Source organism: Miniopterus natalensis, chromosome 2, assembly GCF_054644295.1.
Source record: "Miniopterus natalensis isolate mMinNat1 chromosome 2, mMinNat1.hap1, whole genome shotgun sequence".
Lineage (NCBI taxonomy): Eukaryota > Metazoa > Chordata > Mammalia > Chiroptera > Miniopteridae > Miniopterus > Miniopterus natalensis.
The window spans coordinates 77,396,618-77,531,277 of record NC_142082.1 but is presented as its reverse complement, the minus strand read 5'-3'; the positions used below and the strand labels follow the sequence as shown (position 1 = coordinate 77,531,277).

The window sequence follows — 134,660 nt, the reverse complement described above, 5'->3', positions numbered from 1 at the left end:
TAGAAGCATGGAACAGACTGATAAATCTCAGAGGGAAGGTAGAGGTGGAGGATTTGGTGAGGAGAGATTAACCAAAGAATTTATATGCATATATGCATAACCCATGGACACAGGCAATAGGGTGGAGAAGGCCCAGAGGGGGGATGGATGTGGAGTGGATGGGATCAATAGGGGGAAAATAAGGGAACATCTGTAGTACTTTCAACCTAAAGTTAAATTTAAAAAATACATGTAATGCAGCAAACTATCAGGGATCAGAATGGGCTGCTTACAAGGCTCCCACCTTTTGTTGACCATCTAATCTTCCTGTTCCCATTCATTTCGGTTACATTGTTTAAGTGGCTGTGGCTCGTAAACTGAAGAAGGCAGGCCTCTTTGCTGTTTTCTTTATTGATATACGATAAGCATCTAGAAGAGTGGCACATATTAAATGCTAAAAAAATATTTGCTGGCTAAGTGCATTGGATATAAGAAGCCAACTGATAACAACATATTGATGTTTATATTAAGTAATAACTGGAACTCACTTATTAATTCTACTTAGTTATAAATTATCCCTTGAGTTTTCTTTGTGGACAATCACATCAACTGTGAAAAATGACAGTTTGTATATTTGTCCCCAATCCTTGCAGATTTTATTTTTCTTACTATGCTGACAGGATCTCCAGTACAATGTTGACTAGAAATGCTGGCCTCAGGCTTTATTGCCTTGTTCCTTATTTCAGAGAGAATGTTTTTACTGATTACCATCAGGAATAGCACTTTGTGGAATTTTAGTAGATACTTTTTTTAAAAATCAGGTTAAGGTATTTCCTTTCTATTTCTAGTTTTCTAAGAGTTTTTTTTTTTTTTTTTTTTTAATCATTTATGGATGTTCCCACTCATTTTACATGTACATTTTAAGGGATGTTCTTCTAACACCATTGAGAAATTATCTGCTTTCCAGGGCCTCACAGTCCAATTCACAAATCCTCATTAGTTTTCAATGAAGGAGATTCATTTCCTGCCTCATATTTTGTGCACCATAAAGTATGTCAATATGGAGAAGCAAATCAATTTTTTAAAATTGGCATTGTGTCACCCAGTCTTAATGTCACACTGCATTACATGTGAATTGCCAGGAATAAGACATTCCATGCTATATAAAATTCATAAATATGTGAAATAGACATTGCATATTCCAAGTCAGTTGACTTAATGGGGCTTTCTCGCAAATGAGACCCCAGGTCCTTAGGATCTTTTTCTTTTATTGTGAGAATTTCAGTTGCACACTAATGACAGTAATCCTGAAATCTCAGCACAATGAGATAACAATGACAGCAGCAAAGACACAGAAAGAGAGATTGATTTTTTTTTTTTTGAAAGTCAAAAAATATTCAACTGTAATCTATTTCTTGAAAGGGGGTCAGCAAGCTGGTCTGTCCTTATGGCTGGAGGAAGCTTAAGAGTTCAGCAACTCTGAGGGTTTCAGAATTCTCTGGACTCGGCTCTCTTTCATTTCTTGTCATTCTCCATCCCCATTCCACTCCCCTTACCCTTCCAGTCCTTGCCCTGACATATGTTTTTTTCATCACTCAGTGAAAACAAGTGTGCTGTCTGAAATGCAAAAAAAGCAACATCCAGGGAAGAAAATATAAATCATAGGTGTGTGAATCATCACACCCAAGAACTGACATACCATCGACTCCCCTGAGAGCCTGCATTTTCATTTATTGCTGAAAATCAGCTTTTATGTGAATGATTAGTGGTGGTGTTGGGGGGAATGAGGGGAAGGAAGATGTATAAAAGACAATGGTTTCAGTGACTCAGAACTGGTAAAGTGTGTGTGGGGGGCGAGAGAGATTCCTTGGTGGAGTTATTTTGGTACCTAAACAGTCCCCCAGAATCGTAAGAAAATGGAATGGGAGCCAGCTTATCAGCATATTGACATGCAATGAAAGCCCCCTTAAATACTTCCCAATTCCCTGTGCAGAAGGAGCTGAGGAGTAAAGCCACCGTGATAGGAAAAAAACGATTTGCCTGAACACTCTTTTTGCAGAGCAAATTCATTCATTTTCTGGGGAGCACACCATCATTTAGTCTACTGTACTAAAAGACCTGGCTGGTGCAGTCAGTTCCACAGAATACCCTTTAGTTCAGTTAAACAACCAGCAGGAGGAAGAAACCCAGACGTTGGTAACAGTTGAACTGACAGTTTCTTCAAGTCATTCAGATCCATCGTTGGCTTCTGTGCTCATTTGCTGCCATGTCTGTGAAGTGTAGTGTGTGGGAACTTCAGGCTGAGGCAGACCCTGCTGGAAGGCCCACGAAGTGCCAGGTGACAGAGAATGCAGGCCAACAGGTGCTTCTTTGGCTGGGAATGACGTTGCTGAAAGGTGCAGCCATCATTATCATCTCAGGCGGCTTGCCTCTAGTTTGCACAGTGGTGAATACCCTTAATGGTCTCCATTAGCTGAGTGCCTTCTGTGAGAGAGGCGCTTTACAAATATTATCACTTACCTTTTAATAAATCAGCAAGGTAGGAGTTGTCATGCCTCCCTGCTCTTATCTTGCTTAAGGATTTTAGAGAAGTCATTTACTGTTAACCAACAGTGAGAGGCAGAGGCAGGATTTGAACCCACCTCTGTCCATTGCCAAAGCCGAAGTTCTCTTTGGGATATCATCTGTCCCTCATCCATGCAAAATGTGGTGGCTGAGAGCCTGGGTTCCGGAACCTGACAGGTTCAAATCCTGGCACCTCTACTTACCATGGGACCTTGGACAATTGACCTTTCTGAATTTCAGTTTTCCCATCTGCAAGATGCATTCATGGCACCAATGAGTACAAAATCAATTGTATAAAGCCTGGGGCATTATAAATGTGGAAAAGTCTGTGTGTTTGTTTTTCCTGTAACCATATTCTTAGTAGTGACGAGATTGTTCTAAACTTATATTATGGCTACAAACCTTCCTCTTTCCTTGGCCTTGCCACTGACAAATCCTTGGCAAGTCTTTGAGAGCCATAACACAGGTGTCAATATTTAATTGCCTATCTCTGAATTTTAGAGAACATTTATTAGTTCATGGTGCACTGAGGCTCCTACTAAGCTCGCTTTATTCATTCTACTTTTTAAAAATGCTGTTAGGCTGCTCCCTCACGCTGTCATGCTCAGGTTGGAGGTGGGGTGCAGGAACACAAAGGTTTTCAGCCAAGGATTTCCAAGGACTGAGGTCCTGAACACGAAGGCTGGGGTTTGCCAGAGCCAAATTGAAACTCAGTGATTTGAAGATTTGGAAATTAGAGTAAATTATAGGACTGAGGTAATCGAACAAGATTAAAATTTGCTCCATCAGACAATATAATATAGAGATGATGTATTTTTAATAAAAAGAAGAAGAATGTTAGCGCTGAAGTCACATTTTTTAAGAAACAAACAGGTGATGCTTGTGACCAAGTTTTTTTGAAATGAATCTGCCTAACATTCAGTTTGGAGATGTATAGCCGGATCGTGTGTTATCTATGCAAATACTGAGAACGGCATAGGGTGGGGTGCACCTTTCTGAGCACTGTTACATGCAGTCTGTGGTGTTCCTTCCATGCCATCAGGTCTACATATGTAAGCAACTCCTGGAACCGTGACTCTGTCCTCTCCACGCTGTGTGGTGATTATGAGAATGTTGTTATTGAGGGCAATGATTCTCAAACTATATACACATCTGGAGACTATACATATACATTAACTGGGGAATCTTCTTAGAATAAAGATTCTGACTCAGTAGGGCTGGGACTGAGATTCTGCATTTCTAACAAGCTCCCAGGTGATGCTGATGCTTCTGGTCCCTAGATCATACTTTGAGGATCAAGGGTCTAGACCAGTGTGAACAATAAAAAAATGCTTCCGTGTTTAACACTCGCATCCCTGAAGATAGCCAAATGAAAGGCTCTGATACTATATGAACCCAAGCTGTGCAGGCTTTTCCTTTGGGCCTTCTAAACTTATTTGAAATATCTCCCCTCCTCCAGGAAGCTTCCCTTGACTAGCCAAAGCAAAGGAGAGCACTTTCTGCTCAGGAAGCCCTCAGGGCTTGGTGCAGGGCTTTAGTGCTCAGCATGTTGCTTTAACTCTATGCATGCCTTTTTCTCTCCCTCTTGGACTATGTCCCTGGAAAGCTGGGACATCTCTGCAACCCTATTGACTGGCTCAGTGACTGGTTCATAGAAATGTTACTTTCCTATTGCTGCTGCAACAAATTACCACAAACTTTGTGGCTTAGAACAACACAAATAAATTACCTAGAAGTCTAACCTGGGGCTAAGAATCTGTTTCCTTGTCCAGCTTCTAAAGGCTGCCCACATTCCTTAACTTGTGGCATTTTTCCTCCACCCGTATTGAGTCCTTTTGATATTGCAGCACTCCAACTTCTTATTTATTTATTTATTATTTATTTATTTATTTATTTATTTATTTATTTATTATTAAGAATTTTTATTTTCATTTATTTATTTATTTTTAAATATATCTTTATTGATTTCAGAAAGAGGACAGGAGAGGGAGAGAGAGAAACATCAATAATGAGAAAGTCATTGATCGAGCCCACAACCCAGGCATGTGCCCTGACCGGGAATCGAACCCCGATCGCCTGGATCCTAGGTCTATGCTCAACCGCTGAGCCACGCCCGGCCTGGCTATTAAAATTTTTTAATGTTGACATTTCAGGTGTCTCCCTCATCCCCTACCTTTGCCCACCTCCACCTACTTCTGCCTCCCCCTAGCTTGGCCTTCACCAAACTAATGTCTGTGTCCATTGAGTATGCATATATGTTCTTTAGCTAATCTCTTCATCTTTTTTATCTAGTCGCCCTTACCGCTTCCCCTCAGGCGCTAGCCAGTCTCCCACTTCCACTTTTAAAGGCCCTTGTCATTACATTAGGCCCATCCAGAAATCCAGAATAATAATCTCCCTATTTTATATGGATTAGCAATCTTAATTCCATCTGCAACTTTAATTTCCCTTTGCCAAATAAGGCAACATAATCACAGATTCTGGAGATTAGGGCATGGGGAACTTTTTGGGGGGTGCTATTATTCTGTTTACCACAATGATTGATCTTTGGGCACAGGTCTAAAGAACTGGGGGTTCTACAGCTCTAAACTTCCTGTGGCCCCTTTTGTAGCATTTGTAGTATTTTTCATTTAGCCAGAATTATGTCTGACTCCTGACATCTCAGAAGACATTGGTAAACTCTTGATTCTAGGTATATACATGTATCTCCAGACAATTCATTTCACTTCAGCAAGTATTAATTGAGTTTTTGTTTCCATTCTGAGCCAAGAACTGGGGATGGAAAGATGATTACAGTCACAGGGCTCCCTGTGGATATCTTTCTGGTGGGAAAAGGAATGGTCCCTAGGCAATCAATGAACTCATCTGGGTCAGTCCATTTCATTTATTAAGATGCCCAAAACAACTTTCTGAAGAACCAGGAGTTCCAGTTTATAGAAAGTCTTCTTGGAAGATGTTTGTAGTACTGCTGAAAGTGTATGCAATTTACACAGATTTATGCCAAATTTGAGCTGATACATGCTTTAGCTTGTGACCAGGACAGAGAAATGTGTAAAAGAAGCACATTTCTTTTTTTAAAAATTTAATTTAAACATTTTTAGTTATGTTAAAATGCACATAACATAAAATTTACCATCTGTCCCATTTTGAAGTACACAGTTTAGTAGCGTTAAGTGCATTTACATTATTGTGCAGCCAATTTCCAGAACTCTCAGGGAAACAAGTTAATTAAAGGCCACCTTCCCAAATGATTAACTTATAACTTTACTTCCTAAAAGACTATCTTGAGCTTGTTCCCAGCATGTAATGAAACCATAGCCCAATATCTGTTCCCCTCAGCTTTCCCAGTACGTGAAGCCTGTGGCTGTAAATTTGAATATAAATTGAGCAGTACAATGACCAAGTACCCAAGATGTTTGCACAATGACCAAGTTTCCAAAGACCACCTGTCAAAAATATCCCCAGTCCTGGGGAAATGTGGGGATCCCTGAAAACAGGTTTCCAATAAAGAAACATGCAAATAGTAAAAGTTCATCGTGTCTTTTTGTTTCTCAGTCATCTTCAAAGCATGCTGATGATGCTTTTTTGGAATCCTGTGAAGGCATTTCAAAAATAATGTTTCTTTAAAACTGGTTTTGTATCTATGAAAACTTCACACTTCAAAAGTTTGAGTTTGCTTATCAAGAATCTGTTTATACTTACAAGGTTGTAAACTGGTGTAAAAATGTACATCTTTTTTTTTGTTTTCTGGAGAGTTCTGTTCTTGGGCTAAAATGTAGACTCTGAAGACACAGTTGGCGTCTTTCTGTTCTTGTTATGTTTTGCACTATCTCAGCTCTGCCCAAATATATCAAAGCAGGCATCACCATCTTCATTCTTACCTCAGCCTTCTTGATTTGTGGGTCTGGGTCTGGGGTTGATCAACCAGAACTGGGCTGCCATTGGTCAAGCAGAATGATGACAATGACCAGGTCGAAGGGATTTTCAGCTGGATTGTCCAGAGTTAATGCCTTCAGCCTGTCTCAAGGAGCAGAGCCAGTGGGAATGCTTCTCAAAATGACTCTCTGCAGGAATCGCTTTCTAGCTGACTCCATTTGTATCCATATTTCAGATTTGTTAGGTTTCCTTTGCAAACATCTTCACCCTTATCACATTTACAAATTAAGGTGAGTACAGTTAGAACCAAAATGCAAGGGCTTCTCTGATTTCAGCTTATGGCTGATTCCTATAATAGAAGAACTCTCTCTCTTTGAAAAAATTTCTGAGCAGCCTTTAAAACCAAAGTAAATGATTGGAACTACGAGCTGTAGAGATCAAGGACCCCATCTAGTGGGAAGACAGGAAGCTGCCAGCCACTGCAGTTACTGAGTGAAATTAGTAGGATGGTTAAAATCCCTGCCCAGCTCTTCCTGTGGAGCCCAAAGAGGGCTCTACAGAGCCTCCACACCGGGTCTCAAAGGTATCAGCCATTCTCTGCGAGCAGGCAGGGCAGGAGTGGGCAGCCCAGGGAATGCTTGTTGAGGGAAGGAAAAGTCTTCCTTTGTGGAGTACGAAGATGCGCCCTGTGCCCCTCTCCAGAGTAAAGGGAAGCCTGACCCAGAGTCCGGAGCAGCCAGCCTTCAGGGAACCTGGGCCATTGGAAGATTCCGGAAACTGGGGAGCCTCAGCATTGGGCAACACAAACGCCCACAGGGAACCATCAGGGCTGATGCCAGAGGGGCATTTGTGCCTTCTGCAGGTGCAAGGGTTTTACTCTTGTTTCCTAAGGCAGGTCCTGCCCCCAGGGAGTGGATTCTTGTCAAACCAGAGGCCCCACAAAGCTTTGGAGAGAAATTCTTTTCTTTTTATCCACCACAGACCTGATCCCTGGGCCGCCACCTCACACCCAGTGGGGTCCCAGGCAGCCTGCTGGCTCTGTGAGTCTCCTGGCTCTTCCCTGTCTGCTTCCCTTTTAGGTAGTGTAGCTCCCCTGGGGTGATTTTCACCACCACTAAAGAAGCCTTTACCTCCCACTGTCACCACTGTTCCCTGCATGGCACCTGTGGTTCCCTTTCCAGTGTTTATTATAACGTGCCCTAATGTCACCTGTTGCCATGTTTGTTATCTCCCCAGTGTCCCCATGTGGCAAGAACCCAGTGCAGGGTCTGGCATGGAGGAGGTTCTCCGTGTTTGTAAGAAGGGCTGGGGAGGTGAGCTGGAAGAAACGCCTATGAAGACCCCTCCCCTCTGGCCCTCGGATGATTCCAGCCTCTCCACTAGAGGTAATAACCACAGGTTGTTAAGGAAATAACATGGGTCCAAAGTGCTCTGCAAATGTAAAACATAAAAGTCTGCTTCATTTCCATTTGTTTCGTTCCATTTACTGTAAGTGTCCCCCTTTCCTGATCCCTTTACTAGAAGAGAAGAGGTGTGAGGTGGGGGAAGGCCCACTAGCTCCCAGAGCTGAGGATCTCACAGGGAATCACAAATGCAATGGGGGGACCTTGGAGATCCCCCAATTCAGGGCTTCCAACACGTCTGTCTGTTAGAATCAACTGAGCAGTTTGTAGCTACAGACCCAGGCCTCAACCCAGAGGCTCTGATTTAATTGATGTGGCAGGAGGGGAGACACCAGTAGGAAAAGGCTCTCTAGGTGATTCCCACGTGCACCCAAAATTGAGGACCCAGATGGGACCCACCCCAGGCTTATAGGCCAGTAAGCAGCGCCCAGGAAGATAGCAGTAGTAACTTTCCCTACTAGGGAGGGTGCCTGGTCACACACCTAGGGCAGGATTTGTCCCACAGCAGGAATGAGTCTGACAGAGCCAGTCTCTTGCTTTTAGGGTGAAAGAGGGTCTTACCAGCTAAGACTGAGTCCACACCACACCCTGTTGAAGGTGCAGGAGCAGTTTGTGGATGCCACAAGCTGTAGGGCAGCAACTAGTACAGCATCCATATCTGGGCAGAGCACCTGGGATGGGGACAGGTGGAACGTCCCTGGGATGGAGCTCTTACCTGTGCTCTGGGCTGTTGCCCACATCCTTAGAGCCCTAGCTGTTGCAGCTGCAGCTGTTTCACTGCTTCCTGCAAGGCATCTAAGATTAGCATAAGCCAGGTAAATGCTGTGCGTTTTCACACTGGGCAGAAAGTCAAAGCAGGTTGAGAAACCTCGTCAACTGATGGATACAGGCCAGACAGATACCAAGATTAAGGAGAATCCCAGAGTCTTGGCAAGGGGTGATTTAGTTTACATTTATGAGGACACAGGAGGCTTGTTTTGTTCTAGAGGGAATATAGCTTACAGCTATAGAATGGGGTAAGAAATCCTTTGTGGACAAAAAAGGGCCACATACTAAACCTGACAAGCTCATGGGAGGCCTCTGTGGTGGGCCCTACAAACTCAGAGACCGAAAGTAACCACATAGGCTGGTCTGAAATTAAAACTTCATAGCTGAAAGCCAATCATGGCAGGTAGTTATGTCCTAGGCCAGTATCTTCCTTGACAAAAGTCAATCTTTACCTTAACTGAGTCTGTTTTTTTGCATCTACAATGATAACATACTTTTGGAATGTCAGAGTAACCCCTTTTTTCCAGACCCCTCAGGGCCCAATCTCCCTCCAGAGCCCCTCATTGTTATCTTGCTCCCCCAATACCATCTCTAAGTGCTGTAAATGTTGATTAACTATCCTATACCCTCCAATGTAAAAGCAGTATTTGTCTCTTCATTTTACTTTTTATCCAATCTCAGATTTCCCCACTTTTCTTTCTCCTGCCTCCCTAATCTGCCACTAGTGGATTTCATGTTACCCCCTACGTCTTCCCCTTCAATTCTGATGTATATAACAAGTGGTAAAACTGCCATTTTCCAGAGCATATTCTCAATCTGTTGAGATTTTGCTTACTGGAAATTGTTCGTTTGGCTCAAAGAATGCATAAAAATTCTGTACTGGGTTTGGATGTTTCCTAGGTGGACATCTTTGAAGCAAGAGTCACTGTCCTGTGTCACTGCAGATCAGGGCAGGGTTCTCAAAGACACCATTAACTAGAGGTTCTGAGGTGTAAGGAAGAACAGTCCACTTCTACTTTTGAAACACCTATTATATAAACATTGATAAATTCCAAAACAGATGAATACATTGGTACATTTTATAAGTTTACATTAAACAAACAAATGCTTTTAACACACACTCAAATGTGCAATGTAAGATCTTTGTAATGTTTACAGGATAATCATAGGATTTATGAAATATCAGATTGTAATGCACTGCAAGTGGTGAGGTCTGATCATGGGCCACAAGTATAAAGTTGTATAGTGAGCATTTTTCAGTTTTGTAGGTGTAGCTCTATGACTGGGTGTCTTCATCAGCTTGGGCTGCTATAACAAAACAACACTGAGTGAGTGGCTTAAACAACAGACATTTATTTCTCAAAGTTATGGGAGCCGGAAGGCCAAGATCAAAGTGCTGGCTAATTTGGTTCCTGGTGGGAACTCTTTTGCTGCATGCAGCCAGCCACCCTTTTGCTAACTCCCCACGTGGTGGAAAGAGATCAGTCTAGTGTCTCTTCTTATGTTAGCAGCAAAATGGCACCAGAATGTTACCAGCGATTGGATCTGGATTCTGCAACCTTGGTACTTGAATTCTGGCAAAGAAAGAATTCAGACCAAGACTCAAATACAAGCAAAAGTTTATTATTAGAAAGCTACAGAGGTAGAAAAGGTGAGCCAGCTGGGCTGCATGGGCTCAGGAAACAAGTTACAGATGCAAAAGAAGGGCCTTTGGAGCTTAGGAGAAGGAAAGAGACATACCTAAAGGAAGAAGACACAGGCAATTGAAAGAACGAGAGCGAGAGCGAGAGCGAGAGCGAGAGCGAGAGCGAGAGCGAGAGCGAGAGCGAGAGCGAGAGCGAGAGCGAGAGCGAGAGCGAGAGCGAGAGCGAGAGCGAGAGCGAGAGCGAGAGCGAGAGCCAGGTCCTTTGTCTTGAGGGTTTTTAAAGGAGGGGATTTTAGGGGAAGATCTTTTTTTTTTTTCTTCTTTTTTTTTGTGTAGTTTTTTTTGTTGTTGTTGTTTTAAATTTTATTATTGTTTAAAATATTACAGATGTCCCTTTCTCTCCTCAATGACCCGTTCCACCCCGTTCCTTCCCCCTCCCCAGTCCCTCTCCTCACCATTGTCTGTGTCCTTGGGTTGTGTATATATGCACATAAATTCTTTGGTTACTCTCTCCCCCTCCACCCACCCACCCTCCTCCATCCTTCTGACATTCATCAGTCTCATCTATGCTTCCATGTCATTGAATCTATTCTGTTCATCAGTTTATTAAGTTCTTTAGATTCCACGTATAAGCGAGATCACGTGATATTTGTCTTTCGCTGCCTGGCTTATTTCACTTAGCATAATATTCTCCAGGTCCATCCATACTGTCCGAAAGGGTACGAGATTCTTCTTTACAGCTGCGTAGTATTCCATGGTGTAAATGTAGGGGAGGATCTTAAAAGAATATTTTCAGCTTTCCAGGTGTATCCTTTCAGGGTCAGAGTCTTCACTGAGTGGTTGGTACCAGGGAAGGGTCATTAGTCATTGCAGCTGATCCTGATGTTAGCCATGATGTCACTCCATCTGGTTTTGCTGCTTTTCTGAGCCTGGAGCTGAACCACAACTGAAGCATAGACGTTATCTTTAGTTTAACCAAAACTCTGTCTCTATGGTCAAAAAACCCAAGGCTTTGTTCCTAAGATTAACTGATTCTGGCCAGAACCTCATTGTCCTGAGGGCTTAATGCATAAGGGAGTGGTCATGCAAAGGCTTGTATCGGAGTCATATGAGGCTATTCTCTGGCCCCCTTGTTCATTTTCTAAGGGGGTCTACCACAGGAAAAGTGACATGCTAAGGGAGGAAAGGTCAGGGGGCCCAAACCTCATGATCAGAGATATGGAAGCTCAAGGAGTTTAAACTGTATGACCAGTGATATCCCAGGGTAAGAAAAGTCACCCTGGGGGTAAGGTCCTTGTTTTTTCAGTTTTGCCCATTGCTAAGTACCGGGCACTTTCCACCCTGCTGGCATTCCATACCTGGCCTATCATCCTACTCTGCTCATGATTGTCTAACTGCCTGCTACATAAGGACAGGACACCATTCATGAAGACTTCACCCTCATGACCTAGTCACCTCTCAAATGCCCCAGTACTACATGTCATCACATTGGGAGGTTGGGGCTTCAACACGAATTTTGGGGGAACACGATTCAGTCCATAGCACTGGGTATATCACAACATTTGGAAATTCTATAAACTGTCTTTATTTTGAGACCCTTTATGAATGTGCAGCTTGAGTCAAAGTGCCCTCTGACGCCTCCTTCTCTCCAGGGACTGCACTTAGCTTACTTACTTTCTATAGGAATGGAAGGCAGAAAGTAAAGAAGGAGAGGGGGAGCTAGGGGTAAGAGGGAGTCAGGGACACTGGTGATTACACAAATCCTGATACTTCTCTACCATACAATCAATACTATGTAACCATTAAAAGTGAAGCTGAAGAAAAATATTCAATAATCTGAGGAATGGTACAGTCCATAGAATATTGTTCTGCAACAAAAGTGGGCTACGGAACTCTGTGCACACTGTGGGCTTGTTCCCATAGAGGGCGCCAAAGCGTGGAAATGACAGTACATGCACCCTTCATGAGGCTTACCTGGGATTTTTAGTTTGCTTGTTGTGCTTTTCTGAAATTTCTAGTTTCTCTATAAATATGTATTATTTTTGCAATCAGATAAAAATAAATGTTGTTTTAATATAAAAGAAAGGAAGAAAGAGAAAAAAAGGGAGAGAGAAGGGGATGGAGGGAGGGAGGAAAGGAAGAAGGGAAGGAGGATGAGAAGGAAAAAAGGAGCCCACCCTCCTTTTGTGCTTGGTTGGTTGTTTGTCCCTCCACCCAGGGGCACCAAGAAGTAAGAGACAGAAAAGGACAGGGAAGCCATGGTGGGGCTGCGTCAGAGGCCAGCCAGGGAGACAGAGGGGCCATACAGTCCTCAGAACAGTCCTGTCCCTCTTCCCCTCCCCCTAGTGAGGTAAGATACAGACGTGGTCTGTGCTCCTGGTGGCATTGTTCACAGCCCTGTCCAAGCACGGCAGGACCCTGGAATCCACAGACTTAGACTGCAGCCTGAGAGTGACCTGCTGAGCGTCTCCGAGGCTCCATGGTCTCTACATACCAGAAGGTTGTTCAGGGTTTGATTCCATTGCCGAGTATCTAAAACTTCAGTTATTAGTTATGCAACATTATTTAGAAGTTTAGCACAGGGCATAATTTTGGTTAATTAATCTGTATAAGCACATATATTATTTATTGACAAATAATTTGCATAATGAGTTTGTTTAATTTCCATACGTACCCTCTTTAGTTTTCAGGATAACCAAGAGCCACACATGTATGTAGCTGTACTATACACACATACACACATACAGACACATACATGCATACAGACACACACAAAGGCACACGGGCAGTTCTCTTCTCTTATGAGTCCAGGTGCCTGACTCTTGCTGCTCTTGCCCCCTTCCAGCTACCCCATGATGTCCCTCAGGGGTCATCTTGTCACTGCGATCTCTGTCTCTGTGAGCCCTTTTCCCACTAGGTGGTCCTCTTCCTTAGAGGGTGCCAACTCTAGGATGCCTAAGCATCATTTGGAGAGCCTGTCAGACACTAGAGGCTGAGGCCTGGGAACCTGCTCTGCAACCAGGTGCTTCTGCAGCAGCTGGCCTTTCTGGAAGCAGCATTTTACTGTTTCACTTCTTTTGACAGCTTTTGGGAAGAGAACTGACCAATCCTTTACTTCCAGGGCTAAATCACTCAGAATCTGATTAGTACAATAACTTTTTCTTGAACCTATTGTTTTGGATCCAGAAAGCCAAAGATATATCTGGAGGAGGCATCCAGCTTGGGTTTTGGGTCCAAATTGACCTGGGTTCATCTTGCCTCTTATTTGGGAGTGGGTGGAGTTATCTATGTGTCCCCATCAGTAGAATAAAAATACACCCCAGGGTGGCTGTGAGGAGTCCATGAGCTAACAGAAGAGAAGTGCCCAGCGTACAGGGGAAGCCAGCAGTTGTTAGGCTGGAGGAGGTGGACCAACCCCAGCTTGTGGGGGACTAAGGGTTGGTGAGGGGAAGGGGACACTTACTAGTGGAAGAAGCATCTTCTGTAGCTCCTCCAAGGTGACCCTGGCAGGGGCTCTAGGCACACAGGTCCTCTCTGTCCCTCCACCTAGGAGTGGAGGTGGCTCCTCCAAGTGCTAATCTCTGGTTCACCCTAGTCATGTGCTCGCCTTCTGAACTCTTCCATCACCTGACAACCAACCCCCTGTATTAAGGTCCCTCAGTGTGAAATATACAAGCAGTTCTTATGTTTCTTTTACATCCTGACGAATGCAAGAGGGAAAGTGCTACAGGATGAAAGGAGAGGAATTGAGCTGACCTGGCCCATTGGGGAAGGAGCCTGGGCAGCCTCACAGGCCTCACCAAGGAAAGCAGAGGAAAGATTGGGGGGGGGGGGGGCGGGCGGCGGCCTGGAGGTTTGCCACTGATGGGGAGGCTGAGGCTGCCGGCGAGGATCCGAGGATCCGCTGGCTCCTAGCACCTGCTGAGCCCCCTCTCCTTGCCTTCACCTCTCTCCAGGCTCCTCAGGGAAGCCCGGAGCGGTCCGGGGGCGTTGGACGAACTCTGACCAGTGGAGGCAGGAGGTGGGAGACTCCAGCAGCACATTCACTCGTCCCCTCTCCCTCGGGGACACAGGACCGGCCCTGTTTGTTTTGCTGTGGAGCGGTGCCCAGCCCGGCTCTCTTCGCTGACATCACTTCCCACCTGCTCTTGCTCATCTCTTCCTTCGCTGTCACTGTCCGGGGGTCCGGGCCCAGATAGAGGGTCCAGGGGCGCAAAAGCAGGCGGGGGCCAAATCGTGGAGGCCTCCAAGTGGCCTTTTAAGGAGCTTACATCTACCTCATCGCTGTTGCCCAGATTAAATGAGTCACGGGGTTAGAACTCTGTTGGCTGTTATTTCTTCAAAACGTGTGTCCAGTTTCCCCAAAACCCCTTTCTTTTCCTCTCCCTTTCATTTTTTAAATTCCTCAGACACCTGAAACGTGACTGCTACTAAATTCCTTATTTGCCACAGTCAGATCTGGTCTTGGTCTTTGTCCATAAAGACAACAACAATTACAACATAACAAAACACAAATTAAACAAACAAGCAGAATTACCTAGCAACCACCCACCCTAGTCTTGGGCTGGAACCCCTTTATGAATCTCCTCTTGTCCTCTCTGCCCCCCTGTTCCCTGGGAGGCCACTGCTCAGGCCAGGACACTGAAGTCAACACTGTCACAAATCTCTATTTTGGACCATGTGAAGGGCTCCCTTTCTGCACAGCACCTCCCATTTACAAATACATTGTTGTTTGCAAATAAAGCATCACAGAATCAATTTTACAAATGGATCAGAAGTTAATGCTTTTTAAATTAGTAGCTCAGTTTGGAACTATCTTAACTTCAAGGAAATAATTTGAATAGTCTCTCTTGCAGCCCCCTCTTACACCAGATCATTAAAATATTTTTGCCTGGAAGCAATTACTCTACTTATTCATTTTGTGTTATTATTAACATAAAAGATCTTTTGTAAGCCAATTAAGTGGCAGTCAACAAGATTAGAAGGAAATGTTTATTTTTATTTGTATTAAGACAAATGCATTTCATTGACACTTGTCTCCATGTAAAGTATTACTTATAAATAATTCCTTATTAAAAGAAAAAATTAAAACAAGAAGCACAATTTCTGGTATATGGTAGGTACCCAATAGTCACCATACCTTTGCTGCAACTTATAAGATGTGAATATACACCCGTAACTCCACCCATTCATACACATACCCATGCAGGCGTACACATGAAATTTGGACACACTAACTTGAACAGGTTTCCCTTACCTCCCACCTACACTCACCTTCATTACACAGGCAAGGATTGTTCTTGCTTTGCTAATCACGCTGACCAGAACTGGGGTGAATGTGTGAACGTGTTGCCCTCTGGTGGAAGTTAGAAGGTTTGCGTGCTTAGCCAAATGAAAGAAACTGCAGTCAACAGCCTGAGAGCTCAGTAAATATTAACTAATCATGTTGCAGCTGTATTTATTTAATGACTGACAGAGGAAGAGAAAACTATGAAAGATACAGAGAAGGAACAGTCAGAGGGGGAAAAAAAATCCCAGAGAGCCTAAGATAGTGATGAGCACAGAGTAACCTCCAGTGAATATTTGTTGATTGGTTGATTTTTTTTAAAAAAATGTATCTTTATTGATTTCAGGGAGAGGAAAGGAGAGGGAGAGAAAGAGATAGAAACATCAATGATGAGAGGGCCATCGATCGGCCGCCTCTTGCATGCCCCCAACTGGGGACCAAGCCCACAACCCGGGCATGTGCTCTGACCAGGAATCGAACCCCGATTGCCTGGATCCTAGGTCAACGCTCAACCGCTGAGCTTCGCCTGGCTGAGCGTTGGTTGATTTAAAAGATAAGCCTGGGGCTATAGGTGATGTTGTTCCATAGACTGGTGTGGGGCTCAGTGCTGGCAACTGAGGTGGGCTGACTAATTCTGCACCAACACTAAGAATCCTGCTGAATCTTGAAAATTTTCAATATTTGCTTCCAGTAATCACTTAATCCAGCCAGCACTGTTACAGAGTGTGAGCCGTCTCAACGTTAACTCTAAGTTAGAAAAAGCCAGGCATTTTCCACTCAAAGGGAATTAAAGGATCGAGAGATGAAATATGCATTCTCGAACAGTGCAACCTATGTCACAGAACCTCAGTTCAACCAAACATCAATATTTGATGTACAGTCACAATTTTACTCAGAGTCCAAGGAAAGGGATATAACATGCTTTGCTGGAAGGGCAAGCTGGGAGCTCAGAATTTAGTCAGAAGATGATGTAATTATTGCTCAAAAGGGACAGGTCCCTGACATGCTTGCTGGTCTTCCTACATACCTTGAAAGTTTTACTGCCTCTAGCTACACCTGTTCCTAATCTACTTGTCACAAATAAGAGTGCACCCCTGCCCAGGAGAGAGTCTGTCACTACATGGGAGGGTGAGACAGACTGCTAACAGATCCTCTTCTGAGTCTGAAACAGTTCTTCAGGTGCCTTTACAGCTAAGGCTTGAGGAGGAAAGAGTACAAATCTTACCTAGAATCTTTTCCTACAGAGTAAAAGTAACAGGTTTCTTTGGAGTATGCCCCCCCCCCCAAAAAAAAATTCCTATTTAACTCTTGGGAAAAATAAAGGAAGACCCAGCATTAAAGCCACCATGCATGTTACATTAGTATTAGAATTAAGGTGCACACGGAATTAGGGTGAAAGCAGCTGGAAACTCCTGGACACAGCTGGAAGGACAGCTGGAAACACCTATGCAGGCATTTCTCTAAAGTTTGGTGGGAAACAGCTGCAATTTTCCAGAATCTCTGGGAAATCTTCCACCCAATCTGGTGCTTGCCAAGGAGCCTAGAAACCACATGAGCCATGTGTCTGGTTTGGCCCCCATGATGTCCTGAGGGTAACTACTTCTCCTCACTTCCAAAGTGCAGGCAAGTTCCTCTCATTGGAAAACTAAGCACAAACTGTACAAGGAAGGGGATTACAGAAAGGAAGGTCCACTAAGGAGTGGACAGTAGTATGACAAAGTTACCATCTGACAACACAACACAACCTTCAATCCCCTAAATTCCTCGTTATGTGAGACAAGTCATTCATTCATTCATTCATTCATTCACTCATTCATTCAATAAATATTAAGTACTTTCTACATGCCAGGAACTGGGTTAGACAATACAGACAGATTTAACTATGTAGAATTGATTCCTGCCCCGCATGAGCTCACATTGCACTAAAATGGGAGACTGGCAGTCTAAACAAACTATTCAAATGCACAGAAGTTATTAGGGATGTTTGCAAGTAGTCTAGGTCTCCTCCAGGTGCATGCTAGGATTGCACTGCCCTACCTGCATGGAAGTTGGGACAGGCCGTGTGATTCACTTTGATCAGTGAAGTGGGAACAGAAGTGAAGTGTGTAATTGCACTGGGAAGGTTTAGGACAACCTTTCACCATACTCTCTTCCCCCTGCCATGGTAAGCTTCATCAGATGGAGCGTCTGTCAGCCTAAGTCCCTGAGCAGAAAGAGCCTCAGCCAACTTGCAATGGATTTGCAATGTGATGGCAAGTGAAATATGTATAATAAGCCAGTAAGAGTTTGGGGTTATTTATTCTGACAGAAAAAGTAGCCCCTGCTGACGGACATAAAGCACATGAGAGCACATAGTGTGAGAGTTGCTAGGGAAAGGGAAGGATTATGGTTTTTGGATTGTCTAATACACAGAGTGATCACCACATGTGGCTTTGATTGAGCTGATCTCTGCAGAACATCAAAGAGAACTGACAAATGAAGGAGAGACAGCAGCAAACAAAACAGACCTCAGAACAAGCCCTCCTTTCTCCCCATTGTATTCAGCAGCACAGTTGCCTCCCCCTGTTTTGACTTTAGATGATGGTGAGCTGACTGATACAAGATTGGTGAGGATCAAATAAGAAAGCATTCTTTTAAGATTTGTAATCAATCAATATGGTACTGGTGCAAAAACAGACACATAGATCATTGGAACAGAATAGAGAGCGCAGAAATAAACCCATGCTTATATAATCAATTAAATTTACAACAAAGGAGGCAAGACTATACAGTGGAGAAAAGTCTTCAATAAGTAGCATTGGAAAAATTGGACAGCTACTGGATCACTTTCTTACACCATATACAAAAAGAAAAACACCAAAACACACCCAAAAAACAAAAACCACTCAGAATAGTTTAAAAACCTCAAACTATAAAACTTCTAGGAGAAATCACAGGCAGTAAACTTTTTGAATAGGTCTTAGAAATTTATTTTTGGATGTATCTCCTCACATAATAACAACAAAATAAAAAATAAACAAATGGGACTACATTAAACCAAAAAGCTTTTGCATAATGAAGGAAACCATAAACAAAATGAAAAGGCAACGTACTAAATGGGAGAAGGTATTTGCAAATAATATAGCTGATAAGGGGTTAATATCCAAAATACATAAACAAATCATGTCTCCACATTAAAAAAACACACCAATAATCCAATTAAAAATGGACTGAACACCTCAATAGACATTTTTCTAGAGAAGACATTTTTCTAGAGAAGACATAGATGGCAAACAGACACATGAAAAGATGTTCAGCATCACTAATCATTATGCAACTGCAAGTAAAAACCACAATGAGAATCACCTCATACCTGTCAGAATGGCTACCATCAAAAAGGTAAGAAGTAACAAGTGTTGGCAAGGAGGAGGGGAAAAGGGAATCCTTATGCACTGTTGGTGGGATTGTAAATTGGTACAGACAATATGGAAAACAGTATGGAGGTTCCACAAAAAAATAAAAAATAGAAGTACTATACAATTAAGCAATTCTAGTTCTGGGCATTTATCTGAGAAAACAACAACAACAAAATGAAAATACTAATTCAAAAAAATATATGCAGGCCTATGTTCATTGCAGCATTATTTACAAAAGCCATGATATGGAAGCAATCTAGGTGTCCATGTACTGATGAATGAAATAATGAAGATGTGATACACACACACACACACACACTCACACACATATATATAATAAAATATTACTTAGCCATAAAAAAGAATAAAATCTAGCCATTTGTGAAAACATGGATGGACCTAGAAGGTATGATACTAAGTGAAATAAATCAGAGAAAGACATACTATAACATTTCACTTATATGTGATATCTAAAACAACTAAACAAATGAACAAACAAAACACTCATAGATACAGAGAACAAACCAGTAGTTGCCAGAGGGTATGGGCAAAACAGGTGAAAGATATTAAGAAGACAAACTTATAGTTATAATATAAATAAGTCATAGGGATGTAATGTACAGCATAGGGAATACAGTCAATAATATCACAATAACTTTTTACAGTGACAGATGGATACTAGACTTATCTGGTGATCACTTTGTAAGGTATATAAATGTCAAATCACTATGTTGTACAACTGAAACTAATATAATACTGTATGTTAATTAAAAAGAGCTAATATAATATTGTACTAATATAATATTGTACATTAATTAAAAGAGCTTTACATTCCAGAAGGGAAAAAAAGATAAGTGTTCATGAAAAGATTATATTTTTTCCTGAGAGTCATGATACATGTAGCAGTACGTCATTGTGAAAATAATTCAAAATAAGATTACATCCCTAAGTTTATCTTTCCAAGCATTATATAAATCACTTCTAATTATCCATATTCCTTTTATTATTTGGAAAAAATGAGACTTATTCATACAGTGATTTATGACACTTGTTTGGGGATAATGTACTCTATTTTGCATTAACCTTAGCTGAATATACTGAGAAAGATAAACTGATGGGGTATATAATATATCCCAAGTCAAGTGTAAATAATTTGGAGATCACCCTTAAAAAGAAAACTCTATTCACTGGCTGCCCTCCAGTAAGGTCCACACCACTCCACCTGACTGGCTGCCATAGCTCCTTAACAGACTGTGGTTCCCTTACACTGGTGGCCTCAGTGAACCATGCTTTTAGTACTCACACCCTTGTGACTTAATCAATAGAATGCAGCAGAAGAACATGGTGCTCGTTCCCAGATTAAGCCTCCAGGCTTGTCAGTTTCCTCCTCTGCACCATTGGAAGCAAACTTTGAGCAGCCATGTAAGAATTCTGGCTACTGGCTGGAAGGACCATGTGGAGAGACCCCAGCTCCCCAACCAAGCCTAGCCCCAGCCTACTCACCAGTTGAATGCAGGTACAGGAGTGTCACTTACATGCCCATCAAAAGCCCAGCTAAATTGTAGAATTGGGAGCAAACAAAATGAGCTTTGTTTTAAGCCACTAAGTCTTGAGATGGTTTGTACATAGTAATTAATAAATGAAGCACTAACTTTTCTTGAATTTTACAGGGCTCTTATTTAAGGTTCATTCCTAAGTGGAATTTTCTTGTAATCTCATTTGCCACACCATCTTGTGCTCTAAAGTCTTAACCAGTCAGGGTTGTCACACATAATTGTATGGGTTGTGCAATATACCAGGGCACCCACCAAGGGAGCCAATGGGGACTGCTTATCTGTCCTTTGCCTAGGGGACACTTTTTGGAAATTGCATGAATATGCCTTATCAGTTCCCAGAGCTCTGACGAAAAGTATTCAGTTGAATAAAATCCAAAGTTGTTGACCTGGCCTCCAAGCCTCCTTTAACTGCCTGATGCCACCATTGCTCTACCTCCAACTTTCTCCAACACAGCCTCTCATTAGTCATCTCCAGTCTTCATCCAGTGGAATTTCCCAGCCTCCCACCTTCAGGTGTGCCCATTTTGCCATTTAGTAGCAGTTCCCAAACTGGGGCTGTGCCTTCTAACGGAGGATGCAAGTGCTGCCACCAAGCCTCTGTGTACTCAGGTACCTGGACATTTTTCCTCTTGTAAACCTCAGAGGATCTGATATATACTTACAGGCACATTTTTGGGGGGGATTTCCAAGTGTGTTAAAGTTAGAAGGGGCAGTGAGACCATCCATTATTCCATTTTCAGTCTCCAGATGTGGAGGGCAAAGCCCAGGGGACTTGAGCTACTCTGCCCCAGGGACAAGGGTCCAAAGGCACAGGACATTGTCTGAGCCAGGGAAGTTGGTTTCCAGGGGAGATTCTTTTCCTCACAATTCATAGCACAGCCATAAAGCAAAATGTTCCAATATGCTGTGCAAGTGGACCAACCTGACATGGATACACGTTGTCGAACTTTGTAATCTTACCCTTCATTAAATATCCAACACAGGTGATTTGATCCCTTCCTTTCTCAGCTTCCCCTTCTTCCTCTGCATTCCCTCCTCCTTCCTGCCTATTCTCCATCTTACCTGCCTTCTTGGAAATGCCAACTCAGGGTCACTGTCTTGTCAGGGATGCAGCCAAGGGGACTTCTAAGCCTGGAAGAGTGTACAGATTGTTTTCTTTGACTCAGGATTCTTTATGGGAAGTGCAGGTGTCACCTGGTGGGACTGAGATGGAACTGCCTTGAGAATGGTGTCCCCCTGAGATTACCCCCAGGCTATACCACAGTCATGGTCAACATGCCACCATGGGAAGTAATTAGGCCCTCACCTGACTTCGTGCTGGAAGGGGTTGGAATGCCTGGCCATGTGCCCTCTCAGCAGGTAGGCTGTTCAGGACAACCAGTACTCAGGGAAACTCAGCATGATTCAGTGTAGTGGGCTAAATTTCTAAGCTGATAATTTCTAAGCTGATCATTATTAAGGCTGGTACACCTCCACCTGTGATCTCCACAAACATTGAAGGATGAGAGGCCTGGGTGCAAAACATCTGACTGGGACAATAATTTGGCAACCATGTGCTGGGAGCTACAAAACCGAAGTAGTAATACTTTTTTTATATTATTATAAAAATAATAATCGGTACTTTTGATTGAGCAAATCTGATATGTTAAATGCTCTATTACCTCATTTAATTAATACAACTCTATGAAATAGATATCTACTTTTGAAGATGAGAACACTGAAACTCAGAGTTTAAATAACTCTCTTAAGCTGATAGGTGGCAGATCCATCACCCTGTCCTGCCCACTGAACCCAGAGCATCACCTTAGCTCCAGCAGCATGGACCAGGCTCACCCAGGAGCACACAGAAGCGTGATCATCCTGCTCCACACCTCCTTCCCACAGCTGCCAGCACCCGGCATCACTACAGAGCAAATTCTCTGGACTTCTCTGTCTCTGCCCTGGAGTCTGCTCTTTGAGTTTGAGAATTTCTGGAATAAAGCAAAATTTGTTATCCCGAGTCATCTTACTTTGATTTTCTGGGGTCCTGGTCAAGCCTCATGGCTCTTAATACTACACAAACAGCAGGTCTGGTCTGTGCCAGTGAGGAGCTCAGCTTTGCAGCCAGCTCCCTACTAGTCCACAGAGGGGCTGGTGTTGGGGGGCTGGGCTGGGGCGGGGATGCAGAGCCGTCTTCCTTCCCTGCCTAAGTGCTTGCCAAGCATTTTCCATGAGGCACCGGAAGGGTCAGCCTTGGATGCCTGACTTGGGATGTGATGGGCATTTGCAGTCCTCAAAATACAATTTTTAAAGACCACAGGTTGACTTCACACCCATTTCTTCTAGTGAGGCCATGTGAAAGTCTAAATAAGGCATAAAGGCAGTTGCTACTAGAAATGAGTTTTCTTAAGCAGAGGTGATAGGTATTTTTGCAGGGAGAAATAATTCTCTCCCTTCAACTGCCTCAGTAGAAGCACCATAGAAAGGGGTGGCTTTGGGGTCTGGGCTGGTGCAGGTGGTAAGAGTCAGTGTGCTGGCTTAGATTCATGAAATGCTCTGCAAGTGACATCACTGAGATTTTCTTCATGTGTCTGGCCCTCAGGAAGACTCCAGCAGGGAGGCAGGTAGAGAGAAAAATGCATAGGAAGATGGTTTTATTCTCTCCAAGATCAAGAAGTTAGGTTCATTGACATTCTGGATATGATATAGATTAGACTTCATTTTTTAATCTATTTAAACCTTTTCTAAACCCATGTAGAATAAGTATCATTAGAAGTCCACTAGCAATGCTACTGAGAAAGGTTGTGCGGTCACAGTTCCTGGACTCCTCTAGGGAGAAATTCTGTCAGCACCTGTCTTTCTGGGTATGTAGGTATTGTGCTCCCTTGAAGCCAGAGAAGTGGGCTGCACAGAGACCCTCCAAGACACTTTGCAGGTCCAAGGCACAGAGGGGGCAGCAGGACCAGCTTCACTTGGAGCTGGAGTGTTGATCTGAGGACTAGTTTCTCACTCACCCGATTTAGACCTTAGGCAAGTCTCCTAACCTCTCCAGGCTCACCTTCTTCATCTGTGAATTGAGGGTCAATAATGATGACAATGAAAATGATGCTCCTCTCCCAAGAAAGTCATACCAATTCAGTAAATTAATTTACATGGGGATGCCTCACCAGCCCAAAGTGCTCTGCAAATGTAAAGTGTAAATGTTTCCACATATTTGGGTCATCTCACCACGCTGGCTGGGAGAATGCCACATGCAGAGAATGCACTCAATACAGATATATTTACAATGTCCTTTTATAGGTATATTCTAAAAAGAAGGTTATTGCTCCAGAACAGGATATGAATTTTATTTATTTATTTATTTATTTATTTATTTATTTATTATTTTTACCACAGACCTCTTAAAATATCTGATAAAACCATGAATGCTTTCTCAAAAAAAAAAATGAGCAAAAATAAACCATGCTAATACATACAACCAATAACATTTCACATACAATTTCTAGGGGCTCATAGTCTCCTCTACCTCCATCCCAGCTTAAGAACATGTTCATGCTAGAGATTTACAGCTCTCTGAGTGAAGAAAAATGAGTGCAACAATGATTTTTAGCATTTGCCTGAAAAATAAAATCCTAGAGGGAACATTTCTGAGATTCTAATGTATTCAAATGATGCTCTTGTAAAAATAGTTTGTGTCTGATCATAACTAGTCTACTTAAATGAAAATGTGCTCAAGCTAAAAAGGTCTTTCCCGTATATGTGGCTACCCTCAGCTGACTGAAGCTTTTATGCAGAAAGTTGTGGTCCGGATACCTGAGTCCTCCCGGCTCCACAATGGGCTGCTATCTGGTGACGGCCGTGAGATTTTGTTACCACGGGTGAGGCGCCTGCGGGGCGCTCCGGGGCCTGCTCCCAGCCCGGCTTATCGGAGATCTGCGAGCCAGCTGCCAAGGGCCCTGGCTGTGTGCGCCCTGGCCCAGCTCAGGGGCCTGGATTTTACCTCAAGCAACACACTGCTCTTGGCTGAGTGGTGTCCTTGCAAAGTAGGATTTAGTTTTGGGTGCAGGAGTTCAGCACCAGGGCTAGCTCAGCAGAAGTGGAAGCTTAAAAATTTACACCAAGATCAAGTCAATCCGAGACCACATCCAGAAATGGAAAATGAAAAGGAAAGAAAATAGTTGAGCAGGAAATTGCCACGCTTTGCCCACCCAGCTGGCGCCCTCGAGGGAGCGCAGAGGATATTTGCCCCCAGTGGCGCTTAGAACCAGCCAGGGCGCTGGCTTTTAAGCCCGCAGGGCAGTCATTTCCTCCTCTCAGGCGGTTTAGGGCATTCTGGTTACTGGGTATAAGCGGCCCCCATGCGAGAGGCCGCCCGCCCGCGCGCCCGCGCCCACGCTCGCCGCCGGGATCCCACAGACCAGAGGCCCCGGGAGGCAGGTGGCCGAGGCCTGTGAGCTGGCTCCTCCGCCCCCGCCAGATCAGGTGGCGCAGCGCAGGCCGCTGGACGGCGCCCACGGAGAGAAATCCAGCACCATGTTCAGAAAGCTGCACTCCGTGTTTAACCCCAGCCCGCAGAGGAAGGCGGAGGCGGCGGGCGGTTCCTGCTTCCACCGAGCCGGCCCCACGGTGCGGCTCATCCGCAGCAGCTCCATGTACGTGGTTGGGGACCACGGGGAGAAGTTCAGCGAGTCCTTGAAGAAGTACAAAAGCACCAGCAGCATGGACACCAGCCTGTACTACCTGCAGCAGGAGGGCGACCGGGCCTGGATGTACTCACGCACCCAGGACTGTCTGCAGTACCTGCAGGAGCTGCTGGCCTTGCGGAAAAAATACCTGAGCAGCCTCAACGACCTGAAGCCCAAGCGTGCCCAGGGCTTCTCCTCCACCTCGTCCAAATCCTCCAAGGGAGGAAAAAAGGCCCTTGGTCAGTCCACCTCCAAAGAAACAAAGGTAAGTGCCGCTGAGAAGCGCAATTGAGATGCGAGTTGTTCCAAGAGCCTCGGATGCCTGTTTGAAAGCTGGCTCATCCGTGCCCAGTCAGTCAGTGTGCACATTCTGATCATGGCTCGGCTGTCCTCGGGGACTCTCCATTGCCGTCTGCCAGCCTGGGGAGAGTGGCTAGGCCCCTGTTGATTTTCCACTTGGAGGCAATGGGGAGCGCAGTTCATGGTGTCCCAGAGCAGCCTGGGGGGAGGGCTCGGGCTGTGGTGTCAGAGGGCAGGGCGTTGCATGGTGCGTCTGTCATTTGCAGCCCATTTGATAGATGAGATCATACTTGCATGGTGTTTGGGTGACAGCAGATCATTTCTCAACAAATTAATGCTGCTATCTTTATTATTGCAATCACATCTAAAACTCCCAGTGAAAAGTGAAACCGTGTGAACAAGATGTTTTCAAATATCTAGCTGCTCAGCCCCATATGAGCCTCAAACAACTGGAGGCTTTACTCCATCGGACCCTGGACCCAGGTATTTTGGAACGTGGGCACGGCCACAGAGAGACAGCTTTGCTGGGCATTGGAGGCTTCAAGCCCAGACAGACAAAGCAGGAACTAAATGAAAGCTGTAAGTTGCATTCACCTGGTCGTTTTTACCATCCCAGTGTTTGTATGTAAGGACCTTTCTCTGAGCATTTCAATGATACCAGAAGAGAAGGGGGGAGCGGCTTCCTTTGTATCCCAGAAGAGCAAACTGAGGCCCGGCAATCTGATCCTGACAGGACCCCCAATTCATTCAGTTACTCATTTCTGTATTTCCTCAATTTTTTTTAATGCTTGAGGTTTGAGGCTGTTTTGTTTTATATTTTCATCAATCGTTGTCCTGATAAGGTGTTCACAGCAGGCCTGTCTTTCCCACATCCTGGCTGTCTCCCCAGAGTGTCCCGTGGGCCATGCAAGCCCCATTAATGTTGAATGAATGATTGGCCCACTATCAAATCTCCAGGGCCTGGTCATTCAACTGGTTTCAACTGTCTGCATTTTATCCCAGATGGGAGCAGTTTAAATAATCAATTTAACTCCAATAGTATGTCATGTTGGGGCCCATACAAAGCGTCCTAGTCTTAGGTCCCAGTACTGACACTGCACCAGCTAGCTGTAGACTTGGGGGCCAGTCACTCCATTTTGGGGGCCACTTCTGATGCAGTGACTTCATTCTGGGGTTCTAGGCTCTGGTTAGAGTCCTTCTAGGCACTACATTTTCCTGCAGAATGGAGTCCTTTCTTTGTAGAACAGAGCTTCCTTCCTCCCTGCTCCCTTCCTGGTTCAGCTGTCTGAAGACAAAAGGGGTTAGAGGCAGAACACAAGCAGCTGTGGCCGAGCAGGAGTGGCTGTGAGGAGGGTCACAGGCATGGTACAATTCATGGATTTCCTCAGGAGATTCATCTTACCAGGGAGTAACCAGAAAGAATTTTAAAAGGACTTCGAAGTCAGTCAGAACAAAGCCTAAATTTTAACTCTGTATTTACAAGCAAAAGCTGTGTGCCTTTGTCAAGTTAAGTTTACCTCTCTGGGCTTCTATTTCAGTAGTGTAAGAATGGAAATAAGAATCTACCTAGTAAGGAGGAAGTAAGATTCTGCCTGTGATAGGACCTGGCATGTCCAAGGTAGTCCAGTGTTTACTGACTCTGAAATGTAAGGTGCAGCCTTTAGACAAGTGGCTCTCCACTGCTCCTAAAGCACGAGCTGTATGCTGGCGTACCTGAGAAACATTGGTGTGGGCTCCATGTCCTCATGAGGCCAACTAGCAAGGCGGCTTGTGCTTGCCTGGCTCTCGGTGCACAGCTGGGGCAGGGGACCAGGAGAGCTCCTTCCTTCTGGAATATCATCACCTTTCTGCACTGGTAGAAAATGATGTTCAAGGTTTAGGGTAAACAACACATTTTTTCTTGAACCTCTGTTATGTGTCAGATTGTCTCCCCAAAATCATATGTTTAAATCCTAACACTCGCTATCTCAGAAGGTGACCTTATTTGGAAAAAGGATGATTACAGATATAATTAGTTAGTTAGGGTAATTTCGAATTATTAGGGTGGGTCCCTAATCCAACGTCACTGGTGTCTTATAAGAAGGGAAAATTGGGACACACACGCACACAAGGAGAATGCTGTGTGAAGGTTGTATTTATGCTACCACAAGCCAAGGAACTACCAGTGCTTCCCTAGCACTGTCAAAGAGAGCATGGCCCTGTTGACACCCTCATCTCAGACATCTGGCCTCCAGAACTGTGAGATAATACATTTCTTTTGACCTAAGCTGCCCAGTTTGTGGTACTACGTAATAGCAGCCCTAGATAATGAGTACACCCCTCTCTAGGATCAACCTTTTTCTTCTCAAACATTAGTCTAAACACATCTCTGTTCTAGCATTTATCACATCCTACTGTGGTTGTTAGCACGTGCACCTCCATTGGTGGACTGCAGTGAGCTTGATGAAACTGAAACAATGTCTTTGTCATTTTCCTACCCCCAGCACATAGCAGTGAGTACTTATTAGTCACTTATGGATGCTTTACAGACTTAAAAGTCTGCTATCTTTCATGCTGTAGATCAGGGGAGAGTCAGCCTTCATGTAGGGAATGAGGAGTGTTCCCTGTGATTCTGGAGACCATGGCAAGCTCTCCCTCCCTCCCCTTTAATACAACCACAGAACCTAAGTTCCCCTGTCTATCTCTCTTTGGGGGGAAAGATGATGGCTTTTAAACTGTTTTGTTTAAAACTCTCAGTAAGAAGTGAATTTAAACGTTGACCCAGTTTACCCAAACATGCAACCAAATCAAAAGTTCTCTGTTTGGTACTCTGATGTTTTTCAAAGTATTCTGTGCTATTTTTTAAATGTTAGTCATGACACACTAAATTGATTTCACAAGCCACTACTGGGTCAAGACCCATAGTTTCTCCCAGCCTAGAGTAAGACATTGCAACAGGTCCTGTTGAAATGCTAATGTGTATCTATGGCATGATGCACTAGGGTGCTAGATGGTCTGTCATCCAGCCCTCCAGAAATGCTGAGACTTGGAAGGATACCACATGGGTTGATGGAAAGAGGAAGTGAGGTGAACCTGAGGTGGGTGTGGGAAGACCCCTGGGTCCCTGCATGATGGGTCCTGGCCAGGCCCTGTGACAATCTGCTCCTCCATCAGTGTAAGAGGTAATTACAAAAATGAATGAAACACACTTTTTGCAACACTTAAAAATCAAAACAATCAAAACTTTTATATCTGAGGAGTTTTGTGTCAGTGTTGGACATGGGATGCAATTTGGGACTCATTGTTTGGATGACCAAATGTTAGAATTTCCAACACAGTGCAAAATTCATGTGGAGGAAGGAGATATATTTGAAATGGTCCTGTCCTGGAATGCACAGTTTCTGAACCTATAGGGCAAGGCCACCTAACCCCCCTGCCCTGGGCACCTGGGTATTTCTGCTATCGAAGAGGAACAGTGAGGTCTCCTTCATACCTGCCTCCCCTGCTTCTGTGTTGAAGCCTAGGCATAATTAGGAACAATCAGCAGTTATTCCTGACTTGTAATCATCGTAAACCCTGTGTGTTGAGTATCAGCCCCACACTACAGATGAGATAGCTGGGGCTCAGAGACACCAAGTGGTTTATGTAAGGGTGTGAACCTGATGAAGAGAGAGCCAGTCTCTACCATGTCAGATCTCACACTCTTGTTAATGTGTCCATGGTGCCTTTCAATTGGAAAACATATTTTGAGCTTGAATATAATAAAATATATCAGATGCGGGAGTGTGCACCTCAGGATGAGGTGTGGAGGCTGCTTCATCCTGCACACCTGGGCCAGGCAGAGTAATCCTACCCTGCACAGGTTCCATGTTTGGGTGAAGCTCCCCCATGAGGCTGGATGGCCTGGGCTGTCTTTGACCAGGAGAAACCCGGACCAGAAGTATGACCAGAAGGCACAGTTTAGGGCCTCTCCTCTCCACAATCCATGAAAAAAATTCCCTCTATCTTGACACCTTGTTAATTGTCAGACAATAACCAGAGTTATTCATACTAGACTTCCATGAACTTTTCCAAATTACCATATATATAAACTCATAATAATTCATCCAAAAGACTGGTAAACCCTAATTAATGTATTTTTAGAAATTTATGTAAATATATATTTTTAGAAAACTATTTTATATTTTTAAAAAATTAAAAATTGTCAAACCTATTATGAAAACATTCTCCTAATTCTTAAATGAAGTATTTTTAGGGCATCCATGACCTCTTAAGGAAGTCATTTTCTAGTGTACTACTAATATATTATACTATAAAAATCTATTGTTTATCTGAAATTCAATTTAAATAGTCATCCTTTATTTTATCTGGCAACCTTAATTACATGTATGGCAAAAATACAGGAAATAAATGTTTGAAATAAAATATACCTATACATGTTATAGCCATTATCCCTGGATGATAGGTTTCTAAGTTATTTTTATTTTCTTCTATATACTTTTCTGTATTTTAAAAATTTTGTCTAATGAGGAAATACAATTTTATCATCAGAAAAAAATGTTTACCTGAAAAAGTGTGCTTTTGATGGTGAGCTCTGACCCATTACACAGTGGATGTTTTAATTATCAGGATCTGATTCCACATAAATATACTCAAACTGTATTTTACTCCATTAAAAACAAAAGATAATTTTCCACTCACTATTGTTTTTCCAGATCTTCCATCAAACTTTGTAACAGTTTCCTTCTTAAATTACAGTTGGAGCTTCTCAGAATATTGGTTTATTGAACATCTGCTATGTGCCTGGAGCCTTTCTAGAGGCTGGATATAAAAAGATAAGTAAGACATGTGCCCCCACTCAATGAACTGATGGTCAGTAGCAGAAACAGCAAATGAACAGAGCGTTACAGTGCTGCATGCTGAGTACTGAGTGCTGGGTGCTGAGTGCTGAGATGGGGGCCAGACACAAGGAAATCCACTGAATTAGACTGTGAATGTGAGAAATGACTTTCTGGGGAAGTGCTTTCTCTGCTGCCTAAAACAGACAAGAAGTCTGCCAGCTGATCAGAATGTGATGGAGAGGAAAAAGGGAGGAGGAAATATTGCTTCCAGCAAGTGCCTGGAAGATAGATTGGAAAATATAATGACCCACCTAGCAGTCAGAAAGGGGCTACAGGAATTAAATGCTCTGTTATCAATCATTATTATACTATCTGTCATCTTATGGAGAGCTCTGCCAAGCATAATGAAATATTATTTGTAGCTAATATTGAATTTTTACTGCATTTCAGCTCTGCAAAGCAGACATAAGCCACATGATAGAGACCCCCACCCCTACCCCATAACTGATGCTCACAGAAAGCCTGCATTTTAATATCACTATGTTTGCAGAAAGTCTCCCCAATGGGTCTAAAAAATATTTCTCTTGAATTCAGACTCTCCTGCCATAGGGGAGAAAGAAACTTCTATTTGCTGTTGACATGGTCTTATTGTATGAAACAAGATTAAGTAGCCTCTACAAAAAATTTATTCTGAAAGCTAACTATTGTCAGAGTAAAACTACTTTAAATAAAAATCAATCACATTTGGCAGGCATTCTTCAGAATTCCACTGGTTCTTTTAAAAGTAGCAGGTGAATTTCTTTAGTTGGAGGAGAGGGTGGGGTGGGGTGGTGGTGCAGGGAGGGGTACACATTTTGCAGCCAGTTCATCCAGGCAGACAAATCAGGAATCCAAGCTGCTCAAAACCAGATGATCCACAGGAGAATTAATTAAGTTCCTTCTAGCTGTGGTAGGTAACTGGTAACCCTGGCCTCGAATAATGCCCAGGCCACACCATCTGAGCAATGTTCCATGGGGCACTTCAGCAACTCCAAACTTCCTCCCTAGGCCAGCCCTAGCTCTATGGCCAGCCTCCCTGAGTATCTTCTCTTATGTGGCCCAGTTCTCATAGGAGGATGCTGGCTGTTGACCGGTTCACCTGGCCTTAAAGTATGAGAAGCTGTCCTCAGTGAGCATTTGGTCAGCGTCAGAGCATAATCTGAAATGTTTCCTCTTCACCTCCCATCAATACTCAAACTAATCAGCCATACAGAAGAAGGAAGTTCTGACACATACTACAACACGGATGAACCTTGAAAATTTGCTATATGAAAAAAAGCCAATTACAGAAGGACAAATGCAATATGACTCCATTTATATGAGGTTCCTAGAATTGGCAAATTAATAGAGACAGAAAGTAGCATAGAGGTTACCATGGATGGGGGCAAGGGAAGTGGGGAGTTACTGTTTAATGGATATGGACTTTCTGTTTGGAACCAGGCATCGAACCTGCAACCCAGGTACATGCCCTTGACCAGGAATTGAACCTGCGATCCTTTGGTCCACGGGCTCTAACCACTGAGAAAAACTGGCCAGGGTTGGGTGGGTTTAGAATATCCCCTTACCCTAACCTCTGACAAAAATATTGCTGTTTACAACTGGAAGTTTATTCTGTAGAATCCAAATCTCTTGCAAACAAATACTGGCAGATCCCAGAAGAAAACAAGCAGATTGGAGAAGGCCATGTACCCAGAGGTCAGGTGAAACCAGCAGGATGACAGCTTATATGAAATGCAGAAAAATATCATAAATTGCCTTCGGGGGCTCGGAAATTAAAATGAGACGTACAGTGGACTTGGATTTGGAAGAGTGCAAAGGTTTCCATCTGGGCAAAGTAATCTGAGACCCAAGCCTGGGGTGAGGGAGTAGGAGAGGGAGGCTTGGAAAATGATAACCCTAAGCCACTGAAGGTGAAATGTGAAAGGCAAACTTGAGTGGAATTGGCAATGCAATACACATGCTTTCAGAGAAAATTCCTTTCCCCTGGGGCTGCTGTAGGGCTGATGAAGCAACATGAGCCCTGTGAAACTCAGGTCTGGCCAAGTGCAACAGGTTGCAGGCTGCATTATATGCAGCCTTTCCAAAGGAGTCGCTGAAACATTCTGGGCTAGAAAAACATCAAGGTTGGGAGGGAAGCAAGCCACTTTCACCTGGAGTTCTGAGTTCAGAGAGGGAGGACTATTTTGGATCTTACCCAGGGGTCTTGATCACTGACCTCCCATTTTATACCACCACCTCTTGGTAAAGTAGATTTTCCTGTGATATTAGCCTGTGCCCTGAACCTTGAGCCTCAGTTGATGCAGCCCTATGCTAATGGTCTCTGTGAGTGTTGATCAAGAGAATGTCCTTGTAGAGGTGGGAAACGCTCATGGAAGCTATAGGAAGATTGAAGAAGCTAGACTCAGCCATGGGTCCCTCCCCCATGCCTGGGAACCTCCTCCATGCCTGGGTCCCTACAGAGCAGTGATTTTCTACTGCTGTGCATTAGAATCACTTGGTTATCTAAAGTAATTGGTCTGGGAAAGGGCCAGGCATACATACTCTTTAAGAGCAACCCAGGAGATTCTGATGCCTAGATGGGATTGGGCTGGACTGTAGAAGAATCAGCCCAATTGGGTTGAGGGTGAAGCATCCCCTCACTGCCTCCCAGGCTGGGCTCTTAGACTTGGTCAAGGGCTGGGGCTTTCATTTACAGGGAAGGAAGACAGGACTAAGAAAGGAAGGAGAGCAATTATTTATTCATTTACATTTGTGTATGCCCATACCTCATTTCATGAAGGGCTTGGAGGGAACTGATGAAGGTAATTGGGATAAGGGTTGAGAGAAAGCCTTTTTTGATCGATGAGACTTGTTCAAGCAGGTATGTATGCCTCCGCCACAAATAATGTCACCAGAGTGTCCCAATGTCTCACTCTCCAGCCACACCAGGACCTGAAAGCTCTTAACAGAAACAAGTTTTATAATGCTAATGTATTGAATGACTCAACAGAGACCCTGGAATTGGGACCTAGAAAATGCAATTCTTCAGTGTTGTCTAAGGAGCTTGTCAGTGACTCCCAGTGTGCCCAGGAAGGCAGTCTCTGCTAAGCATAGGAGAAAGGGCAAGGTACGGGAGAGAGACCTGAGTCTTGAATCCTAAAGCTTGAAGTTTGGGAAACAATCAACATATTTGAATATTTAGAATAGCTGACAAGTGTGCAGATGAAAGGGCCTTTGCCCAACAGATTTGATAGACAGAGAGTTCAGTGGCTAAAGTGGTGATGTATATGCTAGTGGTTTATTTTTTTACTTTGTAAATTTTATTCTTGAGGGATAATACTTGAGGAGGCTCAGGAGACTCATAAAAGGCCACAGTAAAGGGCTCATGTTAAATTAACTAATGGTAGTGTGCTTTTTGTTTTCTAGGCCTTTGATAGTTAAGACACCAAAGACTCTCTTCTAAACCCTTCTAAATGAAACCAACTGCTTTGGGCTTCTCTTAGCTGATTGCCAACATCTACTTACTGGAGATGTTGAGGAATGAACAGCTTACATCAACTGTAGGTTGACCCAGATGAAAAAGAATGTGATGCCCACATGCAAGACTGAGACTCTTGTATTAAGCCAAACACTGATGGTAGTTGCTACTGGAGACTTAGAGACATCCTCTTCATGTGGAGATGGATTTTGAGATGCAAAAACCTGTGGACCTGGCATTCCTCTTAAGTAATATTCATTCTTCCTTTGGGGCTCAGTTCAGACATGTGGCTCTCTCCATTCTCTTTTTCTCTGTCTTCTACTTCACACACACAAAAAATCTCTAAAATGATACGTGTGATAGTAGAATTAGAAGAGGGTAGTCCTGGAGAAGAAGCAGTCTCAGGCAAGTCTTTTTTTCCCCCAATTAGTATTATTTTTATTAATTTCAGATGTGCAGTATAGTGGTTAGACAATCATATACTTTACAAATGTTTCCTCTGATATTCTTAGTATCCAAGTGGAGCCATACATACTTATTATAATATTATTGACTATATTCCCTATGCTGTACTTTACATCCTTATGACTATTTTGTAACTGTCAATTTGTACTTCTTAATCCCTTCACCTTTTTCACCCAGTCCCCTAAAGCCCCTCCCCTCTGGTAATGATCAGTCTGTTTTCTGTATCTAGGAGTCTGTTTCTGTTTTGTTTGTTCATTTATATTGTTCTTTAGGTTCCACATATAAGTGAAATCATATGGTATTTGTCTTTCTCTGACTGATTTATCTCATTTATCATAATACTCTATAGGTCCATCCATGCTGTCACAAATGGTAAGGTTTCATTCTTTTTATGGCCGAGTAATATTCCATTGTATATATGTCCCACAGCTTTTTAATTCACTTGCATTTTGATGGGCACTTGGATTGTTTCCATATTTGGCTATTGTAAGTAATGCTGCAATGAATGTAGGGGTGTACCTATCCTTTCAAATTAGTGATTTGGGTTTCTTCAGATATATTCCCAGAAGTAGAATTGCTGCATCATATCAACCAAGTCTTGATAGATGAATAGGAGTGAGCCAGATGAGACAACCAAGGCAGAGGGACCAGCAAGAAAAAACACAGAGAAGATAAAAGAATATTGACTTGCCTATATTGATGAGCCCCCTGTCATCTCACTGCAGGGAGGATGCCTGGTGGCCTGGCCTGCTGTGCACACGTAGATTTTCAACTAGTCCCTCACTAGTCAGTCCTACACCCCTCTCCCAATCCTTAGAGTATCTGGTGTTGTCAAATCTGGAACATTTTCAGTTCCCAAGGTTCAAAATGTCCCCTCCTCAGCTGCTTTCCCCACTCATGAAGCTCTGGGAGGCCAGTCCCTCTGCCCTGTTACATCAATGACCATTCTTCCACTGCTTTCCAACTACCAGAAGCTTTTGGAAACCAGTCTTTCACTGATGGCATCACTCCTATTCTCTTTGTGTTGGAGTTTTTACTTTCCCTCCTCCTTTCATTTTAGTGGCCTATCTGAAGACGGAAGGATAACTACATTTGGATAGCTTTCCACTTTTAACAATAATGATTTAGCCCGGCCCAGTGTGGCTCAGCGGTTGAGCATCGACCTAGGATCCAGACGATCAGGGTTCGATTCCCGTCAGGGCACATGCCCGGTTGCAGGCTTGATCAATGGCCCTCTCATCATTGATGTTTCTATCTCTCTCTCTCCCTCTCCTGTCCTCTCTCTGAAATCAATAAAGATATATTTAAAACAAAAAACAAAAAAACAAAAAAAAAATAATGATTTAGATGTATGTTGTGGTTCTTTAATATTTTCTGTAAGAAAAAACTCTTAATTTAAAAATGTTTTCTAATAGTACAAAATGCATACATTTCACCAAAGTCTTGTAAACAAATTTCCCAACATGCCGGTCTGGAATTAAATCACATTTATTTTTACTACCAGCCCACTTTCAAAATGCCCAGATAAAATAAAAGAATTCTACACCTCTACACATGGTCAAAATAGCCCAGGTTAACACATATTGTCCCTTTTGAGTTCTCTATTTCCTAAATTCCTCAGGGAACTTTTTATTGGTTCATGCATTGATTCTGTGCCTTTCATGGAGAGCTCTCCATTGAAGTTTACCATGGTGCTTGAGCTCCCACAATGTCAGTCACTTGTGACTCTAGGTGGGCTGTTGTGATGCTGAACAAGGTCCTGGCGGAGAATGAATCAGGACAGCCAGTACCCAGTTAGGCACTCAGTGTTTTTTTATTAACTATATATATTTATTATTTCTTACACTTTTCAAACAATGATACTCATTTCTCTTCAATTTATTCCATGAATTAAGCCCAAGTTTGTCTACTTTTGGCACTGACAACTTTTAGGGATTAGTTCCAACAAATCTTGTCCTCTCTTGCTTGCTGTGAGCATGTCACCTACCTAAGGAACCGTATAATTGCCTCATTGGGTGTTTATCAGCAGGGAACAAGGAAGGCCAAACAAAGACTAAATATTTTGCCTAATGGTCAATAACCATCCTTAAGGAGAGAGGTAGATCTTTTTGCCCTTTGTCTCTTCCTCCTTGAGGTAATTGGAAATCCATCGACCTACAGCAATGTAGATGTGGAGTGTCTACCTTCCTTCCACAGAGCATTTATCCAAATTTACCTTTTAAACAATGCAGATTTATAACTTTACATACATTTAGTTTCAGCAACATTTAATTCTATTTGGCAGTTATGGCTGACTTGTGTGAGGGCGCTATGAGGTTGGCTCAGGCAACTCTCTCTCCTCCCCTTCACCTGTATCAGAAAGCAACCCCCAAGAAATACTCGCAGTTTAGCGCAGATGTGGCAGAGGCCATCGCCTTCTTTGACTCCATCATCGCAGAGCTGGATACAGAGAAAAAGCCCCGGGCTGCTGAGGCAGACCTCCAGAATGAAGACGTGGACTTTGATGGTGAGTGCCATCTTTGCGGGAGAAGGTGGGTGGGTTGTGGTCTCTGGAGTGGACTTATAAATGAGCCATCAGGAATCCCACCTCCCTGTTACAGGGAAACTCAGATTTGCAAGCCGGAGCCTGGCCCTGAGCTTGAGCCTCTCTTGGGGTGATTTGTTTTAGTTGTCTCTGGTGCCACAGCCCCAGCCTGCCCCTTTAACACTTGAGCCATATTTGGGCAAAAACCCCTTCCCTGTGGTCCATTGCCATAGCTGAGGCGGGGTGACACTTTTATAAGATTCCATGAGCTAAAGCAATAAGAAAAATGATTAAATGAAGGCATTACATGGAGTGTTGTTAAATAGATATAGAGATTGAGTTTCAGTTTTGCAAGATGGAAAAATTCTGGAGATCTGTCACTTAACAATGCAAATATACTAAACACTATTAAACTGTACACTAAAACATGGTTAAGGTGGCAAATTTTACATTATTTGTATTTTACTACAATTTTTTAAAAAAGAAAGAAAAGAGGACAAGTAAACTGTATTTTAAAATTTAGCTTCTGACCCTATCTGAGCTACCTTGGCCCTGGGGCAGCACCAGCTGTTGGACACAACTCTGACCCTTCGCCCACTTTGTCGTCCCTCTGCACCCCTCCCTCAGAACTCCCTCTGTGGCTCTCCGCCCTGTGAGGATGTGTAGGGCAAGGGAGGGCCAGGGTGCTTGCCCAGGCCCAGCGCGGATCCTGGGGAGGGAGTGAGGTGAGGACAGAGGCCATAGTTTTCTCCTTGTCTAGGTGTGTCACAGCTCTCTCCTGGTGGGGAGCAAAGAATTCAACCATGTTCATGAGTTGAGCCCACTTTTAAATTTCATTACTCAGCTGTCAGGTTTTTTAATCTTTGACTTTCTCCCCAAAGTGTAATTAATGATGATTTTATTCAGGGCTTACTGAGGCATCAGCTTTTGTACCAATATTACATTGTTCTTCAGTGTTTTATCTAATGATCAAAAGACTACATTCTTATTGTTTGTTGTTGTTCTGGCCTTGATTGCCCTTAATCTGTGACATTTTTGTTCTCACTGGGTTCTCTGGAATTTCACAGGTTATCCCTGCTCCTAAAGCTCATTGTACCCTGCAGGGCAGCTGCTTGCCCTCCTTTCTCACAAGCCCCTTCAGTCCCTGATAAAGAACAGTCCTCTCCCTAGTAGCTGAACCTGGGAATCCAAAACATTGGTGAGAGCACAGCACCTGAGATAGTAATCACTCTTAACATTTTGATGTATGTCCTTTCAAAAAGGTTTTAAACACAAATACAGACTCACTTTACTTTTTTAAAACAAAAATAGGATCTCTTTGCTATTTTGTCATCTGCTCTTTTCACCAAAGAATTTACATTACATCACGGCCATCTTTCCAAGTTAGTAAATATCGACCTATGTCCTTTTATATGTTTTTAAAATTGATTTTAGAGAGAGGAAGGGAGAGGGAGGGATAGAAAAGCATCGATGAGAAAGAAACATTGATCGGCTGCCTCCTGTTAAAGATTGAGCCCACAACCCACGCATGTGCCCTGATTCGGAATCGAACCGGCGACCTCTCTGTGCATGGGATGGTGCTCAGCCAACTGAGTCACACCAGCCAGGGCTGTATGTTCTTATTTTTAATTGACAAAATTTTCCATTGTATTCCTATACCATAATTACAGAGTCAAATCAGCCTCTTTGCTTGGTTCTCCAGTCCTTCCTAGGAATTTGCTGCTATATACATGCATTTGTTGTAAGTTCTCAGTCCTGTTCACTCTCTTTGTTGCCTTCTGATCTTCCCGGTGGTGAGTCCTCCTTTTCGGGGCCCCTGCTTCTCTCTTCCAGTGGCCACCAGCTCCCGGGAGCACAGCTTGCACTCCAACTGGATCCTGAGGGTGCCGCGCCGACACTCTGAAGACATGGCTGTACGTACCATACACACGACAGACGGCCAGTTTCGAAAAAGCACAGAGCGCAGGACCATTGGCACTCAGAGGAGACTTGAGAGGCACCCCATTTACTTGCCCAAGGCTGTGGAAGGGGCATTCAGCACCTTGAAATTTAAGCCCAAAGCCTGCAAAAAAGAGTAAGTGCTTGGGCCACATAGTGTAACCAAGATGGTCTCATGTCCTTCAGACCCTTGGGATGGTTTTGAAGGTGACTTGAGGCCCATCCTACATGCCGAAAATTATTCTTGTGTATTTTTTTGGATGGAATTCTTAGCTTAAGTTTTTTTTTTTTGTTTTTGTTTTATATATACACTAGCCTGGCCACTGCTGTCACCACCCCTAACTGTTGCTTCAGCTCTGGATCTGCCTCCCTTTCCTTCTGGTCCGCTTAGTCCTTAGGCTTTGTGCCATCCTGTTTCCTTGTTTCCTCTCAGTGCCACAGACACACTGTGTACGACAAATTTTTAATGAGAGTTTGGGGTTGAAGAGGGCATAGCACGAAGCAGGAACCAACATCAAACCAATTAGATGACCTGCCTTAGAAAGGCATGGGCCACGCTCAGATGGAGAACTTCTTACTGGCTGGACCCCTCTTGCCATATTGCCACCATTTCTTGGCCTCTCTCTCTCTCCGGATTCTTCTCTCCCAAGACTAGTGACCATCTATAGCCCAAAATTCCTGTGACCCACTTATTCAGAGCAGTATGTTCTCTCTTGCTCTGGCCAACCCAGGCCACAATGGGGGAACCCCACCATTCAAAACAAAAAGGCCCATCTAATCTCATCCACCTGTTTCTCTTTGTTTTTATAAGACCCATTCAACTCTGATGAATTCAGGGGTTTCTAAATAGCATTTTCCTCCCATAATAATGAACCATGTACTGAACATGTTAAAACCAGGACCCAGTCCTCATCACCCACTCTTCTCCTTCAAGCTGAGCTAGAGGTCCATCTGAGGTCCATCCACAGCCCCATGATAACACTGATTTGTCCTTCACAAGGCCCAGCACTGGAGACGTATCTACCACTCCTCCACAGGAGTGGTAAATCAGAGCATTCTTTCTCTGTGTGGCTGGCCAAGCTAAACATAACCTCTCTGCTGCCTTCTTTCCTTCCAGCCTGGGGAGCTCCAGACGGATCCTCTTCAACTTCTCCGGAGAAGACATGGAATGGGATGCGGAGCTCTTTGCACTGGAGCCACTGGCATCTTCTGGGGAGGACTACTTCGAAACAGAAAACCCCAAAGGACAGTGGCTGCTTCGAGAACGACTCTGGGAGCGGACAGTGCCCTGACTCCCTCAGCCCTGCAGCCTGGCTCAGGCTGGGTCCCTGAGAAGGTGCCTGCTTTCAGCACAGAACAGGGTGATTGGTAGAGTTGAAAATGGGAACTGTAACAAAATCAAGTCCATGAGCACACTACTGCTGCCCAGTTAGTGCCAATCATACTCACGACCTCCCAGAGGACTTGCCTTTGGAGACACTGGGAGCCAGGCTTTCCCTACACAGGCAGGTTAACTGGTAGTAACAGCCTGGCTGGTCATTAATAGCAGAAGGAATGGAAGGTTTCAGTGGGAATGTCCAGGCTGACTCCTTGGCCTTCCCTGGCCTGTTCCTAGCTCTCCATGCATCTCTCCAAGTGGCTGCTAATGTTGTGCTTCATATAGGAAATAAACTCACCCAGGGATTTCTGGGCCAACAATTTTAAAGAGGAAGTTTCTTTATGGGGCTCAGAAACACTCTGGGTATGCACTGAGGTCACCTTTTTGGTGCAGAATGCAGTTCAAGAAGCAGTTCCTTTCACTCTAACACTTTTAACAATGTTCTGCTAAATTAGGCTAAAGATGAGTTCAGTGCCCTGGCAGTGGAATGGGAGAAAGAACGTGTTGAGCACTGTCTTGAGACCATGCTATCTCCCCCAGACCCAAAACTAAGCTCCACTTCTCACAAGCAGTTGGCTGGAGAAGGAGAGAGATAAAGTGCTTTTCTTTTCTTCTAATTCTCACCCGGAAAATCCTTATAGATACCCATGCAACGAGGTTATGACAGGTAATGTTTCTCCCTTTCCCCAATTAACAGGGAAAACGGACTCATTAAGTTCTTTTGGACTAGAAAAGTTTTCTGTATTTCAGCAACTGCCTGAATCAGAATTACAATTTAAATGTATTCTTTGCATTTCTCATATATTTCTTGCATGCCCACGTTTGAGAATGGCTGATTTGGAGAATACACTTTGTCCATCCTCAACTGTATTTTTACAGTTTAAAAAAATTTTTTATTGAATTTTTTGGGGTGATATTGGTTAATAAAATTATATAGGTTTCCGTTTACCATTCTATAATACTTTATCTGTGTATTGTATTATGTGTTCACTACCCAAATTCGTCTCCTTTCATCACCATTTATTCTCCCTTTACCCTCTCCTACCTCCCTTGACCCCCCTTTACCTGTGCCTATGAGGTGTTTTTTTTTTGGCTTCAATTTTTCTCCCAACCCCCAAACCCCCTTTCCTCTAACAGCTGCCAGTCTGTTTTCTGTATCTATGAGTCTGTTTCTACTTTGTTTGTTAGTTTATTTTGTTTATTAGATTGCACATATATGTGAAATCATATAGCATTTGTCTTTGTCTGACAGGTTTATCAGTTAGCATAATACTCTCCAGGTCCATCCATGCTGTCCCAAAGGGTAAGATTTCCTTCTTTTTTATGGCCAAGTAGTGTTCCACTGTATAAACCATACGACAGCTTTTTTATCCACTCATCTACTGATGAACCCCTGGACAGCTTCCAAATCTTGGCTGTTGTAAATAACACTGAAGTGAACATATTCTTTCGAATCAATGTTTGGGGTTTCTTCGGGTATATTCCCAGAAGTGGAATTGCTGGGCCATGAGGAATTCACTTTTTAATTTTTTGAGGAAATTTCATGCTATTTTCTTTTTCTTTTTTAACCCTCACCTGAGGATATTTTTTCTATTGCTTTTCAGTGAGAGTGGAAGGGAGAGAAAGAGAGAGAGAGAAACACCAATATGAAAGAGACAGTTCAACTGGTTGCCTCCCACATGTGTCCCAACTGGGGCCAGGGATGGAGCCTGCAACCGAGGTACGTGCCCTCGGCTGGAATGGAACCTGGGCACGTAGCTCCTCGGGCAGATAGCTCTAACTACTGAGCAAAACTGACTAGGGCAATTCCATGCTATTTTCCACAGTGGCTGCACCAATCTGCATTCCCACCAACAGGGTAGGAGGGTTGGTTCCCTTTTCTCCACATCCTTGCCAACATTCGCTTGTTGATTTATTAATGATAGTCATTCTGACAGGTGTGAGGTGATATCTCATTGCAGTTTTAATTTACATCTCTCTGACAATTAGTACGTTGAGCATTTTTTCATATGTCTTTTGGCCATCTATATGTCTTCTTTGAGGAAGTGCCTATTCAGGTCCTCTGCCCATTTTTAAATTGGATTGTTTTAGTAGTTTTTTTGGTGGAATCTTTAGGCTTCCAAATATACAGTATCATGTTATCTGCAAATGACAGTTTTACTTCTTTCTCTGCAATTTGGATGCCTTTTATTTCTTCTTCCTGTCTGATTTCTGGGGCTAGGTCTACCAATAGTATGTTGAATAAGAGTGGTGAAAGCAGACATCCCTGTCTTGTTCCTGAACTTAAATGAAATGATTTTATTTTTTGCCCATTAAGTGTGATATTGGCTGTGGGTTTGTCATATATGGTCTTCATTACGTTGAGGTATGTTCCTTTTATTCCCACTTTGCTGAGAGTTTTTATCATAAATGGGTGCTGGATTTTAACAAATGCCTGGCTGGTGTGGCTCAGCAGTTGAGTATCAACCTGTGATCCAGGAGATGGTGATTTGAATCCCAGCCAGGGCACATGCCCAGGTTGCGGGCTTAATCCCCAGAGGGGGGCTTGCAGGAGGCAGCTGATCATTGACTCTCATCATTAGTGTTTCTCTCTCTCTCTCTCTCTCTCTCTCTCTCTCACTTCTTCTCTCTGAAATCAATAAAGACATATTAAAAAAAAGTCACACAGAATACTACTAGGCCATAAAAAATAAGGAAACCTTACCTCTTGCAACAGCATGGATGGACCTGGAGAGTATTATGCTAAGTGAAATAAACCAGTCAGAGAAAGACAAATACCATATGATTTCATTTATATATGGAATCTAATGAACAAAACAAACAAACAAACAAACAAAACAAAAACAGACTCACAGATACAGGGAACAGACTGACAGCTGTCAGGGACGGGGAGTTGGGGGGCTAGTTGAAACAGGTGAAGAGATGAAGCAAAAACCCCCACAAACTCATAGACACAGACAACAGAATGGTGATTACCAGAGGGAAAGGGGGTGGGGGAGGTAGAAGACCATAAAGGGGAATAAATATTGACGCAAGGAGACTTAACCTTGGATGGTGAACATGCAGTACAATATACAGATGACAAATCATATAATTCTACACTTGAAACCTGTATAATTTTATTAACCAATATAACCACAATAAATTCAATTAAAAAAAGACGTGATTGGGTAAGGAGGTGCATGCCCACGAATGCAAGAGTGCTAGTGGGCATAAGGGAAATAGACTAGGAAAAACCAGTAATCCAAATTAAGCCAAGGATGCTCTAGGCTAAGGTTACTCTGGGAACTCAATTCAGCTTCCTTTCTGTCAGGCCCATGTGATAATATTCCTATTGTTCAGTGTTTTAAGAAAGAACCTTCTATTTATGGGAACCTGATTACCTGAACCTAAGTATTTATAACTTCTATAGGAAATAATCCTAATAATTATGTGGCGTTCTTAGAAATTTTATATCAACACATTTTCAGAATGAAAATATACTGGAAATGTTTTAATACTTATCTTTATTATTTTTTGAGTGCCAATGTCAATTTCTGGGAGGTTTCTTTCATTTTGTTGCTTATACTAAGCCCCGTATAGCCAGAAGCTTAATTGAACAATAAATGTTTGGGAGATTTGTTTTATAAACTATGTTAATGTGCACAAGTTAACATCACCATGTATCTTTCTTTCTCTTAAATGTGGCTTTGTTTTGAAGCATCACAAATGAAAGTTCACTGCTGAGGGTAAACTCAGAATGAAGGTCTTTACTCTGCCTCTTATTAAACTACAGTTTATCATTGATGGACCCTGACATTATGTGGTGAAGACACTATAAACATTTTACTCTTACAGATAAGAAAGAAATAAACATGACAGAGAGGATGTTTGGGGTCTTGATTTTTTTTTTTTTTTAAAGCATTTATTGCTATGGGACATGAAGCCATGTTTTTCTGTTTTTCTTCATGTTTTGTATAGTTTTTTCTTTAATGAGACTATGCACAGACTGCCTGAAAAATTCCATGATTCAGAAATGTAAGGCTGTCTTGTCATTGGGATGATTTCAGGTCTTTGAAATTGGTGATAAACCCCAGGATCTGGGTTCTGCCAGGGGCATCATGAGATGGTATCTGCTGGGGTTTTGAGATAAATGAGTGAATGAATGAAAACAGCTGATTTGATTGATTTGTGTTCCCCTTTGAAATGACCAGTTATTTGATCAGCTAGTCCTTGGGGCACTATGTTAGTGGCTCTAGTTTTCCTAGGACTGTCTCAGTTTTGATACATGAAAATCTAGACAGAATATCCAAAAAGGGGATGTGAGTCCCTGGCATCTGGCTTGTTCTTTAGCCCTTGGTTTCTAGCTTCTACCACAAAATGACTTCTCCTTCATGGAAAAAGATACGTGAAGGCCTTTAGTTTGAACAAAGATACCCAGCCCTTTTCCTGGTTGCTAGGCAGTTAAGAACATGGTGCCTTTCCTTAGACATAAGACCCCAGAGTGGTTCTAACAGGAGACTGCATGCCTTTCATCAACGGCCTTTACATGGTGGATTAGTTTTCTTGTTGCAGCTGTAACAAATTATCACAAATTTAGGGGCTTAAAACAACATAAACTTATTCTTTTACAGTCTAAGAACCAAAATCAGAAGAACCAAAATCAGTCTCACTTTGATAAGTCAGGGTATGGGCAGAGTTGGCTTCTTCTGGGGGCTTTGAGGAGAGAATTCATTTTCTTGCCTTTTCCAGCTTGCAGGGGCTGCCTGCATTCCTTGGCGTGTGACTCCTTCCTTGCATCACCCCAACCCTTAGCTTCTGTTGTCACATCTTCAACTACTCACTCTGATTTCTTGTCTCCCTCTTATAAAGACCTTTGTGATTACAACAGTCCACCTGGATAATCCAGGATAATCACCCCATCTCAATATCCTTAATTTAATCAAACCCACGAAGTTCTTTTTGCCACATAATGGAACATTCATGGATTCTGGGGACTAGAGTGGGGCATTTTCGGTAGACCGTTATTCAGCCTACTACACGTAGTATCACAAGGCGTTCCAGTGCCTTTTAAGCTTCATTGTAACAGCTGAATATCCTGATTTAGCTGTCATTTCCAAATTCCTTTGCTTCTAGCTGCTACCCTGTAATTTTATTAAAGTGAAATTCCATGTTGTCTGACAGGTTTCTATTTCAGAAAGAATTTTCAATTATACAGAATTCCCAAGTGGAAAACATAGCACTTCAACCCTGTAAGGACAGGAATGGACAGCAGTTCTACATAAACATTGCTGCTGGCCCAGAGGGATGTCTTCCTTCAGTCAAGCCATCAAGTCCTTATTAAGCAACTGCTTTGTGCCGAGCAAATAGTGTTAGATACGCCTTTTCCCTTTGGCAATTGGCAATCCAAATGGGGCAAGATAGGAGGAACATAGATAAGAGTGCTAAGCACCTCTGTTTACCTACAAAAGGAGTTCTGTGAAGGGAGAGAGCCCATTTACTTAGCTCAAGGTGTGAGGGAAGAACTTCATGGCAGAGGTGGAGCCTTGAAAGATACATTTAGACTTGAGCAGAGGATTGCTAAAGGCTGCTATTGCACAAGAGGAAACAACATGCAAAAAGCAGTCATCAGGACAGTTACAGAAAGGGTGGTGGATAAGGGGATGCCTTTGACTGAAAGGCAGGGTTTCTATTGAGCAGTTATGGAAAACTAGATTGCATAGTTTGGGGGAAGTCAAGAGTTGATCAGATGGGGTTCAAAAATCATGTGTTACTGGGTCTTCAGCAGGAAATATCAAACACGGGATGCCCAGGACCCCCAGTTCTTTTATCAACACCCTGGGTATTGGCAGCAATTCTTTTTATTTAAATCATCACCTGAGGATTTTTTAAAAAAATAATTGATTTTAGAGAGAGGAACGGAGAGAGAGAGAGAGACATCAATGTGAGAGAGAAACATCAATCGGTTGCCTCCCGTACGTGCCCCAACTAGAGATCAAACCCACAACCTTTTGGTGTATCAGAAAACACTCCAACCAACTGAGCCACCCAGCCAGGGTCTGGCAGCGATTCTTGAAAGAAGCAGGAGGTCTGTGGTGGTGATAGGGGAGGATTTTGGCAGACACACTGTAAATCAATTCACGTGGCCATTTTGCTTGACCTCACAGGCCACACAGGATGCCAAAGCCCCCTGTACATTCTCTTTGTGGAACTGCCCATATTAGTTTATTCATTTGTTATTTGACCAAGAATGTTGAGCATATACTGTTACTCGCCCAAAGTCTGTGTGCCACATGCTTCAAAAGGCCAGAACTCAAAATGTCAGAGTTCGGAGTAAGGAAAGGTTTATTGATCGAGAATGTACTAACTGAGAAGATAGGAGACCTAGTGGTTACTCAAATCCACCTTACGTACAGAGTTCAGGCTTCTTTTATATTAAGGGAAGGGGAAATGGGAGACGCAAGAAGTGATTGATAACCACAGACATCTGGGTGCCAGCAGGGGTCCAAGGAAAATTTTGAATAAGGTTTCCGCAAATCTCTGCTAAACAATCATTATTTTTCTACATACTTCCCTTATCTCTCCAGGAGAGGCACCTTCTAGTGAGGGGCTGTTTTTGTACAACTCAGGCTACAAGAGAATTCCTCTAATGATTAGCATGTCTATATGCAAGACTAGGCAGAAGCGATTAGACTGCAGGCTATGGGGACAAAGCAGGCTTCAACAAGATGGAGCGAGAGAGGCTGAGCATTTCAAGGTTACAGTATTATGCCCCAGCCCTGTGGCTGGGGAGATAATATAAAGAGTCACGGAGTTTTCAGTGTGGTGGGAGAGAAAGACTTAATCAAAGATTATACCAAAACACGTGAATCTGAATTGTGACGTGCTGTGAGGGAGGTCTGAGGTGTCACGGGGAACTGCATGAGATATTTCGGCTTGCCATGAATTAGATATGGAGGTAATGGGGTTTTAGCCTGAGGAATTAGGGACTGGAGGTACCATTTATTAAGCTGAGTAAGAGAGGGATTGGTTAGTGGGTCTTTTGCTGTTGGTAGTGGGTTTTTTGAGGGGGGTGGTGAGAAAAATCAAAAGTTCTATGTTGGATATATTAACTTAGAGTTTTCTGTAGACTTCCAATTGGGAAATGAGACACCTGTGTGTAGAGCTCAGTTATAAGACAAAGCTGCCCATGTAGGACGGAATCTGAAGCCATGGGGAGATGAGGTCACTCGGCACTGAGTGGAGGCCGAAGAGGGGAGCGAGGTGGAGGACAGGGCTGGAGTTCCTGACACGTAGATGGACACAGAGGAGCACCTGTGGTGTGAGAAACAGCAGGCTAGTGACAGGAGAAAAGGCCCCAGGTTGGGGGGGATAGAGCACAAGTAGTGGAGGGGGCTGATTCAGGGCCTGCGGGGCATTCTTATCAAAGCCAGCTGAGAAAAGCTGTCTTGATTTTGATTCAAAATGGTACTATGTCCAGAATGCTCACTGACCCTGCCCAGGAGACCCAGTTGCAGATCTCTTTTGGCTGTTTCTAAACCTCAAGCCTTCCTGAAAGGCAACTGAGTAATGGACCAGCCCCACAGGGACCCTGCTGACAGCTGAGTGACTTAGGTACCCCTTCCTAAGACTGACCTCGGGCCTGTACCAAGTGGGGGTGGGGTGGGTGGGTTCGGGCTCCTCTGGCCTCCTCATCAAATGAGCAAACAACTCAGTCTCACCTAGTTGCTCCCTAGGGACCCTGGAGCCCAGGGTGTGTAAAGGTGGGCAGGTGACTTAGGCTATCTTATGCCTCGTGTTTCTCAAACATGAATTGGGAATGACAATAATAGTTCTTAACTTGCAGTGCTATACAGGTGAGTGTTAAATGATTTATACCTGTTAAAGCGCCTGGCCCCATTTTGTTAACTATTTTTATATGAAAGGATAATTTGCCATCACTTAGAAAAATAAAAAATAGCTGTAAAAGAGAAATTATGAAATGTTTTGGACACAATTAGAAAATGTATCGCTTCCTGAAAAAACTTTGGAATAAGTTAGCACTGAACCAGCATAAGGTTAAGAGCAGGCTCTGCTGTCAGGGGTCTGGCTTGAATCTCAGCTTCTCCACCCACTGCTGGATGGCCTCGGACATGACACTAAACCATTCTCAGCCTCAGGTTCCCAAATGTAAAGGGGCACAGCACCAGTGTCTACTTCGAGAAGTGTTATGAGCACCTTATAGGATAATGCTTGTACTCGGCACAGTGTCTGGCACACAGCAAGCACACAGTAAATATTGCAATCAATATTACTATGGGCTCTGGAAAAACATCTCTATATAAGTTATGGTCTGTTGATTACCAATTCTTTACCTTCATGTCTCCTCTGCATGGTCCCCAGGTCTCATGATTCATTTTCAGCTTTTCCGAAAATTAAACGGAAGTATAGTTAGGTTAGATTTGAAAGTTGATGAATTTGGTATTAAATGGGCCCAGGCGGCAGTGCCATCGCCACTATTTGACTCCTTTCTGCCTGTAATGGTGCAGAGGCAGATGTGTATTCACTTTGCAGTTCCTGGACTGCTGCACCACCCTTCCAGAAGATCGTAGTCCCATTTCACACTGAGAGGAACTGCCACTCAGGGAAGACGAATGACTTTTCATGACTAACCCGGACCTCGGGCAGCTGTCCCAGAGGGAGGACTCAGACCCGTGTCCTGTGCCCTGAGCGTCCTACACCTGGTCAGGATCTGTGCGTTGATCAAAGCCATGTACCTGGGCTCCCTTCGGGTGGAGGAATTGTCCTGGTGCTATGTGGCCATTTGGCCACACGGTGGCGCTTCACGCCTAGCTATTCGTCTGGTCCCCGGTATGTCCCTCGTAGGGTGTGAAATTCCAACCGAAAGGAAAGAGGCCTGTGCTTGCTTAGGACGACACAGATCCCTGTGCCAGAAAGCAAAGGGCTGGTAGGGCGGTGGGGGCGAGCTGGGTTCAATAACTGAGGAAAAACCTCGGCTCTTGCTGGTTTCTTCAGTCCTAAGGGGAAGGCTGTGGTTTGAAATCAAAGGACCCAGAGTTCCACACTAAGCCCATTTTTCAGGCTTTTCCCACAACACTGGCCAACGTCCTGTAGGAAGTTCCAGGTCACTTACCAGCGTGGCAGGTGAAAGAAAGGTGGCCCCCATGAGCTAGGGTTTTGACTTCCTCGGAAAATAGATTTTTCTGAAGATACCACCTGACTTCAAGAGAGGCCTCAGCTTCCAGAAAAACAAGAGAGGGGTCATTAGCCACCATTTTCATTCTTCCACTGGAGGTTATAGGACGTGGCCTGAGTTTGAATACCAGCGCTGACACTGACTAGATTTTGGAGACTTAAGGAAGATTAACTTAACTTCTTTGACCTTGGTGCTGTCATCTCTAGAGAAGATTAATGATAATAGGACCTACTTTATAGGATTGTGGTAAGGATGAATTAATGTCAAGTTGAATCAAATGCAATTGCCATTATTCAATCACTTAGAAGAGCGGCAGTTTCATGTGGTTCATCCTACAGTGCTTTGTTCCTGGCACATTGGTGAGGCTTGGTAGAAGTGAGCTGTTATCACAGTGAGCATACAGAAAGCACTTACTATGAACATTTAGAAAATAAACTGTCATGTGTTCTGGAAATGTTTCCCCCCTGAAGATTCTTAGTGATAGGTGACTCTTGTGTTCATATGCTAAGGTTCCAAATAGGAAAATATGCCTGAATGAAATTTGGCTCTATATCACAGCTCTACCTTTAGCCAAGTTATCCCTACATCGAGCCATCTTTCAATGAGATAGTAGTCCCAACAAGGGAAAAAATCTAGGCCAACCAGTACCACCTGTGATGTGAGTAACCTTGAATTCACTTTCATCCCCTTTCTGCCACCACCCAGGGCCTCCCATTGCTGTCTCTTGCAGAACTTGCCTTTCTGAGAGCACTCTACACCTTGGACTGATAATGAAATCTACCTCTCCCAGTCTCTCATGCATGCACATCAAAGTTTATCTCTTCTATATCTCAGTACCTCTTAGCAAGCCAGGTAAATACTAGCTAATCTCATTAGCAAAAGGAATAGGTACTATTTTTATTTTTTTAGAAGTTTTCAAAATTAATGATAACTTCGAAGAGCTGGCAGGCCCAGGCGGGGGAAATTTTTTATCAGAAGGGCCTCTGGGAGCCCAGCAGCTCTGCCACATCCCCCTCTGCTTTAGGCCCTGGTAGGAAGTCCATGGTAGCTCCAAAGCCAGGAAGTCTGGGGTAGACTGTGAGCAACAGCAAGAGTCCCCTCCAAGAGTAAGGCAGCTGTAGTCACAGACATGCAAAAGTAAGCAAACAAAAATTATGTGGCTGTTATATTTTATCAGAGAAAATTTTCCTCCCAGATAGTATTTCCTTTCACCCTCCCTCTCATTTCTCTCCTTAAACTGTAGAGATTTGCTCTAGCAACCTCCCTATGGTATCTCCCCCCTCTCCCCTTATCATCTGAAAAGTGAAAGGCTTGTGTTTCTCACTGCACATCAGACCTAGATCACAGGAGATGAGAGCGGTGTCTTTAGGATCTCATTAGGTATCGTAGGATAGGTATCAAATGAGGTTGTGTGTTTACAGAAATGTGTCTAATTTGGGGAATGAGGTTTTGAACTCTGCACCAAACATGGGTTAAAAGTTAAGAAGCTGGGCACAGGCGAGAACATACTGAATGATTCTATTTACGTGGCGTTCAAGAGCAAGCAAAACTAACCTACAGAGACAGTAATGAGCACTTGGTAGTTGGGGGTGGTGGGCTGACTGAGAAGGGGCACCAGGGGGCTTTCTGTGGTGATGGACATGTTCTACCTCTTTATTCGAGTGTGAGTTACACAGGTGTGGACATTTGTCAAAGCACATGAAACTGTGCACTGATGATCAGAATGCCCCTCCGGACAGTGCTCCGAGCAAGAAAGGCAGGCCTGTGTCACGGAAGAGGGAAGAGACGACACGTTCCATGCACTGTGAGCTCCTCACTTGGCTGTCTAAGCAACTGACAAACATGAAACGTTGACCAATTTTCCGGCAGTTTTAAAATCCAGGGACGTTTTCCTTCACGCATGCACTGCCTATGTCTTTTCAAATGTTTACAGAGTATTTACAAAAAGTAGACCTTTGGGGCAGTTGTAATTAGGAAAACTGGCAGGGAAAATTAACACATACCATAAAAGGGGGATAATTACTCCACTGCCATATACAATATTATTATCAAATGCTATTCACCAAGGATCCAACTGGTCCATACCAGCTCAATCTTGTTGTTCTATGAAAGATCCCCTTTCCTTGTTACCCTGAGGATGAAGCTGCCACGGCCCGCAAGTGATATGCCATATGGTACTAAACATCAGAATCAAAATGAGCTTGTGCTTTTTGTGAGAGATGCTGAAATTTATTAGAAAATCAGAAAGCCTAATTTTCACCAAGTTCCTGAGCCCTGCCATCTGCTGCATGAGAAAGAAAATGGAGATTTTTTTTAACCATTTACTTATTGTGAAATGTGAGAGTGCTGATGTGTTTGAAAAAGCAGGGTTGGGGGCTGAGTGGAGGGGGGGCTCATGAGAGAGCCAGAACAAGCCCACTTGGCAGGGAGAAATAAGACTGGCAGCTGAATGGTGGCAAAGTGTTGGGAAGCATAATTATGGAAATCACCTGTCCCAGAGCTTTTTTTTCCTCCTCCTGACCACATGTTCCTTCCACACAGGAACAGCATGTAGAGAGGCCAGCTTTGGAGAGTAAGCAAAGCCTCAGTTTCAGAGAGGAAGATGGGGGGCTCTACCAGTCTCTCCAAGTATTAGGTCTCTCCATGGAGGGGGTGGTGCAGGTAATTGGGGAGGGAGCAGACAAGACAGCCAAAAAAGCTTAATAGATGGAGAGGCAAGGAGAGGTTTCTAAGGGGAGATCAGAAAAAGGTGGAGGCAAGAGTGGAGGGCGATCTAAATTGGGGGGGCAGTGCAGGAGTGTCTATTGGGAAGGGAGAAGTCTTTCAACAAATTGTTTGGAATTTTACTGTATGTGTTGGGTGTTGGGGGATCTAAAAACCAAGGTGCTTTGGACTTTAAAGAGGGCATTCATTTCAGGGGCTGCCTCAGTCTCTGGCGTCATTGGGTTCATGAGGTGCCTTGACCATGCGTCACATTCATAGGGCTGCCCTGTCTCTGCAGAGCACTGAACCTAAAGGGCTCACCAAACCCTTGATTTTATTGTACTTATTTATTTTTACTATTGTTTTTACACTAAAGCTGGCATGTCTATTGCAATTGCTGTAGGCAGTATTTGTTAGACCTGGTTAGTGCCTGGGTTTCTCGCTTCTGATTACACTGCTCAGGATATAGACCTCTAGGAAATAGCCCACCTGAACCTGAAGTGGAGTTATGAGGAGGAGGAAGATGAGGCCTTAAAGCACCAAGGAATGTCACATTACAGTCAAGTTGTGGTCAAGGCGGGCCATTCTTGGATCATATCCAAGGAAGTTTAATTAAAGAACTAAAAAGACCTCTCAATAAGCCATCTCATCTAAAATGCAGCCTTCCAGCAGGATCCCAGGGGCATTCTCAAAGACAAGGTCAGGGTTCTAGGAGCGCTGCTGGCCAAGTGCCCCACGCTGGCCACTGGGAGCACAGCTGACACCCTTAGCTCCACACTCCCCTGTGCTCATCATGGTGCCATCACACAGGGTGAGACCAGCAGTGAAATGTCAAATGAAAGGATAGGTGACTTTGCAAAAGCCTGCCAGATTTCAGGAATCCTGGCCCCACTTAAGCCAATCTAGGAAAGAATGCCCCGTGGGAAGACAGACGCCAGCCTCACTGAGGACTTGGTGGGAGAGGGAGCAAAGAATTTCTGAATTTGCAGCAAGATTCAGAGGGGAGTAACAATAAGCCCCAGGGTCCAGTATGATCAGGACATGCTTGTCCTCTGAGCCTTTTCTCACAGGAGAGCAGCGACTGGAGAGGGCAGTTTCCCCAGTGCCCTGCAGGTCTCCGTGAACTCCAGGCCCAGGGGCTCCATGCTGGCAGAACGGTGCTGCTGTTGTGTTGGCACCTCGGGGTTTTAGACTGAACTGCTCCCTCAGGGCTTAGACCAACAGTGTGCACCCCTGGGGAGCCTGGTGCCAAGTCCCACACACTCACCCACAGGGCAGCCTTACTTTTTGTTCCCTCTGCGGTGAAGGGCCCAAAGTTAGCTCCTTGCCTGGAGGCCAGCGATAAGCTCCTGATTTTCCTATGGACCACCTGAACCTCTACAAGACAGGCTCCTGGAGATGCTGGGGATTCTCCTGAACGACAGGGGCTGACAGGACGTTCGGAAGCCTGGTGCTCCTCCAGGGTTACCTGGGTCTGAAGACAGCTGCTGCAGCAATATGGTAAGCAGCTCTTAGCATCCTCTGTCCTGACTTCCCCTCAGCATCCATCAGTTGAGCCTCTATTTTTTAAAATGCATACTATCTAAAAATAGTTGTAATTTCCTGAGCATTTGCTATGTGCCAGGGGCCTCATACCTATTATCTCATTGAATCCTTACTACAATTCTGTTAGGAAGGGACTATTCTCATCCCCACTTTCCAGATGTGAAAGAACTGAAGATAAATGAGATTTGGTGAAGGGCCAGGGTCAAAGAGCTGGTGAGATGTGGGATCAGCAATCAACCTGTGTAGTCTGACTCTAGACCATTATTCAATAACCCCCAAAACAGTCCTCCAAAAGGATAAGCACTATTATTTTCAGTTTAGCTCATGAGCTGACTAGGCTCAGAGAGGTTAAGTAATTTACCCAAAGCCACACAGCTATAAGGCACAGAGACAGAAACCTGTCTAGCTCCAGAGCCCAAGTTATTTTCTCTAAGTTACACCCCAGTCTGGGCTCACTGAAGCTGTATTGCATCCCTCAGCCAGATGGCAGGCACGGTAAACAGGACTGGGTGTGGAATGTGCAAAGTCATCTTTTTTTTTTTTTTTTTAATATATCTTTATTGACTTCAGAGAGAGTAAGGGAGAGAGAGAGATAGAAACATCAATGATGAGTCATTGATCGGTTGCAGCCCACAAGCCGGGCATGTTCCCTGACTGGGAATCGAACCCTGATCTCCTGGATCCTAGGTCGACGCTCAACCGCTGAGCCACGCCCAGCCAGACTGTGCAAAGTCACCTTTATAAGAAAAAGATTTAGGTAAACCTTAACAGGTTTGGGCTTTAAAAAATTGCTTCTTTTGAACATGGATGTTTCTCAGGGGTGTCACAGCTACTACTCAAGTAGCCCCCAGAAGATTTGAGTGCCACCAGCCAATGCAAGTCCCTACCTTCTGGAGGATCTAACTAGTTTAACAGTGCTAGTTCCTGAGTGTTGGAGAACTTGAGTACTGTTTGTCATTCTTGCCCATTCCAACTAGGCCCTCGAATGTGTAAGGGGTGTGTCTACAGAGAATCCCTGTAACCTGATGTCTGAGAAGCAAACTCAAAAGCCCAACCGCATACGCTCAACAAATTATGAGGGACCAGCCTGTCAGTTGCCTTTTTGCTCTCTCTAGGGGCGGAGAAATCTCCTGATATCAGCAGCTAGGAGAAGGGCATACTTATAATCAGCCAAGGTGAGGGGGCTGTTCTCGAAGCTATATGCTCAGATTAGCTGTGCCACCGGCTTCAGGAAAGACTGAGTGCTGTCCCATGTCTCACTGGCCTCAAATTCATCAAGTTGAGAAACATTATCCCATGTGATTATGATCCAGCAGCAGACCACAGACTCCCCTGTGCCTCAGTTTCCTATGTCGCACACTAGGAGGGCTGGCATCACTAGCACTCAGGGCTTAGGCAGTGGCCATGGTATTTTCCTCTGACTCAGAACTCTTTTGCAAAGATTGTTAGGATAAACAATTGATATATTTGTTAACATTGGATTGATTTTAAATGCCTGGAGGTATTTAAAGATTTTTATGAGTTCAGATTTGAGGCTTCAGTTTAATATTTATTTAATAAATATTTATTAAATACCTACTATGTGCCAGGGACTCTCTTGGCACATTAATCAAAATATAGATAAATTTCATCTACAATTTAGCAAAGGAAAGGGAAACAATTTATATGTAAAAATACTACATATTATATATATAGTATATATAATATTATTTATATATAGTATTTTTACATATGTGTGTGTGTGTGTGTGTGTGTAAGTATTGGTTCATGAGTAGATAGATAGAAGAAAGAAAGAAAGAAAGAAAGAAAGAAAGAAAGAAAGAAAGAAAGAAAGAAAGAAAGAAAGAAAGAAAGAAAGAAAGAAAGAAAGAAAGAAAGTGTTTATGTGATATTTTAACAGAACAATCCTATGGTGATACGGACACAGAAGGACCAAGCAGTTTTAGAGAGTTCTAGACAGTTCTAGAGAGTGCTTTGAAAATCTCAGGCAAGGGTTTGGTTTTGTGAATGGGTCACACATGGGGGCAGATAGAGCCAAGAAAATATGGGGGAGGGGAGGGGACTTACATCTAGTAAGGGGGACTGGAAACTCAGCCAGGGGAGGACATGCATTCTGTTCCCAGGAAAGAGCTGCTAGAGTTTAGACCCCTCTCCTTCCTGTTGGCATTGGCCTCTTTCTCTTTAAGAAATTTGTACATATGAAAATCTAGACTTATAAATCTTGAACCTGATATTTGTGAGATCAAAGGATTCCTCACTTTATGAAGATACCTTTTAAAAACTGAGCTCCCTTGGTACTTTCAAATATAACCCAATCACCTACAAACCCCTGGGTTAGGAGTTCCTGTGCTATGGAAAGAGGGGTGCCTGCATGGATGGTCCTGTCCTTCACTAAGCAGAGGCATTTATGGGCCCTCTTAAAATTTTTTTTTTTAATCTGAAGGAGACAGAGAAGGAGGCTCACAGATTAATGAGCAATCCTAACAGAAAAATCTTTCTGTTAATCCCAGTGTTCCTTATTGTTGTTTTCTCTCCTTTATTTTGCCCCAATTTTTATGTCTCCCTCCACACACACCCCCATCTGTAGATTCATTTTTATAAAGAAAATTGTCCTTTCACTGCCATTTTGACTTGATGTGAAGTGAGTGACCTTCTTATCCCTGCCCAAAGCATCCCTTGTATCCCTGTTGCATTTTGAACTTGTTCTAGCCAAACAAGTTCCTATTTCGGAGAGGATCACAATGAACCACTTCTAATTCTAATCTCATTTCAAGTTTAGTTGATATGTTTTCTCTATGGAAATGACTTTTGGCCAAGTCAGGAATGAGCACAGCTATTAAACAAGAGCACTCATGAGAAATAGGGAAAAGGTACAATTTGTTTCCCCAAGAGGACATCATTGTCCTTGTGCTAAAGGGGACCGTGTGGATGTCATGCTTCATTATCCATCTTCTTCCTCTCGTTTTGTATTCTAGTATGGATTTATCAACACCTGTCTGCAATCTCTTGTAATAGAGAAATTTGGTGAAGAGACATGGGAAAAGTTGAAGTAAGTATATTAAAGGAAAGATGAAGAATTCCTGGGACAACTGGTAAGCTGTCAGCTTTTTTGAGGATTGTGGATTTTTGCTAACCTTTTGATCAAGCCAATTACTTGTTATTAAGGAGATCAATTCAAGTACCTTAAACATACCTATGAGATACAGAAAAACATGCTATACCCTATCTGTTAAGGAAGGTATTGGTCTCAATCTCTAAAACCAGCCTTAAAACAGGGTCCTAATGTGAATAATACCAATGTTACTCTACCTTTCATTCTATGAATGAATTCTTTTTTTTTTTTTAAATATATCTTTATTGATTTCAGAGAGAGGAAAGGAGAGGGAGAGAGAGATAGAAACATCAATGATGAGAGAGTCCTTGATCGAGCCCACAACCCGGGGATGTGCCCTGACCGGGCATCGAACCCTGATTGACTGGATCCTAGGTCGACGCTCAACCACTGAGCCATGCCCGGCCGGGCTATGAATGAATTCTTATTTGCTCTTTTTAATTGCAGAAGAAGCTATTGCATTATTTCCACTGCACATAAATGGAGCTGCTGAAATCCCACAGAAGGGGGAATATATCCCTTTTAAGAGTAGCCAGGATTCCTCCTTAGGCATTCTTTAGTTAACATTACAGTTTTTCCTCTCTGCCTCCCTCTGGTAAACTCTTCATGCTGTTATCTACATGTCCATCTAGTTGCCTGTCTGACTCCTGTAATCTTGTGCTTTCCCTCTGCTTTCTTGGAAGCTGCCAGCCTTAAAAATATTAGAAGTTGAGGCTGAAGGGGTCCCAGAAGTCATTGGTCCTTGAGGAGGGAGGAGTAAAAAATTATAGAAAAATGATTAGCTTCCTCAGTCACACAAATGACACACAAAAGAAAACAATTAGGCTCTGCTTTGCCTATTAAAACTCCAAAAACTTGAAGTGATAATAATAAGTTCTGGTTAAGAGGCGGCAAAATGGGTAACTGCTGATGACATTGTAAATCAGTGCAGCCCATTTGGAAAACAATTCAACAATATGTAACAAAAGCTTTGAAAACCATGAGATCCTTTGAAGCAGTAATTCCATTCTTGAGAATTTATTCTTGAGAATCTATCCCCAGGGAAACACACATATCTATATACAACATACGTGTATATATATGAAATGTAATATAGCCTTGCATTTATAAATAATGAAAGAAAAAATTGTCTTTAATGTTCAAAACAAACCAACAGACAGATGGAATGGCAAAAGCAATGTGCATCGTTATATGTGATGATTGCAAAGATCATGAAGCAACCTTTACAATTTTATGCCAATGTTAAGTAAAAAACAAACAAACAAAATGAAACAAAACAAAACCTCTGAAAACAAGACACAAACTTACATAACCACTGGGTATGCAAATGAAAAAAGAGAAGGGCCAAAATAATAATAGTAATTGAATTAGAAAGATAAAATGCTGCATGGCTGAGTTTTTTCCTAATATCTATTTCCCTAATTTTGTATGTTTTCATTGCTTTTGTATTGTAAAAGCAACTTAAATATCTCAATGCAAATTTTTCTTCACCCCATCCTACCTCCACTTTACAAATAAAATAGAAATGAGCGTGCAGCAGACTTGCACGCACAAGGCTAAACTGAGGAGGAGCCAGGCAGGTCCCACAGCCTGAGCCCCCTCTCTACTATCCCACAGCATCCAGCTGCTCACACACATGTGCCCTGGCCCCCTTATTCTAGGGAAGGGTAGCCTCAGGTCATTTCCATGGCATCTCTGGGGTAATTCACTCAGAGGGCCACAGTTTGGGTGGAAAAAAGAATCTCTGGTTTCATAAGGCAAATAATCCTTATTTCCTAATATTTCAAGGAGGAATGTTGAGTAATTATGATCAGAGAAAACTTGGACTGGTGGAAGCCTGAGAGCTCATCTAGCCAAGATCTTCTCATTTTACAGATGAGGAAAATGGGACCTAGAGACGCTCACTGACTTGCCCAGGACTGCAGAGCAAGTGGGCAACAGGGCCAGGATGCAATGTCAGCATCTTTTTTTTTTTTTTTTTAATTTATATTTATTGTTGAGAGTATTACAGGTGTCCCATTCCCCCCCCCCCAATTCACCCCCTCCACTTTGCTCCCACCCCTTCCCCAGGCCTTCACCCTGTTATTGACTGTGTCCATTGGTTATGCATATGTGCATATAACTTCTTTGGTTAATCTATTCCCACCCTACACCCCCCTTCCCTCTTTCCTCTGAAATATGATCATCTGTTGCATCAGTCAATGTCTCTGGATCTATTTAATTTGTCAGATTCTTTTGTTCATTAACGTCTTCTTAAAGAAGACCCTTCAACATTTCCTGCAGTGCTGGTCTGGTGGTGATGAACTCCTTTAGCTTTTTATTATCTGTGAAGCTCCTTATCTGACCTTCAGTTCTAAATGATAGCTTTGCCAGGTAGAGCAATCTTGGTTGTAGTTCCATGTTTTTCATCACTTTGAATATTTCTTGCCACTCCCTTCTGGCCTGCAAAGTTTCTGTTGAGAAATCAGCTGACAGTCATATGGGTGCTCCCTTGTAGGTAACTAATTGCTTTTCTCTTGCTGCTTTTAAGATTCTCTCTTTGTCTTTAACTTATGGCATTTTAATTATGATGTGTCTTGGTGTGGGCCTCTTTGGGTTCCTCTTGTTTGGGACTCTCTGTGCTTCCTAGACTTGTGAGTCTACTTCTTTCCCCAGGTAGGGGAAGTTTTCTGTAATTATCTTTTGAAATAAGTTTTCAATTTCTTTCTCTCTTTTTTCCCCTTCTGGCACCCCAATAATATGAATGTTGGGTCTCTTGAAGTTGTCCCAAAGGCTCCTTATATTATCTTTATATGTCTGGATTCTTTTTTCTTTTTGCTCTTCTGGTTGGGTGTTTTTTGTTTCCTCATGTTCCAAATTGCTGATTTGATTCTCAGCGTCCTCTACTCTACTGTTGATTCCCTGTAAATTATTCTTCATTTCAGTTTGTGTAGCCTTCATTTCAAATTGGTACTTTACTATGTTATCAATTTTCTCAGTTATTTCCCTAATAGTATGTTTAATAGTATGCTTAAACATCCTTATAAACAAAATTCTGAACTCTGTATCTGTTAACTTGCTTGGATCTATTTCATATAGATCCTCTTCTAGAGATTTCTTCTGTTCTTTCCTTTGTGACATGTTTCTTTGCCTCCACATTTTGGCTGCTTCCTGGTGTTTGTTTCTATGTATTAGGTAGAGCTGCTATGTCTCCTGGAATTTGTAGAGTGGCTTTGTGTAGTAAGTGTCCTGTAGGGTCCAGTGGCTCAGCCTCCCAGTCACCTGAGCTGGGCTTTCTAGGTGCTCCCCTGTGTGGGTTGTGTGCTCTGACCTGTTGTAGTTGAACCTTGGTTGCTGTTGGCATCACTGAGAGGAATTAACCCCCCAGGCCAATCAGCTGTGAGGACCAGCTGCAAGTACAGCCAAAGAGCTGCTGTGCTGGAGACACCCCTATGGAGCAGGATTTACTTCAGTGGGGCTTTGGTGTTCACCAAGTGCGCCCCTTGAGTGTGTCACTTGTGGATGTGGTAGGGTTGTAATCCAGTGTGGTTGAGTCTGACCACCAGGTGCACTGTCTCTGGGGCCCCCTGGGTGGTGCAAAGTCAGCCTGTGCCAGTGCCTTGCCCAGGGCCACCCAGCATGAGCTACACAGCAAACTGTAGTTGGCTGCTACTTGTGCTGGGCTTGGAGGTGTCCAGGAGCGGCCAAGGTATGAGCCAATGCAGGCTGCTGCTAGTGCCAGGCCTGGGGCCACTTATCAAGCCATGTGGGGCATGATGCCGCTTGTTTGAGAGATTTTAGGAAAGTCCTAAGCATTAGGCTAGAGAGGCCACTTGCACAGAAAAGCCACTGGAAATAGCTTGGATGAGCTTGCAAATAGGGAGGGGCAGGACTTCTGGGAATCACTGGGGCGGGGCCAAAGGTGTGTCAGGTGCTGGAGATTCAAATATGGCGCCTGCCTGCTGGCTCTGTGTGGGGGAGGACTTGCCAAAGGAGCAATGGCCTCTGCCAGCTCTTCTGTCTGGGAGAAAGCTGCCCCTCCACCTCTAGCCCTGATTTCAGGCAGGTTAGCTCCTCCCCAAGTGTCCCGGGTTCCTTTCAAGCTGCTGCCCGGCGCTGGGCTCAGAGGGAGGCGTCTGAGTGAGTCTGTGCGTGGCCCTTTGAGAGGAAAGCGTGGGGCTCCCGCAGCCTCTGAGACCCTCAGCCACAGTCCCCGTTGGTTTCACAGCCCAAAGCTGTGGGGCCTTCTCTTCCTGGCCCTGGAGCCCTGGGCTGGGGGGCCTGATGTGGGACTGGGACCCCTCGCTCCTCCAGGGACCCTCTGCCCCCGGGATATCCCTCCCGGGTTTGAACCGCAGCACTTGGTCCTCTGCCCAGTCTCCGAGATTCAGCCCTGATCTGCCCTCGTCTCTGCCCCTCCTACCGGCCTTGGTGCTTCTTCAGTTCCCTGGTTGTAGGGCTTCTGTTCCGCCAGATTTCAGGAGGCTCTGAGTGATGGCGGTTCTGTATTTTAGTTGTAATTTTGATGTGGTTGCGGGCGGCGGCGGGTACAGCTGTTACCTGTGCCACCCTCTTGTTTCTCCCCAGTGTCAGCATCTTGAAGGGGCCCTTCTCAACCCCCTAAGCTGCCTTGGTGAGAGAAACATTTGAAGACTCTGAGGCTTTTTTTAAAAACAGCTGTTATGTTGTCAAGGGTAAACTCAGTAAGAAAGGGAAAGAAAAAAGGGTCTCATATTAAGCACTTACTTTGGGCCAGGCCCCTTCCATAATGATCTAATATCAAAGCCCAATGAGTACACTGCCAGGCAGGCTGTGGTCTCCTTTCACCCAGGAGAAAACTGAGTCCCAGAGAGGACCTTGCTGAGCGCCACATAGTTAAGTAACAAGGCTGGGACTGGAAGCCAGGCCTGTGACTGTAAGACTTCTCTTTCAAATGCGCTGCAATGCCTGGGGGAAGGAAGAGAGACTGGCAACAGGAGGAATTTCCATTCACACCGAGTCTCTGGGTGAAAAGAGAGGTGCATCTCTTTAAACCCACATTCACTGAGCTTTTATGCTACTATGCTTGGGACAGATAAAACGCAAACACAGGGGGATTAAAGAGTCAAGTAGAAATGTCACACATGTAGCTGGGACATAGGAGCTAGATGCCAGAGGTCCACTTCAGATGGGAAACTAGAATCATTTGCTCTGTTCACAAACTGGGCAGGAGCAGGTCAGCTGCCAAAGGGTCGGCTGCCTCTACCAGTGTGCAGTCAGTCTTAGGGGAAGAAGGAAGGGAGAGGTGGTGAGTGAAGACTGGCCATTGGGTGGACATGGGCTGGGAACCAAAGTCACTGGATATGGCTGCAAGGGCCCAGGAAGTTGTAGTTGGTTTCAGCAGGGACTCTGGAGCTTGGGGCCGAAGCCCAGATTCATTGCTTACAGTCTGTATGACCCTGGGAAAGTCTACTTAAGTACTCTGTGGCCCAGGTGCTTCATCATAAAATAACGATACTAAAATTACTTGCCTCATAGTGATTGTTGCAAGTGTTAGATGAGATAATACAAATAAGACACTTGGAGAAAATATTCTTGGTCAGAGGTGAGCACTGAACAAATGAAATCCGTGTTATTGAAACTGATGCTCACTATTTGCCTATTTTCCGGATGCTGGTCTTCAGGTGAGTGGGGAAAGGTGGAGGGGCAGTAGGGCTTGCATCCCACTGGACTGGATTGGAGTCCTGGCTTTGCTGCTTGAAACTGTGTGTTCTTGGGCAAGTTACTTTGCCTCTCTAAAGCTCTGTCTTCTCATTGGTAAAAGGAGAACAACGCACCTATCTTCTAGGGTGAGGAGAGGACTGAGTGGGAAAATATGCCTCATAGGACATAGGTCCTCAGTAAGTGCTGTTTCCCCTCAGTGAGGTGTACCATTAACACTGGACTATATTTGACATTAATAGGCATCACTTTGCTGCTGGTCAGATTAATGTGCCTTCTGTCTTGTCAAGACAGATATTCCTCTAAGGTGTCCTCTTTGCTCAGAAGAAAGTTGGTTTCCTATAATTAACATTATTTGGTGCCTCTGCTCCTCTTTTCAGACTGGTCTTCCCAAAACCCGGGTGGGCCATTATCCAGCCCTGCCTTTAAGACCCCCATAAACACTGTGAACAGCCCATTAGAAGGAGGGATACAATTTTGTTGATTGATTTTTGACTCATGATCCTTGTACCATCTGAATTCCTGGTTAGGACCTTTGGCATTGGCTCAGCTGATGGCCCAGAAAAACCTGTCCTGACTAGGGGAGAGCTCAGGGCTCAAAATACCTGGAAATAACCAGATGTAGCTGGAACACTGAGATATGAGAGGCGGTAAAACAACAAAGTGTTCAGGAGGCTGAGATACACTATTTAAAGAAGGCCTCCTGCCCTATTCTACATTACAGAACACAGGTAGCATGACCAGCTACCAGGGCCTCGATTCAGTGAGATTTTCAACGTATCTTTGCAAATTCAGGAAAACAAACCAAAACAGCTCTCCAGGAGAAGTGGATGGAAGAGGCTTTTCCCAGTTTGGATCCTTAGTATGACCACACTGGCAGGAATGGTACATTTTCTCTTCCTGCTTTTAGAGGGGCAGTTCTCACAGCATTTCCAAACAGACAAGAAGCCCTGGAATCCAGAGGAACTCCAAGGTGATAAGGACATTTGCACAAGGGGTGCAAAAGGGTGCAAGGGTATCAGAGAAATATGTCTGGGAACATAACACCCAGTGGGGATATATCCTGAGTCTGTGTCACACCTTTAATCTTGAAGTACCAATTTTCTGCTTCACTGAGTCTCAAATGATATGTTTATATATAGGTATCTATGTGATTGCATTAAAATGCATCTTTAAACAAAAAGCAACGCCTAGCTAATAAGCTCAACCAGTGATGAAAACTGCAGCATATTAGAACTTGTTTAAAAAACAACTGTAGTGCAGAAAACTCGATTTATAAAATGCAAATTAAGACAAGATTATTTGCTGTGCAAAAGGCTTTTCCTTCAGGCTACATTTAATAATAACAAATTCCCTGGTGCTTTTATAATAGAATTTTAGCTAAAACAGAAAGACCCATCAATTCCTACCCAAATTTTAAGAAGAAATAATTAGGTAAAATAAAGTATGTCGCCATACTTTATGACATAAATCTTATTTTATATGAAATTATCAGTAACAGATATTTCTCCTCCTTTGCCTGCATTGTTTATTTCCCTCATATAACCTAGATTTATAGATTTCTAATTATGTGAACTACTCTTTTTAACCTCCTCGCTAAAACCTTTTTCAAGATTTAACAATGAGGAGCAACTAATAGGTTTGGAAGAGTGAGGCTTCTGGAGTCAGATACACCTGTACATTTCCCTAGTTCACTCGCTAGCTGTTTGACATGAGCAAGTTTATTTATTCAACAAATATTTATTTAGCTCCTCGTATGTGCCAAACAGAATTCCCGGTACTGGGAATAGTGGTGAAGGGAACTGACAGGGGCACTGTTCTCTGGGAATGTATATTCCAATGTGGGTGGCAGACAATAAACAAGTGAATTTTAGAAGTAAATAAAAATTTCTCAGATTGTGCTGAGTACTATAAAAATATAAGGTACTTGATAGTGACCAGGGAGAAAAGATGCCAGTTTCCCTGCAGTGGTCCGAAAAGACCTCTTTGCAAAGGTGATATTTGAGCTGAGAGACAGGAGGAGCCGGCCAGCTTTGTGTCAGGGAAATATGTGTGTTCCAGGCAGAGAACAGCAAGTGCAAGGATCCTGAGGTAGGACTTTGGTCAATTTGAGAAGAAAATTCATTGTGGCTGGAATACCATGAGCCAGAGTCCGGTAGGAGATGAAAGTGGAGAAGTAGTCAAGGATCAGAATATATAGGTATGTGGAAGATGGAAAGGAGTTGAAATTTTAATCTAATTGCAATGGTCTCTGAGCCTTGGTGTTCTCCCTTGTAAATGGGAATAATAATGGTGCTCAGCTCATCTGCTTGTGAGGACTGGGGACTAATAAGGTGAAGCATCTGGCACTGTGGTTGTGGAAATTACTCCAGAATTTTGGTTGCAAGGATCAGCAATTCACTATGTGAACTGAAGTTTACAGAAGTTGGTAGGAGGATTCAAGGGAAGCTCAGTAGGTGAGTTTCTATTTCTGGGTCTATTTTCATATTTACTATATTTTCTTGGCTCTCTTTGTCAATCTCTTAATTTCTAGAGATCACCATAACTGATTGGCTCAGTTTCTCAGGGTCTCAATTCCAGATGCCCGAGACAGAGGATTGGGTGGCCTGACTTTGGTCAGGTACCCATAGCCCAAACAGGTGGACTTTGGAGGGTAGGGTCCCTACAATAGGTTATGAGTAGAGCCACCATTTCTGACATGTCTTCTCCATGTGTAAATAAATTCATGAAGATGGAATGAATCTATGTGTGTATGAATGGAAGATGAATCAATAAATGGTTTATGGATGTATTTAATATTATGATATTATTACATATACAAAACATAAGTTATTTTTCTAATAAAAGCCATTGAAAGTAAAGCTTGAGAAATAATTGTGTTTAGTGGGAAAAATGGAAGATAAATTTAGCAAGAGTAGAAACAGAGATTATAAGCCCTGAATTTACATAATTTGGAGAGTCTCCTTTTAAAAAGTGTATAAAATTACAAATAAAAATTAAGCTACAAAAGTGAGTAGTTATTTAGAATGAGAAAAAATTTAAAAACCTGACAGCATAAACATAAAAAGCCATAAAGGTAACATTTATTTATTATTACTATTATTATTTAGCTACCTGACTCACTTGTATGATATTTTACTGCATATTTGGCTGCTTTTGGTTTACTCATTCCTATGACAATGATTTAATAAGATCATTTTTTCATAAAGAGAATAGAATGAATATTCCTCTGACATGGCTGGCTTCAGATTAGTTTTTATTGTATTTTATTTTTATTGATAGCTTAAACAAATTTCTTTCAGCACATCTACAACTTTCTTAGCAGTTTTTTGTGGAAGCGTGCTTCTCTACTGATGGCAAATCTTAGAAGAACACCAGCCCTTAATCTTCCTCTGCATGTCTCACCCCTTTGCCCCCATCTTCCTGCTGCTGTTTTAGGGCAAGTTCTCTGGGAATCAGAGAATTGCAGCCTCTCCTTAGGATGCCTTTGAGGGGACTTACATTAAGATCTGGATGCTTGTTGAACCTACAAGGAGAAGGTGACTCTGGGGGCTGAGTGGCGTGCAGTTCCTCCCACAGGCACCCAAGACCGCCATCAGGGCATTCAGGGTGAGCCCCTAGGCTGCAGATGGCTCCAAACTAGATGGGGCTGGGCAGGGCTGCTTCTTCCCCAGAAGCCCTAGCTTCATTAGCTCCCAAAGCAAATCTGATTCACCCTGGGTTTAAATGACAAGTTCTCAAAACATTTTGGACTTTATTGAAGACCCCCAATCACTTTTAGCTGTTGAAATTTACTATATTAGAAATTAAAGCTGAGAAATTTTAAAATTGTTATTTTTTAATTCATCTAGAAGCAGCAATAATAAACCTATTGCATATCAGCATAAATAACATATTTTTATGAAAAATAACTATTATTCAAATAAAAAATTAGTGAGAAGAGTGACATTGTTTTACATTTTTGCAAATCTCTTTAATGCTTGACTTACTAGAAGATAGCAACATTCTATTCTTTGCACTTTCTGTTGTGATCTGTGGTTTTTCGTTGAACTATATGAAGAAAATATAGAAGGAGGAAGTACTTTAATACTCTTTTCAGATAATTGTGGAGATTCTTTTAAATCTCATGAATGCTCCACCTCTGGTAGTATCTCAAAGATCAGTTACAATGTTGAATGTGAAACCATACCAATGACCTTTCTCATACTCCATTACGTGAAAATCCTGTGGTCTGTTACACTTTGAAATAAACCTTATACCATCATTTGGTGGTATCATGCATTAGTCATTTGGAAAACATTGGCTCACTGAGTTTTGCAGATCTTATGAATTTTGACATAATACGTTATACAGTATTAAATCACATTTGTCGACATCACCACAATCTCATCAAAGCCTTTAAGAATTGAGAAGCTAATGAGTTCACAGTAGCAGATGCAAATTTTACAAAATTCCAATTTTCACTCAAAAGCTTGAGTTTTCTCATTGGCAACAAATTCTGTCAGTTATTTTCGTTGAATGACAAGCTAAGCTTTTTCTTTTTTTTCTTTTTTTTTTAAAGAAAATGTCTACTAAATAACAAAGTCTGAGTAACCGTTGTTCATCTGTCAATGATTCTTTCAAATAGAAATTATGTTCCATGGAAAAGGATTGATTCAGCTCACAAAATCACCATAGGAGTGATTTTCCTTGAGATGACCATTGCACTCCTGCACAGCTGAAGTGCTGGTTATGGACTTCTCATTTCATTACACGGATTATTCAAAAGATGTGCACCCTGGCCCAAGATTTAATGAAGTTAGTTGACAATTGTTACTGCTTCATTAAGAGGACAATCTGAAGTGTGCTAGAATTATAGGCATTCCAGAAGAAGAAGAGAGGGAGAAGATTACAAAGCCTGCTTGATACAGAGTAGCGCCACTGCCTTGATTCATGCTGAGGCACTACCCATTTTACTCACCAGTGCTTTTGCAAAACTAGTGCAAGTGTCAATCAGTAAAAAGGGCAAATAATGTCTTAATTTTATTATGAAAATAGTTTTGACCTCATGGACAACTAAAAGTATCTTTGGGACTCCCAGAGATTCCATGGAACACACCTTGAGAACTGCTGGTTTAAGTTCCAGCGTTTTTCTCAGCAACTTCATATTATGTGTTGGCTGGGGAGAATGGAGGGGAGATTAGGAGAAGCTTGTACATCAAAATCTCCAAGAAAACATTGACCTAACCCAATACTATTATTGTAAAGATGAATAAATGGAGGCACAGTGAGATTTGTTCTAAGTCCTTTAGCTTGATTGTGATAGAGCCAGAATCCACTCTCATATCTTTTTACCCACACACAGTGAACATGTAAGCCTCTGTCAAGTCTGGCCTCACTCAACTCCTAAATTCTCTTATAAATATCTATCAGGCTCCTATTGAGTCCCAGCTACAATACTAGGTATTGAAAATGTAACATCCAATGACATTTTCCTGCCCTTTGAGACTCTGTTGTCTAAGAAGCATGTGAACAGGTAAATCAAAGGTTATATGTGCAGCTAGAACAAAGGTAAATTTGAGAAGGCTCAGAAGCTCAGAACAGGGACGCCTGAATCTGACTGTGGCTCTGAACAACCACTGTTGGTGATTCTTAGGTTGAGTTGGGAAGAAGGAACAAAAGTTAGCCAGATAAGAGGGAGTGAGGACCCTTGCCATGGAGGGAGAAATCGTGGGAAAGTAGGGAGGAAGGAAATGTCATGGCCCGTCTCAGGCACTTTAGGTTGAATGGATAGGGTAGATGGCTGGAGGTAGAGCGGGGAGGTACAGGTGGAAGACTATATGTGACAACCAAGAAGTCTGGATTTTATCTTGAAAGACTTGCGGAGCTGGAGAAACCCACTGGAGGACTGCCTAGAATGACCATCAGTGCTTCTAAATACCGGATGGTCATGACACCAGGACAGGCCCTTCAACTCTCAGGGCCTTCCCTTCCGCAACTACACCTTGAGTCGCACAGTAGCACACAAGTTTGTTACATGAATTGCCCACCTACCAGAAGGGAGATCTTGAAGGAACAATTGCCCATGGCTTGGAATTGATCTATTTTGTTGGCCTGAAACTTGCTACAAAGTGCTGTTTATTTTTCTGGTGGGCTTTATGGCTCTACTCAAGACTCTTAGTAACCATTACATCAGTTTGGTAATGTTGAACAATGTAATAAGATCTATAATTTTTAATTTGTTGCTTTGCTAGATTAAATCTTAGAGGTGTTCTGAGCAGTGATTTTCAAACCTGGGGAGTCATGTGAGAGAGTGGTTGAAAAAATATAGATTTACAGACACCAGCCCCAGGGCCCAGGAATCTGTATGTTTATTTTGCTTCCCAAGCTATTCTGGAACAGGCAGCCTGGTATAGGTTTCCTGCCCAGATATTCTAGGTCTCACTAGTTGGAACTAACTAAAGGAGAACATACATTTAATGGCTGACTGTTTCAGTTAAATACTAATTCGTCACATCTCCTGACTATGTGTATATATGACCATCTATGTGGTTGGCATTTTTCATGTCACATGCAATGCACTCCTCTTTCTGTGAGCTGGGAACATCTAACTCTTTCTTTTTTCCCCATATTTGATGCTTTTCTAACCCATAATCTCTTCAAAATGTTTTCCGATGATCATTTTTCTTTTCTTCCCTTCCTCTTACCACAGGCATGGTTATCTCATTAGAAAGATACCAGTTGGTTTGTTTTTTTAAATCTTGGTGAACATATTGTTCCAGTAAACAGTTTGAATAACTGTATATGCAAATGTGCACTGACTCTGTGGGAAGTGTCATATATGCAAGATCATGGAGATCAATAAATAAGGCTGACAATCCCTGTGAAATCATAACAGTCTGGGCTTGTCTGGCATCCCAGAAACGTGCAACATGTATACAAACCAAATAAATATTTGACACTAAAGTACTACCAGTTCAGCTTATGGGGAAGAAGAAGCCACCAACCCCAAACAGGGATGAACATGCGCTCCCACCAGAGGCCTGGGGAATGCCACAGAGTTTGTTGTTTCCAAGGGTCCTGGAGATGAAATACTTCTGGGACGTTCAGGACGAATTACAACAACATATCCTGTTTAAACTTGGGCCTTGCCCATCATGTTTCTGTTTTGCTCCTAGACCCAGAAGCAAGGCATGCATTGTCACACAGGCCCTGGGGAGGTGAATGGAGGGTGCTGCCAACATGGTGAGGCCACCCCACTTAAGTGAGTGATGGTGGTTAACAGCATCACTCATCTGCCCTGTCCATAGTCAGCTTCTCTGAAAGGCTGCACCTGACGATGCTTAGAGACACCCCTGTACAGACATGGACCAAAGCAGGAACTCTTGCAGGTGGAGGGGAACTCAGAGAGGTTCTAGTTCAGTGATGTTCCACTGTGGGAGAAGAGCCCCCTAGGGCTGTTTGAGAATCCCCAGTGAATGTGTGTGGGAAGGGAAACATGGATTTAGAAGGAGGTTGAGGAACACTCATCCCACTGGCCACCTCCCTTATTTTACAGGTAAGGACATCGAGACGGAGAGGGGGAAGTGATTTTCCCTCAAGCTCACTTGGGTCAGGAATAGACCTGAAACCACAGTCTCCTGACTGCCAGCTCTGGTCACCCCCAGCATACCACAACACCCCCATGTCCTCATCATTATTGCAGCTTCTCCTTGCCCATGTGTGTGCTCCTTGCTCTCTCTGAGCTCTTTTGTGTCAGTATCCTAGTTTATCCTCATTAATACTCCTGTCAGAAATGTGGGGACAGGCATTATTTCCCCATTTTATAGTGAGGAAGATGAATCCCAGAAAGATAAAGGAGTGTTTAGCCCAGAAAAAAATAAAGACTTAAGAGCGAATATACGGGGTGGAGAGGATCAATGGGGGAAAAAGGGAGTCATCTGTAATATTTTCAACAATTAAGAATTTTTTTTAAAAAGTGTGAATATGGACCTTCAAATATTAGAGGGCTTAATATCTGGAGCTGGCAGCAGCCTGGTCTTGCATTTCCCCGGAGGACTGGAGCCAATCAGTGAAACTGCAGTGGCAAGTGCAGGTGTTATATGGGCATTGGAGCTCAGAGCTCAGATCTTTCTCTTGTTCTGGGTGATCCTAGAAAGATGCTTAACCTTTCTGAGCATTAATTTTCTCAACAGTAAAATGGACGATGAGAAATAATCTGTCATCTCTTTGGCCAAAGGAGATGCTCAACAAATAGAAGGTATTCTTAGGGCCCAGAAGTAGGGTTTAGTTCAACATAAAAAAGAACTTTCTATCAAAGAGAACAGTTTATAAATGGAATGTGCTGACTGACAGAGGACTGAGCTTCTTGTCACTGGAAGCATTCAAGAGGCAACTGGAAGACTAGCAGTCAGAGATAGTATAGGGTGAAAATTGGACAATTAAGAAAGTTTCAAACTCTCGCATTTCTGGGATTCCATGATGTGTTCTGGGATGAGCTCAAATATTCTGTCCTCTTTTCTATTCTTCATTCTCTCTGCTGCCTTGGAGCCTATTCCTTCTGTCCAGAATGTTCTCCTTTGCTTACCCATCCTTCAGTTTCAGTCAAACTTCCCATTTTCAGGGAAGCATTCCCTGCACAGCCTCCTTCCCTCTGAATTGACTGAATTGCTAACTACAGTTTAATGGTTCATACAAGGACCAAGCCAAGAGTTCAAGCTTTCTGACTACCAGTTTAAGGCTCTTTTCACCAGGTTTGGTTAGCTGTTGCAAGACCAAAGTCCATCAGTAACTCCTACAAACCAGCCAACCACATGGTAAAACTGAGATTCTCAAGCAGCGGCAATGCCTGCTTCAGAGAACAAGGCTCCATGACCACTGAGTTCCAAGTTCACTACCATGTATTAGGTTCTTAACATGTGCCAAGCACAGCACCACTTGCTGGAGGTTCAAAGATAAAAATAAGTCCCAATGCCCATGCCCAAGAAGCCCAGTTTAGGGGGTAAGACCAAGAATCTTAATCTAAGTTGGGGAAACACACAGCCTACTTTGGATATTTGAGAAGGGAGCTCTTGCCCAAATTGGGGTCCAGGGAAGGCTTCTTGTAGGAATTTACACCCATATACTCCACTGCCTTACATTCCTTATGATCAGAGGCATTCTTGCTATGTTATATCTTGCTGGGTCAGTGATGTATTCCTGGGGCAAAGCTCCAGTCGCTGGGTTTTTATTGCACCGTGATTTATCTTTTAGAGCTTCTGCTGGAGTGCAGGATGCCTTCATGATGTATACAGTGTATGATGACATCATTACCCTTAAGCTCATCCAAGAGGCCTGCAAGATTCTGGGTGAGTATGAAAAGGGCTTGTTTTGGTTTCCTAGGGTTGCTGTAAGAAAGTACAATCAGTTCTTATGAGTAGTTATGGTCTACAAAGTCTTCAGAATACTGAATTAGTAAGTACTGAGCCATTGCTCTTGGAGGAAATGTAGAGCTAGGATCCTGGGAACCTCTGGTCATACATTTTCATCAACTGATAAATATATGACCTTGTTTTTTGTGTGTTTCTGTTTAAAGACGCCTTATTTAATATATATTGTTATTCATTAGCACTGGACTCACTCACAACCAACAGCACTGTAACTCATGCCTGAATGAAGTTTATCTAATGTATGTATTTTCTTTGTAAGACACATCACAGTCTGCTCGCACTGAAGAACACTAGGCAGCACTTCAGCACTATGCTTGGGGGCATTTGAAACAGCAGAATCACCAACAAAAGGGATAAAAATGCAGGAACATAGCACTAAATAGATTGCAAAACAAGGTCACTTGTTTATAGTTTGAGAAATGAGACAAGAACATAGTGAATCACCTTGTTCTGCCTTAGCTAGAAATGTGTCTTGGACACCTCAAATTTTTCTCAGCTTTGTACATGTCCATAAATGACTATGACACTATGAGTATTGATTTTGGGGTTACAAGTACATTTTAGCAAGTAGGTAAATTTGCAAACCCAGAATCTGAAAATAATAAAGATCTACTGTACCACAAACTGGGTGGCTTAAAACTACAGAAATTTGTTATCTCATAGTTCAGGGCACCAGAAGTCCAAAATCAAGTTGCTAGCAGGGCTGTGCTCCCTCTGAAGGCTCTAGGGAAGGATGTTTCCTCTGTCAGGTTCTGGTGTTCCCAGGTGCTCCTTGTGCAGCACAACTCCAATCTCTGCTTCCATCTCCACATGGCCATCTTCTCCCTGTTTGTTCATGTTTGTATGTCCAAATTTCCCTCTTCTTATAAAGACCCCAGTTATCTTGGATTCCAAGCCCAAGCTAATTAAGTATGTCCTCATCTTAATTTGATTACATCTACAAAGACCCAATTTCCAAATAAGGTCACATTCATAGGTTCTGGGTGGTCATGAATTTTTGAGGGATACTATTTAACCCATTAAGGAGCTCATATATGATCCTTTCCATTTGAGCACACTGGGCTTCTTATAGACAACAGTTGTGAGCGTCACTGTGTTTCATCATCTGCACCATCACCACCATGTTTGGCCTTGATGTTGGCTTTGACAGGTGTAGCAACACCTTCTCAATGGACAGTCATGATTATGATTGGGTGTCAGGAGGAACAGCACTGAGAATCTTGTTATGCCAACCACACTCGTGTTTATTTAGAAATGGGCATGGTATGCTTTGTAGGGGGCAGAGGGCCCTTTTCCCCATCTGCTCAGCCATGGAATAGCTCATCTGCCTGGACACTAAAATGCCATTGAAAGGGCCATAATGGGGGGACCATGTATGGATGGTCCTACTTACAATGCACATGTAATACCAGAATGGTTTCTTCCATGGATGTGTCAGCAAAAGATGGCTTATTATATTCACTTGCTCACTTTCTAAGCTCTGAGAAAAAGAGGAACAGGACAAAGGGAATTTAGCTCTGCTTCTTTCTAGTTTAGTGACCCAGGATAAGTTATTTACTCTGAAAGTTTTTCATTGGTCAAATGAAAATAGTAAGAATAATATTTATGCTTCAGAGCTGTTTTGAGGATTAAATGAGATAGTGCATGTAAATATACCAAATGTGGCATCCGGCATATAATAAGCTCTGAGAAAAAGATTACCTTCCTTCCTTCCTTTCTATTAATTTTTTAGGGCAGCCACCACAAAGTATCACAAATCGGGTAGCTTCAAACAATAGAAATTTATTCTCTCAAAGTTGTGGGGTCCAGAGGGACAAAATCAAGGTATCAGCAAGGTTAATTCCTTCTGGAGGCTCTGAGGGAAATGACTCTGTCCCAGGACTCTCCTGGCCACAGGTGGCTGCTGGCTGTTCCAGCTAGGTTATAGCTGCACCACTTCCATCTCTGCCTCAATCCTTACATAACCCTCTTCTCTGTGTGTCATCACACAGCTTTCTTATAAGAACACATCATTGGATTTAGGGCCCACTGTAATCCAGTCTGAGCTTATTTTCATTCAACTAGTTAGATCTGCAAAGACCCTAATTCCACATAAGGAGACATTTGGCAGTTACAGGTGCACATGGGTTTTGGGAGAACACTATTCAGCCCCGTACACCCTCCTTTCTTTTGTCCTTCCTTCTCACCAGCACTGAGCACACGATGAGCTGGGGCCTGGCGGGGAAGGATGGGTGGGCCGCCTCCCTGTCCTAGGCTCCAGGGGACTGCATGCAGGAAGCAGAGGAAGACCCCTGGTACTTCCAGGCTCTTTGACAACATGCCTCTTTCAATCCCGGTTGAAATTCCCTTGTCCATTCCTCACGGACAGTGTGGCTTTGGGTCGTGATGAGACGGCATATAGGGATTATTGCAGGGGGGCACCGCGTTGGCATCCTTGCCTAGCACCTGAGACTCTGGGGAGAACTGTTGAAAGTTCGGGTTGGGCCTGAGAGAGCAGAGCCTCAAGCTGGTTCCTGTGTAGCCCGGAGAGGGTTAGGCAGCAGGGCTATGGTTTCCAGCTGGTTTTCACAATGTCTCTGAGGGCCAGCAAGTTGGCCTGCTGTCCTCAGGAGCAATTCCTGATGCAGTTACAGGATAAACAGCTAGCTCAAGCTAAGCCAGAATGAGGAAGGATGTGTAATGTGTCTGTATGGGGTGAGGCATAGAGCTTATTTCTCTTTCCTTTGAATCTCAGGAAAATCCTCTGATTGAAAAAAAATTGTGCCAGAGTTGACCCATGCACCCGGATCCGCTAGAAAATAGGCTTTTCCTTTGATTTTCACACAGCAGTTTGACTGACATCTGTGTCTCTTATGTTCCCGGTCATCACCTGGATGCTGAAAACCTTCTGGGCATCTGCCTCTGGGAGAAGTCCCAAGTCTTTGTACAGCCTGTAGGGGGAGGGCATTGAGGCTTAGGAAACTGGGCATGTGTGACCATAGATCTTCTCCAGCAAGGGGCGGTCCCCTGCTACCCTGAGGTCATCAGGCTATTCTGGTCTGTTTTGGAGCCACAGAGCCAAGCAGGGACCAGAGGTGCCAACTCAGGCTGGCAGGATGATGGTGATTGGAGCTATGAGAAACCTGGGGTACCAGCTGGTGATTAACTTCCAACCAGATGTGCATTAGGCCCTGGTCACTCAGCTCCTGCACTCCCAATAGAGCTGAGACAAGGCTGAATGTGAGACTGAGAATAAAACACATTTGTTCCTTCAGCTTCTGGAACTGAGGCTCCAAGAGCAGTGACATCTCTCAATGCTTTCTAAAGCTTGTGTGACCTTTGAAGGAGGACACAGTAGTTTGCAGTCAGGGCTCACATGGCCTCCAACAATCACAGGTTGCCATGCCTGTACCCACTCCTCCTTCCAAAGAGCCTCACAGAGAGAGTTTCCAGGAAAAAGTGGGCCAGAACCTAGGCAGTGTTCGTGGTGCCTGTAAACCCCACCCCTTCCTTGCCAGCCTTTTGGGCAGGCTCCCAGACCCCTTTGTTACCCCTTTGGCTGATGCTGGGGGTAGAAAGTGGACTAGTGTGGAGCTGGGGCTGTCAAGCAACATGTGGAGTTGGGATTTTATGCAGGAGTCGGACCCAGTTGTGTGCTCTTTATAGCGCTGTGCTGCCCCCAGGTCTAAACTCAGTTCAGCTCCTAAGTAGCAGCCTTCCTGCTATAAACATAGTAGCGCCAGAGTGATACTTCTCAGCCCTGTAGTTTAACACACCTGCCAGGTATTTTGTGCTTTATTTTCTTAAGCATCACATTTTAAAACCTTTAGAATAGGCTATGATGTTAAATATGCTTTTTATAATCCAACAGGAAGATCCCTTGACCTCTCCCTTATTCTAACTTGCACTACCCCACCTGCACAAGGCCCAGACCCTGCCCCTCCCACCGGCAGTCCTGCAGGGATGGGCTCTAGTGAGAGCTGCTGGCCCACAGGTACATCTGAAGGCTGACAATTGCCTCTTTTCTTCCAGCGAAGTAGGAGGAGTATTCAGTTACTTTCCCTCCACAGAAAGAATACAAATCCTTAGGTGGGAATTCTATACTGAGAGGTGACTATTGAGACTTGACTGGAAAAGCTAGTTTTCAGAGTTTAAAAAATAAAAGAGCAATAAAACTTGGATCGTGTGGTGGAAACAAGTCCACCTTCAGTCTTTTCTTGATTTCATTTCAAAGAGTCCCAGCAGCTGGAGGCTATATGGCTACATCATGTCTCAGTTTGGTTCCAAGGCCTCTTGCTATTCAACTAGAATGAGTGTGATGGTTTGAATTCTGCTCTGTCATGCCAGCTGTGTGACCTTGGCCAGTGAGCCAATTTCACTGAGAGTTGATCTTCTCAAAAAGGAATAATACTTACCTGAGAGGGTCATGGGAAATAATGGGTTAAATCAGGTAACAAATGAAAGGCATTTAGCAACATGCAGAACACATAGCAGGTGCTCAGCAAGTGTGAACTGAATGTTGGATCTGAAGGGGAGGAAAGAGCATTTCTATATTTTGTACTTCTGGCTCTTTTCCTTTAAAAGCAGAGACAAGTTTTGCTGTTCATCTTGAATTACAGTACTATAAAATAATGTTCTGAGCCCTCTGAGCAGTAGTTGGCAAACTACATACAGCCCATGGGCCAAACCTGGCTCCTGTCTGTTTTTGTAAATAAAGTTTTATTGGAACACAGCTACTCATATTGTCTGTGGCTGCTTTGCACTATAACAGCAGAGTTGAGTAGTAGTGACAGAGAACATATGACTGCAAAACTAAAAATATGTATTGCCTGCCCTTTACTGAAAATGTTTTGTCATCTTATGCTCTAGTCTAGAGAATGGATCTTTAACACAGATCTTCAAGATTTAAAAAATCTCATTTAGCCCTGGCCAGTGTGGCTCAGTTGGTTGAGCATTGTCCAGAGCACCAAAAGGCCTCCAGTTCAGCTCCTGGTCAGGGCACATACCTGGGCTGTGGGCTTGATCCCCAGTAGGGGTGCATGCAGGAGGCAACCAATTCATGTTTCTTTCTCACATCAATGTTTCTCTCTCTCTTTCCCCTTTACCTTTCCTCTGTCTCTAAAAAATTCAATAAAAAACGTTTTAAAATCTCATTTAATTGGGAACTATTCTGGACTGAATTATGTCTCCTCCACCCTCATCCCCCAACCCCAGAAAAAATTCATGTGTTGAAACCCTAACCCCAATATGATGGTATTTGGAGATAGGGCCTTTGGGAAATAATTAGGTTTAGATGTGGTGATGAGGGCAGGGCCCTCATTATAGGGTTATTGCCTTTATAGGAAGACACACCAGAGAGCTAGCTCAATCAAGCTCTCTCCCAACCATGTGAGGACACAGTGAAACGCCAGGAAGAGGGCTCTCACTAGAATCTGACCACACTGGCACCTTAATCTTGGACTTTCAGCCTCCAGAATTGTGAGAAAATAAATTTCTGTTCTAAAGTCACCAGTTTACATTTTTCTTATGGCAGTCTGAGCAGATGTGTACAGAAACTCTGTAAGTTTTTAGATCTCCAGAAAGAAATGCTACATATGTCTGATATCATGTCCAGGCCATTTTTGTAACTGTGTGATCATGAACACTGTGTGGTGTGGCAGCACAGTTAGCAGAGAGATGCCATCACATACCTGCCCTACTGTGTTCCCAATTCCAAACCAACCAATGCATTTAGAGGCAGAAACGAGTTTATAGACCAATGTGTGGGCTGACACACAATACCTTTCTACCAAAAGCCAAAGTATATCACTGTGATTTCTCCCTGTCTAGCTCTGAAAATCAGAAGGGTATTTCCTTCTTGTTGTTTATCTCTATAACATGTGTTGGCCTATATCTCAAAGGATACATAGGTATGGTGAGTGCCTTTTTCAGATTAAAAGCTGGGATTCAAAATTAGGTAAACACATGCATGAGACTTGGAATCAGGATGACCCTGGAGCTTGGGTCCTGTGGTGTCTTTCTCTGTCTCTCTGACTTATCTATCATTTATCATCTATCTATCTATCATCTATCTATCTATCATCTATCATCTATCTATCATCATCTATCTATCTATCATCTATCATCTATCTATCTATCATCTATCTATCATCTATCTATCTATCTATCTATCTATCTATCTATCTATCTATCTATCTATCTATCATCTATCATCTATCTATCTCTATCATCTATCTATTTATCATCTATCATCATCATCTATCTATCATCTATCTGTCTCTATCTATTATCTATCTATATCTATCTATCTATCTATCTATCTATCTATCTATCTATCTATCTATCATCTATCTATCATCTATCTATCTATCTATCTATCTATCTATCTATCTATCATCTATCTATCATCTATCTATATCTATCTATCTATCATCTATCTATCTATCTATCTATCTATCTATCTATCTATCTATCTATCTATCTATCTATCTATCATCTATCTATCTATCTATCTATCATCTATCATCATCTATCATCATCTATCTATCTATCTATCTATCTATCATCATCTATCTATCTATCTATCATCTATCTATCTATCTATCATCTATCTATCTATCATCTATCATCTATCTATCTATCTATCTATCTATCTATCTATCTATCTATCTATCTATCATCATCTATCATCATCTATCTATCTATCATCTATCATCTATCATCATCATCTATCTATCTCCCATGAGTTAGAGAGAGCAAGGCCCTGCCAGAGGGAAGTTTGAAGGAAGAATATTAAAGGCATTTCACTGTTTAACAAAATATGCTGGTCAGTTGAGACTAATTTCTCCCTTAGACAAAAAAACCCTGCTCAGTTACCACTAGTCAGTGCTCTGCCTTCCAAGGTGGGAATGCCACTTCCCCACCTTTCAGCCATTGTTGTGAATTTTTCAGACGCTCTGCCACTGCACAGCTCTGTGCTTTCGAATTAGCATAACTTGGGCTCCAGCTGGGACCAGATGGCAGGTTGAGCATTGCATAACGAATTGTTCTGTATATGAATAAGTGCCTACTTAGTGTATAAGTGGGTTATTAGTGATCTGAAGTGACAACACACAACAGCCATTTGGCACAGCTGTGCCAGTCTCTACTTTGCTTGCTAAGAAACCAATAGTAAAATGAATTTCAACAGTTAGCTACCAGCAAACGCCAACAAGCGTCTCTGCATCTACCTCTTTAGAAATAAGAGGAACAATGTAAAACATAACAAGTCCTGAAACTAGGCATTAGAATCTCAGATCTTCACTATGACCCTCTGAGGTGGAACAAGTAACCCAGGCCATGAAAACAGAGACAGAAATCAGGTGTCCTGATTTGGAGTCTGGTGTGGAAGCCTGCAGACTGAAGGAACCGTTGACATGGGGCATGAGGTTTCTAGCAATGGCTTTGGAATCAGACAGCTGCATGAGTCCCCTGGCTGTAGGGTCTCCTAATAATGTCACATGGGCAAGTTCCCCATTGGGAAAACAGCAGTGACACCTACACCCACCTCAGATGGCGGTCGTAAAGATTGAATCCAACAATGTGAGCAAGGTGCCTGACACAGAGTGGGTGCTCAACAAAGCAGTCCCTTCACCCCGTCTCCCTCCCAGCCCCCATGGTAGACTCCCATCCAGTGTTCTGGTCCTCGGTTGGGCTGACTCTCTGTTCCAGAGTTTTCCGGGAAGCAGGCAGCTTATCACTCAGGCTTAAGTGAGACTCCTCCCACCAGAGCTGCCTTACTCATTTTCAAGTTTCTTTTCTCTGTGCCTGATAAATTTACTGCTACACCTGGAACCCAATCCTCCCAATTTAGAGTCTGTTTCCTCCTTGCAACCTCTGGCATCAACATGGTTGCTGTTCCTCTCCTTTCCTTAAACGCCTCTTTCTCCTACACACAAAAGATTTCCCCACCCATTATCTCACGCCTGGCTTAAGTGACACCGTTTGAGAAGGAGCGTACTCCAGATGAATGGCTTTCTCCAGATATCTGAAGTTTATTCCCTTGGATACTAAAGTTTTGAAGAAAAAAAATTACCCACTTCCAATGGAAAACTTTCTAAAATGCACGGCATACACTCCCCTGCCTTGTGGAAGAGCCCACGCTTTTCTGGGTGCCTGAGGTGGGTCACCATGAGGAACAGCGTTGTTGCCTGTATCTGGGTGATAGGAGGTGGGCAGGGGTCTCGGGAAGTCCAGTCAGAGAGGATCCTTTGCCCAGGAGGACACGTGTAGGCAGCTGTGGCTCTGCGGCATCCCTCTGCCTGCCCGGCCCCACTCAGGGTTTAGCAGGTATCTTCTCCTCCTGTCCTGGACAGCCCACCCCTGCTGTTTCCAGCCCCTTCAGCTGTCACCCAAGAAGAAGTAAACATTTCCTGGTGACAGAGAAGAGGCAAGCCTGTCATGTCAGAAAGTTTGAGTTTATACATCATTGTAATTGAAAAGCTTCTTAGAAATGTCCATACCTTTCCTGGGAAGCCAAGTGTAGATACTTTGTGGCAATTATTCTCCAGCCAACAAAGAGTCTCCTATTTAAAAAACACACAGGCACTTTTTAATAGACTATTTCACGCATACACAAAAGCAGAGAGAATTGTGTATTGAAGCCCACGTATCCTTCACCCCCAAATTAATATTTTGCCAATCTTATTTAATTTCTCTGGTCGCTCCACCCTTTTCTGGTTTTGTTTTTGCTGGAATGTCTTAAAGCAAATCTCAGGTTTCCCTTAATTTTACTCATAAATATTTCACTATGAGTCTCTAGCAAGATAAAGACATTTTAAAACATAATCATAATGCTCTGATTATACCTAACAAAATTCATAGTATTGCAGAGGCCTGGATCCAGCTGTGTATCTCAGCTGGCTGTGGATAAATGTGGTCTTTGTGGTCTTACTATATTAGATTTCCTAAGGTCTTTTCAGGACAATCAGCAAAAACATTTCCCTTTGACAAAATTTCAAACTCATAGAAGGTTTGCAAGAATAGTACAAAGAATTCCCATATACTCTTCATCTATATTCCTCAAGTGTTGACATTTTACCATATTGGCTCTATCCTTCCCTCTATATCTATACTTATAATATATATTTTTCTGAATTGGTAGTATGATACAGACATGATGTCTCTTTATTCCTAAAAATTCTCTTACACAACCACAATACAACTATACACAGAAGAAAATAAACATTGATATCGTGCTTTTATCTAACCCACAGACTTTACAGAGGCTTTTCTAATTGTCCGAATGATGCTCTTTAGAACAAAAGAAAACTCTAGAGCATGTCAGTTGTCATGTTTCTTCAGTTTTCTGTAGCCGGGAATGGTCTCTGAGTCTTTCTTTGTGTCTTATAATATTCCTCTCTTTGGAAAGCTCTGGTCAGCTATTTTGTAGAATGCTCCTCAGATCAGGATTATGTGATATTTCCTTCTGATTCAATTCAGGTTATGTTTTCTTGACAGAAAGACCGCAGAAGTGCTGTTGTGTCCTTTTCATTTCACATATTAGGAGGCATGTTATGTCAATTTACTCCAAACTTTGATAGCTTGGTTACCGTGGAATCTGGCAGGCTCTCCTCTGTAAAGTTACTCTTCCCCATTGTAATTAGCATCTTCTGAAAAGATACTTTCAGACTACGTAAATATCTTGTGGCTTCTCCAGCTCCTCCTTCCCTAGTTTTAATACTGGTTGGTGATTCTTGTCTGAGTCAATGATTCTGATGGTGGTCAAATGGTGATTTTCTAAGTATGTCATTGCTTTTACATTTATTAGTTGGATTTCTACTATAAGGAAGAATTTCCCCCTCTTCCCCATTTATTTATTTGTATTAATGTGAATGAATTCTTCATTCTTATTTTTTAAAATAGGTTGAAATCCTTTACCTTCATTATTTATTTAGATACTCAAGCTCTCCAAGATTTAGCTAGTGAGAGCCCCTCTAAGTTGGCCCTTGTGTCCTTTTAACACGCTCTCATTCTTTGGTCATATTTTTTTACTTTCTGGAATGGACAAGATGTTATCTTTCCCTGCCCCAGCCCTGAAATTTGACATTTCCCCAAGGAACCTTGAACACACACTCACACACACACACGCGCACACACACACACACACACACACACACACACACACACACACACTTTCCCTTTCTTTTTCTCTCTCTCTCTCCTTCCTCCCTTCCTTCCTTCCTCCCTCCCTCCCTTCCTTCCTTCCTTCCTTCCTTCCTTCCTTCCTTCCTTCCTTCCTTCCTTCCTTCCTCCCTCCCTCCCTCCCTCCCTCCCTCCCTCTCTCCCTCCCTTCCTTCCTTCCATCTCATTCCCATCAATGCCTTGTAGGTAAGCAATCTCAATAATCCCTGGTTTATCCTTCTGGTGTTTAATTCTGTACAAATAAGCAGATAGATGCATAATTCCTTTTTTTCCCTTATTTATTACACAAAAGGTAGAATACTAAGCATACTATAGATTCTCCCTTGCACGGTCAAAAAATATGTTAAGACACCTATGACTTGCATTCAGTTCTCTTTTGCATTTTCTTGACATTTCTTATATATCCCTGATGCCCTGTGACTAGAGAGCTGATGGAATCCTAAGTTCACTGAGGTAAAACTGTATAATAACACAATACAGGAGTGGTTTTAAAAAGTGATTTTTCTTTTTTACAGCTGCATAGTATTCCATTATGTAAAAATGCCACCTTTTTTTTATCCATTCATCTAATGATGGGTACTTGGGCTGTTTCCAGATCTTAGCTATTGTAAATAACCCTGCTATGATTTCAGAGGGAAGGGGGTGGGAGGGAAGAGATGAACCAATGAATTTATATGCATACATGCATAGCCCATGGACAGACAATAGTGTGGTGAAGGCCTGGGGAAGGGGTGGGAGTAGGGTGGAGGGGGTCAATGGGGGTTACAAAAGAGGACACCTGTAATACTTTCAACAATAAAGATAAGTTAATTAACAAATTTTGGTCAGTGATAGACCATATATATTTTTTGGGGGAAAAAAGTGACTTTCATCCTCTGCTAGACAAGAATTCTGGAAAAAGAATCCTAGAAGAAGCCTCAACTCAGCACAGACGAAAAACACCACACCCAAACCCAAGATCCTTGTTTAAGGAGCAGCCACTCTCAGCCAGATGTCCTTTCTTATTAATGGAACTAGGAACCTGGAAACAACCAGGTTCTAGAACAAGCAACTTCATGGGTTTTTGTAGGTTTACAGATTTAAAAGAAAAGCCAAGCAGGCACTCTCTACACAGGGCCACTGCTGTCACTTCCCACAACTGTGCTTGGCTTGTAGACAACCCAGTCCTCCTGAAAGAGGTCCATGGGAGAAGGACTATGGGATTTGTGCTTTCCTGACAGGTAAGAGGATGCACCTGCTCAGAGCCTATGGGACACAGAGAGCAGCTGTTTTTTCTCATCTTGAACAAGCTAGATTTAGCAGGAAAGGAGGGGTGGAAGGAGAAAGCACAAAGAAACAATCCCACACCTGTTCGTTCACTTTTCAGAAACTCTCCTTCCAAGAACTTATAAGCATTGGAAAAGAATTGGGTGGAATTAATTTCAGTTCCCTTAGGGGTTAGCGTATGGGTCTTGATTGCTGTTATAGACAAGCCTGCCTGCACTGCATCCAGTGAGGGATGGACTCACAACAGAGAACTCAACAGAGGCAATTAACACAGACCATTACCACCTCCCACCTACTGCCCTGAGCTTGGCCTAGATTTAGAAGACCTGGTAAGTACATATTTGGGGTTACCAAAGAGATCAAGGAAGAAATCAAAAACTTCCTGGGAACAAATGAAAATGAACACACAACAATCCCAAATCTATGGGACACAATGAAAGCAGTCCTAAGATGGAAGTTCATAGCATTACAGGCCTACCTCAAAAAACTAGAAAAAACTTCTAATAAACGATCTAACCCAACAACTTAAAGACTTAGAAAGAGAGCAACAAGAAAAGCCCAGCATAAGTAGAAGGAAGGAAATAATAAAGATCAGAAAGGAAATAAATGACATAGAGACTAAAATAACAATACAAAAAAAATCAATGAAACCAAGAGCTGGTTCTTTCAAAAGATAAACAAGATTGATGAACCGTTATCCAGACTCATCAAGAAACAAAGAGAGAGGAGCCAAATAAACAAAATACATATTTGAGACATATGTATAACCCATCTCTGACAAGACCAGACCAACTCAATGGGGACTTGACCCTTCTCAGATTACAGAATGATTGTTTGCCCATCAGTCTGGCTGTAGACAATGAACTCTAGGGATTCTGCTGCTCAGACCATCTTAGAAAGGAAGTAGGAGCTGGAAACACCTCCTCTGATCCCCTTCCATCTGTATAGAAATTGATTGTGGATGGCTCAAGAGGCCCGGAAAGCCCCTTGCTGTGAATTCTAGACCTGGTCAGAGCATCATAGGGCCCTTCATGGATTCAGCCAAGGATCTGGTCATTGTGAATGGCAGGTCTCCCATCAACCTGAGCTTCTCAGACCTTTCCCCACCACCCAGGACTTACCACTGTGAATAACAGCATGTTCTCTCACAGATGAACCAGGCCACCAGCATGGATGGATATCCTGTCTCCTGTGTCAATGGTGAAAACCCATCAGCAGTTCCCACGTTGGGGATAACCCCTTATTTCTCTGACTGCTGCTCAGAGGCTGTGGGATATGGTACAAAAGGAACCAAATTTAGACTTAGAGTCTCTGCAATTCTGTGTGATTAGTGTCAGTTCACAAAGATGACTCATCTTCAATGACCTCACCTGTAAAAAAGGGGACCCGATAGTAGAGTTTTCTATCTTACAAGCTTTTGGCAAACATTGAGTAAAACAACATTGATTAATATGTGTTTTATAAATTTAAAAATATTCTTCAAAGTCACTGGCTGCCTCTCCACAAAGCAAATGATGGCAGACTGTTTATTCCAAAAGAGCAGATAAGGGCAGCCGCCCCAAGAATGCTGTAGATTCACCCCCAGGATTTTATCAGGTACCAACTTTGTGTCTGTCACAGAAAGGCTTAGAAAGAGGTAACTATCCTTCAAAATTATCACCCAGTTAGGAAGAAAACAAATGCAACACTTAGGAAGAGAGAATTCAGTGTGACTTGGGATATTGAGAGAAACTTTATGGAGGATGGGACTTGCAAACTGCATCTTGAAGGGAGACCAGATGCGGGCAGGAAGAGAGAAAGAGGAAGTCATTGCACACATTTGGTATTATCTTTTGTGTAAATTGGGATAATATAAGTTTGTCAGTATCTTTTAGTTGTAGTATTAATTATTTCTCAGAAGTAGTTTTTATCCGGGTGAGAGACCATTGTATTTAACAATGTCTGGAGGTGGTAGAGAGATTGCAGAGGCCGCACAGTGCCCCGCCAGAGTGAACCTCATCCTGGATTCAGCTATCACAGGGGTATGCAGCTCTGCAGCCCCTCTGGACTGTAGAGAAATTTCTGCCATGGGGGCCATGGAAAAGATCAGAGTTAGAGGGGACTTGTGTTAATGAGCACCTACGAGATGCTGGAACTGCACTGAGCTTCTCACGACTTTGGTGTTATCATTGGCATTTTACTGGTGAGGAAAGTAAAGCCTTAGAGAGAAGTTCAGTAACATATCACACAGCCAGGAGTTCAAGTCTTTGGAAATAAACGAGAACAAACACTTGCAAGTGCTTTTATTTTGGGGGTCTGCTTGCATTCTTCAGATGTCTCCATGGAAGCCATTCTGAAGCTCTTTGGAGAATACTTCTTTAAATTCTGTAAGAAGTCTGGCTATGACCGGATGTTACGAACACTGGGAGGAGATCTCACAGAGTTTATTGAAAACCTAGATGCCCTCCACAGTTACCTTGCACTTTCTTACCAGGTAAGGTGATCTGAGACTGGTCTTGGTGGTCCTGACAGGAAGCAAGTGCCTGTAGGCCTTCTGGGTCATTCGGGGCCATCTCCCTACCTCCCCCAAAAGTGGGAAGTTGCAAGGGGCCTACAGAATCCTTGGTACCTGGTGTCAGTGGACTGAGGCATTTTCTTTGGAAAGGAACAGAAAATTAATACCTGCTGACCACTTTTATAAGTTAGCCAACAAAGAAGGGCAAGCTGAAGAGGTCAGCTTTGAGATGGAGGATGGCCTATTTTGATGGGGATGGTGTGGGTTTGGAATTAAATCTAGAAGATTGATCACAATGGGAACAAAGGCTGGGGAACAGCCAGGTTTCAGTGGATTTGCAAAATCTCTCCTCAGGTTTCCTGGCCCGGATGAAGCTGATAAAAAGCTTCTGTAGCCAGATTCATTTACTCATGTATCAGAAGGAAAGACTTGACAGGGCCAAGAGCTGGAATCAGACACCATCCAACTCCGATTAACCCATGGGGCAACTGCCTGAGGTTTTAGCAAACTAATTTCTCTATTGGGGAATGTCTTTCTGGAGTTCATGCCTTGGTTTTCTTGTTTGTAGAGATTGTTGGAAATTCAGACGCCTAGACTCCCTTTTCTGTGTTAGAAAAGAAAGTGCTTTAGTGAAAAAATGAAGCTGCATTTAAACATCTCATAATAATAGTTCCTTATTTTATATTAGATAGTTTATATTTATTTTGAGGGCCATTTATAGTTTGCCATTTTTGTATTTAATGCTCACAACCACCTTTGAAGGATTGTCCTGAAGATGAAATGGGATGATGTATGCTAAAATGTCTCATGAACCATAGTGCACCCTTATAGATGTTAAAAGGGATAAGTATTCTTTTCTCCAGTTCTCAGATAGGGAATAAGAGGCTTAGAACCTCAATTGACTTCTAGTAGGAGGAGTGGCTGGATCTATCCTGTTGTTATCATGTGAATGACTCCAGAATAGAGAGAGTGAAAGGAGCCCTGGCTAGGGGGTCAGGCACTGCCCCTTACTAGCTGGTGATTCCAGACAAGTTATTTACCCTCTCTGGACCTCAAATTTTTCACATATTTATTTAATAAATATGTATTTAGCATCTACTATGTGCCAAGCACTTTCTTAGGCAGTAGATACAGAGAAAAAAAGGAATAAATAGGGGGGGAAAAAAATCCTTCCTCATAGTGATGTGTCGATTAAAGAGATAACATGTGAAAGTCCCCAGCATTGTAACAAGACCAGAAAAAGCATTCCATTCTTAATAACTTTCTTCCTTCCCCTCCTTTTCTCTCTGTTTGATATGGCTAGTTCTAAAATTCAGATAATTTGTATAGGAACTTTCTGTCAAATTTCTTAGCTAAAGCTCTACAATTAGAATATGAAGAAATATAGCTAGACCCTTTCAATAATCTTTCATAATATTTTTAAATATCATATCTTTCATCTGAAAATTTGGCTAATATTTTATGTCACAGTTCTGGAGAACACATTAATAGTCTTCCATTTATTCATTAAATCAAAGACATTATGGAATATCTTTTATGGTCCAGATATTGCTCTCAGCATGTTCCTGTCACTATTATGATAAGAGGAAAAGGAATCGAGGTTCTGAAGTCCCAAGTCCCTTGTTTCTATACCCATTTCTGCTACCCTTCCTCTGGTAGTTACTTCTTCATATGCCAAAACCAATGCTACAGAAGCAATAGAATAGAACTTCTCTAGGGGTGAGTGAGGATATTGTGCATAAGATAAGTAAAATACATAAATGTTGTCATATGCAAGTTGAAATAAAATACAAGCAATGATAACTGATAGCTATATAGTGCTGCTTTATACTGGGCAAAATATAGTCTTTTTAGGCAAAAATAAAATAATGTTAACTTTTCTTTATGGCTGTCTAGTAATTTGGCAGTCCCTTAAGGCACTTTTTTCTGGTTATAACTGTATACTTTTAATCTTGTTATTTTTAGTTAACTTTCACTGAGCACTAATTATGAGGCAGGTATTGGGTTAATTTACAAATGTTGAATTATACTCTTAATCCGTAAGATCAGGTACCCTTGCTTTTCCCACTACACAGATGAGAAAACTGAGATCCAGAATGGTCAAGCGACTCTTCTAAATTGCCCAGGTTGTGGTGGCTGAGCTAGTACCCAAACCCAGGTGTGCCTGACTCCAAAGACCATGCTGTGGTTTGCTTCTCATTACTTTCCCTTTGCTCTGATTCTCCACTTTTATAAAGCCCTATTTTAATCAAGAAATAAAAGTATAATTATATTATTCAAAGAGTCAGAGTCACTGATCAGAAGAATTGAAAGCACAAACTTTAAGAAGTATTTCTGAGAAATGGCCTAGGCTGGGAACAAGACATGAGGGGCAGATGGTCACCGGAGCGTGGCAATTTTTATTGTAGCACTTCTGTACTCCGTTATTTTTCCCACTGTGTAGGGTTTGGATATAATTTTTTAAAACAACTTTTAATTTCCTGTTTTATCAAATGATTATATATGTGCTACTTCAAATCTTTTTTAGATTCTGTCCAGATACAAACATACATACACACAAACACATACTATATGTATATACTTTTGGAAAGATAAAATAAATATTTGGGAAAAACCCCTCTCATTTTAACTGACAACCCTCGCAACACCCCACCACCACCGCCACCACCACCACCTCCCACACATCCACTCCACCATGGGGAGTAATGGATAAATACTTTTGTTTCTCAAAGCCTTAAAAAGCATAATTTAAACCATCTCAGAAAGAATGTTCCTCCATAATATTTCCTCACTCAGACCAAAAGCTGAGCCAGGGTGCTAAGCTGCCTGCTGATCAAGCAGGAGACCGCCCCCTCCCCAGACACAGCCCTCCTCCTCATTTCCCGACATACATCTAACATGACATGGTGCATACTTGGATGGCAACGTTTATTCATGGAGAAAGATGATCTCTGCTGAGGTATCTTTGATTTTTCAAATGTGAAATTTTTCACCACACAGGGCATTATCCTTCCAGAACAAGAAATAAACTCTTCTCCACTTACAAATTCCTCTGGGCCCCTGATCTTCCTGAAAGTAAAGATATCCATGGTCACTTGGTCACAAACCAAGCATGGAAACCCTTGGTTTGTGGGGGAAAGCAACGTAACAGGTGGAAAGGCTCAGTTGAAGATCAAAATGTTCTACCATTAATTTAGCCTTAACTGCCCTAAACCTCAGTTCCCTCCTCTTTAAAATGAAGATCATACTTACATATAGAGTTGGTTAGGAGGTTAGTTATAATATAAAATTCCTGACATAGAAGGGTAGATTTTATTTTTATATGATTAGAGGGGAGTTTGGACTATAGTTCTGTGTGACGTAATGGATAAATACTTTTTTTCACAAAGCCTTATAAAGCATAATTTAAACAACTTACATTCACTGGGAAAAACATGCTGTGTCTTTTAATTAGGAGATGAATGCACCATCATTTCGTTTGGAGAGAGGAGCAGACAAGAAAATGCTTCTCCATTACTACTCTGATAGAAGTGGTCTGTGCCACATTGTACCAGGTATGGGGACAGCTTAACCAGTCCCACAGCTATGAGGTCTCTGTGGCTTTCCCCACAAATTCTCCAGATGGCTCAGAGCCAGCTGTGGGTAAGAAGTTAAAACTACATCTCTTCCAGCATCTGACTCTTTGCCATCTGGTCATTACTCCCAAAGTTCTGAGTCTTTAACTTTTCAAAGAGCCAACAAAAAAGGAATAATTTTCACTTTTGTTTCAACATTGAAAATTATAATGGTTTTTACATAGTTGTGATAATTCTGCAGGTATTGTTTTGTGTCAACTTCTTTTTTTTTGGTATTCAGCATTATAGAAAAATCATCCTTCCCATTTGATAGTCTGCAAAACCACCATCTTCAGTGGCTGAATGATATTCAACATTGTAATTGACCAGTCTCGTATTGTTGAGACTTTAGTTAATACTACTGTTGCTATTGTAAACAGTGCTGTGATGAACATCTTCAGGCATGCTTTTACAATTTCTATGTAACCCTGGAATAGATTCCCTGAGGAACACTTAAAAACATGATTTTTAATGCTTTTACAATGAATTTTGCTTGCTTACATTATCTCCAGAGTTTATTTATTTGTTCATTTAATAAGTTAAATACTTTCCTGAAATAAACCAATACACAAATAGATGCTGAACTAGAAATTAGAGTGGCAGGGATATATTTGGTATCCAGCCATGTATAACTTAAATCTCTGTAAAGTTATTTTATTTTTAAATTTTATTAATTTGTCATATGCTGCCTATCTTGAGGCAGGGCATGGACTTGGTGAACTCTGGAATATTCATCAGAAGTTGTATAACTTGATTATTTTATGTTTTTTTGCTGATACAACTGCCTTCTGCCAACCCTCACTAATAGGTGTTCTTCTGCTGGCTACAGGCATCATTGAGGCTGTGGCCAAAGACTTCTTCAACATGGACGTGTCCATGGATGTTCTTGACATGAATAAGGAAGAGGAGAGGACAGGGAAGAAGGAGCACGTTGTGTTTCTGATTGTGCAGAAGCCTCACAGACAGGTGAGAAGGACAAAGCGAAACAGGCTACAGGATGGTCAGGACATTCAGAGAGACCAAGAGGTACTGGGTTTACTGTGTCTCCAGAAAGCACAGTCCCTCCTAGTGGGAGAGTCAACTGGACCTTCTAATAATGGACCTAAGGCAGGGTTTCTCATTCTTAGCTATTAACATTCTGGACCAGATAATTCTTTGTTGTGATGGGCTGTCCTGAGCACCTCTGGTCTCTACCCATTAGATACTAATAGCGCTCTGTCCCCTAATTGTGGCAATCAAAAATAGCTTCAAGCGTTGCCAAATGTCCCCACGGTAGGCGTATGGGACAAAATCACTCCTGGTTGACAACCACTTGTTTAAGGTAACCTGGCTATATGTTGGGAAGCTTTCTGGGGTGTACCTTAGCCTGGAAATTTTTCACCTATAAAAATACCAACATAAAGGGTTTGAAATTTGGACCTTGTGGCTTATTTTGCAACCTTTCCAAAATAAATTGACCTTTCAAATCCTCAGTGCCCATTTGTGCAGCTGGGGCCAGTTAGGGGTCTGGAGTCAACTCATGACCCTGTGGTTGGCTGCCTCAGTTGTGACTCATAGATTTTCTTTTATTTGTTTAGGTACCACATATATTAGATGCACAGCTCTCCATCCACATAGCTTGTACAAATATCCAGATAAGTCTGTGATTCCTAGAGTGCACAGTGTTTATATCTTACAGCAATCAAAGCCCACCTCAAGTCTGTTCACAGCAGAATCTCCAACCACAGGAAGAAAAGATGATCATGTGTGATTTTCCTGCCAGCTCCATCTTGAGATTTTATACAAAGTGTTTGCTGCTTTTGAGAGAGAAACAGCATGAGGATTAATTCTATAAAAATCTTGGGGCTATGAAGTCTTGGTAGGATTGACCTGCAAACCCTTGCTGTTCCTGTGGCCCCAATCACAGCAAATGGGGCTTGTGTGTCTCTAGTTCCATGACCAGTCAAGTGACCAGGCACGCATGCTTCTCCCCCTGTCATCTGCAGGCCCTCAAGGCAGCTTTACTAAGGAAGAAGGAGAAATATTTGAGTGTTTCTGTTTGTCCTGTGAAGAAATCTCACTGGGAAGTTGTGAGAAGTATAGTCATGTTTGGAAAAGGTGAGTCAGCTATTCTCCCAACCGTGGCTCTCAGAACACAGTGATTGGTGCACACAAAAGGGCAAAGTCCTCAATGATTGCTATGTCACTAATTCTGCAGAACTTATATTTGGCTGATATGGTTTTTCACTTTAAAATGTCAGACTCTAACTTGCCTCCCTTTACCCCTTTGATTTGTACTGGGTGACATGGAGACACAGTCTCCCCTGTAATAAGGGAAAGCCACTGGAGAGAGAATTAGAATCAGTCCCACTGGGTGACTGTTGAAGAGAAGGAAGATGAGTACTGACATATTATCAAGAATAATGAATTTTCCATGGCTCCTCAGGCCTTCTGGACTGGCATGCATTTCTGGCCTAGAAGTCTGTGGATAATAACCATGGTGTCCAGTAATGCAAAGGACACTGGATCAAGAGCCAAGAGAGCAGATTTCTGGCTCTGTCCCTGAAGAGCTATGTGACCTTGAACAAGGTCCTTCATCTTCCACCTGAAAAGTGAAGGCAGTAGTCTCACTGCTGGCTGGTCTCATGATCAGCACCTAATGCCTAAGTCAGAATAAGGGCTCTGACCCACAGGGAGAAGGGAGCTAACGTGTCCTCATCATGTCCCCATGGATCATGATGACATGCATCTGGGAGAAGGTCTGCAGGGCTTAAAGGACTGCATTTTAAGTCCCTCAAGCCACCGAAAGCGACTCAAACACACAACTGACATCCTTTGTCTAGGAGATTTTCATATCAAAAAGGCTCCATTTCGAATCTCTACCCTCTGCCAAATAGGGCTGTTGGTTAAATTTTAATGTGCCACCCAAAACTGTCAGTCTCAAAAGCTCCATGGCAAATGTCCCTGACGCTGGGCTGGGCACACACACTCTGCTCTGTGAGCTCATTGTCTGGCTGTCACTGTTTCAATGCAGACTCTGTTTTCATGGCGAGACATACTCAATTGGCCTAGAAACTCTTCAGCGGCAGGCAGAAACTTGGCGGGGGCAGGGGCGCTTCTCAACCTGGTAGCAAGTTTTCTGTTTGTTTTAATTTGGAAGAGGAATTGCCATGGCCATCTGGAGATGCTGAGGGAGACTGCAAAAAAGTGGGGACTGTATTTTGCTCATGAAACATTTAAGATACTACCCTGAACTCCACTCTGTGCCAGGTTGGCAGCGCAAGTTGTCTGTGAACAGGACTCTTTTTTTTTTTACATCCAGGGCATCTCCTGAACACCTTTGTGCCGATTTATCCCGAGCGGCTCTGGATTGAAGTTAAGACATTTTGCAATGCTTTTCCTTTCCACATTGTATTTGATGAATCAGTAAGAGGCCCCTTTTCTCTGTAACTTGGATTGGGGATAGTCTGGGGAGCTGAGCATGTTGTATAGTCTTTATGGCAGGTAGGGACTTTCAAGTCCTTGAGGAGTCCCCAGGGTTTGGGGGCCAGGATTTAGCTTGGTAGGACCACCAACTTCCTTTTCATTGTGGCAGTCTCCAGAAACCAGAATACAGAATCTTCTTGGTAAATATGGGAAGATGCAGTGCCAAGAGGTCTGAACTAATGAGTGCGTAAGAAAGCTTACCATTAGAGAAAAAGGAAGTGACACTAAAATTCACAATCCCAATCCCAAGAGACAAGGGAACACAGTGGCAGAGGAATTCTAAACATGACCACTCATCATCCTTATGGCCACCATGGGTGTGTCAGTCCTACTTCCTGCATCTTGAAGGTGGGGAGAGGTCTGTGCCAACTTATGCCACTGTTCTGTGGGTGTTGTGAGAATGACCATTAACAGGTAATGTTTGGTCATTTTCAATTTCCTTGGATAAAATATATGTCAACTGCATTGATTCTGAATCCAATTAAAGGTAAATTAGGCAAAGTAATTTGGTCCAAAAGATTAATTGAAATGCTATCAGTCACTGTGATTTTCTGTTATTTATTTGAACACATAGATATGCTGACTTATCACGGGTGAACTGCTGGTTACAGATTCTATGACATTTACTCATTTGAGCATCATCTCTGCTTGCCAAGAATTGATCTAACAGAGGAAATCAAACACTCCATAAGAAATAATTAGGGAATTATAAAGCAATGCGCCTCAGCTTTTCCCTAGTGCCATGAGGATATTATTATTGCTACTCTTAATTTTAAATTCTGATCTACTTTTAAAAATCCATTTCTTTTTAAGTTTTGGTCATAGAATAACAGAAAATTTAATAATACTAATTTATAAAGTTAGGTTGATTTCTATAGCCTCCCAAAGGCCCCGTGATTAGTAAGCTAAGTATTCTTAGACAGCTGGTGCTAGTATTGGGCATTTCATGTAAAGGGTACTCATTTTTCTCCTTCCTTCACCCAGCCTGGGTATTAGGTCCAATTCTATGCTATAGAATTTGCTAGTTTCTTTATTAATTAATTCTAAACAGAAGGAGAGAGAGAGAAAGAGAGACAGGTCTCACAGAGCTAAGGAAGCACTATGAGCCCAATAGAAAGTTTTAACTTCTGTTTCTTGTTAGTCAGAGATATGCTTTTCAGCAGTTAAATACTATTGTTTTCTCTTTCAGAGATTAGCTGAGGATTTGATTTGTAAAATAATATTTATTACTTCCCTGGTGTTTATTCCATTACTGGCCCTTTCTCCCTTAGTGACTCACACAGCATGGCCAGGACATTTCTAAGGGAAAGTTAATGATGCAGGTTGGTTTCCATTCCTTAGTCTTACATTTGTCCTCTGTGCATAGCTGAGGGTCAAGCAAATGGGAGTGAATATTCAGAAGTATATCCCAGGACTCCAAACCCAGAAGATTCGATTAGATGAGTATTTCTCCATCGTTCATCCTCAAGTTACCTTCAACATTTCCAGCATCTGCAAATTTATCAACAGTCAATTTGTCCTGAAGGCACGGAGAGAAATGATGCCTGAAGCATGGAAAAGTCAACCCACACTCAAACTCCGAGGTACTAACTCACCCCTTTCCCCTTGCTCTCTGGTGTTTGAGAGATTGGTTAGACAGGAAAGAGGCAGAGCCTTCCAATTTCCTCTAAAAAGCTGGATAAAATGTGGGGCAAGGACTTCATTCAGAACACTTGTTTTTCTGACATTTCTATTTGGCTTGATCTGTAAACAATGTATTTTATTTCCTCAATTATTTCTGGTTTCGACATAAATGAACTCTAATTATATATCATGTTACTATACAAAAGACAGACATTAAATTAGTACCAATAGTACCATATGCACTCTAAAAATTTTGCTAGCAGAGGTCAGAATTTTATTTTATATAAAACAAAATATATTTGTATATTTTATAATATATATAAAATAAGATGTTTATATATTTTATAAAATATATAATGCACATGGTACTACTGGTACTAATTTAATGTCTGTCTTTTGTATAGTAACATGATCATTTTACCTACAGTTAATAGGGCACACATTTTACTTTCATTTTAGTTTCTTTGTAGTAAAATTTACATACCATAAATACAACAAATCAGACATTTAAAAAGCTACTGCAAAGATTAAAGTATCAAATTCAATTCAAACTATAATAAATAGAGATGCAAAAAAACCAAAAGATCTAAAATATGACAACAATGACATAAAGCGTGGAAGGAGAGTAAAAATATAATTATAATAGAATATACTTGAACTTAAGTGCCTATCAGCTTAAAATAGGCTGCTATAGGTAAGGAACGATGCACATAAACCTCATTAGAAGCCACAAACCAAAAACCTACAAAAGAAATACAAAGAATAAAAAGAAAGGAAATGAAAAAAATGCTCTAATGAAAACCAAAATACCATAAGGGAAGAGATCAAGAAAAATAAATGAACAGAGGAGAACTATAAAAACAACCAAAAGACAATTAACAAAATGGCAAGAAGTACAAGCTTGCCAATAATTACTTTAATGTAAAGGGATTAAATGCTCCAATAAAAAGACATAGTTAGGGTGGCAAAATGGATTAAGAAACATGACCCATCATAAGTTGCCTACAAGAGACTTGTTTAAAAACAAAACAAAACAAAACAAAACATAACTCCACACAGACTGAGAGTGAACAAATAGAAAAAGATATTCCATGAAAATATAAACAAAAGGAAAGTTGGAGTAGCAATACTTTTATCAGACAAAACGAAAATGGAATTGCTGGATCTTATGGTAATTTTGTTTTTAATTCATTGAAGAATTGCCATACTGTTTTCCAAAGCTTCTGCACATTTTACATTCTCATCAGGAGTGCACAAGAATCCCAATTTGTCCGCATCTTCATGACCACTTGTTATCTTCTGTTTTTTTCATTTTCTGGGTTTTGTTTGTTTTTATGATTGCAATTCTAATGCAGTTTTAACTGGTATCTCATTATGGTTTTAGTTTTCATTTCCCTAATGACTGAACATTTCTTTCTCTTTTTAATAAAAAAGAAATTTTTTCTTTTTTAAAAATTATCTTTATTGTCGAAAGTATTGCGATGTTCCTTTCCCCCCCCCAATTAATCCCCTCCATCTGGCATCAGCTCCCCCCACCCAGGCCTTCTCCACACTGTTGTCTGTGTCCATGGGTTATGCATATATGTATACAAGTTCTTTGGTTAACCTCTCCCCCCCCCCACCATTGCATTCCCTCTGAGATTTGTCTGTCTGTTCCATGCTTCTATGTCTCTGGATCTATTTTGTTATCAGATTATTTTGTTCATTAGATTCTACATATGAATGAGATCATGTGATACTTGTCTTTCTCTGAATGACTTATTTCACTTAGCCTAATACTCTCCAGTTCCGTCCATGCTGTGGCAAAGGGTAAGAGATGCTTCTTTTTTACAGCTGCACAGTATTCCATGGTGTAAATGTCCCACAGCTTTTTTATCCACTCATCTACTGATGGGCACTTGGGCTGTTTCCAGATCTTAGCTATTGTAAACTGTGCTGCTATGAACATAGGGGTGTGTATATTCTTTCTGATTGGTGTTTTGGGTTTCTTAAGATATATTGCTAGAAGTGGGATCACTGGGTGAAAAGGCAGCTCCATATTTAATTTTTTGAGGAACCTCCACACTGTTTTCCACAGTGGCTGCACCAGCCTGCATTCCCACCAGCAGTGTACTAAGGTTCCCCTTCTCCACATCCTCACCAGCACTTGTAATTTGATGATTTGCTGATGGTAGCCATTCTCACAAGTGTGAGGTGATATCTCATTGTTGTTTTAATTTGCATCTCTTTGATTTTATACATCTCTTGGCCATCTGTATGTCCACTTTGGAGCAGTGTCTATTTCGGTCCTCTGCCCATTTTTGAATTGGATTGTTTGTCTTCTTTTTGTTAAGTTGTATGAATTCATATATATTTTGGAAATTAACTCCTTGTCAGATGTATCATTGGAAATTATGGGCTCCCTTTCATTTTGTTTATGGTTTCTTTCCCTGTGCAGAAGCTTTTTATTTTGGTGCAGTCCCATTTGTTTAATTTCTCCTTTGCTTCCCTTGCACTAGGAGATGTATTGGCAAACATATTACTCTAAGAGATGTCTGAGATTTTGCTGCCTATGGTTTCTTATAGGATTTTTATGGTTTCATGACTTACATTTAAATCTTTTATTCATTTTGAGTTTATTATTGTGCATGGTGTGAGTTGGTGGTCTAGCTTCATTTTTTTTTGCATATATCTGTCCAATTTTTCCAACACCATTTATTGAAGAGACTCTTTACTCCATTGTATGCTCTTGCCTCATTTGTCAAATATTAATTGAGTGTAAAAGCTTGGATCCATTTCTGAGTTCTCTCTTCTGTTCCATTGATCTGTATGTCTGTTCTTGTGCCAGTACCAGTCTGCTTTGATTACAGTGGCTTTGTAGTATAACTTGATATCTGGTATTGTGATCCCTCCAACTTTGTTCTTCTTTCGCAAGATTGAAGTGGCTATTTCATGTCTTTTTTGGTTCCATATAAATTTCTGGAGTGTTTATTCCAGATCTGTGAACTATGCCATTGGTATTTAAATAGGGATAGTATTGAATTTATAGATTGCTTTGGGTAATATGGATATTTTAATGATGTTAATTCTACCAATCCATGAATGCTGTGTATTCTTCCACTTGTTTATATCTTCCTCTATCTCTTTTATCAATGCCCTTTAGTTTTCTGAGTATATGTCTTTTATCTCCTTGGTTAAATTTATTCCTAAGTATCTTAATTTTGTTGCAATAGTAAATGGGATTATTTTTTTTAGTTTCCCTTTCGATGAGTTCACTATTGGTGTATAAAAATGCCATCAGTTTCTGGATGTTAATTTTGTATCCTGCTACCTTGCCAAATTCATTTATTAAATCTAGTAGTTTTTTGATGGAGTCTTTAGGATTTTCTATGTACAATATCATGTCATCTGTGAATAATGATAGTTTTACTTTCTCTTTTCCAATTTGGATGCCTTTTACGTTTACTTCTTGTCTGATCGCTGTGGCAAGGACTTCCAGTACTATGTTGAATAAGAGTGGTGAAAATGGACATTCATGTCTTGTTCCTGTTCTTGGGGAAAATGATTTTAGCTTTTGCTCATTGAGTGTGATATTGGCTGTAGGTTTGTCATATACGGCCTTCATTATGTTGAGGTTTGAGCCCTCTATCCCCACTTTGCCAAGAGAGTTTTTATCAAAAATGAGTGCTGGATTTTGTGGAATGCTTTTTCTGTGTCTGTTGATACAATCATGTGATTTTTGTCTTTCAATTTGTCTATGTGATGTATCACATTTATTGATTTGTGAATATTGTATCAGCCTTGCATCCCTGGAATAAATCCCACTTGGTCATGATGTAGGATCTTTTTAATATATTACTGGATCCGATTTGCTAATATTTTGTTGAGGATTTTAATATCTATGTTCATCAGGGATATTGGCCTATAATTCTCTTTCTTTGTAGTGTCTTTATCTGGTTTTGGAATTAAGCTAATAGTGGCCTCGTAAAAAGTTTGGAAGTATTCCTTCCTCTTGGATTTTTTGGAATAGTTTGAGGAGAATAGGTGTTAGCTCTTCTTTGAATGTTTGGTAAAATTCTCCTGTGAAGCTGTCTGGACCAGGGCTTTTGTGTGCTGGAAGTTTTTTTATTACTGTTTCAATTTCATCTGTAGTTATTCACCTATTCAGGTTTTCTGACTCTTCCTGATTGAGTTTTGGAAAGTTATACTTTTCTAGGAATTTGTCCATTTTTCCACATTGTCCAGCTTGTTGGTATATAGTTGTTCATATTTTTTTATAATCCTTTGTATTTCTGTTGGTTTAGTTGTTACTTAACCTCTTTCATTTCTGATTTTGTTTATTTGGGTCCTCTCTCTTTTTTCCTTGATGAGTCTGGCTAAAGGTTCGTCAATCTTGTTTATCTTTTCAAAATACCAGCTCTTGATTTCATTGATCTTTTGTACTGTTTTTTTAGTCTCTATGCCATTTATCTCTGTTCTGATCTTTATTATTTCCTTCTAATTACTCTGGGCTTTTCTTGTTGTTCTCTTTCTAAGTCTTTAAGTTGTAGGGTTAAGATAGTTTATTAGAAGTTTTTCTTGTTTCTTGAGGTAGGCCTGTAGTGCTATGGACTTCCTTCTTAATACTGCTATCATTGTGTACCATAGATGTGAGGTTTTTCTGTGTTCATTTTCATTTGTTTCCAGGAAGTTTTCATTTCTTCCTTGATCTCTTTGGTAACTCATTCATTGTTTAATAAGATGTTATTTAGCCTCCATGTGTTTAAATGTTTTTGAATGTTTTTATTGTTGATTTCTATTTTCATGCCATTGTGGTCTGAGAAGATGCTTGATGTAATTTCAGTTTGCTTTAACTCTTAGAAACTTGTTTTGTGTCCTTACATGTGATCTATCTTTGAGAATGTCCCATGTACACTTGAGAAGAATGTATATTCTATAACTTTGGGGTGAAATGTTCTGTAAATGTCAATTAATTCCATCTGATCTAATGTGTCATTAAGTATCACTGTGTCTTTGTTGATTTTTTTGACTAGAATATCTATCCAGGGATGTCAGTGGGATGTTAAAATCCCCTACTACAATTGTATTGCTCTCAATGTAACCCTTAAAGTCATCCAGAAGTTTCTTTTATGTATTTGGGTGCATATATATTTACCAGGGTTATATCCTCTTGTTGGGTTGACCCTTTAGTATTTCGTAGTGACTTTTATTGTCTTTTGCTATGGCTTTCATTTTGAAGTCTATTTTGTCAGATATGAGTATTATTACCCCAGCTTTTTAAAAATTTTCACTTGCATGGAAAATCTTTTTCAATCCCTTCACTTTCATCATATGTGAGTCCTTTGTTCTATGGTGGGTCTCTTGTAGACAGCATATATATGTGTCAGGTTTTCTTATCCATTCAGCTACCCTATGTCTTTTGATTGGAGCATTTAAGCCATTTACATTTAAGGTTATTATTGATAAGTACTTATTTATTGCCATTCTTTCTTTATATCTTTTTCCTCTCTTTCTGTATATTTCTTCTTCTTCTTCTTACACTAGTCCCTTAACATTTCTTGTAGTGCTGGTTTCGTAGTAATAAACTCCTTTAGCCTTTTTTTTGTCTGCGAAGCTCTTTATTTCACCTTTTATTTTGAATGATAGTCCTGCTGGGTAGAGTAGTCCTGGATTCAGTTCCTTACTTTTCATTACTTTGAATACTTCATGCCACTCTCTTCTCGCCTGAAGTATTTCTATTGAGAAATCAGCCAACAGTCTAATGTGAGCTCCCTTGTAGGTAGCTTTCTATCTCTCTTTTGCTGCTTTTAAGATTATTTCTTTATTTTTAATGTTTGCCATTCTAATTATGATGTGTCTAGGTGTGGGTCTTCTTGGGTCCACCTTGATTGGGATTCTCTGTGTTTTCTGAACTTGAGTTACTTTTTCCTTCACCAAGTTAGGAAAGTTTTCTTTCATTATTTCTTCAAACATGTTTTCTAATCCTTGCTTAGATTCTTCTCCTTCTGGTACCCATATGATGTGGCTGTTGTTATGTTTCATTATGTTCCAAAGCTCCTTTGAACTGTCCTGCTTTTTAATTTTTTTTTCTGATTTCTGCTCTGATTGTGTATTTTTTTCTACCCTGTCTTCTAATTTGCTGATTCAGTCCTCAGCTTCTTCTAATCTACTGTTGTTTCCTTCCAGTGTATTCTTTATTTCAGCTATGTCATTCTTCTTTTCCAATTGATTCTTATTCACGCTTATGACTTTCTCATTAAATTGCTTGTAATTCTTACTAAGTTGTTTGAGCATCCTTATAACCATTGCTTTGAACTCTATATCTGATAAATTGCTCACCTCCAATTCATTTAGTTCTTTTCACGGCGATTTCTCTTTTTCATTTGGGTGTTGTTTCGTCTCCCCATTTTAGTGGGCCTGTTGTCTGGGGGCACCATGACAAGGCTTCAGGACGTGAACAAGGCCTCATGCCTGGTAGTCCTGGGACACCGGGGCAGGCAGCCAGGTCATGATGGCAGGCCTGTATATCTGGGAGGCGTTGGGTAATGATGGCAGAGGTGGGTGCACTACATCAAGGCTGTAGGCCAGGTAGGCAGGCAGGCCATGTGTACTGCATCAAAGAGGCACAGCAAGCAGGCCGGCAGACCAGGCACACACCATCAAGGGGGTGGGCCAGGCAGGCAGGTAGGGCAGCTGAGTGTGCCCCTTCAATGAGGCAGGCTAGGCATGAAGGCCATGGGCTGTGGATCAAGGGGGCATGGTAGGTAGACAGGCAGGCTGGGCGGGTACTGCTGGCAAACAGGAGGGCAGGCAGGTAGACAGGAAGGCTGGCAGGCAGGCTGTGCATGCCCTGCCAAGGAGGCAGGCAGGCAGACTGTCTGTGCTCTATCGGTGAGGCAGTGTGGCTGTCAGGGGTGTTCTCGTTTAGGTGCACTGGGTCACAGCATCAGGCCAGTGTGGTAGCACTGGGTCTTCCCCCAAGGGGCTGTGCACTGTCTGTGTTCTGGAGCGCTGGGTTGGGGTTGCTCTCCACAGCCTCCTCCCAAGGAAGACCCTGAAGATCCTCCAAAATGGCACACTCTCCACTCTCAGTCAGAGAGGAGCATTGGGCTGAGCGGCACGGTGGTGGTGGTAGCTCCTCCAACACGAGCTCCAAACCTCCAGGGAGCTCCCGCACTGACTGACAGATGGCCCCCACACTCATCCCCACGCACACTCCCCCTCTCACACACTCACCCACTCTTACTCTCATTTTTAGTCAGGTCCTTATCTGTCTTCATCTTCCTGTTTGAGCATTTTTAATGTGCTTATTGGCCATTTGTATATATTTTTTAGAGAAATGTCTATTCAAGTCCTTTGCCCAATTTTAAATTAGTTTGTTTTTCTGTTGTTGAGTTGTAGAAGTTCACTAAATATTCTGGATATTAACCCCTTATCAGAAATATGATTTGCAAATATTTTCTTTTTTACCATGGGTTGACTTTTTACTCTGTTTATTGTGCCCTTTGATGCATAGAACTTTTATATTTTGATGTAATCTAACTTACCAATTTTTTCTTCTATTGAATGTGCTTTTGGTGTCACATCTAAGAAATCATTGCCAAATCCAATGTCATGCAGGTGTCTTCTCCTGTGTTTTCTTTTAAGAGTTTTATAGTTTTACCTCTTACATTTAGGTCTTTGATCTGTTTTGAGTTAATTTTTTTATATGGTGTGAGAGGGCACACATTTCGAGCTTTCTTTTTATCAGACTGGTAATTAGATGTTCTAAGTATAAACAGTAGAGATATCTGGGAGGAAAATGATGTGTTCTGGGAATCCCAAATGAGTTGTAGAGTGGAATGATGGGAGATGAGGCTGGCAAGATGTGGACTTGAGGTTGATTGTGCAATTGGAAACATTTTTAAGTGTCTACCATGTCCAGATTTGAGGTTTAGAATGATCATTCCAGAGGTGGATGAAGGATGGACCAGAGAATAGAGAGGCCAGGTGGAGGCTGCTGCTGGAGAGTAGGTAAGAAGCTTTAAAGCACTGAGTGCACTCAGGCAGTGGCACTGGAGTGGTGATCAGGGAACAGATGCAGGAGATAACTAAGGCAGAAATTGGTGACTGAATGTAGGGGCTGAAAGAGAGTATTTAGGATAATTATTAACTTTCTTGCTTGGGTAACTGGGTGATGAATGTGATTTACTGAGAAAAGACATTTTGGGGTTCCTCCTCTTGAGAGCAGGAACTTCTATCAGTTTGAGTCACTGCTACATCCTCAATGTCTAAGACTGTGTGCCTGGCTCACAGTACAGACTAAGTACATATGTTATGAAAGAATTAATAAAGAAAAAGAAGATTGGCAGAGGGAATAAAAGGTGAGTTCAGTGACATCTATGTATATAAATGCTTAATAGGTAATTTAAAAATCTCTGTTAATGGGAGTGTAAATTGCTACAATCTCTTTAATCCTCACTCAAGGATGTTTTTCCATCAATTTTTAGAGAGAGTTGAAAGAAGGGAGGAGGGGGAAAGAGACAGACAAGCAGACAGACAGACAGACAGACATTGATGTGAGAGAGACACATCAAAATGTATATATCTTTGACCGGGAATTGAACCTGCAGCCCTCTGGTCCATGAGCCGATGCTCTAACCACTGAGCCAAACTGGCCAGAGCTCACAGTCTCTTTAGAGAGCAATTTAGCAATATGTATCAAAGCCTTAAAAATGAGCATATTCTTTGTTTCAGTAATTTCATGTCTAAAAATATATCCTTTAACATAATAGCCATAATTATAAACAATGAGTTACTTCAAGTTTGCTCACTGAATGTTGTTTATAGATTAATGAACAAGATAGAATATAATCAATTCTAGCTTATTGCTTAAATAAAACATAACAAATATAGCCAGCAAAAGTATGATGAATATCTATATTTAATGATATGGAAGAATATCAATTATATATTTTTATTATTATTATTTTTTAATCCTCACCCAAGGATATTTTTTCCATTGCCTTTCAGAGAGAGTGGAAAGGGGAGAGAGAGAGAGAAACACTGATGTGAGAGAGACACATTGATTGGTTGCCTCCCACACGCGCCCTGCCTGGAGCTCGGGACGAGCTTGCAACCCAGGTACATGTCCTTGGCTAGAGTCGAAGCCAAGACCCTTTGGTCTGAGGTCCGATGCTCTAACCACTGAGCAAAACTGGCCAGGGCCTATTATATATTTTAAATGAAAAATTCTGATGACAAAAAGGTGTGAGATAACCCATTTTTGTTTTTTGGTTATAAAAACATATACTGAAAAATATTAACAGTAATTATCTATGTGGTGAAATTATGAGTAATTTTTGTTATTTTCTTCCACGTTTTTCCTTTTCTGCAGTGAGAATATATTTTTTATAATAAAATAATAAGCATATCTATTTTTAAAGAAATGTGCATCTTGAGTCTGGGAAGCAAGGTTTCCTTTGGAGATTCATTGTCAGCATGGTATAGGAGCTGTTGTGGAATGCTAAAAAAGAAGACTACCAACACAAAACCCTGGGGAATACCAACATAAGCAATGTCAGGGAGGAGGACTACTTAAAACCATCAAGCAGCATATTGGTTGAGTCAGGGAAAGACTGACAGACTCATGTTGTAGCAGGTGTCTGGAGGCCATAGAGAGAAGGGGAGATGTATAAGTGGAGGCAGAAAGTAAAGAAAACTTTCACAAAATTTGGCTAAAAGGGAAGGAGTGAGACTGTGCAGTGGCTAGAAAGGCACACTGTGTGGTGATGGTCTGGTAAGCCAGGTCACTCCTGGTGGTGACTGGCTGTCTTGTCACATTTCTCTCCACGATGGAAAGGCCAGATGATCTGGATGGAGTCCATGTGGTGCATGATATACCTGTGCTCCCCAAAGCTCCGCAGCCTGCAAGAGCTGGAGGAGCGCCAGATGCATCTTTCTGACCTCGCCCCCCATGACACCACCAGGGATCTCATTTTGCTGAACCAGCAGCGACTGGCTGAGATTGAGCTGTCCACCCAGTTGGAGAGGAAGAAGGAGGAGCTGCGGGTCCTATCTAAACACCTGGCCATGGAAAAGAAGAAAACCGAGGCCTTGCTTTATGCCATGCTGCCCGAACATGTGGCCAGCCAGCTGAAGGAAGGCAAAAAGGTGGCTGCAGGTAAGGCCTTGCTTTCCTTTCACAGGGACCTTGGAGCGTGAGGCAGTGTGCCTAACTGGTTAAGGGCGGAGTATCTGAAGCCAGGCAGATCTGGATTCGAATTCTGGCTCTATCACTTGTGAGCAACATGATCTTGGGCTAATGACTGAAGCTACATATCCTCCGTTTTCTCCTGTCTACATAGAGAATAATAAAAATAATACAGAAGCAAAATAGGGATTAAATAAAAATGCCTGTCAGCTAAACCAACATATATAACGTTCTCCAGGAATTTAAAGCCGTATCCTAAGACTCACCTTTGCTTAATGGCCATGAATAGAGTTCTTCACTATGACTGGAAATGATGCACCTGAACATTAAACCATGGGGTGCCTCTGAGAGCCCTTCTGTGAGAGCAAGCTGTTTCTGGAAGGAAGGATGCCATGTTTACTCCAAACTCACTTTCCATTTGTAATGTGTTCATTCGCCCTACATGTATGGTGAACTTAGTCCCAGGGTGCTGCCCCAGGTTCCGGGAACACAGAGGAGTTTGCAGTTTTGTGGGTTTGGAAGGTACACACAGAATAAGTTAGTGGGGGAGGACCTGAGCATGGCCAAAGGGAAGAAACTAACATTCATTAAGGAGCAAATATCATGCTAGAATCTGTGTTAGACATTTTATGTTTGCTATTTCACTTAATTTTCTGAACATTTCTAGGAGGGAGGTGTTATTTATCTATACTGTACAGCTGTTACTTATCCATACTGTACATTTACCCCAGCTTATGAGTAAACCAATAAGTTCATCTAATTCAAAAATTCATGCTATTTCCACCACATAAGGTGTCATGGAAACACAGATGACAGGGAGATTAAGAATAAATAGAAGTCAGAAAAGAAAGAGATGGGGCAGGGGGAGGTTGTGAAGGCTTATATAAAGTGTGTGGCACTTGAGTTGGGCCATGAGGCTGAATATAAGCAAAAAAACGGGGGGAGGCATTTTAAGAGAGTGAGATGGCAAGAGGAAAGGTAAGGTCACGTAAAAATAAATACTGTTGGTATTGTCCTTAGAACATGGGGGTACAGCCCGGCCGGGCGTGGCTCAGCGGTTAAGCGTCGACCTAGGATCCAGGAGATCAGGGTTCGATTCCCAGTCAGGGCACATGCCCGGGTTACGGGCTGCAGCCGATCAATGACTCTCTCATCATTGATGTTTCTATCTCTCTCTCTCCCTCTCCTTTCCTCTCTCTGAAATCAATAAAGATATATTTAAAAAAAAAAAAAAAGAACATGGAGGTACATAGCAAAGTGGTGCCTTATGAAGCTGGGCAGATAGGATGAGGCTCAGGTGATATAGTGATGAATCTGGATTATTATGGGAAAGGAAATTGTTTTACATTTTAGATGCGTGAGTTCAATGAAGTTGTTTTTCTTATAATGGAAGAGACGTGATTAACTTTGTAGATATGATTTTGGTTACAGTGCAGTGAACGCATGCGAGGGAGGCATACTGAAAGCCCGTCACAGTGCAGTTCAGTGATGGTAAAGGCTTGAATTAAGGCAGCATGAGTAGAAATCAGCAGGATTTCATAACTGATAAGAAGGGGAAGGTAAGAAATAGGGGTCAGTCATGAGTGTGAGGGTTATAGTGGTGTAGTAGATGTGATGCTTTATCTTAAGACAGAACAGAAAGAATAGGTGTGAGGGCAGCAAAGTAAGGTTGGTTTTAGAACTGTTGAGTGTGAAATGCCTGTGGGATGCCCTCTCTAACACGACCAACAGGTAGTAAGGAATTGTAGGGAGAGCTCAGTGGAAGTTCTAGGACAGACCTACAGACCTGGGAGTTATTCCAGGGTACGTGGCGGTTAATCATACACCCTGTGGGCGATGTATAAGGTCATCTAGGGGGCATCAGGTAAAAGAGAAGACAGTTGGGAATTGAACCGTAGGGGACTCCTATTATGTGAAAACAGAAAAAAGCCAGTGAAATATATAAAACCAGGAATGAGAAAAGTAGGAAAAATATAGAGAGAATGGTGGGCCAAAGCCAAAGAGAAGAGAAATTTAGATGAATGGGAAATTATTACCATAGGTATAAATAATACAGAAGGCACAAGCTCTGTTCAAAGAGATAGCTATTTAGTCTTTCAACAGATATTTATTGAGCATCTACTATGTGCCAGGCCCTGCTCTAGGTGCTGGGGATATAGCAGAGTTCAAAACAGCCTCTCATCTCATGAAGCTTATGTTTCAATGGGGGAGATAGACAATAACCTAATAAACAATCTTATATGAAATATCATGCAGTGTAAGTCTTGTGGGGTGGAGTGCAGCATTCAGACTAAGAGGACAGTGATCTAGGAACTGTTCTTTTAGATAGGGTGGTCAGGAAAGTTCTCACTGAAGTGGTTACATTTGAAGTGGTGAGACAGAGCCCCATGGATATTTGAGATGAGAGTATGTCATGCAGAGGACACAGCAGGTACAAGGGCCCAAGCAGGAGGCACTTGCTATGCTGGAGAAACCCCAAGCAGGCCAGTGTGTTTGGGCTGGGGTGAGCCGGAGGGAGAGCATGGAAACATGAGGTCAGAGAGGTGGTGGGGACAGAGTGAGTCCCTTTTTGGGCCATGGTAAGGAATTTGTGTTTTAGCTTAAGTGTGATGGAAGTTTTGGGAGATCTGACTTAAACAGATAATCTGGCTGCTCTATGTAATTAGCAAGCATGGGGAAAGGGCAGAGGCAGCCAGATGAGTTGAGGGCATTGCTGAGGATATGGGAGTGTCGTGGCTGTACTTCATGGTGACCAGTTCTACCAGCCCTACCTCTGGGTGTGCTCTAGTTCAGATTCTGCCTTGGCCCAAGGGCTTCTCTTAAGTCCAGTGCCCACTCATCCTATTTCTGACATTCCACAGCACTTTGCCTGTCTTATTGAGTATCTTTTTACTCTTCTGTCTCCTTCTCTTGACTGGGAGCTTCTTAAAAGCAAGGTCTGTGTTTGCATCATGTTACGTGATTTTCCCAGTATGATGACTAGCTCATAGCTGTCAAAACGTCAGTTGGGTGAATGGTGAGTGGTCAGTGGCACCTGGCTCCTTTTCCTCAAGGCATAGTCAGATTTGGTTCACAAGGGGCACTTGAATTCAGGACTCATGGAATTATTATTCTATATCCTTGGCTATTATTAATACCTGGTTTCTGTTGCAGGAGAATTTAAAACCTGCACAATCCTTTTTAGCGATGTGGTGACATTTACAAACATCTGTGCTGCCTGCGAACCTCTCCAAATAGTCAATATGCTTAATTCAATGTACTCCAAGTTTGACAGATTGACCAGTGTCCATGAAGTCTACAAAGTAAGTGTTTGTGTCCTGTGGCATGTGTGTCTTAGGCAGGCAGGTACTTAATGACAGTCCTTCCTCTTCACTGGCCCCGTGTTTGGTATGGATGAGAGCAGGGTGAGGAGGGAAGGCTAAAAAGGGATTGGAGGTATTTTAGAAATTTTTGTTTCTTACGAATACCTCATAATACCAATACTAAGATGCTTTTGAGGGCACACAGTTTGCCCAGAGGGGAGTTCTCCTACTCCTTAAGTTCACTAGCAAATCTAATCCAAAAAGTACGTATTGAATGCACAACATCATACACTTACCCCAGGAGCTTCATCTTCTCTGGGAATTGTTCCCACCAGAAGCAGAAAGGCCTTTGGCTCTCTCTTGGTTGTTTTCTGAGTCATTTTTGTTCCCACCTCCTTCTTCACACTCCTCATACCCCTAGCAAATAATCACCACCTTTAATATGACCCTTCCACCAGCATGTGAAAAATGACAAAAATATCTAGTGATGTGTTTGTTGCATCTAGGGAAACCTCTGAATACCCTCTTTTCCCTTACAGGTGGAAACAATAGGAGATGCTTACATGGTGGTAGGGGGTGTACCAGTGCCTATTGGAAGCCATGCTCAAAGAGTGGCTAATTTTGCCTTGGGGATGAGAATTTCTGCAAAAGAAGTGATGAATCCTGTTACCGGAGAGCCTATCCAGGTAGAGAGCAACTGAGTGTTTTGCTTAACACCAACCATCTCACACAAAAAGTAGAATATCTTTATTAGTCTGCTTAGATGATTCCTGGGTATGTTACAGTACTTCCAATGAATGATTTCTCCCAGATCTTCTCTTCTCTTGCATATGTTACTAAGTAATAGAGATATTAGTCAGGATATTATTGTTCCAACTTCTCTCAAATTTCAGAAGAGGCTTTGGAGCTCAGGATTTTCACATGATTCACTACAAGTTTCTTTGTCCATAGTTTAGGACAGTGCTAAGCACGTCTCCTCGTTTACTTTGTAGGCTTCCATCCATCTTGGAAGCCAGCTCGTTTATAATTCCTACTTTTTTGCTCACACATTTCAACAAGTGGTCAGGTTGACTAAATAGCCAACTTTTCCTGCTTAGAAAAATTGTGTATCCAACTTGCTGTTTGACAGGTCAGAACTCAGGCTGAGGTGTGAAACTGCCTCCAGCCGGCAGGCCAGACATCCTGGTGCCATAAGGTATTCAGAATAGCTTTCCTTCCACCACGCAGCCATTAGCTAGACATCTGCTTTCCTTTCTTTCAGGAAGCTACTCTTGCAGCTTGTTTACTCTATAAAAGTTGGACAATTTTGGAGATGAAAAGTAGGTGTCCCCTTCTGTCTGCTCAGCAGATCCTAACAGCCCTGGGATGGCTTAGAACGGTGTCTCTGCCTTTTAAAATTTAATCACTTCCTTGCTCCAATCAGTCAGATCTTCAAATAGACAACTAAAAATAAAACCAATTATAGGATGGAATATGATTTTTCCAATTAAAGCTCCTATGCAGGAGATTCTGAAAATGTGTTCAGCTCACCCTCACCACAATAATTCCGAAGCTGAGAAATGCTGCAGATCCTGGTTATTGTGTCCACTGTAGTTTTCTAAGTACAAGTTGGCTTTAGGTAATTGTGAGATCATCATGTCCACAATACTTGGCCTGTTGTATGCACACAGATACATCTGTTAAATAAGACCCCCAATATAAAAAATAAAAAAATCAAGATGGGAGGTAATGAGGGAATAGAGATAAGAGATATGTTTCAGTTAAAGGAGTCATGGGTGCTATCAAAGCAAAAATAATTGAAAATATACTGTTGCGTAAATAGTGTGTGTGTGTGTTGCTACAACTGTACGAATAAAATTAAACAATGCATTTCTGGAAACTCTCATGGTGGATTTACCAGGAATAAAACAGGAAAAGATGTTATCAATTCTAAGATAAGAATAGGGGTGAAGTTAGGAGCATCATTAAATATCCACCAGAAATAGCATGCCATGTGGGCTTATTTAAGGCAGTAGGAAAAAGGCTAGAAACGTTTTCTCTCTCAAGATAATTCTGCTGGATTCCTTTCCTTCTTCTTCTTTTTTTTACAAGATAATGAAACAAAGCTAATTCTATGCAAATTCTCAAAAACTTATACTCAATATACTGTTTCTAAAATGTATGTCACCTTTTATGTAATGGATTTATTATTTCATCTTTCCTTTCTAGTTTTTTGCTTGTTTGTTTTTGTCTTTTCTTTACATTTCTTCGGTAGAAGCCAGTCTTTTTTTTAAAAAGTTATCTTTATTGTTGAAAGTATTACAGATGTCTCCCTTTTTTTCCCCATTGACCCCTTCTACCCCACACCCACCCCCCTCCCCAGGCCTTCACCACACTATTGTCTGTGTCCATGGGTTATGCATATATGCATATAAATTCTTGGTTAATCTCTCCCCCCAACCCCCCACCCCCACCTTCCCTCTGAGATTCCTCAGCCTGTTCCATGCTTCTGTGCCTCTGGATCTATTTTGTTCATCGGTTTATTTTTGTACTTTAGATTCTACATGTAAGTGAGATCATGTGATATTTGTCTTTCTCTGCCTGGAAGCCAGTCTTGAGTTGCCCAGTTAGGATCCTCTGACCTACTATTCTGATTAAGTTTCTTCTCAATATTCATGACCAACATCTGGCTTCTAAATGAGAGGCTTTTGGTCTTTTCAATCACTTGCTGATTGGGAGAGATTGCACTGTTACCATAACCACATGAATACTTTAGAATCAATCTTGGCATCCAGTCTTGCATTTCTAATCAAATTTACAATCCACCTTTCAGCTTCTTCTGGAGTCATATTCATTTTATCTCATGCTTCATTTCTATAGTTTTGCAATTAGTACTCTTTGAGATCTTCTATTATTATTATTATAATCTTTATTGATTTCAGAGAGAAGGGAGAGGGAGAGAGAGAGAGAGAGAGAGAGAAACATCAATGATGAGAGAGTCATGGATCAGCTGCCTCCTGCATGCCCCCAACTGGGGATCGAGCTCGCAATCCAAACATGTGCCCTGACTGGGAATCGAACCGCGACCTACTGGATCCTAGGTCGATGCTCAGCTGCTGAGCCATGCCCGGCCAGGCGAGATCTACTATTATTTAATTCATATAACCTTTAATGTACATTTATGGAGGTCATACGATGCATGAGACCGTATTGCTAGGTGCTTTGAAGGATTCAGAGAAATATATGACAGGCTCCTTTTCCTAGAGGAAGTTATAATCATATTTCTGGAGAAAAATCTATCATGAAAACAAAAAGACAAGTAAATTTGGTTAGGATGTAGAAGGCTGCAAGAGACTTCTATTTCCATACTAGAACTTGAAAAAAAACAAACACAAAAAACTTCAGAGAGCAAAGAGATATAAATGAGCTAAATTCTAGAAAGTGACAAGCCCTTTCAAGGAGAAGACACTCATAATTACATTCACCAGTAGTAAAGCAGCAGAAGTAATCCACCAGAGACAAAGGTAAGGAGAAACCAGACTAAATTTTAGTGAATGTTTCACGGCCACACCGGGGCTGAAATGACAGGTTAGAATTCCCTAAATCCTCTTTGATATGTCCTGGCCACAGAGGCTGTACCCAAATACCAACTCTTTCCCATAGGCCTTTACCAAGTACATAGGGTTATTCTGCCAAAGCCTAGGGATAAGGAACCGGAGTTGAGAGAGGTCTCAGTTCCTGACGTATATAAGGCCTTCCCCAAATGTAGGTCAGTGGCCCATGGAAGGGTGGTGTTAGAGTAGAACTAAGAGAAATCCCTCTGAGGTATCTTGGCATTCACCAAGTGCACTACAATGACCCTTTAACGTCTGGAGGCAGAAAGAAATCTCCTCAGGTAGAGAGAGCCATGGTAGGACTGATGAGTAAGGAGACTCCCCAAAATCTCACCGTTGGTCTATAAAGCAGAAAGAGATCTCCAATAATTCGGAAAGCTCATGGTGTGGCTGTACAGCATGAGGAGGTCTCAGAGCCTTGCTGATGCTCAGATCCCAAGCCCTGCTGGGGGGAAAATTCCTATCCAGCCTTTGTAATATTTAAAATCAGCGCTGCATGGAAACTAGCAATATCTCTGGCAAGAGCTCAGGCCCCACTCAGATACAGATTAGTTCATTCAGTCTCCACTCTAGCACACTCACAGCAGAAGGGGTATAAACTTTTCTGAAGGGCAAATATTATCTACTTGCAGAGATTATAGACCTGAACTGGAAAGGGGCCCAATATAATTTTGCGAGGTCTATATTATAGTCTATAATTTATTTTGGATGCTACCTATAGGATATATGCATTTGTCAAAGCACTTAAGATCTGTCTTTTATGTAAAGTATTCCTTAACTTAAAAATAAAAGCAAGAGTATTTGATGGTCTCTTTTCAATAAGGCTCTCTCTATACAGATCAGAGTAGGGATTCATACTGGACCAGTCTTAGCAGGTGTCGTGGGGGACAAGATGCCCCGGTACTGCTTGTTTGGTGACACCGTGAACACAGCTTCTAGGATGGAAAGTCACGGGCTTCCCAACAAAGTACACCTCAGCCCCACAGCCTACAGGTAACCACTCATTTTCTCTTGCTTTCCTTTGTCCCTTCTCCTTCCAGAGCTTACAGAAGGCCTAGCAGCAGTGAGATGGGGTAGTGGAGGAAGCCCATGTTTTCTCTTCTATGCCACACTAACTTACAGAAGACATAGTGTCAGACAATAAATATTGTTGAACCTCTGCTATAAGATAGTTTTTGCTCTCAGGGAACATAAGGTCTAGAAGTATATTTAATGTTACCAAAAAAAAAAAAAAAAAAAAAAAAGTCCCAAAGGCCAAATCCAGTCTGCCACTTTTTTTTTTTTTTTGTAAATAAAGTTTTATTGGAACACAGCCATGCTCTTTTATTTGCACACTGTCTATGGCTGCTTTCATATTACAACAGTAGAGCTGAGTGATCTTTTTTAAAAAAAATATATCTTTATTGATTTCAGAGAGAGGAAGGGAGAGGGAAAGAGAGATAGAAACATCAATGATGAGAGAGTCATTGATTGGCTGCCTCCTGCACATCCTACATTGGGGATTGAGCCTGCAGCCCCCGCATGTGCCCTGACCAGGAATTGAACTGTGAGCTCCTGGATCCAAGGTTAATGCTCAACCGCTGAGCCACATCCTGCTAGGTGAGTTGAGTGATTTTAAGAGACTGTATGGTCTGCAAAGCCAAAAATATTTACTATCTGCTCTTTTACAAAAAGAAGTTTGCTGACTCTCGGTCTAGTGGAAGAAGAAAGAAATATTCACAGATCATTATTTTAAAAGTGTGATAAATGATAAAGATATGCATAAAATGATACTTATGGTTTCTTGAGAACGTACAAGAGGTCACATTCTATCCTAAGTTCTTTTACATAATGTTAGTACATTTACTGTTACAACAACTCTGTGAAGATATACTGTAATTATTATCTATCGATGAAAAAAATCAGGCACAAGAAGGTTAGTAAGTTGCCTCTGGTCACAGGTAGGGTAGGAAGGAGAAGAGCCTGGATACAAGCCAGGGGATCAGGCTTGGAGGGAATTACAGTGTGTGTTCTGGGAGCCTGGGGGAAGGGTGCCTAACCCAGTAAAGAAATTCTTTGTGGAGGAGGAGATTTCTGAGCAGAATCTTGAGCAAGGAGTTCCGGAGTAGGATTTAGCCCAAAATGGGGTATTAGGAGTGAAAAACAAGCAGGATAAACACTAAAATAGGGTCAGTATAGAGAACTATAAACAATTTCATTTGCTGGGCTGAAAATATAAAGCAGAAAGTGGTGAGGATGTGCGCCTGGTTGAGGGGCTAGGGCTTACTCTGTCGGTGAGGAAGAGCCCCTGAGGAGGGTGAGATCCCAGACAATGGCAAGGCCAGCGTCCTATAGGACACGGACCACTCCAAACCAAGTGAGGACAGATATGAGCATCAGGAAATGGGAAGAAGACCTGTTAGGAGTTTGGTTTGAATCAGAACTTTGGCAGTAGGAATTTGGGGGAAAGTAAAGTCAGCTGAATTTGGTAGCTGCTAAACATGTAGAATGAGAAAGAGGGACCTGCCTGGCCTCCACCTTGGGTAGCTAGAACCTGAACCTCACCATCTGAAACAGGACAAGTGAGAAGGAGTCCAGGTCACTGGGGCAGATGACGCGTTCAGGTGTGGAAGTGTTGCATGAGAAGGGATTGTGGGGTATCTTGGTAAAGATGCTATGAAATGGATGAATGAAATTTGAAGTGGAGTTGTTGGCTGAGATCCACACTTGGCCTAAGCAACATATAGGTAGTAATTAAGCCATGAGAGTTGATAAGATCACCTGGGGAAGGATGCAGTGTGAAAAGAACAGTGGTGTCTGCAGAAAGAGGAGCCCATGTATGAGGTGGAAGAAACAGAAAGGAACCAGGGAAGTTCAGGGTGAGAAGCACCCTTGTGTATATTTTTAAGGAAGAGAAATTGAATAAAAATGTCAAATATAGTAACAGGACTGGAAAATATTCACCAGAGGTTAGGGGGACATCTTCAGAAGTTGCGGTAAAATGGTGGGACTAGACACTGGGTTATGGGTGGAGGAATGAAAGGAAGAGAGTATTCTTACAGGATTAAAGCAGGACAGGATCAAGTGAGAAGTTCTTCACTTCTACTTAGGATGAAAGAGACCTTAGCATGCTGGTAGGCCGAGAGGATGCAAGTGGAGAGGGAGCTGAAGATTAGGGGAGAGGAGGCTTGTGGGTCCAGGGCCCAAGGAATTGGGAAGGGAGCATGGGTAGGGTGCCCTTGAGCAAGACACGTCGTCCTCTGAGACTGAGGAAAAGGTGGGTGTGGCAGATGAGAGGAGAAGTTGCTGGGTCCCACCTATAATGGCAAAAATTTCATAGATGAATTGGATCACAAAGTAGGCGGCACAGTCGGATGCTTGAAAATGAGGCGAGAAGGTGCCAGATGAGGGACAGTGAGGAGCATGGCAAATATCCGCAAGTTCCACAGAAGCAGCCAAGGAGAAGGGGGGCTGATGAGTGCTGAGACCTGAGGCAGCCAACCACGAATGGGGAACTTTGCTAGTCTGCACTGTTCCGTGACTCTTCTCCAACATCTCTCCGTAGCCAGTAAATAAATAAACGTTTTAAAGTTCTTCCATAACTCTGTCCCTTTTCATGGTCCCTCTTACCCTCTTCTTGGGTTTCTTGGCAGCCAGAAATCATGGAGAAGCTTGGGTAGTTAGGATGCACATGACACCTTGGAGGCATATTGGGTACTTGGGGAAGAAGGAAAGAAGAAGGCTGATCTCCTAGGAGCCTCCTGTTGCAGAACCATACAGGGGTGGTGCACACACGGGCACAGGGATGTGGTTGTAAGGGTGTGAGGGCTGCAGATATGAGCCCTGTGTTAAAAGGGCAAGAGGTGGTGATCGGCTCACAGCGATTTGGTGGGACCCCTGTGTTCTCCCTCTACCTTTGGCTCCCTTTTCAGAATGTCTGAACTCATACCTCCCTCCTCTCCCCACCTGCCTCTTTGCCCCCTTCAGCAGGCCCTCCTGATGTCCTAGAGTCTCATTCCTCCTCCATTGTGTGCCTTGCACCTCTCTCATTACCTGTCCCATTGTAGCCAACTCTCAAGTTATAGACCTGTGATCTTTGATATCTGGTGCATTTATTTTCCCTCTGTGCAGAGCCCTGGAAAATCAAGGGTTTGAAATAATTGAGAGGGGTGAAATCCAAGTGAAAGGAAAAGGCAAAATGACCACATACTTTCTGATCCAGAATTTGAACGCCTCAGAGGATGAGATCATGGGGAGACCTCAAACTCTGTTTGATCACAAATGTAAGCCAAGAAGAGAAGCCTCACTGTGAGTGTTGAATATTTTTCCCACTGACGATGTTGGATACGTTTAGTGTGGTCCTTCGGTTTGCAGGGTCAGCGTGGGTATCATCCCCCCCCACAGCCAAGCTGCTACCTTCTGTTCAGTAACAGCTCCAGAGAATCAGTGCGACCATTTTGTCCTGAACACCCTTCTCTTGCATCCTGGATGTTATGTTGCATCCTTGAGCTGGGCTGATGGACAGTCTAAGGGTCTCTTATGCATTTGTTTTCAAGGTTCTTCCCTAACCTAGAAATGGGCTTTTCCCAGCAGCCTCTCATGCAGCTGGGGATGGCTCCAGAGTCTCCCTCTGCTCCCCAGCCTCAGAGGATCCAGAACAGGCTTTCCTCACACACTGGAACCTTCCACCTTCCTCACTTTCTGCTGGCTTCCAAACCTGGGAAGAAGGAGCTGTGACTCACCCAGCTCCAGGAATGACAAAAGAATGAGTTTAGGTTAAAACCACCCAGTGCTAAGCTGGACCAGGGATCACTGTTTGGCATCTTGTGCTAAAAAAAAAAAAAAAAAAAGCAAAAAAAAAAAAGCAGCATATAGAACTCAACAAGGAGGTCTCCAGCAGCTGTGAGGTGGATCCCATCCATCCCACCCTGTCAGGGCCCCTTAACAACAACCCTGGTTAATGCTGAGAAATGCTGACCAGAAGGGAAACCCAGTAGCAGGAGGCAGACCACTGTGAACCTCTGAACCAAATGGGATACGAAATGGATTCATTTGGACAGAAGCTAATCTTAGCTGCTCCAGGGTCCTGCAAAGAAAAATTTCTAAATCCAGAGCTTTCTCGTTTACATGGCTAATATATGCAGATGTCTCTTTGGGACATGAAATATGGCTACTATTTTTATAATTGGGGCTATATCAACAAACTTACGGGTATTTGGAGAAGTTTTAAAATTGTTTTCGTAGTACTTTTATTCTAATACCAATTCACCTTAGCGTCCCTGTGAGCTGTGATAGGTTTTGGACACTTTTATACTGATGGAGGCATTAAACTAAAACTTTACTGATGGAGACACTAAACTAAACTAGTTTAGAAAGATCTAAACTAAAAACTATAGATAACTGGCTAATAAAACCCAGGAGCCACCCTCATGGGAGTTTTTGGTCCCTGAATTTCTAGGCTCTGGGCGCCTTGCCTACCAACACTGCCCCCTCCCTTTCACCATATCTTCCCCCAGCACAAAGGGTTGCTAGAAAGGGATAAACAATCATTTTTTCTCTTTTTTTCTTTGTTGTCAGAAATAGACAAAGTAAAGGGGGTGGGGGTTTCTTGCCACCTGCTTGTGGGAGAGAGGAAGACAGAGCTGAAGGCTTTAGCACGGGATGGCAGAATCTTGCTGGGAAGATATGCCTAGCTCAGACCTGATACTGCTTTCTCCCATTCCCACGCAGGGGTTCCCAAACTTTCCAGTTTGAAAAACAGGATTGTAGAACATGGTCTGGGTCAGTAGAATCTAACCCGCTTTCAGTTCTGAGCTGGGAAAACAAAACAAAACAAAAATAACCAAGTAGGAAATTTGTAATGGTGCCCCAACTGAAGAGCTCAGTGTGCACCCTGGGAAACGAGAGGGAGAAAGGGGTGCAGAGAGGGAGAGGCAGCCCCACCGGGCTCTAAATAGTGTCTGTGCAAACTGGGAAAAGGCACCCTTTGAGAGTAAATAGCCCTCAGGTATGCCTTGTAACAGAGCGTCACCCCTTCCTCTGGGCTGGCGCCAGTCTCCACCCGGCCTGACCCCCTTGGCCAGTATCTCCAAAGAGAAACGGCACAACCCTGTGTGTGGAACCCAGAGTGGGGGGCGGCGCCTATTCCTTTTTGTGCTTCTGCGCGTTGCCCTCGCCCCCTTCCTCATCAGCCTAGGACTTCCTGCCCTGAGCCTCCGCTGCCAGGCCCCGGGGCAGGGGGTGCCTGCCCCTCCGTGCCCCCCATCCCCGCGGAGCGCAGCCCGGAGGCTCCGCAGGAGCAGGAGGGCCAGGATCCCTCAGGGGAGGCCTGTGCTGACGCTGCTTCCTAAGTGTCTCGGAGGCCCCAGAATGTGACCCCACTAACCTCTGGGGTGGAGACCCTCAGAGCCAGCCATGGCGGAGGGGACAGGAAACACTGATATGCACACTAACGCTCTTCCCCACGGGCCTCTCCCCTCAGGTGAGCTCCCGCCGGGACACACACTGGCTTTGCAGGGGACTGGGGGAGGCGTGCGGGGGGACCAAGAGGATGAACTTGAAGAGATCTGCGTGTGCCCCCAGCGCTGAGAGTTAGTGGTGGGCCGCGGCGTGTCGCGGCAGGGGCCTCAGCGGGGCCCTCCCGGGTCCTCAGGGCGGGCGCCGCCCCCTCGGCGCCTCTTCACCGGCTCGAGGATGCCCGCGAGGGGCAGCGGCGGGAAGGCCGGCGGGCGGCGAGCTCTTCCTCAGGCCCTGCCTTCCCGCTGCTGCCCTCAGAAGCGGGCGTGTCTGCTCATCCTCCTTCCAGGGCGCGTTAAACCCGTGAGGCTCCTGCGCCTCCGAGCAGGACGTTTCCGGGGCTCCCGCCTGCGCAGCCCTCACGCGGGCACCCAGGCGACGCAGGGGCCGCGGGCGCAGAGGCACAGCCCGGGAGTCCGCGAGCACATGCGCGCTCACCTTTCCCTCTCCTCACGCTTTTTGGCAGAAGCAAGTGCTCAAGAAAGTCAAGACAGCAGAGCTGTTGCTGTCATGAGGTACGCGGACAGCCGGCAGCTGCCCCCCCAGGGTGACACCGCAGACGGTGAGTACCTCGGAGCAGGGGCACCGGCCCAGGGCTGTGTGGCATGCGAAGGGAGTCCTGGATTCCGGGGTGTGGCTCATGGGATGGGAAAGAGCCAGAAAGTCACAGCTCCGGTGGAGCTTGGGGCCCTGGGCAGGAGGCCTCCGACTGGCTGCCCGCTGTATTTTGAATACTTTTTTTAATGTTCTCCCAACCCGCTCACCTCCCCACCCCAACTGTCCCAGGGAGGCCCTTCTGAGTGTCTCTAATACTAGGGAAAACTTGTTAGTCTCCACATGCCCCCCAGCCAGAGTTACTCCGGACACTGCCCTCCCTGTAGGCCTCCTAGAAGCGCCTCCCCACTGCGCCCATCATGGGGCGCTTCACAGAGAGCTCAGAGCCCTGGCACTACCGCAGTGTTGCCTCTGCTCTGCCCTTGAAGGTGGGAGGGATGGGAAGTTTCTCTGTTTGACTGCCCGTGAGCCACTCAGCTCCCTCAAGAGCTTTTCTCAGGAAGAGCTGGGTTTTGAGGATGGGTCACAAAGGAGCAACGAAGGACCAGAGATGGGCCTGCAGAATGCGTCACTGTAGCAACAGCACCCCTGCACCTATCCTTTCTGGTTTTGTGCAGCCCCGGCCGCCCTCTCCTTTCATGGAATCCCCATCTCAAGTGACTCAAATAGAGTTAACCTTTTGAGACAAGGCAGCAGTGTGTGTCTGTTACAGAGTACAACATCCCAGGGATTTTAAAAAAACCATCCGTGGTCACTGAGAAAGCCTCAGAAGTCAATGGGATAATTCATGGGAAGAGTTAGGACAGTTTAACAATTCATATAAAGAGTTAGCAATTGTTATTTTTAGTAGGCAATATCTCTTAGATTGAGTGTCACTTGAGCCCTTGGCATTGGGCATTGCCTAGATGCCTGAAGACTTCTCTCCAGCTTGACCCCAGAGTCTGAGGTTAGGAAGTGATCAGCACCCTTCTGTTCAATTCTGGTGAGAGAAGACCGAGCACAACGTCCCTCATTCTGATCTGGAGTCAGGTAGAATCTTGGATTCTGGGAAGTGAGAAGCTCAAGTGGACTTTCTGCCATTACCCGGAGGCATTCTCCTCCTCTCCTACTCCTTCCCTTCCTACAGTTGCATGTTTCTGAGAATGTTCAGTCCTCACATAGTAATCCAGTGCTGTTACAGTATGGAAATGCAACGTTTGTGGATTTAAAAAACTGTTTGTGCTCCACAAATACAGAGAGTTGAGGCAAGGCACTATTGTGGGGTGAGATGTTCCTTGAACTAGACACATAGCTTGAGTTTAAAAAAAAAATTAAATTAAATTAAATTTAAAAATATATATATATATTAAATATATCTTTATTGATTTCAGAGAGAGGAAAGGAGAGGGAGAGAGAGAGATAGAAACATCAATGATGAGAGAGTCATTGATCGGTTGCCTCCTGCATTTCCCCAACTGGGGGTCGAGCCCACAACCCAGGCATGTGCCCTGACCAGGAATCGAACCTGATTGCCTGGATCCTAGGTCAATGCTCAACCGCTGAGCCACGCCTGGCCAGGCAGCTTGCATTTTAGTAGAGGGAGACAGACAACATGTAACAAAATAAATGAGATCATTTTAAGTAGTGATAAATGTTAAGAACATAAAACTGAGTAATGGAGAAGAGGGCCAATGAAGTCTTCTCTGAGGGAGCAGCATTTAAGCTGAAAGGCGCATGAAGGAAAAGAGCCAGGCATGTGGCTATCTGGCTAGGGGCTTTCAGGTTGCACCATGCTCCAAGGCAGATACAAGCTTGGCAAGTTCAGAGGAGCATAAGGTGGCCAGTGTATCTCGAGAGGCATGGAGCAGGAAGGGGCCAGTAGGGGATGTAGTCAGAGAGGTGGGCAGGAGCCTTGGACAATGTGGCCTTGAGCTTTCTTAGCCATACACAAAAAGTATGAACATGAAATCTAGGGCAAGCTGCGGGACCTCCATGGGGACATTCAAAGGAAGAAGGTCTCTGCCAATTGTATTCCTAAATGGCTATTCCATAAACATCTCAGAAGGGGAGGTCTAAGGACTCCTTATGCTCCATGATGGTGAACGAATCCATTTATCAGACTTCTGCTACATGGGGATCCCTCCACAGGGGAAACCAACAAGGTTGGACAAGGCTGGGCATCTTACTTAGAGGTAGGGGACATACATTTCTCACCTGGGACTTTGATTCAGAACCTCTTTAACTGTTGCTTTCCTGAACAAAAATCAATACCAACAACTAGAGAAACTGAGGTTACCTGTTTGCTGGGGGGAAACTGGAAAGGTGGAGAACTGGCATTTGTTGGGTAACTACTTTGTGCTGGGTATTTTACCCACATTATTTCATTTGATACATCAGTCCCATGACTATTCCCATAGCACAGGTAAGAAACTCATAAATGTTATATAATTAGAAGCTCATAAATGTTATATAATTTATGTAACATCCCACAACTAGTAAATGGAAGAAATAAGACTTGATCTTCAAGTTTGTTTGTCTCCCTGGTGTGGGAAGCAGGCTCTGCCCTGCCTCACTCCCATGAGGACTCTCGCTCCTTGAAAACGTCTCAGGGCCTTGGCAGCTCAGGCAGCTGCAGTGGTGGCAGGAAGCACACACATGGACCCCTCTCTGAGGGCCAGCTGAGATGGGATGCTCACACCTTCCTTCAGCTTTCTTTAAAGTGGAGGTTTCATTGACCATCTAAGGCCAGCCCATCAGCTGGGGCAATAGGACAAGCTTCAGTGAGACCCAGGCCTGCAGGCTGCACCCAGGATCTCATTTGCACTTCAATGGCACACTTTTCTTTCACTGCACTTTGTATTTGGGTGTTAGATGTCTCAGTGGAGAGACTCCCCAGTGCAATTAAATGAGAGTATTGAGCCAGGGTGAAATCAGTGTGTTGACTCAGATATTTAAGCCACCATCTTTCAGTACTGACTAAAAAATTGGCCTTCCAGCTGTCCCTGCTGGCAGGCTCTACTGGCATCTGTCAGACCCCTGTTAGTGTGTTTTTCAAATTTCAACTTGCTTCAACTTGTCTCCTAACTTTTCCCCCAATTATTATAATAATGGGTTCCAGGCTGACCTTCATACAGCACTTAGGCAAGTAGCCCTGGCCCCTCTCCGTTGGTGACCCTTATAGATCATGGGCTGGGGGAGTCTACTTGCTGGGTTTACAGCAGGTTATGTCAATTGGAGGACTTCTTACACCAACTTCTAATTGTTCCTCTGGATAACATTAATGGTGAGGGTCTCTCTCCTGACTGAGTTTAGGGTTTAGCGGTCTGCCTGCTGGGGGAAGGGGGATTGCCAATCCCTCCAAATCTGACTATTTTCCCAACAGGAAGAACTTTCCCACTATTTGCAATCCCCCTGATGGATGATTCTTGGATGTGTTTGTGGTCACTTATTGCCAGGTCCTTGCCCCTCACTTTGCAGAGTCTTGACAATGCAAGAGCTTTTCCCAGACATGTCCAATGACCTGGGTCCAGCTGGCTTGGAGCCAGGTTTAGGAGCCTGGGCCCCTATTCTCAGCTTTTCAACAGCCTTTTGAGGCCTTTATAAGTGTGGCTGTTAACTCCTTCTGACCTTTTCTACTTGGGGCTGATGAATGGCATAGCTGTTTTTAACCTCAGTCTTTCTAGGAGTTGAGTTGTTAACACAGCAATGTTCTATAGATGGAAGACTGCTTCATTTCTCTCATTCTGCAAGCTGAGGTCATAGAGTGTCTGCTTTCTGGGATAGCTTTGAGGACTGGAGGGGATATTTTTCATCTGAAAACTGTAAAGTGCTGAAGTCATGTCAGGTATGACAACCGCTTAATCACTATTGTTGAGAATTCATTCACTTAACAAATCCATGGGTTTTGGCATAAAACTGTAAGAGGTATTACAAGGGTTTAAAATAATAACAATGAGCCCTGGCTGGGTGGCTCGGTTGGAGCATCATTCTGTACACCAAAAGTTGCTGGTTCAATTCCCAATCAGGGCACATACCTAGGTTTTGGGTTTGATCCCTAGTCAGTGTGCATTTTGGGAGGCAACTGAATGATGTTTCTCTCTCACATGGGTGTTTCTCTCTCTCTCTTTCTCCCTCCCTCTCTCTCTAAAAATCAATAATAAAAAACAACAACCATACCGTCGGGTGAGGATTAAAAAAAGTGAGAATGATCTGCTGCATACACAGGGCTTTAGATCAGCAGGCAGAAGGCGATCCACATGGAAGTCAGGACTTCAGCCTAGTGCAAGGTGCTACAGGGCCAACAGAGAGCATAGGTGATGCTGGATACACCCTGAGGACTTGGAAAACCTTTAGGAGAAGGTGTGGGTGATGGCAGGAATGGCCACAGCAAGCATGTAGCCTCTCTGATCTCTGGAGAATACAGGGGCTTCTAGATGCTGGAGAACTAGTCCTCCAGGGTGTGGCCTCTTTGCCTGTGGGTAGAAGTAGGAGGCAAGGGAGTGGGTGATTCTAGAATGACAACCTCTCCTAAAACCTGGGGAATCCATTGCACCCTTTTTATTATGAGGATAAAATTTTCCCACTGGTGGAGTTTTCCTCCAAAAATATCACTTCTAGAATTCATAGCTCCTTTCTCTGTTCATACCTCCTGTATGGTCAACCTGTTCTTTCCCCAGAGCAGGAGGATGTATTGTAAAATTAACCCAGATGGAACCAAGTGGAAGGAGAGAAAGTGCTCTGCACACGTGGAGACCAAACAGAATAAGGGCCGGGGGTGGGGGGAGGGACAGGCTGAGAGGTACAGAAGGACAAGATGCCCAGCCACAGGCCCTTTGCTGGGAATTACTGGGAGAGGTGAGCTTAGACAACTGAGATGACTCAACTGAAGATCTGACTTCAGGCTCAAGCCAACACTCCCACCCCAACCCCAGTAATGGAGAGTCACATTGAAACCAAAAGGTGGTTTCCCATCTTTTATTCTCTCTAGGAGGTTAGAAAGAGGTGCAGAAATGCATAAGAAATTGTTTTAATTGCAAATGTAAGAATCCCTTATTGTAACTCCAAGTCATATACTTTATGACTCACACAGCCCTGCTTGTAACAACTAGGCAATGACCCAAATACCACCTACATTCCTCAAGGTAACAGCATTTCCTAAAATGGCACATTGCTTTCACTCCTGCATCTCAGCACCTGCACCCAAAGCTCACATCAGAGAACATGACTCATGTGATTGTTGTTTTCCAAAGAGAAAAGTATTTCTTCTGCAATCATTCTTTTAATTTAATCATTTTAATCTATATTGAAATGGGTTTCTAAGGTGCTTTTAATTCTTTACTGGGCTGTGTTGGTTTGTTCAACTAAAGAGGACTTATCTGTTCATTCATTTACATTATAGAAGGAATATTTAAATATTATTATTTTTTTAAACCAGAAAGTACAGATAAACCAAAAGAAGACAACAAAAGCATCTGTAATTCCATCACCCAGAAAGACTACTATCAAAATTTTGTTGCTTATCTTCCCGGACTTGTATGTGTGACAGTGCCTGTGTATGCGTATACACATATACTTTTTCTCACAAAACTGGGATTTTTATACATACAGTGTTTTGTAACTTGGCAGGTCATGACTTTCTTTCTTTTGAACATTTAAACACATTTCAAAACAGAGGAGGGAAATTTTAAAGAGACATATGTGCTTCACATGGTACACTCATTTTCCATGCGACTTGTGCTGTCACATACCAAAAGCCACATTGACATTGTAACCAATGAAATCCAATTATCCTGTACTTCTACACATTTATAACACACTTGCAATGACCCTGCTAATCTGTGAGTCCTGATGTCTCCTCTGAATTTTCCAAGAAAGGTTACTGTCATTCAATTTAGCTTTTGTTTTTAGATTATTCCAGGTGTCTAGATATTAGTAACGTATGACAATGTACATTTCAATTCTCAATGAATCATAAAACTTAATTAACCAGAATGCTACATTCCACAATGTGCACAATACTGAGCATTTACTGTAGGAAAATGGTGGCACTAATAGGCAGTCCTAGAGGGTTGGTCTTATGAGAGCCAATGAGGATGCATGAGAATTCACCTCAAGTAAATAAGGAAATTCTTCCACCATCTGAACTGTGAAGTTGGGTTGGAGTTAAAATGTCAAATATATTCGTGTAGAAATTTTAAGAGAGTCTTACAAATCTGGGCTGACCAAGTCTTGTTTGAATTGTCAGGTGGCATCGACTGACATTGAAAGAGTGACACTTGGCCTGTCCAGCTTTCAATATGCCATCTCAGTCCTCTCCCCACACAAAGCTGCCTCATCATCTTTTTTTCCCCGTTAATCAGGAAAATTTTCCTCAAGGAGTGAAAAGGGAAAGAGGAAAATTAGTTTAATAGAAATTCATGAAAAACAGGAGTAGAAATGGAGAAGGAGGACCACAGATAAGCAAGAAAATGAAAAATGGCCAGGTTAGGAGAGAGAAAAGTGTGCTGTGGAGGTGAGAGGAATGAATCAGCAACGAAAAGCTAAGTGGAAAAGTTTCTGAGAAGGGAAATTAGAAGGAAAAAAGACATAAAGTGTTGACTAAGGAGAGACTAAGAGATATGAGAAATATTAGTTTCTAGTGTTGAGTTTACTTATAGAATTCTTTGTGGATGGGTTAAACCAGAAAATAGATTATTCATCTTGGTTACAAAGCAATAATGGTGCTGTTTGGCAGCATGCACATGTCATAATCAGACCCTGAGTGCTGATAGGGGAAGGCAAAGTTTTCCTTTGCTATATTTCCTCCTTTTTTTTTTCTTAAATAAGAACTCCAACCCCTTCTGGTTGTTTTTATATTCATTAGGGTAACCCCCACATTTGGTAAAATTACAAAGACACAAAACAAATACTTTCTCTGATCAAGGTATTATTTTGTGGCTATTTTCTCTCATAGGTCCTTTTAACATTTCTGTGAGTTGAGTGGGAGATAGATGTATTACTTAGTCTCCTTTTACACCTGGAGAAACTGAGGCACAGAAAGATGTTAGATGGAGTACCCGTGAGCATTTATAGACCTGGAGGCAGACAGCCATATCTTCTCAAAAGAAAAAAATTACATTTCTATCTGTAATCAACTCTTTTTTCCTTTATTTGCAATGGTACCAAAACTGATCTCAAACTTTTCAACCATTCTTTCCTTATCATTTATCCTACCTGTTTCCATTTTTGAAAAATTTAATTCCTTTTAAAATTATAATACTGCTTACATCGCAAAGAAAAACAGTACTGTAATAAACTATGTAATTCCAAATGAAAGGAATAGTGTTTGAAGTAATAAAACTAGTAGAGAATTAGCAAAAAGCAAAAACAAAACCCCGTATCTGAATAATTAACAATTTACAAACATATTGCTGAACATGATTCCGTCTTTGGGGGACAGGGGTGTGAGGAAGATGTGGTATAGTGAATGTGTAGCTAAGGACATTCCCACTTAACCATTTCTAATTTGGTCATACCCTATAAAAATGTCACACTTGAAGGTTTTTGTGAACTTTGATTCCTTCTCAGATTAGCCTCAATTTATGCATGTGCTACGCACTCCATATGAATTATTATCTGGAGTTGCACAAGTGACATAGTTCTAGGTGTCCCAGGAACTCCCTCCTTCTTTTCTAGAGGGTCCTCTCCCAAATATTCACCTCACCCTGGCCCTGAGATTGGAAAGAGACTGGGGAGAGGTCCAGTGGCCCCAATTTTTCTACATGTATATCATTACTTATGTTCATTAGTGACTAGTACATTAGCACATTGAGCTTTGTCTCAGTCTAATTGTGGTGAAAACTACCCATTTATTTTCAATCTTAAGACAAAGTTAATCACTGACCCAGGTTCAGGAAGATGCTTGAGGTGCTAACAGCCCCTAATGGTGAAAGAAGTCATTCATTCATTTGGGAACAGAAGGCTAAAGATAGAAGCCCTTCCTGCATTTCCTGATTTCTAGGACACTAGAACCTCAAATGTAGTACATAAACATCTCTGAACTTGAATGTCTCTAGAATATTAATTTAGTGTAAAAAGAAAAAAAAATAGAAGTGGGAATGATATATGACTTTCAAATCTTAGATGCTGACCTTTCCAAATGAAACTGCAGGGAGAGCAGGAGGTGGAGACAGCGTCTTCCATCCAGGCCTGTTTCCATTCCTTCTCTGAGTCCGGCTCCCTCCCTGTTGCTGTGGCTCACAGACCAGGGGTGGTGCTTTTCCAGTGCTTTCCCCCTGGTCTCCAGACTTAGAAATAAGAATAGGCATCTTTGAGTCTGTACTCTACCTGGGACACTATGTAATCACTTTATATAAATCATCTAATTTTATTATCACAATGACCCTGGGAAGCAGGTGTAATCGTTATTTTCCCACTTTTCAGATGAGGATAAATGAGGCCCAGAGATGGTAATAAGGAGCAGTGGCCATGCTGGGTATGAGCCTCAGCCTTTGTGCTGTTGATGCTCAGACCTTAGTCGCAAGGCAGCAAGTCTGGAGGCTTGGTGCTCTTATGTGAGTTATGCACAGGTAAAGATTTAATATGTGCCCGGCCAGCGTGGCTCAGCTGATCATCCACCTAGGATCCAGAAGGTCGCTGTTCGATTCCTGGTCAGGGCACATGCCCAGGTTTTGGGCTCCATCCCCAGCTGGGGATATGCAGGAGGCAGCCAATCAATGACTCTCTCTCATCATTGATGTTTCTATCTCTCTTTCCCTCTCCCTTCCTCCCTCTGAAATCAACATAATATATTAAAAAAAAAAAAAAAAAGATTTAGTATGCGACCAACAAGATGTCACAGTGTGGGGTCAAAAAAATAATGTAGCAACACGGCTGAGGTCTGTATGCACCTTTTTGGCCTGGGCTGTGAAGATGAGCTCCTGCCTGGGGGGCGGGGGGTGGAAAGAAAGCCCATAGTGCTCACACTGTGTTTTCTGGGGCATGGCTCAGACAGAAAACCCTTACTACAGAGGCCAGTCTGAGGCTTGACTCATTCGCTCACCCTTCTATCTTGTTTCAGATTCTGAAGAATTCAAGCCTGAAGGGACTCCAGGGTCTGGACAGGACTCTGCAGAGGCAGCTGGCAGAGAACGGTCTTCAGATCAGACAGAGACACATCCCTTTGTTAGTGACACTTTGCCCTCTGGCTTCTGTGCTCTATTGTAACAGAGAGAAAGGGAACCCCTTGACTTAATTTTTCCCTTATCTCAGTTTTATGGTAACAAAGTAAAGTAACTTCATTTTTCAGCTCAAAACTTCTTCAGCTGCATCTCTTCCTCACTGTCCCTTTGAGAATAAAAGTCTACAAATGAAACACAATCCTGACAAGTTTGGAAAATGTGCTTTTACAGTCTCAGTTCAAAGCCAGTCCCTATACTTTGAGACTTTGGGTCTCGATTCTCATAGATCACAAGTTTGGCTGTGGGGCCCCTTCTGTATTCTTCGAACAGGAGTGAATGCCTTTCATGTTCCCATCACTGTGGCTCCACTGAATCTCTGCCTCTGAGCAAAAGCCCCAGTGGCCACCTTCAGAAGATGCCCTGACCTCGGGGCTTGGAGCTCATATGCAGTGTCTTGTTTTAAATGATGATGGGATTATGGGGAGGGGAGGGAAGACCCAGACCCACAGTTTATAAATCACCCCATAACACAGACGGGATGTGAAAGACACTCAGCCAGGGCTTGTGAAAGGAAATAATTTTCATTCTCAGCCTTGGAAATTACATGAAGCAATAGAACAAAAACTGCATTCCCCAGAGATTTGCTGAAAGTAAAATGGAAGGGAAAATGTGAAAATCACAGGAAGGGCAGAGTTAGGAGAGACAGGGAATCAAGGCAGAGTGCAGCCAGACTCCCAGGGCCCTTGGCAGGCTGCCTTCATGGCACAGAAAGCTCTGCACTGCTTCCCGCTGCAGGTGTGGAAACCCCTGCAATGGAGAGGGTTGGAAATGTTCTTGAGGCGTGCAGAACTAGAAGGATGAAACAAGGAATTCAGCTCTGTCACCTTTCCTTCACCTCCTGCCTCTAGGATTGGCTGGGGACAGAGTCAGGTCCTGTCCAATCCCTCCTAGGTAGTGCTGAAAGTTAATGCCCCTGGGGACAAGTAAGGTCCTAGCAAGCATGAATCACAAAATTTTGTGTGCCCCTAAGATTTTCTTTAGGTAAAAACAAAAATAATACTTATTTTTTCACTGATACTAAGTACAGATGCATATTCCATAGACCACTCTTCTGGAAATAGGCAGGTCTGCAGGTCTACAGCAACCAGGATTAGGCTGAGCGCAAAGCGCAGAGTCAAGAGATGTGGTTCTTGTTCAGACTGCACTGCCCGATGGTTTGGTATCTCAGTTTCACCAGCTATAAAATGGGTTAGTAGCAGCTGCCCTATGTACTTCACAGGTGTGGTTTTTTTGTTTTGTTTTTTCTGTTTTGTTTTTTTGTTTTTTTGTGAGGATTCATTAAAATACAAAAGCCCAAAGATTAATGTGATGCAATAATAGTAACTACTAACATTTATTGACCATCAGCCACATGCTAGGCACTAGCATGTTACACATTATTTTTGTTCCTGGCAACAACTTGGTTTAATAAAACAGCTCTTCCAGATACTTGACAGATGAGGAAACAGAAACTCAGGGAGATTCAGTGGCCTGAGATCATGCCACTGGTATTGGTAAGTAGTTTAAGCAGGACATGTGCTGTTTATGCTATTGCAGCATCAAAAAAGGCAGGATTGCCTGGAGATATGGACCCTGAACCTGAAGCCAGGTGGAACCAGGTTTGAATCCTGGCTTTACCATTTACCAGATACGTGAGTTTGGAAAAAATGCTTAACATCTCTGTGCCTCAGTGTCCCCTTTGTAACATGGGGAATGATCAGTGGACCCACCTTATAGGGGTGTCATGAGGATTACATGAAATACACACAGAACTTAGAAGAGATACCCACACTTAGCCAGTAATTTTTGTTTTTTTAAATGCTTCTATTAAGTGGTCTCCCTGCTAAAGTAGGGACAAGAAAAGATGACCCCATTCACGATTCTTGTTCTTTCCCTGTATACTTTCCTTCAAAATCCTTCAGCTTAGTTGTAAGCAAGAACCTACCTCAAGACTATGAACTCTGTTAAGCGGTAGCATTGCCCAAGAGATGAAGAGCAAAGCAGTTGTTTGGTGGAGTGGCAGCTTTTTATTTTGTTTTTGGAAGGAGAAGAGCAGGAACTTAGGGCCTCGGCTCCCAGCTGGCAGCTATACCTAAGATTGCCAGAACTTGTGAAGCAGGTGCGCTAGCCCTGGTTGAAAATGGAGAGGATTTTGTTCAATGTTTATTATGATTGAAATAATCATTTCCCACTATAAACAAATGACTACATCCTGCATTTGGTATCCCCTGGAGCCAACTATTTATTCTGGAGCAAACACTGGTAAAGACAAACTTCAGGTGCCCAGGAAATCTAGCCAGGCTGCTGACATGCCCTGTGAGCCCCTGAATCTCCCAGGGGAGAGTTCTCTCTTAGATGCACCTCTCTGGGTGGGAGCCCTCCAGAGCCCCTGTGCCAGCTGGGGTGTGTGAACACCCACTAAGTGGGCAGAGTAGCTCATAGGCCGTCTGCAGCCTCTGCAAGTGCTATGCTCTAACACCCACCTCTGCTGTCTGCTTGGCGTCCATCAGCTGGACCTCCAGATAACAGATTTATTTATGAGAAGTGAATGCCTTACTCAGCAGGGAAGGCAGAATGGCTCCAGGCTGAGCCCCATTCCAGCCTTAGGACCTTCTAGGAGAGGCATCGTCCCACACCAAAAACCTGTCTGGCTCCAGCCCCCTCAGCTCCCTCCACCCCGGGCCACAGTCCAGGGGCGTAACAGACTCTGACCCAAGCAGATGGCTGGTCTGGCTTCTGACCTGGTCCAGCAGGCCAGGCTGTTACAAACTCACAGGCCTCCAGCCATGAAGAGAGATGGAGATTTTCATTAGTAAGAACTTGAAAACACTGTCCACCATCCTTCCCCAAGGGAGTCCAGAACTTAATCCCATGGCGTCTACAGCTGGTGTTGCCCCACCTCCCGGCCTCTCACACACCGAGCCTCTGGAGGTAGAGTTCATGGATATGAGCAGAGGGGCTGAGGATATGTCAGGGGCCCCTCTGCCTCCCCTTCCTCCTCCCTTTGTGGACATCCGAGTCCGGTTTCCAGTGCTCAGGCCTGGCCAGGGGCTGGCATCTCACTCCTCTGGCCTATGACTGGCTCATTCTTTGTAACAACCCACCTCCCCCGCCCCTTCTTTTTCACTCTTTCTTCTTTTCCAACTTTCCTTCAGCTTGAGCTGTGTGTGAGAGAAAGAAGGCAAGTCACGTGCCTGGCTGAGGAATGAGATCATTTCTCTCCTTTCGTAGCAGGCTTGCTGTCTGCTGGTCGGGGTTACTGGAGGAAAGCAGGACAGCTCCATTTCCACAGAGAGCCATCTGGCTCCACCAGACTCACGCAGATGCTAATCTGTTGGTTTCTTTTTCTTTATTCTTTTTTGTTGGTGGTGGTGTTCCCAAGGACCACTTTGCTGCAGCTGTAAATTCAGGCCTGGTCCATCTGAAGGCGAGGGTGCATTTGGCATTATGCCCCCCACACCCCCGTCCCCTTGTAGGTGTCAGCACGTCATTGTTATCATTGGTGGGTCTATGTAGTTGTAATGTCAGAGCTGTACTTTCAAATGGAAATCAGGCAATTATGCTGCACATGGGGAAATCTGACAGATGCAGAGGTTTTACACCACTGGCTGTGTCATGGGGACAAAGGCAGCCAGTGCTCCCAGGGGATGGTTAAATAAATAAAATATGTTTCAAGAGCACAGAAAAATCCAAGAATAATTAACTGCATGATGAGAGTTCATAGATCCTGTGGCCATTTAACTTCAGAATGTGATAATGATATGTCAATGGACTGCTTAACTCATCCTTATAAAGGCAGCATTGGAAAACGGATTACAATGTGCATTCAAACAGAGGCGGTCGCTGCTCTGCGCATCTGCTTTCCAGTTTCCAAATGCAAAGCTTCAGAGTATTTTAACTTGTTTCGCTTTCCCTACACAGGGGGCTGCAGTTGGCTTAAGCAGAAGAGTGGCTGGTAGCAGCCTGATGTCTACCTAACGGAACATTTTCCCGTCAACATTTAGTGTAGATACATAGGCACTTACGCAGAAAAATAAGTTGGCAGGACCATGGCTACTAGTTCAGAACTTGTTATGTGCCAAGCCCCAGCCAAGTGCTCTAGCCCTGTGAGTGTGAGGTAGGTACTATTATTACCCACGTTTTATAGATGGGGCACTGGCACCAGAGGTTAGTGGAGAGCTGGGTTTCAGATCTAGCCTTGCTGGACTCTAGCCTTAGCTCTTGGCCACTACGTTGCCCCCTCTCTAATGTTTAACAGATAATAGGAAGAAAGATACACACTCACTCATGCACCCTTCATCAAGCACTCTGTGTCAGACACATCTAGTTCGAGTGAACTAAATAGGAGAGACCTAAATAAAACGTAAAACTCAAGTGTTCTCCTAAAATGCCCTGCTATTTAAACAAATGATTAATTTGGAGCCTGAAACATGCAGTAAGATTCAACACTCAATGTGTCCAAAACTGGATTTATATTAACTTACATTACCCTTACAAAAAGTAAAGTGCTCCCAAATCCTGGCCATTTCTCTCTGCTGTTACAGAGGAAGCAATTCAGAGCAGGCTCTGGTCCATGGCTTTGAGCTTCCATGAATTTCCTTACTACTCTGCTGCCATAGACTACACTAAAGCTAGAACGGAGATAAAAAGGGAAGACATTTTATCTCTCAGAAAAAGTATTTTTAAAATAAGCATATGACAAACTAAATAAAACAGGTTTACATAGGAATCTCTAATGATTTCTCAGATCAACAAGTTCCCTTTTAAAGTCCATGAAGCCCATTGTAGCTAGAATACTTTAATCTAATAAAACTGGACATTTCAAGAGACAAAATGTCTACTAATTTGCTACTAAGAAACGCTGGTCACATACACAGCACCCTCTGATCATGACTTGTTTTACCTTATGCAAAGGTAGAAAAACATTTAAGGAGATTCAAATACTTTGAGACCATTAGCTTTGTCTTACATAGGAAAAAAATAAACTTGTGTTTATTGAAAACTAGTTTGTTTTCATCTCTATTGAACACATTTGTTTGAAAATATTAGAATAATAAGCTCACATTGCAGAAACAATATCATTAAATCATACTCCTCATCAAAGATCTTAATAAAAAAGGATTGAAAACACTAGTGACAAGCACTAAAGGGACCAAAGTCACAAGTCACTCAAGAATGGATCACTTGGGAGCTCAACAAAGCCACAGGAGCATCACCTAATGTGAGGGGCCCACCAAACTGATTCACCCACCAACACAACAAGGCCTTGTTCCAGACCAAGGCCTTGTTCCAACACAGACCAAGGGCTGATGCTCTATGAGGAAAAAATCAGAGCAAAGAAAATGGGAAAACCAATTAAAAATCAAAATTTTAAAAATCAAGAGCTAAAATGGAGGTTAACAACCTCAAAATATATGTCATAGCTAATGTCATTCATTTGGTTAATGTCTATAATCACTTATTAGCATATATCTTTTCACAATGAATTTTATTTAACAACTTCATTATAATTTCTTTATCCATCAAAAAATATCTTAAATTAAGCATCTGACAAAAAATAATCAATTTACAGAAAAATTTCTAACATTTTCCCAGATTCTGAAGGATTAAGATGCCCAAATTTGCAGAGAAAATTGATTAGCTAAACCTGGTGTCTACTAATTTGCCTGTGATTAATGAGCATTAGAAATACACACACACACACACACACACACACGCACTCATTTGTTATTTCAGCTTCCCAAATATAGAAAGGCATTTAGTAAAACCATTCAAAATCTTTTGGGCCATTAAATTCTCTTATCATAGAAAGAAATTTAAAATCCCTCCAATTAAAGAAGAGTTGGTTTTGCTTTTTCTCTCTTTTACAACACACTTATTTGAAAATATTATTATAATAATCTTGTGATAGTGATTGGGAAAATCAGAATTGATTTGACCCAGCTCTTCCAAAAAATAATGTGTGTCTTTGTGTGTATGTGTGTGCATATTTGAATCTTAACCAGGCTCTCAGGTAACATATGTACTGTGACTATGTATGTGATTGTGTGTGCATATCACCATAATACTTAATCATCTTAAGAAAAGTAAAGCAAATTGCTGGCCAGTGAGTGTACAGATAAATCAGTAGGGATTCAACAGTGCAGGAAAGCTTTCCATTAATCATTCTGATAAAAACCTATCAAACTTCCTTATACTTGATCACAGACAACATGAACTTGGAAAAACCATGCCATTTATTAGAAGAAGAAAGAAAATGAGACAGTGGACAGACTATATACAAAACACAGATGTGATCTTTAGGAGCTAGGATTACGGGTGACTTTGTTTTTCTTCTCCATGTGTTTCTGTATGTTTCTAGCATGACGTTTAAATGAGTGAGCCCTGGAGCCAAGCCATCAGATTTGGAGACTGGCTCTGCAGCTCATTGGCTTGTGCAAATTACTTTCCACTTTGGACTCCCAATTTTCTCTCTGTTGAATGGAAACCATTACAGTGCCTACTTCACAAAGTTGTTATGATGCTTAGTGAGATAATACTCACAAAGTATGCAGTGCCTTGCACATATAACTGTAATTAATGTTAGCTACTTAAGGAAAATCCTTATACGGTCCATGTCTGTACTTATTCTTATAGAAATAAAAAAAGTGGAAATCCTAAGTCTTATTGATAAATTCAACATAATTTTCATATGTCACATTGCCAGATCACCTGGTGTAAGGGGGCACCCCTCCAGTTCCTTCTCTGCCACACTTCCCTGTGTTTTTATTTGTAACACTCACTGCAATCTGAAATCAGTTTATTTGTTTATATACTGAAATCATTCACCACCATTGATTTTAAACTCTGAATGGGTTAACAAATAGTTTGCAAAATTCCTGAATATGTAACAACTGGCTCTCATGAGCCAGCATACCACTGGCTAATCTACTCTGACAATTTCAATATTTTTAAATGGTAGTTTTGGTTTGACAATGAAGGAAAATAACTCCCCACTCCATACCCTCTAGCCAGCACAAATATGACAATTAATTTGTAGACAATATCACCAGTCAGGGCTGTTAG

At 42.7% G+C, this 134,660-nt stretch overlaps 2 protein-coding genes across 2 annotated transcripts; both read left to right on the top strand.

Moving 5' to 3' along the window:
• Positions 1-24,986: 24,986 nt before the first annotated feature.
• Positions 24,987-39,973, top strand: C2H13orf42 (chromosome 2 C13orf42 homolog). Its single transcript, XM_087813849.1, has 4 exons — positions 24,987-25,403; positions 36,578-36,725; positions 38,577-38,817; positions 39,799-39,973. The coding sequence occupies exons 1-4, from the start codon at positions 24,987-24,989 to the stop codon at positions 39,971-39,973; spliced, it is 981 nt and encodes a 326-aa protein (XP_087669975.1).
• Positions 39,974-56,334: 16,361 nt separating this feature from the next.
• Positions 56,335-127,734, top strand: LOC107537733 (guanylate cyclase soluble subunit beta-2-like). The gene is made up of 15 exons (XM_087813733.1): positions 56,335-56,352; positions 56,458-56,531; positions 71,505-71,599; positions 85,420-85,580; positions 89,056-89,155; positions 90,045-90,241; positions 91,201-91,312; positions 92,517-92,620; positions 94,047-94,263; positions 104,124-104,444; positions 107,628-107,776; positions 108,316-108,462; positions 112,208-112,362; positions 115,480-115,631; positions 127,457-127,734. Exons 1-15 carry the CDS (start codon positions 56,335-56,337, stop codon positions 127,600-127,602), a joined length of 2,148 nt encoding a protein of 715 aa, XP_087669859.1. The 3' UTR covers positions 127,603-127,734.
• The last annotated feature ends 6,926 nt before the right edge of the window (positions 127,735-134,660 follow it).

Bases quoted from the DNA above. Each gene is read 5' to 3' on its own strand.
- C2H13orf42 (XM_087813849.1), top strand. From the start codon at position 24,987: ATGTTCAGAAAGCTGCACTCCGTGTTTAACCCCAGCCCGCAGAGGAAG. The intron at 25,404-36,577 runs GTAAGTGCCGCT...CACCTGTATCAG, and splicing joins CCACCTCCAAAGAAACAAAG to AAAGCAACCCCCAAGAAATA. The intron at 38,818-39,798 runs GTAAGTGCTTGG...CTTTCCTTCCAG, and splicing joins CCCAAAGCCTGCAAAAAAGA to CCTGGGGAGCTCCAGACGGA.
- LOC107537733 (XM_087813733.1), top strand. The intron at 56,532-71,504 runs GTAAGTATATTA...TTTATCTTTTAG, and splicing joins GAGACATGGGAAAAGTTGAA to AGCTTCTGCTGGAGTGCAGG. The intron at 85,581-89,055 runs GTAAGGTGATCT...TCTTTTAATTAG, and splicing joins ACCTTGCACTTTCTTACCAG to GAGATGAATGCACCATCATT.